Below are 144,179 nucleotides of genomic sequence, written 5' to 3'. Positions count from 1 at the left end.
GATCAGGTTGTTGCTGTTGTTGTTCCTGTTGTTGCTCCGGTTCATATTGCATTTCCGGTTCAGGTTCTGGAGCAGGTTGTCTAGATGATGATGATGCACCATCAGTATTAGTAAATCTCTGCAAAACACATTAAACACAAATTTTGTGCATCCAAATATGCATTAGTGTTAGCAAAATAACAACTTGAAACAATTACAATAACATGTTCAATCAAAATTAAACTTATACACATTTTCACAATTTTTACAATTCTACACTTTTTCAAATAAGCATATATGAAAATGTTTACAAAGTTCATAAGCATTCAACTCAAATAACATGTTAAAATAACCATTATTAGCAATTAAACAAGTTTCAAATGGCATTTACATCAATTTAATCAAGTTCATGAATTTTAGACCTAAAAAGTCCACTTTAATTCTCAAAAATCATGTTTAGGATCAAAGTTTGGATCATTTAGCTACCTAAACATGTTACACTACTTAATTTAGCAATAATTTATGACAAAAATCGGCCATAACCTATTTATATCAAAAAGCCCCAAATTGCTCAAGAACACAAACCCTAGATTCCTAAAAATTTTGAAGTTTTTGGCTTCAAATCATGTTAAATAGCATCAATCTAGGTTATACATGCATAATATACTAACAATTTAACTCTAATTACACTAGAAATTAACAAAATCAAATTAGGTAAATTATAGGTAATTATCACAAAAACTAGGAAATTTAAGAGTTTAGGGGTGTAATTTTTACCTTCTTTGAAAAGCTTCTGAACAATTTCATGATTAGAGCGAGAAATTTGACGAATTATGGTGAAAAATTGCGAATTTTTTAGTGTGTTTGGGAGAATTTTCGTGTGTTTGTGTTTGTGTGTGTGTGTGTTGTGGTGAAGACAGAACCAGTTCGTGGCCTTTTGATCCTGAGCTGTTTTCTCTCTCCATGCGATCGTATGGTTTTGAAGGGGAAACCCCATGCGATCGCATGGGGTCTGATATTTTTTTTTAAATAAAAACCTTTTACTTTTGAAACATAAATTAATAAAATTTTAAAAATTTGTTTCTTTTTAGGAGTAAGGGCGTTTTGGATCGTTGTCCTAGTCCGTCCCTCGACAAAATTTTAAAATTTGTCATTTTTAAGCGCAGTTTTAAAAGCAAAGATTTTCGGGTTTTTTAAATGTTTTTGGCATACTTTAATTCAATAAGATTAAAAATAATGATAATAAAAGTTCTCGTCCCTCCCTTGGGTAGAGCAATTTCGGTTCAACGACCTAGTTTTCAACTCACGATGAATTTTAAATATCAAATTTTTAACTTAATGAAATAAAATAAATTTTTGTTTTTAAATTCACACCAAACTAAAATTTAAAATGCATAAAATTAAAAATTCATATTATTAAAATTAAAAATTCACACTAAATTTTTATTATATTTTTGTTTTTATACATACAAACTTATATTAAAAATATTAATTTTTTCAAATATTTACAAACTTAAATATATTTATTTTAAAAAGTTTACAATATTAATTTAATATTTATACATTAATTTTAAAAACATAGTAAAATTAAAAATTAAAAATCTTTTTGGTCTTTTATCCCACTTTAATCAATCAAATATTATCAAAAATATACGCCCCTCTTTTCGGTAAAGTAATTTTGGTTCCATAACCTAGTTTTACTCCTGACGAATTTCTGAAATATTTTGGGTTGATTGATTAAAGATATTTATACCTTAAGAATAAACGGTAAATTTAGCAGTGATGTAATAAATTTTTGTATGATATCAATAATTTCGGTTACGTATACCTAATTTTATTGAATACCAATTTAATACTTTATAGCGTACGATTCAGCGTTTATTATCAAAAGGTTAAAAGCAATAAAATAAAAATAAAAACTGTACATACTTACCTGTGAGAAAGAATTCTCAGAGACATGCTTTAGCCGACTCATAGGAGAGTCGTGTGATTTGATTTTCCATAGCTACGTAAGCATAACCTCAAATCTTTAATATCTTTTCTTCTAAACATATGAATGGTCCTTCTCTGCATAGAGTAACAAATTTTTTTATTTGAATATGTTTGATTGTTTGAACATTTACCTTCGTGTGACCATTTTCCGCATTTGTAACATCTTTCAAGGTGTCGTGCTCTTCTTTTTGTTGCGGATTTTGATTTTCCTTTACCAAAATGTATCTTATGATGATCTTTTCTGAGTTCTTTTCTTACTCCGTCCATTTTGGCTCTTATGAATGATACCAATTCACTCGGAAGGGTGTCATTATTACATTTAGTAATCATAGCGTGTAGCATTAGACCATGGTTCAGATTAAAGGAATTCTTCATCTCGTAAAACCTAAAAAAATAAAAATTCAGAATGGGGGGAGAAGACTAGTTCTTTAGGGTCTGCTAGGGAAAGAACAACGGATTCCATTCTCGGAAACTACATGAAAACATAATATCTAACTCTAACAGAAATATATATTACCCTAAAAAGATTCGAACCTTTCCACACTTAGTTAGCTGTGGTGTCGAAATTGTGATTAACTTCATCTTCAACTTCCATTGGATTATCTATGTAATGTTTAACTCTGTGACCATTAACTTTAAATTCAATCTCATTTGAATTTATTAATTCTACCATTCCGTATGGGAAAACTCTTTTGACTATGAATGGTCCAGACCATCTTGATTTCAATTTTCCAGGAAATAGCTTGAATCGTGAATTGAAAAGAAGAACTCTGTCTCCTTCTTTAAATTCTTTTGAACTTTTGATTCTTTTATCATGCCATTTCTTCGTTCTTTCTTTATAGATTAACGAATTTTCATATGCTTCATGTCTTAATTCTTCTAATTCGTTTAGCTGACTTAACCGTAGACGTCCAGCTTCATGTAAATCAAGATTACATGTCTTCAAAGCCTAAAATGCTTTGTGTTCAATTTCTACTGGAAGATGACATGCTTTTTCGTAAACGAGTCTAAAAGGTGTGGTTCCAATTGGAGTTTTGTAGGCTGTTCTAAAAGCCCAGAGTGCATCCTCCAATTTCATGGACCATTCCTTCGGATTTGATCCTACGAGTTTCTCTAGAATACATTTTAAAGCTCGGTTGGTATTTTCAACTTGTCCACTTGTTTGTGGATGATAAGCAGTAGAGATTTTATGAGTTACTCCATATCTTTTGAGAACTTTCTCAAGTTGATTATTACAGAAATGAGTACCCTGGTCACTTATTAAAGCTTTCGGTGTTCCGAACCTTGCAAAAAGACGTTTTAAAAAGTTGACTACAATTCGTGCATCGTTAGTTGGGAGAGCTTGTGCTTCCGCCCATTTAGATACATAATCAATGGCAACGAGAATGTAGAGATTATTATGAGATTTTGGAAATGGACCCATAAAGTCAATACCCCAAATGTCAAATACTTCACATACTTGAATGACATTTTGTGGCATTTCATCACGTTGACTTATTTTTCCGGCCCTTTGACATGCATCACAGGATTTGCAAAGAAGGTGTACGTCTTTGAAAATTGTAGGCCAATAGAATCCAGCATCGTAAACTTTTCTTGCTGTAAGTTGAGGCCCATAATGCCCTCCTGTTGGTTCTGTGTGACAATGGTTTAAGATTTTACTAGCTTCATCCCCGAATACACATCGGCGTATTATTCCATCGGGACAACTTTTAAACAAATGTGGATCTTCCCAGAAATAGTGTTTTATATCACAAAAGAATTTCTTTCGTTTTTGGTATGACAATCCTTTTTCAAGGAATCCACATACTAAATAGTTTGCATAGTCTGCAAACCATGGAATTTCACTATAATCTATCTTCAATAGATATTCATCAGGAAAGTTATCTTGTATGGCCGATTCATTTAGAACTTCTAATTCAGGATTTTCAAGACGATAAAGATGATCAGCGGCGAGATTTTCTGCTCCCTTTTTGTCTCGGATTTCAATATTGAACTCTTGTAAGAGTAAGATCCATCAGATTAATCGTGGTTTGACATCTTGTTTTGAAAATAGGTATCTAAGAGCAGAATGGTCGGTATAGACCACCGTTTTAGCTAGAACGAGATATGAACGAAATTTGTCAAAAGCAAAGACAATAGCAAATAGTTCTTTTTCAGTAGTTGTGTAGTTCGTTTGTGCTCCTTATAACGTCTTACTAGCATAATATATAGGTTGAAATCGTTTTTCAATCCTTTGTCCTAAAACGACTCCCATTGCAAAATCACTTGCATCGCACATAAGTTCAAACGGTAGATTCCAATTTGGAGTTATCATAATCGGCGCATTAGTGAGTTTTTCTTTAAGAATATTAAAAGATTTGATGCATTCATCTGAAAAGATGAATGGAGCATCCTTTTCTAGGAGTTTATTCACAGGAGTGGCAATTTTAGAAAAATCTTTTATGAAACTTCGGTAAAAACCGGCATGCCCTAGAAAACTCCTAACTCCTCTAACATTAGTGGGATGTGGAAGTTTAGCAATTACATCTACTTTAGCTCTATCCACTTCAATTCCTTTCTTTGAAATTTTATGACCAAGAACGATACCTTCTCTAACCATGAAATGGCATTTCTCCCAATTAAATACTAGATTTGATTGTTCGCATCTAATAAGCATTCGTTCAAGATTGACTAGACATGATTCAAATGTATCACCGAAGACTGAAAAATCATCCATGAAAACTTCCATGCATTCTTCTATCATGTCGTGAAAAATCGTCATCATGCACCTTTGAAAGGTTGCAGGGGCGTTGCAAAGTCCAAATGGCATGCGTTTGTAAGAAAAAGTACCATAAGGGCATGTGAATGTGGTTTTCTCTTGATCCTCGGGTGCTATTGGAATTTGAAAATATCCGGAAAAACCGTCAAGAAAACAATAGTAACTATTTCCGGCTAATCTTTCCAACATTTGATCAATGAAAGGTAAGGGAAAGTGATCTTTTCTGGTGGCGTCATTTAATTTTCTATAATCAATACAAACACGCCATCCTGTTACAGTCCTAGTAGGAATAAGCTCATTTTTCTCATTTGTGATGACAGTCATGCCACCCTTCTTAGGTACGCATTGAACTAGACTTACCCATGGACTATCAGAGATTGGATAAATTAAACCTGCATCTAGCAGTTTAATAATTTCTTTCTTAACAACATCTTGTACATTAGGATTTAGTCTTCGTTGGCGTTGCACATACGTTTTATGACCTTCTTCCATAAGGATTTTATGTGTGCAATACGAAGGACTTATTCCTTTAATGTCATGAATTTTCCATGCAATAGCTAGTTTATGAGCTTTTAGCACAGAAATGAGTTGAGATTTTTCATTTTCAGTAAGAGAAGACGATATTATTACAGGTAATTCAGATTCATCATGTAAATAAGCATATTCCAAATGGTTTGGAAGTGGTTTTAACTCTAATGTTGGTGGTTCTTCTATCGATGATTTATATCGATATCTGTCTTCTTCTTTTAGCATTTGAATTTCTTCTGTTGTTGGTTCATATCCATTAGCCATAAGTGTAGCTAACATTTCAGCTTCATCAATTGGTTCAGTTCCTTCTCCTAAAGAACATTCTCCTGTTCCTTGTAATTCGGGAAATTCTTCTAACAATTCTGCATGTGAATCTATAGTTTGAATATAATAACATGTATCATCTGCAGATTGCGGTTGTTGCATGGCTCTATCAACAGAAAAGGTAACACTCTCATCCTCTATACTTAGGGTCAGGTTCTTACCAAACACGTCTACTGAAAATACTAAAGTACCAACTTTAACTAGCATGTTCTCCATTATCCCTCTAGGATATTTTACTGATCGATCGGCTAGTTGTATGCTTATTCGTGTTGGTTTCAATTCTCCAAGGTCTATTTTAGCGTATAGTGAATACGGCATTAAATTTATACTAGCACCTAAATTTTCCAATGCTTCTATTGAACTAAGACTACCCAGAAAGCATGGAATTGTGAAACTTCCTGGATCTGATAATTTTTCTGATATCTTATTCAACAGTACTGCAGAACAATTAGCATTCATAGTAACAGCCGAGAGTTCTTCCATTTTCTTTCTATTTGTGATTAGATCTTTCAAGAATTTAGCATATCTAGGCATTCCGGAAATCACATCAATGAAAGGAAGATTAACATTTATTTGTTTAAACATATCCAAGAATTTGGATTGCTCGGCTTCAAGTCTCTCTTTTCTCATTTTACTCGGGTAAGGAAGTGGTGGTTGGTATGGTTTAACATAAGGTTTAGCCTTAACTGTGTTATCTTCATTAACCTTTTCAACTACCAGTTCTGTTTCCTTATCTTGCTCAGGTTGTGGTTCTTGCGGAGTGGGAATAGAGTCATCAGAAATTACAGGTATTTCAGGTGGTTTAAGTGTAATACCACTTCTTGTGGTAATGGCTTTAGCTGTTTCATTCCGGGGGTTAGCATTTGTATCACTAGGTAGACTTCCCGGTTTTCTTTTACCTATCAACCTTGCTAGGTTGCTTACTTCTTGTTCCAAATTTTGAATAGAAGCTTGTTGATTTCTAAATGCTTAAGCATTTTGTTCATTCGTTTGTTTCTGAGATGTGAAAAACTGAGTTTGAGATTCAACTAGCTTCGACATCATGTCTTCTAAATTTGGCTTTTTATCATCGGTTTGTGGTGGTTTGTTTTGAAAAATAGGCCTTTGCTGATTGTAAGTATTGTTGGATACTTGCTGATTGCTAGGACCTTGTTGGTTGTTGTATGGAACATTTCGGTTATAATTCTGATTTTGATTGTAGATCGGTCTTGGCAGTTGATAATTATTCTGATAATTATTTTCAGGCCTTTGGTTCATGTATGAAACATTCTCTCTTTGTTCCATTGTTTGTTCAATACTAGACAATCTTTTGTCAAATGTGGTCCTCCACACTGCTCACAACTAATTCGTATTGAGTGAATATCTTTAGTCATCTTTTCCATTCGTCTTTCAACAGCATCTATCTTTGCGGAAATGGAATCAAAGTCATGGCTAGAATCGGCTCTAGCTGCTTTAGATGATCTAACGATATCTTTTTCTTGATGCCACTCATGTGAGTGGGAAGCAGTGTTATCAATAATTTTGTAAGCGTCAGTTGTTGTTTTCTTCATAATGGAACCACCAGCTGCTATATCGATGTCTTTTCTTGTAGTGATGTCACATCCTTGGTAGAATATTTGTACTATTTGACAAGTGTCTAAACCATGTTGCGGACATCCTCTCAATAACTTTCCAAATCTTGTCCACGCTTCATATAGAGTTTCATTTGGCTTTTGCGTGAACGTAACAATTTCTCCTTGAAGTCTTACGGCTTTAGATGCCGAAAAGAATTGTTTAAGAAATTTTTCAACTAAGACATCCCATGTATCAATCGCCCCTTCAGGTAACGATTCTAACCAATCTTTGGCTTCTCCCTTAAAAGTCCAGGGAAATAACATGAGATATATCTGTTCATCCTCCACTTCTCTTATTTTAAATAGAGTACAGATCCTATTAAAGGTACGAAGATGTTCATTTGGATCTTCCTTCGGCGCACCACTAAATTGGCATTGATTAGTTACCATGTGTAGGATTTGTCCCTTGATTTCATAATTTGGCGCATTAATGTCTGGTTGAGTAATTGCGTGACCTTGGCCAGTGCGTTTAGCTCTCATTCGGTCTTCCATACTTAGAGGTTCCATATTTCCCATGATTGAATTTGTTGAATCTGAATCACTAGAGGATTCTGATTTAATGGGTTATTCCTCGACAATCTCTGTTTGAATTATTGGTGGTTCCGGAGGAAAAATTAATGGTTCAGGATATCTGAATTGTCCCTGAATATCCTCCGGATTCTCAATTGTGAGGTCGGGTTCAAAAAATGGATTATCGGAAATTTGAATTGGTGTACTTGGTCGACTTGATGACGATTCTAAAGAAAAATCAACGGCGACAATATTGGCTAGATTAGTTACCATGTGTAGGATTTGTCCCTTGATTTCATAATTTGGCGCATTAATGTCTGGTTGAGTAATTGCGTGACCTTGGCCAGTGCGTTTAGCTCTCATTCGGTCTTCCATACTTAGAGGTTCCAGATTTCCCATGATTGAATTTGTTGAATCTGAATCACTAGAGGATTCTGATTTAATGGGTTATTCCTCGACAATCTCTGTTTGATCGAGTTACAGGTGGTGAACGTATAAAAGGTGGTGAACGTTTTGCTCGGTGCATTCACTGAATATCCTATTAGTTATAAAAGATAAAAATTATATAAGTTATCAAATTAATAGACTTTTCTGATTTTGCCCACGTTTCGAATAGCCAATAGATGCAGCAGGTAGCCAGGACCCTTTAAATCGGAAGCCCACAACTCTCCACTAACAAATCCAACTATTACTACGAACCAGAAAATTTTGGATGTCTATCAATATAACCACTTAAAATAATTTTTCGTTGAAATTTAAAGAAATTTTAGAGAAGAAATAGAAAATTGTATATCCTAAAAACTAGAGCGTCGAGAAATAAGAAAGAAAAAGAGTGCGTCGAAAAACGTCGAAAAATAAAAGGTCGAAAAATAATAAAAAGAACGTAGCGCGTCGAAACTTAAAAGTCTAAAAACTAAGAATTAAAAGTTGCGTCTAAAAATATTAAAGCTTAAAAGGAATTCTATATCCGAAACGGCAATTACTTAAAAAGGTACTAAAATTTATAAAACGGCGTCGCAAAATTCTAAAGCACTTAAATCTTAGTCTAAAGAAAAAGCACTTAAGGGATTTTACAGCAAAGCCTAAAAATCTAGAAATAAAAATAACTACGGCAAATACTATATTTTAAAACTAATTTCGAGCGATAAAAATACAAATTACGTACTAAATAATAAAAATATACAATTTATAAAAAGAGACAAAAATTGATAAAATTACTAATTTTTATAAAAATATTATTTTTATATTATTTATTTTATAAAAGTATTAATTTAGTAGTTATTAAAACTAATTATAACTAAATATTATAAATTAAATAAAACTAAACTAAATATTAAAATATACTAAACCTAATTAGGGTTATTAATTAATAATAATAATTAAATTAATCTAACCCTAAACTGGTCGTACCAGGTACCAGGCGTGTCAAATCAGCTCATGCGATTACATGAGCTGACCATTGTAATACCATGCGGTCGCATGGCTTAAGATAGCAGGCCAGAAGTTGGGCTGCTACAGTGCAGTGGCCCGTATACTTTTATATTTTTTTCTGTTCTGTTTTAATATTTATATAAAATATAAAATATTTATATAAATGAAATAAAAACTTAAATTTTAAAAACTAAAATAGAAATAAAAATACTTTTTAACTTTATATATTTTAAACAACTCTAAAAAAAATATGTATATTTTGTTTTTCTTTTTATATTTTTGTACTCTTTTTAAAAAAAAATTAAAACGTATTGTTACAAAAGTAAATTAATAATTCTTTTTTTTTATATATATATAGCGTTTTGCTTCCGGCGTTTAAGCAAGTTCCCCGGCAACGGCGCCAAAAATACTTGATGTTATGCGCGGCGTATACGAAATAGTTATATATTTGCTACAAAATACTATTAAATACGATACAATTTTACACAAGTTATTTATTTATTTATAGAGTGGATATACCAAAACCTTGCTACAACACTTATAGGCAGTGTACCTAATCGTACAGTAGTGTAGTTTTTAGTAAGTCCGGTTCGTCCACAGGGAACTTGTCAAGTCTAACGCTATGTTTTTAAAACTATATTTGTAAAAAAATATATATAAGTATAAGTAGTATTATTATTATAAAAGGGGGTTTTTACCGTTTAATGACCGGTTTGTCGATTTTAAAACTTTAGTCGCAGTTAAAACCTAATGTAAAATATTAAAAATAAATATAACTTAATTTTAAGCGTAAAGTAAATAACGATAATGAAATTGCGATAAATAAAAGTGCGATAAATAAAATGACGATAAATAAAATTGTGATAATTAAAAAAGTACGATAAATAAAATGACAATAAATTAAATTGCGATAATTAAAAGTGCAATTAAATATGAAATAAAGGAATTATGCTTATTTAAACTTCCATAATCATGATGTTTGACGTGTTGATTTTAGTTTATTCCCATGGGTTAATTGTCCTTTGTCCTGGATTATTCAATATGTCCGTCTGGTTTTTGTCCATAACAGTCCATCAGTCATAAATATAAAGTGCGAGTGTCCTCGTCAAATTATCCTTATATCCGAAGTCAAATATTCCAACTAATTGGGGACTTAAACTATAATTACACCAAGTGTCCTTGTATATAATTCACCCCTGTTTTAATAAGTCCATTGACTATTAATCCTTTCCCGTGTCCGGTTAAATGAACAATTATTAGTACTTATAAATATCCCGCCCATCGTGTCCGATCGAGTGTATGTGGTTATTTATAGGTGTGTCCAATTGTAAATCTTTATATTAAATTAACAAACTATCATTTAATTAAACAAATATAAAGCCCATTAATAGTCCATAGTCTAATTTCCACAAGTGTCGTTCTTTTGTCCAAACCCCAATTATGGTACAAAGCTCAATTACTCCGTCTTAATATTTTAGCCCAACATCACGATTACTTCGGCTTAAATAAGCATAATAATAACTTAGCTACGAGACATTAATTTAAAAAGGTTGAACATAACTTACAATGATTAATAATAGCGTAGCGTTACACGGACAGAATTTCGACTTACACCCTTACAACATTCGCTAACATACCCTTATTATTATTATTAAAATTAAAATTAAAATTAAAATTAAAATTAAAATTAAAATTAAAATTATAATATATATATATATATATATATATATATATATATATATATATATATATATATATATATATATATATATATGTATACGTGAGAGTAAGAAGAAAGAAAAAGATGTGTTTTTGCTCGACCAAAACTGCGAAATTTATAGATGTGGCCAGCATATTGGGGCCATGCGATCACATGGATTTCCTTCTTCCTGGCCATGCGATCGCATGGCCAGCTGGGAGAGCTCACATGTTGTTGTTTTCTTCTTGCCGACGGTTTTATATAATAATATAATATATATATTATTTTAAGAATTAATTATATATTATATTATATTCATGTGCATAGTTGACTTGTAATTTTTAGTCCGTTGCATCGAGCGTTGAGAGTTGACTCTGGTCTCGGTTCCAGATTTTCAAACGTCCTTGCGTACAATTTAATATCTTGTACTTTGCGTTTTGCGTCTTGTACTCTTGTAATTTTGAGACGTTTCTCACCAATAATTTGATACACTTTGATTGTACTTTGTACTTTTGAGCTTTTTGGTCGTTTGCGTCTTCAATTCGTCGAATCTGTCTTTTGTCTTCACCTTTTATTATTTAAACGAATATCACTTGTAAATAGAACAATTGCAACTAAAAGCTTGTCTTTCTTGTGGGATAATGCTATGAAATATATGTTCGTTTTTAGCATTATCATGAAGCTCTAGTAGAGGAGTGTGGAAAGCTAGGCGAGGAACACACAATGTTTCTTTTAAGAGAACATCTGATGTGAATGTTAAGCATACCAGCAAAGGAAGTCAATTTCTAAACAACAATTGTTCAAACTATTCAATCAGTTGAATACTTTGGTGGATGATAATGAGCTTGAACACAATGATGAAGGTTTTGTGGAGAATGAATGAGACTATGGGGAAGAAGAAGAAGAGCAGTTCTTTATGACTGACGAGATGGTAGGAAAGTTGTTAGATGAAATTTTGACTAAAACGGCACCATCAAGGTATAAGCAAAAATTAGCACAGCCCGCCATCCGTGCAACGGCTGTGGACAATTTGTTCGCTTTGATTACAGGGGATGAAGCCATCAAACTTCCAGCAATGGCAGAGTCAACTCAGTACTTTATCACTCGAATTGCAGAATATTCATTACCGAGAAACTTGGGGATTCCGTCCATCGGTGTTTATGATGGAACAACTGACCCAGAAGACTTTCTCACCATGTTTGAGGGCGTTATGAGACTGCAGCATTGGGAAGATAAAACTGCGTGTCATATGTTTCCGATGGTATTACAGAAGATAGCATGAGAGTGGTTTGCAAGTCTTCCACCACGGAGTATTACCAGTTTCCTTGATTTAAGGACCAAATTTGTGATGCAATACCAAAGTCTGAGAAGTTGCACGTTGTCGCATCTTGATACACATGAGATCACTATGCATCAAAATGAATCCTTAAGCATTTTCATGAAGCGTTACACCATCGAGTGTCAAAAAATACCTGATATACCATAGTCTCAACTTGTTTTTGGTTTTATTTTCTATCTTTATCAGCGATGATTTGCAAGTTTTATTCATGCGTTGTGTTATGATGTCCCAAAAACATTGCACCAAGTATTGATTGTTGCACAAAAGCATTTGATGGCTGGTGAAATGGGGCATCCAAGAGTTGATAATTACCAGAGGAATTATAGGCAGCAGAACTGGGGGCAGAACACAAATGACAACTATCTGACGCAATGTGGGTATGATAATGGTTATTAGTAACAACAACATGGTTAGCGGTGCAATAATCACCCGAATGACAATTACCATCATCGAAAACCATTAGACATGCATCCACCACCAAAGGAGATCTTATTCACTGAACCTATTAAGGAAACCTTTAACCCTCCACCACCAATGGAGGAGCATCAGGTACCACAGAGTGATAGGTGGTGTGATTTCCATGAGGCATACGGGCATGACACTGACAATTGTAAGTCATTGATGAGGGAAATCATTGCTAAGATTAAAGCTGGTGAGTTGAACCACCTGTTACCAGGAAAACAGTATATGAGGAATGATCCAAATAAGCGTTTCGCTTGGCAAGGAAAGGTGCATCACGGTGGACAGCATGATTGGAACAGGAGAGGGGAGAGAAAATATGAAAGGGACCCAACTCCTAAAGGGCACATTAAGGTTATTTGGAATGATGGGGAAGAGTATGACACAGGCAGAGAGCACAGGACGGAACAGTGGATGTATGCTCCTATTACATTCCACACCATTCCAAATTGGTGACTGTCAGAGGAGCCTGTAATTATCTCAGCTGTAATTGCGAACAAGCGCATTACCAGAGTCTATACTGATACATGTAGTGAGGCAGACATCTTAAATTTGGATTGTTTCAGAGATTATCCGTTTAGCATGAAGGACAGACTCCATATATATATATATATATATATATATATATATATATATATATATATATATATATATATATATATATATATATATATATATACAAACTTGAAGATTGCTGGCATATATATATATATATATATATATATATATATATATATATATATATATATATATATATATATATATATATATATATATATATGCCAGCAATCTTCAAGTTTGTATATATATATATATATATATATATATATATATATATATATATATATACACAAACTTGAAGATTGCTGGTATCACGGGAGAATCAATGAGGGTAGTTGGTAAGATTAAATTAGATGTAATGCTGGGAGCACACCCTCTGGTTAGAACAAAAATCATGGACTTCACATTACTTGATGGCAGGTCAAGGTTCAACGCTTTGTTCGGTAGGCGGACTCTGCAAAAATTTAGGGCAATTACATCAACACCACACGCAGAATTGCGATTTCTAAATCCAAATGGCATAGCGGTGGTGCACTCTGAATATGTGGGACCGGAAAGAGAAAGGTCGGTTGTTTATGAGGCACAGGTGAACCTTGTTAGGGGAGGACCATCAAGGCACTTATTCAACAGAAATGATGTGAATGGGTATTTCAAACCACCCAAAATGTGGGAGTTTTAGAGGCATGGCGCAGGACGCTGCACGGAGAACATACTGATTACATGAATAGTGCAGCACAGTTTATTAAGCATGTTTTTCTTTCATCAGTTCAAATAAGCAAAATACAATTTTTTGTAGTTTTATGGATAGGATTGATCACCCTATCCATACGAAGATGTTACACAAAATATTGTAAGTGCGGCAAAGTGATATCAATAAAACTTTATCTTTCTTCACGCAAAATGTTACACGTTACGAATGTAGAACATAGCATTCATACCTACCCACATAAGGCAAGGCATTTTTATGCCCCCGGTGGTAGAGGCTTTTGTGTCAACATTATAGACACAAGGGATCGGACAGCAAAAATACGATATCTCTTAAATGTCATGACATACACAATGGTTCATCTCAACTGCATAAATCCATTTATATACGGAAAACAGAAAACCTTAATATAAAATACAAGTGTATTTTGAAAGCCGCACAAAAACCTAAGCGCAATACGGAATACGGATTATTCTTTAAACAACATATTTTACACCAACTTATCATTTTTATGATACGTTATTAACGTAAGAACATCAGGATTGATTCATTATTTGTTTCAAAATTTTATTTCAAATAGTCAACACCTCTCTACAAGTAAGCCCTCTTACGCAACACGGAGTATAGAAAATGCTTTGATACATCCTTCATGCGAAAATAACAAAGGCATATGTGTTTTATTAATAAGCTGATGTAAAACAAACATAAGAAAGTCACAAGCATATATATATATATATATATATATATATATATATATATATATATATATATATATATATATATATATATATATATATATAGGGGCAGGATCAATGGGGAAGTAACCAATCGGGGGGAAACGGGGGGAAGCAAATTTTTTTTTTCTTCGTTTTATTGGAAATTTTTTTCCGGCATCAAGATCACACGAAAATATGAACATTTAGAAGAGACACTTCGTGATGAATGTTATTATTTAGGCGGGAAAACAATCGACAAAAATAACATTCAAGATAATATTGTTCGTGAAGAATATGAACGTTTTTTTTTCATGTTTTGTGAAGTAAAATTTAGCCCGATTTAGAGTTTAGGGTTTAGGGTTTAGGGTTTGGTGTTTTGGGTAAAAACTCAATCTAAATCCTAAATCTAAACCCTAAATCTAAACCCTAAACCCTAAATTTCTAAACCCTATAAACCCTAATATCTAAACCCTAATATCTAAACCCCAATAGCTAAAACCTCAACATACGCTCGAAAATCACGATAATTGTTATATATTACTTCTTCGAGCGTTTTCCCGCCAAAATAAAAACATTTATCACAAAGTGTCTCTACTAAATTTTCATATTTTCATCTCATCTATAATGTTCGTGAACAAAGTTTTTTCAAAAAACAAAAAAAAAAAAAAAAGTTTTTGCTTCCCCCCGCTTCCCCCGATTGGTTACTTCCCTCTTGATCCTACCACTATATATATATATATATATATATATATATATATATATATATATATATATATATATATATATATATATATATATATATATATATATATATATATATATGTGTATATATATATATATATATATATACTATGGCATATAATAGCAAAACTTATCGCTTTGGTAAATTTATCATTATAACCTCGACAGATAGTAAAAAAGCCTTTAGCTCAGAACGGATAGCGGATGGAGATTTAATGCATATGTCATGTCAAAAACAGTTAGCGAAAATATTTTATATGGCATATGGCATTCAAGCTTCTTATTGCTAACAATAGTTAGACACATGTACAATATTAAGCATATTAAAGCGTATGTTAAGCACAAAGAAGCATGATAAATTCATGACAAATATCAAAATGTGCATATGATAGAACACAGTTAATAGTGTATGGTTATTACAGACAAATCATAAATTGTTTTCAAATTGGAACTTCCAGAATATCTTTAACAGAAACATTTTCTTTCTCACACACTTCCTCCAAGGAAGCAATTTTCAAGGCAGATACTTCATCAATTTTCGCCTGCAGTTTAGCTTCAGCATCAGTTTTGATGCGTTTTGAAATCACAGTTGGTAGAGGATCAGGCTTGTCAGGAAGAGCATTTAAAATTTCTTCAACAACATCTGAAATGTCCTTCTCAGTAGAAGCTTCGAGGTACTTATGTAAGGTACATCCAACAAAGTCAGCATTCAATATCCTCTGCACAAGGGCAGGAAGGCCAACTTTCAAATCAATGAAGTTCTTTTCAGAAGCAGCAGCAGTGTTCTCTTCAGACACACGCTTTTCTTCTTCTAACAACTTTTTCAGCTCCTCATTCTCCTTTAATAACTTTTCCTTCTCCTCCATCAACTTCTCCTTCTCCACTCTCTATGTAACACACTTTGCTTCCACCAGCTACATAGTCTCTTCTTTCTTCTTTGCCAAATCCACTGCAGTTTTCCATGTTAAATTAACATCCTGCATCTCAACTTCTAACTTCTTTAATTTGGTGGTAGTATGAACAACATTAGCAACAATTGCCTCATGAGTCTCTTGCATCTTAAGGCCATGTATCACATGTTGATTAAGAAGCATCATAGCTGCAGCAATGGATTGGCAACTTTGCTTATAAGTCATGGTGGACAGAGAGGAAGACAGATCAACAACTGTGTTTTCCTGCATAATAAATATATACTTATAATCTATAAATTACTATTTATAAGGAACATAGTAGTTGATTTCCATAGACCAGGCTACAAAATTTACCTTTAGAAAGTTAACAAAACTGTCAAATTCATTAACAAGGTCTTCAAGAAAGCTTCTCAAGCCATCTAATGACACAACGGCAGGCGGTTGGGAGGAAGAAGATGATTGTATAGTACCAGTGCCTTTAGATATCAATGGAATGGTGAAGGGTGGTGTTTCAAAAGTATCATCATGATGGGCTTCATCATCATCATCATCATCATCATCATCATTTTCAACTTCAGCAAACTCAGTGACATTTCCACCAGCAGTGGTTTCATCATCATTCTCCTCTGAAAGAATCATTCCTAAGAGATACAGAAGCAAATGAGCAAGATGATAATACATATATAATATTCAAAATAACTTAAGTATGGGCATACTTCTTTTCTCCGGCTTCTCAAAAGATTCAACTATTAGACGCTTCCCTGTACGCTTTGAGCGTTTACTAGATTTCTTGGCGCTAGACGGTTGGGGGTGGATTCAATGTTTTCAACATCGGAAGAATGTTGTGCGGCGCTGCCACCTTCACCCTCCGCTGGCCGCTCTGGGCTCTTTAATTGTTGCTCAAACTCTGCATCCTTTGCCTTATCAGCCTCAATCTTAGCAGGAGTCTTTGGTCGCTAAGATACAACAAGTGGGTCTAAATTTGATTTTTGGAAAGATCTGAAAACCTTCATCTCTTCTTCTGCATCAGATGAAAACACAATACAAATAGAAAAAGCATATAAGAATACATATAATTCATGTTAACATAATTTAAGCATAACATATTCATAAAGGTGCCTACCACGACCTTTCCAGTGCAACACTGGCATATGTCCAACACGCCAGTTGTCACTCATGTTGCAGAGGACTAAAATGGCTTCATGAGTTCATGGTCATCATATGACCTTTGTGGAAGTTTTAGTTCCTTCCAAGCTTCTATAGTTATCTTTTCATCATCAGACAACACAATGGATTTGCTCACCTCTATCTTTGTTTTTCTCCATCCTCGAACACTTGCCCAAGTGTCTTGAATAACCCTTTCATTAACAAAAAAAATAGGACTCTTTCCAGTTTCTTAAGGAGGTTTCCTTCTCACCAGTAAAAGCCTTATTTGGCTTACAGTTAAATGTATACCAGCATTTCTCACTAATCAAATCCTAAATAACTCATGGAAAATATTTACACTTGGTACTCTCTCTAAAGCGTTACAGTACATCTCAAAAAGAATAATATTTTGCAACCCAAGAGGGTGAATTTGGCTAAGCCCTATCCCATAGTGAGCAAGAATTTCTTGTAAGAATGCAGAGGGAGGAATACGAAGGTTTCCTACGGATAATTGAAGTTTGTACAGGGTGATCATCTTTTTGGGTGGTTTATGAGCTCTATCTTTGATGAAGGAATCATTGGGTTTAACAATCTAAGATTCCTATAGTCTACACATAGCTTATCTATTTTCCACTTCTGTTATGCTAGATGGAATTGTACTTACATCACGTGTATCTTTTTGAGAAGATGTGCTGATGGATTCGGCCATGGTAGCAATAAAAACAAAGCAATAGAAACAGAGCAGGAGGAAAATCGAGAACTGGCCTTCAGAAAATTAACTGCTATGAACCCTAGAATACAAATGCAGATGTCTTCAGAGAAATTGATCAGTTTCGAAAAAGGGAAAATGAAATGGGAACGGATTATTTATAGTCAAATTGGTAGACGATGAAAGGGTATGATCATGCCACGTGTATGAACCAGATTAATCGAGTAAACAATTTAAATTTTGAAAATAAATCAAAAAAGGTTTTTGGGGGCAAATTCATAATTAGAAGTATGAGATCAGCACAGAAAAACAAACGGCTACAGCGATTTTGTGTCTTCGAGGAAAAAGGCATCTTTTATTTTTAGTTTAATGACTTTATTTTTTACAAAAATAAAGACATTAAACAGGGGGGATCTTAATGGTGTATCCTAGGGGATACACGCATAAAAGCATCATTTATATACAGAAGAATAGATTAAAAACATAAAAGATACCAATATTTGGCAGTTTTTAGCATTTGTCGTCCAGCACACAACAGGCCGCCCAGCGACATGCGTAAGTCCTGCAGGCAGCTTATATGCTTAAGCCCTTTAGTTAAGCGCGTGAGCGGCACGCATCCACATCAGCACACGCCACAGGCATTCCAGCTATTTCGCATAACTGAATTAATCAGCATTTGACACGCGTTTCTCGAGAATTTCGGACATTCTACGCCTATAAATAGACCCCTTGGGTCACCACATTTCACAATCTGAACTTCAGTCAGAGAGAAATACACTTTCTCTCTCACACAGTTCTTTCTCACTCTAAAACGTTAACCGCTTAGCAACAGAACGTTAGACGGATCAATTACATATTGATCTAAAGATTGATTGAGGCCACCCCACGGATCTCTCATCCGTGTTCCGGGTCTGCAGAGATTATTTCCTGAGGGCAAACATCAATCAACATCCAATTGCTCAACGTTAGGCGGATATTGTTCTGTACTGGTACCTTACACCCGCTATACGAAAAATCGTACCAACAACAGGTGTTGGTGTTAGAGTATATGTAGACACACAGATGTAATCACGTGATCATGACCATGATCAATGGCGAAAACAGAAATGTTTTTCACCCGGGGCGAAATTTTTTAAAAAACGTAGCAACTTTTTGTGGTAAAGTATGTAGGTTTTCTTTGGTCAAAATATGGAGGTTTTAGGCAAAATTTGAAGGTTTTGAGGCAAACGTTGAAGGTTTTGTGGGAAAATTTAAAGGTTTTGGTTTAAAATATGAAGGCTCTGGGGCAATTTTATTTTTTTCACTGGAGCAAGTCAAAAAACTCAAATTTTTACACTGAAAATTGCAATCCACTGGGGGCGACTGCCCCCTGTCCCTTAGTGTTTCCGCCACTGACCATGATCACGTCTACATGGAAAACAAGTTGAAGATCTTCAACTTGTTCTCCAAGTAGACGTGATCATGCTCATGATCTATGTGATTACGTATGGTGCAGCACCGGGACCTAAATCAATTAGAAACTCGGCTTGTCTTTGAGGAGGGAGACCAGGGAGTTCTTTAGGAAAAACTTCAAAAAAGTCTCTAACCACCTGTACATCTTCAATTCGTTTTTCTTCCGGTTCGACCTCCTTAACATGAGCCAAGATCGCTTGATATCCCTTCATTAGATATTTTCTGGTTTTGATACAAGAAATGATGTTAAGTTTGGAGCCACTTTTTTTCTCCTTGAATGATTAAGGTTTCACATACGCCTCTAAGCCTAGGCATATGCCACTCCGCTTAATCAGTAGTGCATCTCAGTCGAGATCACCCGACCTTCCACTCAACAAACCTTTATCAACAATTGCTCACTCTCATGGAGAAGAGTGACCAATCCGACACAATAATTGCGTCTACCGCAACATCATCACTTCATCATAACCCTCGGCCAAATTATTGATTTATACGAATTATATACATATTCGGGTATTAAATCCGAAATAAAATTCATAAAATTAATTTATAAATGTTTAAGAGTTTATTAAAGTAGTTTGGAGTTATAAAAATTGAAAGTATAATTATTGGAGTCAAATTTGTATTTATTGTAATTGAACTTGTTTTATAATTAAACCGAGAAACAAATAAAGATAATTACTAAATAATTATAAAGCAGGATAAAATTATTTTTATAAAGTTTCAACAGTATAAAACACTTAGGTTTACTACTTTCTAAATGACCAAACATTTTGCTAAAAATAGACAAAAGAATATCGAACAATGATGTTGCATAACTATAACGCGTTTGAAACGTGCGGTTTTATCTGATCTTCGCGTTTTCACTCAAAATAAAAATTAAAAAATGACATTGCAAAACTATAACGCGTGTGAAAGGTGCAGTTTTGTCCGATCTTCGCGTTATCACTCAAAATAAACATCCCAAAACTATGTTGCAAAACTACAACGCGTTTTAAAGGTGCGGTTTTGTTCGATCTTCGCGTTTTCACTCAAAAAAAAATCAAAGAAAAGGCCCATGGCGCCGGACAGGAGTGACTGGCTGCGCGGAGAAGTAAACCAATTGGTCAAGATAAACATCTTGCGCAAGGTCAATTATCAAACATGGGTACTTATACCAACGCTTGGCTCTCTACTTGTGAACATATTATCGGTATTATGCTGAGAGTAAAGGTTTTGAAGACATTACCCGAATTTAGAGCAGCAGTTGGATGTCCAAAATTTCCTTGAGGGATATTTTAGAATGTAGCATTTTAAAATAAAGTAGGGTTTAGGATTGGGGTATATGCGCCTTGAGGAGTTGAAGATGCTTGAGTTTGGAAGCTTCTTCCGGGAATGTTTGAAGGCCCTGGGTTCATATTGTAGGTGGAATGTCAAACCATGTTCTCGGTTCTAGGTCTCCTTGCGGAAAGAGTGAATGGACAAGGGTTTAGACGGTCAAGCTCTTGATTGTCATAAATGTCATTCATGAATTGGTATGTTTCAACCATTCCTTCCATTATGCGATATTGTATTTCACTTGTGAAGGAATCTCCATAAGAGTAATTTAGCATGATCTAGGGAAAAGCATGTCACCTTCCGCTAGAACTCGAATACAAAGCTCTCTGGGCACTGAAAACTTGTAACCTCGATCCTTCAGTAACCACTAGGCATCGGAAGATGCAGATGAATGAACTCGCTGAATTAAGAGACCAAGCATACGAAACGTCATATATCTACAAGGAACGGACGAAGCTGACACACGATGCAAAGCTGATACCAACAAAGTTCGCTCCTGGAGATAAATTTCTACTATTCAATTCGCGATTCAAGAAATTCGCTGATCTTCAACTTGTTTTCCGTGTAGACGTGATCATGGTCATGGTCTATGTGATTACGTCTGTCTGTCTTCATACACTCTAACAGTTACATGGATAAAAAAACAGGTTCGAACTATATTTGTCATTCACAAGCAACACAACACAACCGAGTGAGCTACAAAGCCATTAGCTACAATTGCAATTTTGAAAATGTACAACACATGCAGATAGAAAAAAAAAATTAAAAAATGAAAGAAAAAAAAACCAAAACGCCCTCGATGAATAATTTCAAACTACGTGTTAAAAAGCTTAATATGACACGTTGAGGGTGTATTTTAGTACAGTATATAGAGTAAGAATCAGATCAAGTATTGTCATATGTGTTATACTAATTAGAAGGTTTTATGTGTATTCATAGAGATCAAATTGAGAATTTTGGACATACATCAAATACTATTTACTTATGCACTTCTTGTAAAATTGCTTATATGGATCGATTACAAACGAGTGGTCCATATGACGTGCGACGTGCTTAAGAGTTTAACCATCTATGTTAAAAAGTCGGAAGGTCCTTGTACACACATGTGATCTTTTTATAACTGTCGGAATAATGAAAGACTAAGTAGCTAGGCCAACATTTTTATTGAAAAAAATCGGGTATAAATTCCACTACTTTGTGCTGAAATATGTCCCCAAAATGCTCGATCAATAATGAAGAAACTACTTGGAGTCGATAACTTGTGAGAAACGATACAATTATTAGATACCCGTAAGTCGTCCAAATTATTGCTAAAGTTATTGATCAGAAATTTTTTTAGCGTGTTGGTTAAGAGTTTGAATGTCCAGATAAATTTTTGAATCGTGTAATCACTTTCGCGATAAAGTATTTTAACCCTATACATTGCTTTAGGATTACACGAAATTTTTATTCGAAAAAAGACAAAGAGACAATTTCAATACAGACAATTTAAAAGTGGAGTTAAGAACAAAGAGTTTTATGCATATTGTAATTGTTCATTTTTCCATCAATGTAAATTATGAGACAAGATCACTCTATTAATAAAATATGAAAGATTATATCTTTTGGTGAAAAATTTTCATGAATAGTCACACATTTTGATTAAAAAGTTTCTATAAAATGTTACATTTTTTATGAATAAGTACCATGAATGGTTACATAATTTCAAGAAAACATACACCATTTCATAAAACATACAGCATTTCATGAAGAGTTTAAACCATTTCATAAATAGTTTTGTATTTTGGCCAAAAACACACCAACGAACATACATAACATTTCAATTAAATGATTATAGTTAGCTTAACAAGCGTGCACTCTATACTCTCATAACTTCAAATCAGAGATAACAAGCCAATTATTGACATAAATAACGAATAATTTAAAATATGAAGCTTTATTGCGGATGAAACTTAAAAGTCACCAAAATGAATATAGTATTGACAAGTGTGTGAATTAAAATAATTTACATTTCAAATTCTAGTATTGATAATTGATAATGAATGGTATTACTGTATTAAAAAAGTCAAGTATAAAGGACATCAACTCTTTAACGTGGCCTTCCAACCATTTTAGGTTTGTGAAGTGTGAACGGATAATTTGAATGTGTGCTAACAATTGGTTTAAGTTCTTAGATTTGTTTGTGTAAAAGCTGTGTTCAAAACGTGACATACTTAATTTCCACCCTACTTTTCTAACTACACTTATATTATTTACATACGAGAAGATCGAGAGCTAAACACTTTTTTTAAAATAAAAGAATAAGTAAATTATTATTTTTATAACATTAAAATTAAAGTGTAGATTTAAAAATAATTATGGAGTTAATATTCATTGTATAGATTTTGGAAAAAAAATATAAAAAATTATTTTTTTACAGCACGTTAACATATATCATATGTATGTTAACATATATCTGATCAGTTGTATGATAATTTGCTAGCATACATCTAATGTATGTTCACGGGCTGTAAAAAAATTTATATTTTTTATTTTTATCACAATCTACACAATGAATACTGACTTCAAAAATTAAAAAATCTAATTTTTAATCTCTAATTTTAATATTATAAAAATAACAAATTACTTATCACCTTATCTTCAAAAAAGTGTTTATCCTTTGATCTCTCATATATATATATATATATATATATATATATATATATATATATATATATATATATATATATAGGGGCAGGATCAATGGGGAAGTAACCAATCGGGGGAAGCGGAGGGAAGCAAAAAAAATTTTTTTTCGTTTTTTTTGAAAAAAAATTTCCGGCATCAAGATCACACGAAAATATGAACATTTAGAAGAGACACTTCGTGATGAATGTTATTATTTAGGCGGGAAAACGATCGACAAAAATAACATTCAAGATAATATTGTTCGTGAAGAATATGAACGTTTTTTTTCTTCATGTTTTGTGAAGTAAAATTTAGCCCGATTTAGAGTTTAGGGTTTAGGGTTTAGGGTTTGATGTTTTGGGTTTATTCCATAAACCCAAAACACCGAACCCTAAACCCTAAACTCTAAACCGTTCGTGTTAAAAACTCAATCTAAATCCTAAATCTAAACCCTAAATCTAAACCCTAAACCCTAAATTTCTAAACCCTAATATCTAAACCCTATAAACCCTAATATCTAAACCCTAATATCTAAACCCCAATAGCTAAAACCTCAAAATACGCTCGAAAAACTCGATAATTGTTATATATTACTTCTTCGAGAGTTTTTCCGCCAAAATAAAAACATTTATCACAAAGTGTCTCTACTAAATGTTCATATTTTCATCTCATCTATAATGTTCGTGAACAAAGTTTTTTCAAAAAACGAAAAAGAAAAAAAAAAGTTTTTGCTTCCCCCCGCTTCCCCCCGAATGGTTACTTCCCTCTTGATCCTACCACTATATATATATATATATATATATATATATATATATATATATATATATATATATATATATATATATATATATATATTGATGAGAAATATGGTTGTCACGATTAATTTCGAAGTGACTGGAAATTCAAGTATTAAAAGTTCAAGAAAATTCTTCAACTTATTCATACATGTGACAAATGCTTATTAACCCCACAAAATATCATTAAAGTATGATATGACGTATTGTTCAGCATTTATTTTTAATGTTTACAGACTGAAGTTGGTTTTGCTGAAAAAAATTGAATATGTCGTTTAATAATGATCATATTAATTATTTTGATGCATTTATTTATTTATTTTATTTTAATAATACAATATTAAATTAAACAAATAATACTTTGTAATTAATAAATAGTTAGTAATTGGTAATTAATAACTTGATAATAATAATAATTAATTAATTAATTTTAATAATAATATAACTACAATTATATTTATAAATAATAAATATTAATTTAATAATTAATAATAATAATAATAATAATAATAATAATAATAATAATAATAATAATAATAATAATAATAATAATAAAACATCATTTTCATTTAACTGCTAATAAAAAAACATTGGACTTCGAAACTTTGATCTTGAGAACCGAAGCCATGTAGAGAACGTGTGAGATTATGAGAATATCAATCATATCCTCACTAAACCAACCAAAATAAAGTGAAATGAAAGACGAATATAATTAATAAAAGATGCAAATGAGCTTAGTACCCACTTATGAACAATGCAATCGGGCCAAAACGACATTTATTAAAACTCAAATGACAAAAGTTTTCATGGGATTTAGTATGCTACGTCATCGTGTTCAGAGTAGTAAAATAATGCTCTGCAACATCTGGCCATATAAGAAGAATATGTACGCTTTGATAATAATAATAATAATAATAATAATAATAATAGTCTCCTTTTTGAATTGATGGTTGTTCTGCTACTTATCGGTACTACAAGATTTTGAGCTCCTTTGATGATTAAATCAATACTTCAGTAAAAGTGTCTGCACCATCTTTGCAAAATTTGGTTACCAATAATAATAAGTAAATGTTGTTTTGTGTGGATGAGAGCTGTGCAGAGCAGAGATAATAATAATATTTTTGGGATGCCCACAAGGTGTTTGTTAAAAGTCCTCAATGAGTTTTATCTTGGCTTCATGGTTTTAATTATATTACGGTGTATGAGGTTTTTGCATCTGTCTTTTTAGCTATGCACTACAACTAAAGTTTGTGTGTAGCTATGTCACATGCCGCTGTGAAGTTTTATTGTCCCTTTGTGGGTCTTAGTGGCAGTCAAAATGGAAGTGGAAATGGGCTTGTTAGAAGTTCTCTTATCAAGCATCTTAGTGATCGTCATTGTGGTATCGATGCGCGGGATATCACTCGACATTCTCTTACTTCTAATTTGGGTGTTTATACTGAGGCTGATGTTACCTTTAGGCGTATGGGGATTTGGTTATGTGGTGTTTGCTACAAAACACACACAGTACGTGCTAAGTGCCGTCATGGTAGGGGCCCAGATGTGCCTCCCCCCGATGAGGGAAATGGTGTTGTTCGTTTTGTACTTCATAATTTTACCAAGCCACTAGCCCCCTCTTCTCCTGCTCGACTTTGTATTGAGGATGGTTCGGTGCGTGATCATAATGATGGTTTTGATGTGGCTCTCCTTGATCGTTTGTTCTCTAAGGGTTTTCGCACGGTTAAGTCTATCCCTCCCAAGAGTCGTTTGGGGTTTTCTCGGGTTTTGAAAGGTGCTCTTGATAAGGTGGTCTCTAAGCCTGATGACATTTCTAGTTGGGTCTCTTTGTTGGTGTTACCCCTTTGTACCCTTAAAACCTTTCGGCCACGGAGTTGTCGTGAGTCTAGGTCTTCGATAAAGCGTCGGCATCAGGAAGAGAATATTTCCCGTGCTATTTGCTCTTGGGGGACAGCGGGTGGAAGTTTACAGCTTGTGAGGGAGTATTTGGCAGAGGATTCTCCTATGTTGTCAGTGGTTGATGATGAGGTCCTTGATTTGGAAGAGCGTAATATTAAGCAGTGTCGTAGGAAGATTTGTGATGGCCATTACACCGCTGCAGCTCGTGTTCTTTCTTCATCAGGCGTTGCTCCTTATAATGACGCCACGCTGGCGGACTTGCTGTCTAAGCATCCTTCTTCTATAGCTCCATCCTTGCCTGATATGCCGGTTGATCACCTACACCTCGTTACGACTTCTGCTGTTGTTTTGGGCCAGATTAAAAGTTTTCCTCGGGTGTGACGATCGCTCCAAATCCATTTGGCCGAATACGTCATTCATTGATTTCATTGCGAGGTATTTGACCTCTATATGATACGTTTTATAAACATTGCATTCTTTTGAAAAGGCACACCATAAATGAATATTAATCAAAGGTTTTCGACATCTGATGATTTCTACATATAAAAAAATCACCTTATATAATAGTTTACAACAGTACTTCCGTTGACAATGCAGTCTAAATAAGGTACATGGTGATGAATTGGTGAATGCAACGTTTTCTTGAAAAATATGCCATGTAAGACTCCATGCACATAGCTTGTCTATCATATAAGCAAACAGCAGAAGACTTCTAGGGAACCTGAGAATAAACATGCTAACAAGTGTCAACACAAAGGTTGGTGAGTTCATAGTTTTAGTGTTTCGCATAATCTGCATATAAAAGTGGATAACAAGATTTCAGTTGTTTCATCCAGAAACGTTTATCAAAATATTCTACGAAATTGAGCACCCTGGTAACTAAACTTAACGTATATATAATTTATACCCTTTGTATAATCATCTTAATAATACACGCAAACCAACGTGTACGCTTCTCAAATAGCATACGTCCGTTAAAAGGCTAGTGCTCTAGCTCGGACGGGGATATCAAGCCCTATGGATCCATATATAACTACTCGCGCCCACCAGTTCTTATAACCGGCAGTTACTAGTTACCAAAGCTAAGGGATTTTCAGTTCAAACTCGGTGTAGAATTTAGTATGTACTTGTATCCATTGCGTTTAAAATAAAGTGCATGTATTCTCAGCCCAAAAATATAGATTGCAAAAGCAATAAAAAAGGGATCAATGAAACTCACGCATATAAATATTGTAAATCAGTTAATAAAGCATTTGCATGTATTCTCAGCCCAAAAATGTAGACAGTAAAAGGGATTATATGAAACTCACGCATATAAATATTGTATATCGGTTAATAAAGCATTTGCATGTATTCTCAGCCCAAAAATGTAGAGAGTAAAAGGGATCATATGAAACTCACCTTAGCAGCATATAAAGTCGTTCACCAAAATGTGATCGAAACTCGGATTACCAAATAACCGTAGATCTCAACCTAGAGAACATATGTTGGTCAATAAATGTCTATCAAGCTAGGTCAGGTCATAGTGTATAACAATCCTAATGCTCGAGATCGACATACAAAAGTTATCCAAAGTCGTTTCAAAAAGTCAATTTTGACAATAATTCAACAAAACGAGACGTGCCTTATATATGGACTCATTTACTTGCCTGGTAATATTCAAAAATCCAATTTATCATTCTTACAAACAAGTTTCAAAAGCAATTTCAATCAATGTCAATCATAATTCAGTTGATCATATCTTTTAATTCGTTCACCGAAATTACGCGATTTCTAAATGAAAAGTTATTGATTTTTCGCCAGCTTTCCAAAAACATGCATATCATATACCTTTTATCGGTAACATATGTATTTATTTGGTGATTCATCATAAACTGTTTAATGACGAAATTTAGAATACAAGTATGTATAAATATATATACTCGAGCACTAGACATGGATACACAATTAATATATAAAAGTTAAATATGAGTGCTTACGTATCAATATTGAGATTCAATATTGTAGGAAAGTACGTAGACGCAACGGAGATGATAAACACTAGGTTTGATTCACAAATATACCCCCGAACATTACACATAACCTCCTTGGCAATAACCCATAATTTTCTTAGCTCTATCCCGCTTGAAAACCATTTTGAAAGTGACACGCTCATGACCTCGTCGTAGTATTTTAAGTGATATAATTAGTAATAATAATAATAATACTACTAATAATAATAAAATAAATAATAATAATAATCTTAATAATAATAATAATAATATTAATATAAATAATAAATAATAATAATATTACAGAGGGAGTAATATAGGTGTAAATATAACTCGAGCAGAAACTGGCATTTTATAGGCAACTTTTTGGAATCTGATGCTCATGCGATCGCATGGGTTTTATGCCTATTTGCCATGCGATCGCATGGCCGTCAGATCCAGCTCACATATTTTTTTGTAATTTTGTTTGTCGACATAATTTAATATAATATATATAATATATTTAATTTAAATAATTAATTATATATTATATTAAATTCATGTGCATAGTTGACTTGTAATTTTCGTTCCGATGACTCGTACGTTGTCACTCGACTTATGTCCCGGTTCCGGTTTCTTGAACGCATTTTTGTACGCTTAGAAAACTCGCAATTTACGTTTTGTGACTCGTACCTTTGTCAAAATATAGTCTTAAATTATCAATAAACTATATCATTCAAAGTGTATCTTAAACTTTCGAGTGTTTTGGTCATTTACTTCTATAAATCATTGTCTTGCTATTTGTTAATATATATATAATAACAAATCATTTTATGACCAAGTTAATATATATTTTCAACATTCATAAACACGTTTTAAATATACGTCGCAAGTTATTCATATAATTAATATTCCAACTTATCATATATATTCAAATAAATATTTAAACCAATAAGTTTAATGTACTTTATCAAACAATTAATACATTGCTACGTTTTCAAGTTATAGTATATATATATATATATATATATATATATATATATATATATATATATATATATATATATATATATATATATATATATATATATATATGTATCTATGTACATATAATTGTTTGCGAATCGTCAAAAATAACCGAAAGGTATTTGAATATATGAAAGTAGTTCAAAAATTTTGAGATTCAGTTTTACAGACTTTGCTTATCGTGTCAGAAATGTTAATCATACAAAGATTAAGTTTAAATTTGGTCAGAAATTTCCGGGTCATCACAGTACCTACCCGTTAAAGAAATTTCGTCCCGAAATTTGAGTGAGGTCGTCATGACTAACAATAAAAATGTTTTCATGACGTATATGTGTTGATAAATAGAGTTTTATCACCGTTGAATAATATGGATAAAACAATCCGATTATTTGAAGCGTATGAGAGAAGTTATCGTAAAAGAGTGAAATGAAGGAATAGAGATTCGTCTTAATTTTTGACGTAGTAACGATTGATTTCCGGAATTTAAGAAATAGAAAATCTTCATATTCTAAATAAGATTTGATTCTTCGGGATTTAAAGAGATTAAGAACTTCTTTTATTAAATGCGTAATCTGCCTCGATTGCTATGTCTAATATTTCACTATAAATTGACCTTTTCCGTTTCATTTATTTTCACCACTCTTATAAGCTTCTTCCTTATTTCATACTTACAAAAGATTTGTGAAAATGCTTCATCCAGTTCTGATTCTTGATATTTTCTTGGCTATCATATCATTCATTCTTCTTTTTCATCTGCCACCAGAGGAGGTTATTTTCTTCTACTATTACCTTGGGGTTATATTGTTTTTCATTCTCCCGTGTCTTTATATTGCTATACGCATTGATATACATGGTTTGTAAATTCGGGGTTGTTTTCGGGCTTTATATTTTCCATTATATTTCGGAGCTTCATGCTTTTGTTTTCTCTTCCCGACTTTAAGTTAAGCGAATAATGGTCCAGAATTCGTAGGTATAAATTTTGGAATGAACATAATTAATGTTCTAAGAAAGAAATGGTAATGGCACAATCTGACTTTTCAAATTAACAGAATACCTCGAAAAAGACCGAATCATCAAGAAAAATATTTTCTGGATATGTTTAGAGGTTAAATAGAATGAAAGAGTTATGTAACATGGTTCATGATGAGGGTATGATCTGTGAACCTTTATCACGTTCCATTAGAAACTCAGCATAACTTACTGTAATATCATCACGTTGATCAAGTGTCATTATATTATACTAACTCATGCTTCAGTTCTCAACACTACTTCAAAAACATCCATTTTTCGAGATTTTCATAATTTAGAAACTAAAGTAGTTTCTTTTATGATGTAACACCGATAGCGCGAAGAGATAAATAATTTTGGATAATAATAGTTATGAAGATATTTTCAGAAATATCGAAGATATTTATAATGAAAGATATAATGATATCTTAGAATTTCTAATATCGAAGGATGATGAAGAAGATTTATTCGTAACGGTTTTGAGTCAGGAGCAAGGTATTAGTTAATGAATTCAGCAGATACTGAATCATTTGTATTCTTTGAAGGCAGGTTTAGTCTTTGTGATTTGTCCACAGCCTCCTTCATGGTTTGCTCAATCTGTTTTTCAGTTCCAAACCTTCTCTTTTTCTGAGCTTTGCCAACACACTATTCTTTATTATCAAACTTTTGGCTGATAAAGTTATTTACAGTTTTTGCTGCTTCATCAGCATTTTTCCAAAATTCAGAGAACTAGTTTCGCAGTTTGGGGTGTTTTTCAGAAACTTCACCTTCGAAGTAAATAAGTCTAGGAGATAGACATTATATATATATATATAACTGTTGGCGTAGAATTGCTATAAAATTCGAAATAGTGATTGCTAATTCCTGGTAGTTGGTATGGCAATTACCGTTACAAGATGTGGATGAGTACATGATAGGGTTTCAATGAGTATAAGGATTTTTCGGAAGGTCAAAGATCAATGAAGTTGTTGATAAATTTACTGCTAATGTGGTGGAACATGAAAGGTTCCCCAGTAACAAAAACGTATATGCCAAAGTTACAAGTCTAAAAGGTCGCCGTTGACTGGTTGAACGGTTGATAATACTGGATACTTTTGGAAAAGAATTGCAAGGTTATTTTCGGTAAAACAATGCTAATGGATCTTTCACAGTTTTGAAGTCAAAGTATAGCTTTTAAAGATGTAGAGATCTAAGAATGATATCACTTGTTAAATCTTGACTTGGATTCTGATCCGTCAATATCAGAATATGTAATTGAATTTGTATGAAAACGATTGTATATCGCTATGAGCATAGTTAATAATTTTTGAATCAAAGTTGAAGAATGTACAGTATAACATATTAATTGTGAACTTATATATTTTTCGGGAATTACCTACCCGTTAAAGATTTCACAAGTAATATTTTGTACAAAAGAATTTTTATTACCGTCTTTATGAAAATATATGTATGTATATTTTCTTCAGATGTAACGCAGATTTAATGAGTTAATATCATATTAAGCTCATTTAATTTTTGGCTGGATTAGAAATGAATAATCTTTAAAACATTAAAGATTTCATAATCTTCGTGGAGTATTTTACTAATGTAATCAATACTTCGTTATTCAGTTTTATTGATATTTCCACAGTGAATCATGTTGGTGCTTATGGAACTCTTGCTAACTTCGAAAGGTAAAAATGATGTTTTCTGGAAAGTTTCGAGTATATCGAAAATGAAAATGTAAAATCAATTATGTAATTGAATAATACACTTAGTTTATTATGAAATGGAATTCATTAAATTGGAACAGATATTGTAGTTAACAATGGTTAAGTTGTTAAGGAAGGATGTACATCATTGCATATTAGTAATATGAACTAACCGAGTAGTTCCTACCAGTTAAGATTCACACGTAATAGCTAAGTACGAAAAGATTTATTTTGATTTCAAAATTCATATATATTAAATATACATAAAATTTCTTCAGGGGAAATGAGTTAATACTTCATCGGTTATTGTTGCTGGTATTTCTTGGTAACTACGGTGCGTATGACGTTGATGCTTGTGGAACAGATTGTGAAGTTGAGGTTTGCGATGCGGATGTTGTTGGTGTAGTGACCCGAACTTTTCCATGTTTATATATATTAATTGAGATTGATATTTACATGATTAAATGTTTCCAACATGTTAAGCAATCAAACTTGTTAAGACTTGATTAATTGAAATATGTTTCATATAGACAATTGACCACCCAAGTTGACCGGTGATTCACGAACGTTAAAACTTGTAAAAACTATATGATGACATATATATGGATATATATATAGTTAACATGATACTATGATAAGTAAACATATCATTAAGTATATTAACAATGAACTACATATGTAAAAACAAGACTACTAACTTAATGATTTTTAAACGAGACATATATGTAACGATTATTGTTGTAAAGACATTTAATGTATATATATCATATTAAGAGATATTCATACATGATAATATCATGATAATATAATAATTTAAAATCTCATTTGATATTATAAACATTGGGTTAACAACATTTAACAAGATCGTTAACCTAAAGGTTTCAAAACAACACTTACATGTAACGACTAACGATGACTTAACGACTCAGTTAAAATGTATATACATGTAGTGTTTTAATATGTATTTATACACTTTTGAAAGACTTCAATACACTTATCAAAATACTTCTACTTAACAAAAATGCTTACAATTACATCCTCATTCAGTTTCATCAACAATTCTACTCGTATGCACCCGTATTCGTACTCGTACAATACACAGCTTTTAGATGTATGTACTATTGGTATATACACTCCAATGATTAGCTCTTAGCAGCCCATGTGAGTCACCTAACACATGTGGGAACCATCATTTGGCAACTAGCATGAAATATCTCATAAAATTACAAAAAATATGAGTAATCATTCATGACTTATTTACATGAAAACAAAATTACATATCCTTTATATCTAATCCATACACCAACGACCAAAAACACCTACAAACACTTTCATTCTTCAATTTTCTTCATCTAATTGATCTCTCTCAAGTTCTATCTTCAAGTTCTAAGTGTTCTTCATAAATTCCAAAAGTTCTAGTTTCATAAAATCAAGAATACTTTCAAGTTTGCTAGCTCACTTCCAATCTTGTAAGGTGATCATCCAACCTCAAGAAATCTTTGTTTCTTACAGTAGGTTATCATTCTAATACAAGGTAATAATCATATTCAAACTTTGGTTCAATTTCTATAACTATAACAATCTTATTTCAAGTGATGATCTTACTTGAACTTGTTTTCGTGTCATGATTCTGCTTCAAGAACTTCGAGCCATCCAAGGATCCGTTGAAGCTAGATCCATTTTTCTCTTTTCCAGTAGGTTTATCCAAGGAACTTAAGGTAGTAATGATGTTCATAACATCATTCGATTCATACATATAAAGCTATCTTATTCGAAGGTTTAAACTTGTAATCACTAGAACATAGTTTAGTTAATTCTAAACTTGTTCGCAAACAAAAGTTAATCCTTCTAAATTGACTTTTAAAATCAACTAAACACATGTTCTATATCTATATGATATGCTAACTTAATGATTTAAAACCTGGAAACACGAAAAACACCGTAAAACCGGATTTACGCCGTCGTAGTAACACTGCGGGCTGTTTTGGGTTAGTTAATTAAAAACTATGATAAACTTCGATTTAAAAGTTGTTATTCTGAGAAAATGATTTTTATTATGAACATGAAACTATATCCAAAAATTATGGTTAAACTCAAAGTGGAAGTATGTTTTCTAAAATGGTCATCTAGACGTCGTTCTTTCGACTGAAATGACTACCTTTACAAAAACGACTTGTAACTTATTTTTCCGACTATAAACCTATACTTTTTCTGTTTAGATTCATAAAATAGAGTTCAATATGAAAACATAGCAATTTGATTCACTCAAAACGGATTTAAAATGAAGAAGTTATGGGTAAAACAAGATTGGATAATTTTTCTCATTTTAGCTACGTGAAAATTGGTAACAAACCTATTCCAACCATAACTTAATCAACTTGTATTGTATATTATGTAATCTTGAGATACCATAGACACGTATACAATGTTTCAACCTATCATGTCGACACATCTATATATATTTCGGAACAACCATAGACACTCTATATGTGAATGTTGGAGTTAGCTATACAGGGTTGAGGTTGATTCCAAAATATATATAGTTTGAGTTGTGATCAATACTGAGATACGTATAAACTGGGTCGTGGATTGATTCAAGATAATATTTATCGATTTATTTCTGTACATCTAACTGTGGACAACTAGTTGTAGGTTACTAACGAGGAAAGCTGACTTAATAAACTTAAAACATCAAAATATATTAAAAGTGTTGTAAATATATTTTGAACATACTTTGATATACATGTATATATTGTTATAGGTTCGTGAATCAACCAGTGGCCAAGTCTTACTTCCCGGCGAAGTAAAAATCTGTGAAAGTGAGTTATAGTCCCACTTTTAAAATCTAATATTTTTGGGATGAGAATACATGCAGGTTTTATAAATGATTTACAAAATAGACACAAGTACGTGAAACTACATTCTATGGTTGAATTATCGAAATCGAATATGCCCCTTTTTATTAAGTCTGGTAATCTAAGAATTAGGGAACAGACACCCTAATTGACGCGAATCCTAAAGATAGATCTATTGGGCCTAACAAACCCCATCCAAAATACCGGATGCTTTAGTACTTCGAAATTTATATCATATCTGAAGGGTGTCCCGGAATGATGGGGATATTCTTATATATGCATCTTGTTAATGTCGGTTACCAGGTGTTCACCATATGAATGATTTTTATCTCTATGTATGGGATGTGTATTGAAATATGAAATCTTGTGGTCTATTATTATGATTTGATATATATAGGTTAAACCTATAACTCACCAACATTTTTGTTGATGTTTAAGCATGTTTATTCTCAGGTGATTATTAAGAGCTTCCGCTGTCGCATACTTAAATAAGGACGAGATTTGGAGTCCATGCTTGTATGATATTGTGTAAAAACTGCATTCAAGAAACTTATTTTGTTGTAACATATTTGTATTGTAAACCATTATGTAATGGTCGTGTGTAAACAGGATATTTTAGATTATCATTATTTGATAATCTACGTAAAGCTTTTTAAACCTTTATTTATGAAATAAAGGTTATGGTTTGTTTTAAAAATGAATGCAGTCTTTGAAAAACGTCTCATATAGAGGTCAAAACCTCGCAACGAAATCAATTAATATGGAACGTTTTTAATCAATAAGAACGGGACATTTCAGTTGGTATCCGAGCGTTGGTCTTAGAGAACCAGAATTTTGCATTAGTGTGTCTTATTGAGTTTGTTAGGATGCATTCGTGAGTCTGGACTTTGACCGTGTTTACTTGAAAAATGATTGCTTAACAAATTTTGTTGGAAACTATATATTTTTAACATGTGAATATTATGTGATATATTAATCTCTTAACGCGTTTGATATTATGTGATAGATGTCTACCTCTAGAACAAGTCCCATTGACTCACCTAATAATAATGAAGAGTCAAATGTAAATTGGAATGATTCGTGGACTGATTCACAAGTTCCCGAAGAGGAACCGGAAGAAGAGTCGGAACCGGAAGAAGAATCGGAATCGGAAGAAGAATCGGAACCGGATGAAGAAATATAACCGGTGGGGGAAATAATAAAACGGTTAAGTAAAAGAAAATCCTCAACCAACCGACCAAGGTTAATTATGGTCAATGGTGTTTCCGCCAAGGAAGCAAAATATTGGGAGGATTACCAATTCTCCGATGAATCGGATTCCGACGAGAATTCCGATGATGTTATAGAAATTACCCCAACTGAATTTAAAAAGGCAAAAGAAAATAATAAGGGAAAGGGCATAAAAATAGAGAAATCTAATTCCAACCCCGATGAACTTTATATGTATCGTCAACCCCCGAAGTCCTTAAGTTGTAACAATGACCCGGGAACCTCTAAACCACCAGGTTTTTCTAAACCAATGTGGATCACGACGGCTCGTATTAGGGGAACATCATATATCCCTAGAAACTTGGCAAAACGAACCAAAACCGAAGAAGAAGAAACAAGCGAGTCGGAATAAGATAGTTGTATTCGTGTGGTGTAATATATGTAATATAGTGTGCTTTTGCTTTATGATATATGTAAAAGTTGCTTGTATTAATAAGTATTTTTTTTTTTTATGAATCTAACTCTTGTCTATTTTACAGAATAAAAACACAAAATGGATAGACAACCCAATATTTTAAGAGACCTACCCGGAGACATGATTGATGAAATCTTGTCTAGAGTCGGTCAGAATTCTTCGGCACAACTATTTAAGGCGAGATCAGTTTGTAAGACATTCGAAGAACGTTCCAAGAATGCCTTGGTTTATAAAAGGCTTTCGTTCGGAAGATGGGGGATATCACATTGGGAAATCCATAAGTTACGATGTGTTTATTTTGACGCATATATTGCGGGGAACCCAAATGCTATTTTACGCAACGGGTTAAGAAATTATTTTGACTCAGTATATCCGAATATAGGACTTCGTGATTTAGAAAAAGCGGCTAACATGCAACATAAAGAAGCATGTTATTCTTACGGGTTAGTAATGTTCGCTTCTCACCAAAGTGAGAACAAGAACATCGGGCTACAACTATTAAACAAAATGTTCCCACAAGTAACGGAGTCGGTAATTGGGATAAGAAATGAGGTTTTTAGGTTATTACGAGACTGTTGGTCATTACGTAACCCTCGTCCCTTTGATGACGTTACAACACGCTGTCTTATCAACGGACATAACGGTTATGTTCCACAAGACCAAGGATGGGAAGTAGTCCTAGTAAAACCAGAATGCATGACTTGTTTCTGGACGTATGAATTACGTGTCTTTATTGCCTTTGCTCAACGACTTGTGTACTTGCTAGAATTATCTTCACAACTATCTTGTATCAAAGTTATTGTGTGCTATATTTCATGCTTTATGTAAAATAAGCGGTATTGTAAGTTTGTAAAATATTGTATAAAAGTTTGAACGTGAAATATTATTACAATCAGTTTTTCATATAGAATTGTAGTAGTTGAATTGTATATTAGCTACTAAGTATGAACTTAACGGGTAGGTACTACCCGAATTTAAACTTATAAAACGCTAATATGAAGAAAAAGCTTTTATAAATGAGTTCATATTATGCTACGAAATACTATTAACTACTCTTAATATTCTGTATGATTAACTTGTTCCATTTGACTATTTTGAAGGAAATGGCACCGACTACTCGACACACCGTGAATATGAATGAAGAGGAATTCCGTACTTTTCTAGCTTCAAACATAGCCGCGGTACAGGCTGCGCTACATACCAACAATAACCTTGGATCTGGCAGTACAGGAAATCGTGTAGGATGCACCTACAAAGAATTCACTGCCTGCAAACCTTTGGAATTTGATGGAACTGAAGGACCGATCGGATTGAAACGGTGGACCGAGAAGGTCGAATCGGTGTTTGCCATAAGTAAGTGTACTGAAGAGGACAAAGTGAAGTACGCTACGCATACCTTCACAGGTTCTGCGTTAACATGGTGGAATACCTATCTAGAGCAAGTGGGACAAGATGATGCGTACGCACTACCGAAGTCAGCATTCAAGCACTTGATGAACGAGAAGTACCGTCCCAGAACCGAGGTCAATAAGCTCAAGACAGAACTTAGAGGGTTACGAACCCAGGGATTTGATATTACCACGTACGAAAGACGATTCACAGAATTGTGCCTATTGTGTCCGGGAGCATTCGAAGATGAGGAAGAGAAGATCGACGCGTTTGTGAAAGGATTACCGGAAAGAATCCAGGAAGATATAAGTTCACACGAGCCCGCCTCCATACAACAGGCATGTAGAATGGCTCACAAACTAGTGAACCAGATTGAAGAAAGAATTAAAGAACAGACTGCTGAAGAGGCCAATGTGAAGCAAGTCAAAAGAAAGTGGGAGGAAAACGGTGATAAGAATCACCAATACAACAACAACAATAATCGCAACAATTATCCCAACAATCGCAACATCAATCGTAACTACAACAAACGGCCCAACAACAACAACAACAACAACAACAACAGCAACTACAACAATCATCCCAACAACAATAATAACCGTAACAACAACAACAATCAGAAGCAGCTATGCCAAAGGTGTGAAAAGTATCACTCGGGGTTCTGCACCAAATTTTGCAACAAGTGTAAAATAAATGGTCATAGCGTGGCGAAGTGTGAGGTCTACGGACCAGGGGTTAATAGAACGAAAGGAACAAATGGTGTCGGAACGAGTAATGGCGGAGCAAGTAGTGTCGGAGCAAGTAGTGTCGGAGTAGTTTGTTATAAATGTGGAAAACCGGGCCACATTATTAGAAATTGCCCGAACCAGGAGAACACGAATGGACAAGGCCGCGGAAGAGTTTTCAATATTAATGCGGCAGAGGCACAGGAAGACCCGGAGCTTGTTACGGGTACGTTTCTTATTGACAATAAATCTGCTTACGTTTTATTTGATTCGGGTGCGGATAGAAGCTATATGAGTAGAGATTTTTGTGCTAAATTAAGTTGTCCATTGACGCCTTTGGATAGTAAATTTTTACTCGAATTAGCAAATGGTAAATTAATTTCAGCAGATAATATATGTCGGAATCGAGAAATTAAACTGGTTAGCGAAACATTTAAGATTGATTTGATACCAGTAGAGTTAGGGAGTTTTGATGTGATAATCGGTATGGACTGGTTGAAAGAAGTGAAAGCAGAGATCGTTTGTTACAAAAATGCAATTCGCATTATACGAGAAAAAGGAAAACCCTTAATGGTGTACGGAGAAAAGGGCAACACGAAGCTACATCTTATTAGTAATTTGAAGGCACAAAAATTAATAAGAAAAGGTTGCTATGCTGTTCTAGCACACGTCGAGAAAGTACAAACTGAAGAAAAGAGCATCAATGATGTTCCCGTCGCAAAAGAATTTCCCGATGTATTTCCGAAAGAATTACCGGGATTACCCCCACATCGATCCGTTGAATTTCAAATAGATCTTGTACCAGGAGCTGCACCAATAGCTCGTGCTCCTTACAGACTCGCACCCAGCGAGATGAAAGAACTGCAAAGCCAATTACAAGAACTTTTAGAGCGTGGTTTCATTCGACCAAGCACATCACCGTGGGGAGCTCCTGTTTTGTTTGTCAAGAAGAAAGATGGTACATTCAAGTTGTGTATCGACTATCGAGAGTTGAACAAACTTACCATCAAGAACCGCTACCCACTACCGAGAATCGACGACTTATTTGATCAACTACAAGGCTCGTCTGTTTATTCAAAGATTGACTTACGTTCCGGGTATCATCAAATGCGGGTGAAAGAAGATGATATTCCAAAGACTGCTTTCAGAACACGTTACGGTCATTACGAGTTTATGGTCATGCCGTTTGGTTTAACTAATGCACCAGCTGTGTTCATGGACCTTATGAACCGAGTGTGTGGACCATACCTTGACAAGTTTGTCATTGTTTTCATTGATGACATACTTATTTACTCAAAGAATGACCAAGAACACGGTGAACATTTGAGAAAGGTGTTAGAAGTATTGAGGAAGGAAGAATTGTACGCTAAGTTTTCAAAGTGTGCATTTTGGTTGGAAGAAGTTCAATTCCTCGGTCACATAGTGAACAAAGAAGGTATTAAGGTGGATCCGGCAAAGATAGAAACTGTTGAAAAGTGGGAAACCCCGAAAACTCCGAAACACATACGCCAGTTTTTAGGACTAGCTGGTTACTACAGAAGGTTCATCCAAGACTTTTCCAGAATAGCAAAACCCTTGACTGCATTAACGCATAAAGGGAAGAAATTTGAATGGAAGGATGAACAAGAGAAAGCGTTTCAGTTATTGAAGAAAAAGCTAACTACGGCACCTATATTGTCATTGCCTGAAGGGAATGATGATTTTGTGATTTATTGTGACGCATCAAAGCAAGGTCTCGGTTGTGTATTAATGCAACGAACGAAGGTGATTGCTTATGCGTCTAGACAATTGAAGATTCACGAACAAAATTATACGACGCATGATTTGGAATTAGGCGCAGTTGTTTTTGCATTAAAGACTTGGAGGCACTACTTATATGGGGTCAAAAGTATTATATATATACCGACCACAAAAGTCTTCAACACATATTTAATCAGAAACAACTGAATATGAGGCAGCGTAGGTGGATTGAATTATTGAATGATTACGACTTTGAGATTCGTTACCACCCGGGGAAGGCAAATGTGGTAGCCGATGCCTTGAGCAGGAAGGACAGAGAACCCATTCGAGTAAAATCTATGAATATAATGATTCATAATAACCTTACTACTCAAATAAAGGAGGCGCAACAAGGAGTTTTAAAAAGGGGAAATTTAAAGGATGAAATACCCAAAGGATCGGAGAAGCATCTTAATATTCGGGAAGACGGAACCCGGTATAGGGCTGAAAGGATTTGGGTACCAAAATTTGGAGATATGAGAGAAATGGTACTTAGAGAAGCTCATAAAACCAGATACTCAATACATCCTGGAACGGGGAAGATGTACAAGGATCTCAAGAAACATTTTTGGTGGCCGGGTATGAAAACCGATATTGCTAAATATGTAGGAGAATGTTTGACGTGTTCTAAGGTCAAAGCTGAGCATCAGAAACCATCAGGTCTACTTCAACAACCCGAAATCCCGGAATGGAAATGGGAAAACATTACCATGGATTTCATCACTAAATTGCCAAGGACTGCAAGTGGTTTTGATACTATTTGGGTAATAGTTGATCGTCTCACCAAATCAGCACACTTCCTGCCAATAAGAGAAGATGACAAGATGGAGAAGTTAGCACGACTGTATTTGAAGGAAGTCGTCTCCAGACATGGAATACCAATCTCTATTATCTCTGATAGGGATGGCAGATTTATTTCAAGATTCTGGCAGACATTACAGCAAGCATTAGGAACTCGTCTAGACATGAGTACTGCCTATCATCCACAAACTGATGGGCAGAGTGAAAGGACGATACAAACGCTTGAAGACATGCTACGAGCATGTGTTATTGATTTCGGAAACAGTTGGGATCGACATCTACCGTTAGCAGAATTTTCCTACAACAACAGCTACCATTCAAGCATTGAGATGGCGCCGTTTGAAGCACTTTATGGTAGAAAGTGCAGGTCTCCGATTTGTTGGAGTGAAGTGGGGGATAGACAAATTACGGGTCCGGAGATTATACAAGAAACTACCGAGAAGATCATCCAAATTCAACAACGGTTGAAAACCGCCCAAAGTCGACAAAAGAGCTACGCTGACATTAAAAGAAAAGATATAGAATTTGAAATTGGAGAGATGGTCATGCTTAAAGTTGCACCTTGGAAAGGCGTTGTTCGATTTGGTAAACGAGGGAAATTAAACCCAAGGTATATTGGACCATTCAAGATTATTGATCGTGTCGGACCAGTAGCTTACCGACTTGAGTTACCTCAACAACTCGCGGCTGTACATAACACTTTCCACGTCTCGAATTTGAAGAAATGTTTTGCTAAAGAAGGTCTCACTATTCCGTTAGATGAAATCCAAATCAACGAAAAACTCCAATTCATCGAAGAACCCGTCGAAATAATGGATCGTGAGGTTAAAAGACTTAAGCAAAACAAGATACCAATTGTTAAGGTTCGATGGAATGCTCGTAGAGGACCCGAGTTCACCTGGGAGCGTGAAGATCAGATGAAGAAGAAATACCCGCATCTATTTCCAGAAGATTCGTCAACACCTTCAACAGCTTAAAATTTCGGGATGAAATTTATTTAACGGGTAGGTACTGTAGTGACCCGAACTTTTCCATGTTTATATATATTAATTGAGATTGATATTTACATGATTAAATGTTTCCAACATGTTAAGCAATCAAACTTGTTAAGACTTGATTAATTGAAATATGTTTCATATAGACAATTGACCACCCAAGTTGACCGGTGATTCACGAACGTTAAAACTTGTAAAAACTATATGATGACATATATATGGATATATATATAGTTAACATGATACTATGATAAGTAAACATATCATTAAGTATATTAACAATGAACTACATATGTAAAAACAAGACTACTAACTTAATGATTTTTAAACGAGACATATATGTAACGATTATTGTTGTAAAGACATTTAATGTATATATATCATATTAAGAGATATTCATACATGATAATATCATTATAATATAATAATTTAAAATCTCATTTGATATTATAAACATTGGGTTAACAACATTTAACAAGATCGTTAACCTAAAGGTTTCAAAACAACACTTACATGTAACGACTAACGATGACTTAACGACTCAGTTAAAATGTATATACATGTAGTGTTTTAATATGTATTTATACACTTTTGAAAGACTTCAATACACTTATCAAAATACTTCTACTTAACAAAAATGCTTACAATTACATCCTCGTTCAGTTTCATCAACAATTCTACTCGTATGCACCCGTATTCGTACTCGTACAATACACAGCTTTTAGATGTATGTACTATTGGTATATACACTCCAATGATCAGCTCTTAGCAGCCCATGTGAGTCACCTAACACATGTGGGAACCATCATTTGGCAACTAGCATGAAATATCTCATAAAATTACAAAAAATATGAGTAATCATTCATGACTTATTTACATGAAAACAAAATTACATATCCTTTATATCTAATCCATACACCAACGACCAAAAACACCTACAAACACTTTCATTCTTCAATTTTCTTCATCTAATTGATCTCTCTCAAGTTCTATCTTCAAGTTCTAAGTGTTCTTCATAAATTCCAAAAGTTCTAGTTTCATAAAATCAAGAATACTTTCAAGTTTGCTAGCTCACTTCCAATCTTGTAAGGTGATCATCCAACCTCAAGAAATCTTTGTTTCTTACAGTAGGTTATCATTCTAATACAAGGTAATAATCATATTCAAACTTTGGTTCAATTTCTATAACTATAACAATCTTATTTCAAGTGATGATCTTACTTGAACTTGTTTTCGTGTCATGATTCTGCTTCAAGAACTTCGAGCCATCCAAGGATCCGTTGAAGCTAGATCCATTTTTCTCTTTTCCAATAGGTTTATCCAAGGAACTTAAGGTAGTAATGATGTTCATAACATCATTCGATTCATACATATAAAGCTATCTTATTCGAAGGTTTAAACTTGTAATCACTAGAACATAGTTTAGTTAATTCTAAACTTGTTCGCAAACAAAAGTTAATCCTTCTAACTTGACTTTTAAAATCAACTAAACACATGTTCTATATCTATATGATATGCTAACTTAATGATTTAAAACCTGGAAACACGAAAAACACCGTAAAACCGGATTTACGCCGTCGTAGTAACACTGCGGGCTGTTTTGGGTTAGTTAATTAAAAACTATGATAAACTTTGATTTAAAAGTTGTTATTCTGAGAAAATGATTTTTATTATGAACATGAAACTATATCCAAAAATTATGGTTAAACTCAAAGTGGAAGTATGTTTTCTAAAATGGTCATCTAGACGTCGTTCTTTCGACTGAAATGACTACCTTTACAAAAACGACTTGTAACTTATTTTTCCGACTATAAACCTATACTTTTTCTGTTTAGATTCATAAAATAGAGTTCAATATGAAAACATAGCAATTTGATTCACTCAAAACGGATTTAAAATGAAGAAGTTATGGGTAAAACAAGATTGGATAATTTTTCTCATTTTAGCTACGTGAAAATTGGTAACAAACCTATTCCAACCATAACTTAATCAACTTGTATTGTATATTATGTAATCTTGAGATACCATAGACACGTATACAATGTTTCGACCTATCATGTCGACACATCTATATATATTTCGGAACAACCATAGACACTCTATATGTGAATGTTGGAGTTAGCTATACAGGGTTGAGGTTGATTCCAAAATATATATAGTTTGAGTTGTGATCAATACTGAGATACGTATAAACTGGGTCGTGGATTGATTCAAGATAATATTTATCGATTTATTTCTGTACATCTAACTGTGGACAACTAGTTGTAGGTTACTAACGAGGACAGCTGACTTAATAAACTTAAAACATCAAAATATATTAAAAGTGTTGTAAATATATTTTGAACATACTTTGATATACATGTATATATTGTTATAGGTTCGTGAATCAACCAGTGGCCAAGTCTTACTTCCCGGCGAAGTAAAAATCTGTGAAAGTGAGTTATAGTCCCACTTTTAAAATCTAATATTTTTGGGATGAGAATACATGCAGGTTTTATAAATGATTTACAAAATAGACACAAGTACGTGAAACTACATTCTATGGTTGAATTATCGAAATCGAATATGCCCCTTTTTATTAAGTCTGGTAATCTAAGAATTAGGGAACAGACACCCTAATTGACGCGAATCCTAAAGATAGATCTATTGGGCCTAACAAACCCCATCCAAAATACCGGATGCTTTAGTACTTCGAAATTTATATCATATCCGAAGGGTGTCCCGGAATGATGGGGATATTCTTATATATGCATCTTGTTAATGTCGGTTACCAGGTGTTCACCATATGAATGATTTTTATCTCTATGTATGGGATGTGTATTGAAATATGAAATCTTGTGGTCTATTATTATGATTTGATATATATAGGTTAAACCTATAACTCACCAACATTTTTGTTGATGTTTTAAGCATGTTTATTCTCAGGTGATTATTAAGAGCTTCCGCTGTCGCATACTTAAATAAGGACGAGATTTGGAGTCCATGCTTGTATGATATTGTGTAAAAACTGCATTCAAGAAACTTATTTTGTTGTAACATATTTGTATTGTAAACCATTATGTAATGGTCGTGTGTAAACAGGATATTTTAGATTATCATTATTTGATAATCTACGTAAAGCTTTTTAAACCTTTATTTATGAAATAAAGGTTATGGTTTGTTTTAAAAATGAATGCAGTCTTTGAAAAACGTCTCATATAGAGGTCAAAACCTCGCAACGAAATCAATTAATATGGAACGTTTTTAATCAATAAGAACGGGACATTTCAGTTGGTGGTGGTAATGGTACTGTTGGTGTTGTTGTCGGTGGTACTGTTGATGCCGGTGATGCTGCTGGTGCTTGTAACCTTTGCACCATATTCTCCAAAGCCACTACCCGAGCGCGAAGCTCGTTGACTTCTTCTACTACACCGGGATGATTGTCGATTCGGACGAGCGGACGAATAAGATTTAGATACGGGATCCATCTTGTATAATTAGATAGATGATTTTTGATATGAAATAGATTATAGAATTTAGTTTGGTATTCTTCAATACATAATTTACATATGTATATATAATACCAAATTCCATAAATCACGGAGAAATTTTCGGAAGATGTCAGGAAAAGTTTACAGTAACAGATACGCTAAGATATGAATTTTTGTCTATACACTATTTATGCAATCAATGCAGTAAAACGTGTCTAGACTTAAGAATGATAAGCATGTAATTTTCGACAAAAATGATAAGCAAAACTTTTAACATGCAGACACGGTCGAAGTCCAGACTTACTAATGCATCTTAACAACTATCAGTTAGACACATTCATGCAAGACCTGGTTCGCTAGGACCAACGCTCTGATACCAACTGTGACGATCGCTCCAAATCCATTTGGTCGAATACGTCATTCATTGATTTCATTGCGAGGTATTTGACCTCTATATGATACGTTTTATAAACATTGCATTCTTTTGAAAAGGCACACCATAAATGAATATTAATCAAAGGTTTTCGACATCTGATGATTTCTACATATAAAAAAATCACCTTATATAATAGTTTACAATAGTACTTCCGTTGACAATGCAGTCTAAATAAGGTACATGGTGATGAATTGGTGAATGCAACGTTTTCTTGAAAAATATGCCATGTAAGACTCCATGCACATAGCTTGTCTATCATATAAGCAAACAGCGGAAGACTTCTAGGGAACCTGAGAATAAACATGCTAACAAGTGTCAACACAAAGGTTGGTGAGTTCATAGTTTTAGTGTTTCGCATAATCTGCATATAAAAGTGGATAACAAGATTTCAGTTGTTTCATCCAGAAACGTTTATCAAAATATTCTACGAAATTGAGCACCCTGGTAACTAAACTTAACGTATATATAATTTATACCCTTTGTATAATCATCTTAATAATACACGCAAACCAACGTGTACGCTTCTCAAATAGCATACGTCCGTTAAAAGGCTAGTGCTCTAGCTCGGACGGGGATATCAAGCCCTATGGATCCATATATAACTACTCGCGCCCACCAGTTCTTATAACCGGCAGTTACTAGTTACCAAAGCTAAGGGATTTTCAGTTCAAACTCGGTGTAGAATTTAGTATGTACTTGTATCCATTGCGTTTAAAATAAAGTGCATGTATTCTCAGCAAAAAAATATAGATTGCAAAAGCAATAAAAAAGGGATCAATGAAACTCACGCATATAAATATTGTAAATCAGTTAATAAAGCATTTGCATGTATTCTCAGCCCAAAAATGTAGACAGTAAAAGGGATTATATGAAACTCACGCATATAAATATTGTATATCGGTTAATAAAGCATTTGCATGTATTCTCAGCCCAAAAATGTAGAGAGTAAAAGGGATCATATGAAACTCACCTTAGCAGCATATAAAGTCGTTCACCAAAATGTGATCGAAACTCGGATTACCAAATAACCGTAGATCTCAACCTAGAGAACATATGTTGGTCAATAAATGTCTATCAAGCTAGGTCAGGTCATAGTGTATAACAATCCTAATGCTCGAGATCGACATACAAAAGTTATCCAAAGTCGTTTCAAAAAGTCAATTTTGACAATAATTCAACAAAACGAGACGTGCCTTATATATGGACTCATTTACTTGCCTGGTAATATTCAAAAATCCAATTTATTATTCTTACAAACAAGTTTCAAAAGCAATTTCAATCAATGTCAATCATAATTCAGTTGATCATATCTTTTAATTCGTTCACCGAAATTACGCGATTTCTAAATGAAAAGTTATTGATTTTTCGCCAGCTTTCCAAAAACATGCATATCATATACCTTTTATCGGTAACATATGTATTTAATTGGTGATTCATCATAAACTGTTTAATGACGAAATTTAGAATACAAGTATGTATAAATATATATACTCGAGCACTAGACATGGATACACAATTAATATATAAAAGTTAAATATGAGTGCTTACGTATCAATATTGAGATTCAATATTGTAGGAAAGTACGTAGACGCAACGGAGATGATAAACACTAGGTTTGATTCACAAATATACCCCCGAACATTACACATAACCTCCTTGGCAATAACCCATAATTTTCTTAGCTCTATCCCGCTTGAAAACCATTTTGAAAGTAAAACGCTCATGACCTCGTCGTAGTATTTTAAGTGATATAATTAGTAATAATAATAATACTACTAATAATAATAAAATAAATAATAATAATAATCTTAATAATAATAATAATAATATTAATATAAATAATAAATAATAATAATATTACAGAGGGAGTAATATAGGTGTAAATATAACTCGAGCAGAAACTGGCATTTTATAGGCAACTTTTTGGAATCTGATGCCCATGCGATCGCATGGGTTTTATGCCTATTTGCCATGCGATCGCATGGCCGTCAGATCCAGCTCACATATTTTTTTGTAATTTTGTTTGTCGACATAATTTAATATAATATATATAATATATTTAATTTAAATAATTAATTATATATTATATTAAATTCATGTGCATAGTTGACTTGTAATTTTCGTTCCGATGACTCGTACGTTGTCACTCGACTTATGTCCCAGTTCCGGTTTCTTGAACGCATTTTTGTACGCTTAGAAAACTCGAAATTTACGTTTTGTGACTCGTACCTTTGTCAAAATATAGTCTTAAATTATCAATAAACTATATCATTCAAAGTGTATCTTAAACTTTCGAGTGTTTTGGTCATTTACTTCTATAAATCATTGTCTTGCTATTTGTTAATATATATATAATAACAAATCATTTTATGACCAAGTTAATATATATTTTCAACATTCATAAACACGTTTTAAATATACGTCGCAAGTTATTCATATAATTAATATTCCAACTTATCATATATATTCAAATAAATATTTAAACCAATAAGTTTAATGTACTTTATCAAACAATTAATACATTGCTACGTTTTCAAGTTATAGTATATATATATATATATATATATATATATATATATATATATATATGTATCTATGTACATATAATTGTTTGCGAATCGTCAAAAATAACCGAAAGGTATTTGAATATATGAAAGTAGTTCAAAAATTTTGAGATTCAGTTTTACAGACTTTGCTTATCGTGTCGGAAATGTTAATCATACAAAGATTAAGTTTAAATTTGGTCAGAAATTTTCGGGTCATCACATCGGGGCACATCATGTGGTAGGGATGGTTTATGTAACGACCCTGGAATTTCCAACGTTTATTTGTTAATAATTATTATTATTAATACGTGTGATATAACGAATGTATGTTATTACATTTACATGTTGCCATGATTGCCCGAACTTGACTTTTAAGTGCCCGAAACGTCTTTGTGACACACGAAACTTGCACGAATAATATTTTCAAGTATTATTTACATTCATGATTAATTTTATTAATCATTTTAATTAACTATGGTGATTAGTTAGTTACTTGGGCTTTAATTGGGTTTATTTGTTAATTAAGTGAACTTGGGCTTTATTAGTATTATGGACTTATGACCTTGGGCTTATAAGCCCACCCTACATTATTAGTGGACTTAGTTAGCCCACTCTTCCTTGTAAGTATTACTTAGAATATGTAACTAGTTGGTTAGATCAAATGGAATCTAGTTTGCTCTTAATCCCCATGTAACCATCTCTTTTATCCACCCTTTTTAGCTTTAGCTTGCAAGAACCCAACAAACATTTCCCTCCCCCTTATTTTCTGCAGAAAAAACGTGGCCTTAGGGCCTTGGATGGGAGTTTTTGGTTTTCAAATTTCATTACTTACTTCATTCACATTTACTCTTTCATTTACACACACATTACTTGCATACTTTTCTCTCATTTCTCTCTCACTTTTCTCTTCATTCTTGTAAGTTACAAGTTTCTTTCTCCCTTCTTTTTTCTTTGTAAAACCGAATACTATACACCCACAATCATCATCATCTTTTGTTAGTTGCTTGATTGATTACTTGTCTTTGTTGTTGTTGTTTAGTTATTTACTTGTTATTACTTACTTACTTTCATGTTACAAGAATAAACTTACTAGTTTGATTCTTCATCTTTATCTTGTTATAACAAGAACAACAAGAACATAATCTATCTAGTTATGTTCTACCTTATTTGTTTCAAAAGATTATAAAGTTCATGGTTGAAAGACATACTTGAAGCTCATGAAGTAAACTTTAAAGTTTACTTTCTAAAGATCAAACTTTGGTTTGAATCTTTAAAGTATGAATAATCATGAATAATTTACTTGTTTACTTAGTTTACTACTTCATTCTTGCACTTTAATTTCATTATTTATGTTCTTGTTGGTCAAATGTTACAAGTTAACTTTGATCTCATTAATCTTGAACTTAAAGTTAACTTTAAAGTTCAAGAACATATGAAGGAAACTTTTTAATTATAACTTTGTATACTTATGCTTGATCTAGACTTTTGAGTCTTGGATCTTCAAGATCTAACTAAGAACTATGTTCTACATATTAAGATCTTTATTTCATAAGTTCATTTTCAAGTTTGTAACTTATTATTAGTCTTATAGTTCATGTAAGTGTCAAACCTAAGACTTTGATGTAACTTTGGTTCATCAAACTACATGCAACTCTTAAGTGAGTTGTGCTTCATGTCTTAGACTTGCACTAGAGTTATGATGGTCAAGACTTGGTTAAGATGATGTAGACACATCAATGAGTTGTACACTTGAAGCTATATGCATCAAGGATGAGAACCATGATGAACATCAAGCACCAAAACCACCAGAACCCTTTTAAACTTACTGTTTCTGTCCAAAAGCTACTGATCTGATGTTTCTGTAACAGAACAGTAGACCTGGGCTGTTCTAACCTTGATTTTTAGATAGAAATTTTCGAGTAGATAACTTTTCATATAGGACTCGTCTTAATCCGAGTTACGGTTTAGGATTTACGGCCCTCCGATCGTCACTATGTCCTTTAACGTTGTGCAGAAATTTCTGACCTACTCGCACTTAGACCGTCGCCACGGTCAAACGAAGATGAGTTTGCTTCTGGAATTTCTACCACACTTAAGGGACTCATAAAAGGAGCCATGGCCACTGGTCTCACCTTAATTCAGTAAGAGTAGAGGCCGTGGTGACTGACTGAAGTCAGACTTTGTTTTAAACTACTTTCATAAACGAAACCTACCTTACGCCTTTTGTTTAATGATGAATGATGATGACCCTTAAGACCTTAATTACATACTTTTAAACCTATTAAGACGATTTACTGACTTAGTATTATTTGCCTTAGGTTGAGGACCTTCGGACCGATTACTTGCACACCTTTTCTGAACCGACTTTACGACTACATTATCATTGTGAGTTATAGCATTCCCTTTTTACTTTAACTTATTTTGGGAACTGAGAATACATGCGGATTTTATGTTTTACATACTAGGCACGAGTACTTAAACTTATATATGTGTGGGTTATACAACGGCATAAACATTCCCTTTAGCTCGGTAACGTTTAATCATTGGTTTTTGAACCGTGAACGCGAATCTTAGATATTGATCCATAGGGTTTGACATCCCCACTCGGGCTAGTAGCGCTAGCATTTAACGAGTGTTTAATACTTCGTAGACATACGCACTTGCCAAGTGTACTTTCAGGGGGTATAAACGTTAAGTTAGTTACCAAGTGCCCATGGTTAGCATATACTTTTACATACTTTTGAAACGCTCGTTGTAGCACTGAAATCTCGTGGCCTACCTTACATACCGTTATACTTAAACTATAGCTCACCAACCTTTGTGTTGACGTTTTTAAGCATGTTTTTCTCAGGTGCTTGAGGTTAGCTTCCTCTGTGTACTAGTCGTGCTGTAGACACCCGCTGCTTAGAGTTGTCATCGCATGAACTACTTTATTTTGCATTCAAACATTCGTACTTTTGAACTATGACTTGTAACGACCATTGTGGGCACATGCACTTATTATTTGCTTCTACTTAGTGAAGCATGCTTTTGAAATGTAAAACATTTGATGTCAGTTATGACATCACCTTTTTATCGTGAATGCAACTTCTTTAATTACAGCATATAGTACTTAACCTTGTAATGATCCTGTTGTTGATGATTCGTACACGATGGTTTTGTACGGGGCACCACATTTGGTATCAGAGCATTGGTTATAGGGAATTAGGTTGCATTAGTGAGTCTAAGACCGACCCGAGTAGGATTCACTAATAGGACTAATCTACAACTTGCTAGTTTACTTGTTTCCGCTGAATTTACTGCATGCTACTGCTTACTTTTTCCGCTATATGCCGTATGCTACTACATGATTTCACTACTGCATGATGCTACTTGTTTTCGATTGCATGCTACTTTCATACGAATTACTGTTATTGCCATGCTAGTTACCGTTATACATGATTTAAACCGTTGGCCTATTATTTGCTTGCTTTATGACATACTGACATGGAAAATTTATTTTTCCTTGTTCAGATGTCGGATGTTCCACCTGCTGGCATTTCGGGCAGTACAGACTCAGACCCTGTCGCCCTACCTACTGCTACACCTGCTACTGCTACTGCCGATACACCGGCCCCGACACCCACTAGTGATCCCGGGGCTTCCACTTCCGGAGCTGGTACTAGTGCACCTGCCCCAGTGTCTGCTCCCGGACCCTCGAGGTCACAGCCCCGCATTGGTGGTATTGAGATCCCCGCGGAGTTCGGGGAAGGGCCGTTTCGTAACCACATGCGCACGCCTTGCCGACGCACTCCCGACGGACGTTTAGTCGTGATTTCGCCAGGCAGACACAGACAGATGTTGGCCGCCTTCGGACGCTTCAGATTACCAGCTCAGCCACCACTGTCACCACCGCACGATTCGGATGACTCATCATCCGCCGATTCTTCATCATCAGACGACTCCAGCGATGATGAGGATCCTGCTGATAGACCTATTCAGGCACCCTCCACCCCGCCGAAGAAGCGGTACCGTTTCGACGACACCGTCATTCCAGGGGTGAATGGAGGTCGTGCTTTTACTGACGCATTTGGCCATCGTCGTAGGATTACTGCTCGTAAACGAGTTGTGCCATACCCTGCCGACCCACAGATACGTAAGGTTCCCCGTTACGTATTGACTATTCCTGGAACCGTACCACCTAGATTTAGATACGGACCACTTACATCTAGGGACGTACCGTCTACATCCGGAGCCGGACCATCTACATCAGCACCACCGGCACCACCCGCACCACCCGCCCCACCTGCACCGCCTGCCTCACCAGCTCCCTCTAACGAGAAACTGATGAGGGAGATTGAGACTCTCCGAGCTCGAGTCACTGAGCTCGAGGAGCAGTTGGCTCGAGGAGCAGTTCACCCGCCTTCACCGTAGGACTTTGTATTTAGATTTCATGATGTAATATAGATATAGTTTCATGTATTTCATATGTATTGTACGAACTTATTTAGATGTATGAAACTTATTATTATTAATGAATGGAACTTTGTGTTATTTAATTCTTGAACGATGTTCTACTTACATTGCTGTACGATGATTCTGTGGTATTTGTACCTAGATGCATTATTTAATAACATGTGATGTTTTGATTCTATGTTGGTCACTATATACTGTATTATTACTACTTGCATACTGGATTTTGACTTGAGTTAAAATTTTTGTTTAGAATACCATGGCTAACGGAAGATCCACACCTACCGCCGCCCAGATTGAGGACATGATCAACGAACGGGTTGCTGCAGCCCTAGCAGAAAGAAATCTCGAAGCTCCACCGCCACCACCACCGGTTATTCCACCCGTTCGAAATGGGTGTACATACAAGGAATTCCAGAGCTGCAAACAGCATAACTTCAGCGGCACAGAGGGACCAGTTGGTCTCACCAGATGCTTCGAGAAACTTGAATCAGTATTCCGAGTTAGCAACTGTTCGGAGGACAATAAGACCAAGTTTACATCTTGCACGCTATCTGACGGCGTGCTAACGTGGTGGAACACGTTAGCTCAAGCGAAAGGTATCGATGAGGCGTATGCTACGCCTTGGGAGGAATTCAAGGCGGCTATGATTGATGAGTATTGTCCGAGAACCAAAATTCAGAAGATGGAAATTGAATTCATGCAGTTAAAGGCCGTAGGGAACGGCCTTAACAGTTACAATTGTAGGTTTTTGGAGTTGGCTCTTATGTGTCCGACCATGGTCACCCCCGAATTCAAGCGCATGGAGAAATACTTCTCGGGACTCCCTAAGTCCATCAAAGGAAATGTCACCTCATCCAAACCACCGAATGTTCCTGAAGCAATGCGCATGGCGCATACTCTCATGAATCTGATTCTTATTGATGAGCCGGAGAAGGCTAAGTTTGAAGCCGGTAGTAGTGAAAAGAGGAAATGGGACAACAACCACAACAACCCCCACAACCACAACAACAACAACAACAGGGGGAGAAACTACGATCAAACCCCAGCCAAGAGGCACAACAACGGTGGAAACCCCAACCCCAACAACAACACCAACTCCAACCCTAACTACAAAGGAACCTTACCACAATGCAAGAGGTGTTACAAGCACCATACTGGATATTGCAATGTTGTCTGTGAGAAGTGTCAACGGGCTGGGCATATCGGGAAAGACTGCAAGGTCACCACTTTAAATGGAAAGCCGAACACAAATGGACCGAAGAAGTGCTACGAATGCGGACAGACAGGCCATTTCAGAAATGCGTGCCCAAACAAGCGAAAAGACGGCGGACCAACCCGTGCTAGAGCTATCAATGTGAATGCAAGGGATGCACACGATAACCCCAACTTGGTGACAGGTATATTCAAAATCAACAATCTTTTAGCTTCTGTCTTGTTTGATACTGGTGCGGATAGAACTTATGTATGTAGACATTTTTGCGATAAGATTAATTGGTCATTAGTCCCGTTAAAAGAGAGTATGCTTGTCGAGGTCGCCAATGGAAAACTTGAAAAGGTTGACCACATTAGTCGAGGAGCTATTATCAACATAGCTGGTGCAGATTTCGAAATTGACTTGATACCTATCAAACTGGGAAGTTTTGACGTGATCGTCGGTATGGATTGGTTGAGCAAGATAAAGGCCGATATTATCTGTGGAGATAAAGCACTTCGTATACCACAAGGAGATGGTGAACCACTAGTTATCTATGGAGAGAGATGTACCTCGAAGTTGAACCTCATTAGTTGCGTGAAAGCGCAAAAGATTATGAAGAAGGGACGTTTTGCTGTCCTAGCACATGTGAAAGCAGTAGAAACTGAGGTGAAGAGCGTGAACGACGTTCGAATTGTGAACGAATTTTCTGATGTCTTCCCAGAGGAATTGCCTGGATTGCCGCCGCAGAGAGCAGTAGAGTTTCAGATTGATTTAGTGCCAGGAGCAGCACCTGTAGCTCGCGCACCTTATAGACTCGCACCTTCCGAGATGCAAGAATTATAGAGTCAACTACAAGAGCTGTTAGACCGAGGATTTATTCAACCAAGTTTCTCGCCTTGGGACGCACCTATGTTGTTTGTGAAGAAGAAGGATGGATCCTTCCATATGTGTATCGACTACCGTGAACTCAACAAATTGACTATCAAGAATCGGTATCCTCTTCCACGAATTGACGATCTTTTTGATCAACTACAAGGATCGAGCGTTTATTCAAAGATCGATTTACGATCCGGATATCAACAGCTGAGGGTGAAGGAAAGTGACGTGATGAAAACTGCATTCAGGACCCGTTATGGTCATTATGAGTTTCTCGTGATGCCATTCGGTTTAACAAATGCACCTGCCGTGTTCATGAACCTCATGAATCGTGTCTGCAAGCCTTACTTGGACAAGTTTGTTATCGTCTTCATAGATGATATCCTCATCTACTCTAAGAGCGAAGAAGAACATGAGCAACACCTCCGATTAGTGCTTGAACTCTTAAGACAAGAGCAACTTTATGCCAAATTCTCCAAGTGTGAATTTTGGTTGAAGGAAGTACAATTTTTGGGTCATGTTGTAAGCGACCAGGGTATCAAAGTTGCTCCCGCCAAGATTGAAGCCATCAGCAAGTGGGAGACCCCCACTACTCCGACACATATTCGCCAATTCCTAGGTCTCGCCGGTTATTATCGAAGGTTCATTGAAAGATTTTCTCTGATTGCGCGTCCTTTGACCGCGCTGACTCACAAGGGCAAAAAGTTCATTTGGGAACCCGCACACGAATCAGCATTTCAAACTTTGAAGAAGAAGTTAACCTCCGCACCTATCCTATCACTTCCCGAGGGCAGTGACGACTTTGTTGTTCATTGTGATGCATCGAAGAGTGGTTTTGGTTGTGTACTGATGCAACGATCAAAAGTTATTGCCTATGCCTCCCGACAATTGAAGATTCACGAGCGAAACTACACTACACATGATCTTGAACTTGGAGCCGTTGTCTTTGCACTTAAATTGTGGAGACATTATTTGTATGGAACTAAGAGCACTATCTTCACCGATCACAAGAGTCTCCAGCACATCTTTGATCAGAAGCAACTGAATATGAGACAGCGTCGATGGATCGAGACGCTCAACGACTACGATTGTGAACTCCGTTATCACCCTGGCAAGACCAATGTTATAGCTGACGCTTTAAGCCGAAAGGAGAGGACGGCACCTCTTCGTGTTAGGGCTCTGAACATCACCATCCATTAAAACCTCAACAACCAGATCAGAGTGGCCCAAGTTGAGGCTCTCAAGGAGGAGAACATTTCTCATGAACAATTGAACGTACTTGTCTCTCGATTCGAGGTTAGGGAGTCTGGACTCCGATGTTATGCCGGAAGAATTTGGGTACCTTTTTATGGAGATCTACGAAACCTGATACTTGATGAAGCACACAAATCGAGATATTCGATTCACCCTGGAGCAGGCAAAATGTACCACGACGTTAAAGAACAGTATTGGTGGCTGAATCTTAAGAAGGACGTTGCAACTTATGTTGGGAAGTGTTTGACTTGTTCGAAGGTTAAAGCCGAGCATCAGAGACCTTCTGGTTTACTTCAACAACCGGAAATCCCACAATGGAAGTGGGAAAGGATCACAATGGATTTTATCACCAAGCTGCCAAAGACGGTGGGCGGATACGATACCATTTGGGTTATTGTTGACCGCCTCACCAAATCTGCACACTTCCTAGCGATGAAGGAAACTGATACAATGGAAAGACTTGCTCAGTTATACATCAAAGAGGTTGTATCTCGTCATGGTGTACCTTTATCGATCATCTCCGATCGCGATCCCCGTTTTGCTTCCAGATTTTGGCGTTCTTTACAAGAAGCCATGGGAACGCGTCTCGATATGAGTACTGCTTATCACCCTCAGACTGACGGGCAAAGTGAGCGAACGATTCAGACCTTGGAAGACATGTTGCGTGCATGTGTCATTGATTTTGGAAAGGCTTGGGAAAGACATTTGCCACTCACCGAATTCTCGTACAACAACAATTATCACTCGAGCATTAATGCCGCACCTTTTGAAGCATTGTATGGCCGCAAGTGCCGATCTCCTATTTGTTGGGCCGAAGTAGGTGAAAAGCAAATCACCGGACCCGAGGTAGTCCACGAAACGACGGAGAAGATTGCTCAGATCCAAGCTAGACTTAAGACTGCCCGCGATCGTCAAAAGAGTTATGCCGATCTTAAACGTAAGGACTTTGAATTCAATGTGGGTGATCGTGTAATGTTGAAGGTTGCACCTTGGAAAGGTGTGATCCGTTTTGGAAAACGTGGAAAGTTAAACCCACGATACATTGGTCCTTTTGAAATCTTGGAACGTGTTGGACCCGTTGCTTACCGTTTGGATCTACCAGCACAATTGAGCTCAGTTCATCCTACCTTCCATGTGTCAAACTTGAAGAAGTGTCTTGCTGCACCTGAACTTATCATACCACTGGAAGAACTTACAATTGATGACAAACTCCACTTTGTGGAAGAACCTGTTGAAATTATGGATCGTGAGATCAAAACTTTGAAACGCAACAAGATTCCGATCGTCCGAATGCGATGGAATGCCAAACGAGGACCCGAGTTTACTTGGGAGCGAGAGGACCAAATGATGCGGAAGTATCCTCACCTTTTCCCGACTCCTCCATCTACCTTAGCTTAAAATTTCGGGATGAAATTTTCTTTAAAGGTGGGTAATGTAACGACCCTGGAATTTCCAACGTTTATTTATTAATAATTATTATTATTAATACGTGTGATATAACGAATGTATGTTATTACATTTACATGTTGCCATGATTGCCCGAACTTGACTTTTAAGTGCCCGAAACGTCTTTGTGACACACGAAACTTGCACGAATAATATTTTCAAGTATTATTTACATTCATGATTAATTTTATTAATCATTTTAATTAACTATGGTGATTAGTTAGTTACTTGGGCTTTAATTGGGTTTATTTGTTAATTAAGTGAACTTGGGCTTTATTAGTGTTATGGACTTATGACCTTGGGCTTATAAGCCCACCCTACATTATTAGTGGACTTAGTTAGCCCACTCTTCCTTGTAAGTATTACTTAGAATATGTAACTAGTTGGTTAGATCAAATGGAATCTAGTTTGCTCTTAATCCCCATGTAACCATCTCTTTTATCCACCCTTTTTAGCTTTAGCTTGCAAGAACCCAACAAACATTTCCCTCCCCCTTATTTTCTGCAGAAAAAATGTGGCCTTAGGGCCTTGGATGGGAGTTTTTGGTTTTCAAATTTCATTACTTACTTCATTCACATTTACTCTTTCATTTACACACACATTACTTGCATACTTTTCTCTCATTTCTCTCTCACTTTTCTCTTCATTCTTGTAAGTTACAAGTTTCTTTCTCCCTTTTTTTTTCTTTGTAAAACCGAATACTATACACCCACAATCATCATCATCTTTTGTTAGTTGCTTGATTGATTACTTGTCTTTGTTGTTGTTGTTTAGTTATTTACTTGTTATTACTTACTTACTTTCATGTTACAAGAATAAACTTACTAGTTTGATTCTTCATCTTTTTCTTGTTATAACAAGAACAACAAGAACATAATCTATCTAGTTATATTCTACCTTATTTGTTTCAAAAGATTATAAAGTTCATGGTTGAAAGACATACTTGAAGCTCATGAAGTAAACTTTAAAGTTTACTTTCTAAAGATCAAACTTTGGTTTGAATCTTTAAAGTATGAACAACCATGAATAATTTACTTGTTTACTTAGTTTACTACTTCATTCTTGCACTTTAATTTCATTATTTATGTTCTTGTTGGTCAAATGTTACAAGTTAACTTTGATCTCATTAATCTTGAACTTAAAGTTAACTTTAAAGTTCAAGAACATATGAAGGAAACTTTTTAATTATAACTTTGTATACTTATGCTTGATCTAGACTTTTGAGTCTTGGATCTTCAAGATCTAACTAAGAACTATGTTCTACATTTTAAGATCTTGATTTCATAAGTTCATTTTCAAGTTTGTAACTTATTATTAGTCTTATAGTTCATGTAAGTGTCAAACCTAAGACTTTGATGTAACTTTGGTTCATCAAACTACATGCAACTCTTAAGTGAGTTGTGCTTCATGTCTTAGACTTGCACTAGAGTTATGATGGTCAAGACTTGGTTAAGATGATGTAGACACATCAATGAGTTGTACACTTGAAGCTATATGCATCAAGGATGAGAACCATGATGAACATCAAGCACCAAAACCACCGGAACCCTTTTAAACTTACTGTTTCTGTCCAAAAGCTACTGATCTGATGTTTCTGTAACAGACCAGTAGACCTGGGCTGTTCTAACCATGATTTTTAGATAGAACTTTTCGAGTAGATAACTTTTCATATAGGACTCGTCTTAATCCGAGTTACGGTTTAGGATTTACGGCCCTCCGATCGTCACTATGTCCTTTAACGTTGTGCAGAAATTTCTGACCTACTCGCACTTAGACCGTCGCCACGGTCAAACGAAGACGAGTTTGCTTCTGGAATTTCGACCACACTTAAGGGACTCATAGAAGGAGCCATGGCCACTGGTCTCACCTTAATTCAGTAAGGGTAGAGGCCGTGGTGACTAACTGAAGTCAGACTTTGTTTTAAACTACTTTCATAAACGAAACCTACCTTACGCCTTTTGTTTAATGATGAATGATGATGACCCTTAAGACCTTAATTACATACTTTTAAACCTATTAAGACGATTTACTGACTTAGTATTATTTGCCTTAGGTTGAGGACCTTCGGACCGATTACTTGCACACCTTTTCCGAACCGACTTTACGACTACATTATCATTGTGAGTTATAGCATTCCCTTTTTACTTTAACTTATTTTGGGAACTGAGAATACATGCGGATTTTATGTTTTACATACTAGGCACGAGTACTTAAACTTATATATGTGTGGGTTATACAACGGCATAAACATTCCCTTTAGCTCGGTAACGTTTAATCATTGGTTTTTGAACCGTGAACGCGAATCTTAGATATGGATCCATAGGGTTTGACATCCCCACTCGGGCTAGTAGCGCTAGCATTTAACGAGTGTTTAATACTTCGTAGACATACGCACTTGCCAAGTGTACTTTCAGGGGGTATAAACGTTAAGTTAGTTACCAAGTGCCCACGGTTAGCATATACTTTTACATACATTTGAAACGCTCGTTGTAGCACTGAAATCTCGTGGCCTACCTTACATACTGTTATACTTAAACTATAGCTCACCAACCTTTGTGTTGACGTTTTAAGCATGTTTTTCTCAGGTGCTTGAGGTTAGCTTCCGCTGTGTACTAGTCGTGCTGTAGACACCCGCTGCTTAGAGTTGTCATCGCATGAACTACTTTATTTTGCATTCAAACATTCGTACTTTTGAACTATGACTTGTAACGACCATTGTGGTCACATGCACTTATTATTTGCTTCTACTTAGTGAAGCATGCTTTTGAAATGTAAAACATTTGATGTCGGTTATGACATCACCTTTTTATCGTGAATGCAACTTCTTTAATTACAGCATATAGGTCTTAACCTTGTAATGATCCTGTTGTTGATGATTCGTACACGATGGTTTTGTACGGGGCACCACAGTTTACGTGCACAACACCTTATGGATTGCTTGAGTGGTGCTGCTGTGGCAGTCTCAGATGAGTTGGTTGGCTCTATTACCGGGGTCGTTAATCTCTTTCTAGCTGGAAGGTGCCCTATGGAATTAGGAGAGTATATAGCTAGTGCTCCCCTCACACCACTTGTCAAGCCCGGCGGTGGTATTCGTCCTATAGCTGTGGGTACTATTTGGCGACGTCTTGTTTCGAAGGTTGGCGCTGCTATGGTTGGCCAGTCTTTGGGAAGTTACTTCGATGGTCTTCAATTTGGTGTTGGTGTTTCTTCAGGTGGTAAGGCTATTCTTCATGCTGTGAATCGGTTGATTGAGGATCGTGGCTCTGATGTTGGCCTCTCTATGTTATTAGTTGATTTTCAAAATGCATTCAATCTTGTTGATCGTACGTTCATGTTACGTGAAGTTCGCCGCCTTTGTCCGAGCATTTCTCAATGGGTTGAATTTTGCTACTCTAATCCAGCAAGATTGTATTATGGGAACCACACCTTATGGTCTTCTCAGGGGGTGCAACAGGGTGATCCCCTTGGTCCGCTGCTTTTTGCTTTGGTCTTACAACCCTTGGTTTCTAAAATTAGAGATAATTTTGAGGTTTGTCTTCAGGCGTGGTATTTGGATGATGGCACTATTATTGTGGACACTTTGGTGGTGGGGAAGGTTTTGCATTTGATTATGGGGGATGGGCCTCGTTTTGGGCTAAATCTCAACGTTGAAAAAACATAAATTTTCTGGCCTACGGAGGACCCTCGCAGCAGGCAAGTAGGTGTCTTTCCACCTAATATTGCTCGACCTTTAAATGGTGTTAAGTTGCTTGGGGCCCCCGCAAGTTTCAATCTTGGTTTTAGTAGTGAACTTGTGATGCAAAGGGTGACCAAGTCCATTGCGCTTATGGATAAGGTTGCTAAGCTTGATGATCCTCAGTGTGAGTTGTTGTTGCTTAGGGCATGTACGGGAGTTTCTAAACTCTACTTTACCTTGCGTACTTGTCCTCCTAGTATATTTGAGGCGGTTCAACGTGCTTTTAATGGAGCCCTTCGATCTTCCTTGGAGCGTATTGTTACTGCTTCAGGGCCTGGGTTTGGTGATTGGCAGTGGCGGCTTGCCACCTTGCCATTTGCATTTGGAGGGCTTGGTGTTTATTCTGCGGGAGATGTTCGTCATTATGCTTTTCTGGCTTCTCGATTACAGTCTGCTGGGTTGCAGACCAAGCTCCTACGTCATGCGGGTATTGTTGGTCTTGGTCGTGCTTTTGAAGATGCATTGGGTCTGTTTAATAAAACGGTTGGGTTTGATATTTTAGGTAATCAGAGTGAGGTCGCTGCCCCCATACTCATGAAGAAATTGGCAGATGTTTATTTCACAAAGGTTACCGCTTCTGCAGAATCCACTTTTTCATTATCTCCCCGACAATCGGCCTTATGGAAATCGCAGCAGGGTGATCACACCTCTGCTTGGCTAAGGGCATTCCCTATTTTGGGGTTGGGTCAGACGATGAACGCAAAGACTTACCGATGTGTGTTGTGCTACCGGTTGGGTGTTCCATTGTTCTCTATCTAGACGGCATGCTCTGCCTGTTCAAGGGTTTTTACTGGGGATATTTTCGGGGATCACGCGGTGTCTTGTGCTGGTATGGTGGGTATTAAGCATCGACATAATGTTGTTCGGGATTCCCTTGTTGATGTTTGTTATCGATCTGGGATTTCAGCGAGAAAGGAGGTTGACATTGGGTTGTCTGGAGGGAACGACAGGACCCTCAGACCTGCAGATGTGTTACTTTATTCCTGGGATTGTGGTCGCGATGTTTGTGTTGACTTGACAGGGTCTTCTCCTTTGACACAGTCTGGACTTTCTGACTTTGTCCCTGGGCGTGCTGTGGTTGATGCGGCTCGTCGGAAGCGGGTCAAGTACGAATCTAGCTGTCAGGCGATTGGTTATGGTTTCATTCCTTTCTCATTTTCTTCCCTTGGGGAATTAGAAAAGGATGCCGTTTCTTTGCTAAAGCGGGTTCAGAAGAGTTTGATGGCGCAAGATATTGGTGCCGGTGCTGCTGCTCATATTTTTACTATGATAGGTTTTGCTATTGCTAGAGGTGTGGGGACCCAGATTGTCTCTAGGCTTCCCACTAATTTTTTATAAGTTTTAATACTTTTAAGTTTATAATAATAATAATAATAATAATAATAATAATAATAATAATAATAATAATAATAATAATAATAATAATAATAATAATAATAATAATAATAACCCTCATGCTCTTTTTCTTTTTCACTCTGTATCATCTGCAAGAATAAAAAACTCTATACTGCAAAAAATCATCATGTTTCTTCTTGCTTTTTTTTAAACACATAAAAAATCCAAGAATCAAAACTCCCAACGGATATAATTTTTAAAAATTTCCAATTCAAACATCGACGGAAGCAACGTTGGATTCGCAACAATGGAAAATCAACATCGGAATCGATGTAGGCTCGATGTCGATTTAATGCGCGTTTCCAGCATTGATTTTCCATAATGTTGAATTCGACATACGACATCTCGTGCTCTTACTACCACCTTCTAAAGTTCTCTTATTCTAATACAGTTTTTTACCTACGTTTAAAATGTGCCAAAAGAGCATGAATATTTTATGGAGTATTAATTAACAAGGCATGTTAAAGGGATAAACATGATTTATTATCCATATATATAACAACCAAAAGTTTACATTGTAGTTTTGCGTTTTAAATTACTACTCAAATATGTTGTTGTACACTTTCACTCATGGAGAGGTTTTGAAGTTAGTGGTCACATGGCATGACCCACATGATACCAATTTAGGTTGAGTTTTTTTATTTTTTTTTATTTAGTTATATAAATACTAGAAAAAGGGTTTTACATGATATTTTTTTATAATTATGTAATTTTAGCTGTTTTATTTTTATAATCATGTATATGTATATATTTTTTTATATTTCTAAGATAACTTATTCGATGTTGTTAATGTGCATAAATGAGTTGTACATAACAATTAATATGTACTTTGTTCAACAATTATGTCACACCCCCTAAATGGGAGCGGGGGTAACTGTAACTAACCAATATCAAAACACAAGTGTAGAAGCGAGAACGACTCTAAATGAGACGTTTTATTAGAAATCAAATGTATTAAGGCAGCGGAAATTATATAGTCATTACAACTGAAAATCCAAAATGTAATTATTAATTGTTCAAATGCAATAATGTAAATATAAATAAATGCGGACTCCATAGCAGCATAGCACCAAGTAGCAAGTAAAGCTTAACAATCATCACCTGAGACAAAACATGTTTAAAAGGGTCAATAAAAAAATGGTTGGTGAATTCATAGGTTTATTGGTAACAACCAAAGTTTTTAGACAACAAGATTTAGTTATAAAGCAGTTGATATAGACATATCAATTAAAAGTAGTGCTGAAGTGTATGATATCGAAATTAAACAAATTTACCCCGTAACACTTTATTCGTTCGTGTCGTTAAATCATTATTATGTATCCATTGAGCAACGGTCACCTGGATAGAGACGTTGCTCTCAATAGGCCTACTCACAATAATTAAATTTACGTTTATACATAGCAACTAATGATATCATGGCAGGAATTTAGCATGAAACATAGCATGGCAGCACAGTTATAGTTTGAGCACTTGTGTCTAAAGCGTAAAAAAATTTAAAAGCAAGTATGTTTCTCACCTCAAAGTTTGTAAAATAATTACGAAATAGTAAAAAATTGGGCTATGAAGTTCACCTTAACAGCAGTTGAAGTTTATTCCACGGATGTAAATGAACGAGAGTAAACGACCGGAATCTCAACCTAGAGATATACGCTTGGTCATTAGTTTGTTCAATCCGACAAGTAAGAGTTCATAAGTAACTTATGAGTTGTTGAATTTCCAATCAAGTTTGGGTCTACTATAACCAAGTTTAGATGTTGTACAACTTTGCCTAAACCCCGGTGCTATCAAGTAAGTCAAAAGATGACCAGATGCGGGGGTCAGGAACTTTCGGCTAGACTTAGTCTACAACCTTTCGTTTAATCCAAAATCGTAATCCCATAAGCAGCTGAGACATCATCTCGTGACCGTAAGTAGCGGTGCGGTTCGTATAAGCCATACGTTATCAGTATGATTATAGTATGCACGTTTTATGTGTGTATAGGAATACGACACACGCTTAATATTACGTATGTATTATTATACTTTATAGTTTTACTAATTAGTATAATATTATTATAACGACCCTCATTTTCCATTCTATATTTTTCCATATTAAATGCCCAATAATATAATTAAACTTAATAATTAAACTTTAATCGATAATGGTTAAGCGTTAAGAATTATAAAATATACTAATTAACTTTGTACATTAATTGACAAGTTAATAAAAATAATAAGTTAATTAACTTTCATGAACAAATAAATATTGTGTACTTAAAATAATTAAACTGGGATAATTAAGGAACCATTTAAGCTAAAATAAAGTACAAGGACTTAAGTGAAAAAGTTAAAACCTAATCCCCATAAACCCTAGCCGATTTTAGGAGGGTACAATTACCCTTTTGCCTCTAAAAATTTCGGCCCTAAGCTACCCTCTTTACCCCCTCTTCAAGCCAACTTGTTCCCTAAGTAATTCCTAATTAAACCCTAATTCTAGAATCCTCGTAAAACTCCTATAAATAGAGGCCTAAGCTAACCCATTCTATGTACCAAATCACAATTACAACTCTCTCTCTCAAAATCTTTCTCCCTCTCTCCCTAGTTTCGGCCAAAACCGAAACCACCACCACCATCACCATCTAAATCCATCACCGCCTTCAAGGGTTTTTCAAGGTGATCTTCAAGTGTTCTTCGCATTCTTCAAGAATCTTCGAGGTGTTCTTCAAATCTTCAAGGTTTTTGATCATCATCTTCAAGTGTTCATCAATTTTTCTTGTTAATCTTCATCCATCTTCATCAAGGTAACAAACCATAGATTCAAAACTCTTAAAGTTTACTTTCAATTCATGTTATAATCATAATCGTATTCATACTAGTTCATATACATATATATTGTTCATGTAAAAAGTATATATATATATATACACATATACATATACCTACGGTATATATATAAAAAAAGAATTTTATGATTGATCTATAGAAACCTAAAACCTAATAAAGATTATGTTAAGGTGGTTATAATTGGAAGGTATATACACATTACATATATATATATATATATATCTACTAGTAAAAAAATATAAATATATATACATACATACACATACGATTATTTTAAAAAAAAAAAAAGATTTTTAGTTTGATCTTCCAAACCCTAAAGATTGTTAGAAGATTTGTTAATGTTTAAAAAGGTAACTAGATATGTACATACCATAAATAGATACACTATGCCTATTTGTAAAAGAAAAATATATAAAACATATATATACATATATATACACGAGTATATAAATATATATAAAAAAATATAAATACTATATATATATACATATACACGAATATATATATATATATATATATATATATATATATATATATATATATATATATATATATATATATATATATATATATATATATGTATATATATATATATAAAACCCTAATTACACCTAAACTATACTACATTAATTAAAACCCTAAAACCCTAATACTACTTTAATTATTAAAACCTTAATCATTACCTAATCATTACTACATTAAATAAAACCCTAAAACTAACCCTAATTACTTAAACCCTAATTTACTAAACCCTAATTTATTAAAACCCTAATTTATTAAACCCTAGGACATTAATTAAACCCTAGACATTTATTACAAACCCTAATCATTAAAATACTACTTTAATTAATTAAACCTAATTAATTAATGAAACCCTAATATTACTTATACTATTATTTAACACTTACACTTATACTATTATTAACACATATACTATACTACCTATATTATAATGTATAAAAACATTTTGAGATATATATTAGATATATATAGATCTTCGAACTTTCTTGACGAATGGTTTCTACGAAACTCTAGGCGGAAGGGTTTGGATTTTCCGATTTAAAGGATCATATAGCTCAAGCCCCTAGACCTGAAATGACCATTGAAGGGAAAGGGGTGATTGGAAGTATATCTAATATGGCAAGTATCCTAAAATGGAAACACTTTTAAAATAGAAACTTTCTAATTATAAACTTACTAAAATGGGAAACTTACTAAAAATAGAAACTTTCTAAAAATTGAAACTTTCTAAAAGTAGAAACTTACTAAGAATGGAAACTTAGTAAAACAGATTATACTTAAACTTAAACTTGGGCAAAACACTTACTACTCTTAAATGTCAATAGGTTGACTTTTCTGCTCACTCATCCAACTTTCTATTCCGAGGAATAACTAGCTCATCTCTCTACTTACTAAGGTGAATTCATAGCCCCACTCTTTATTGCTAGCAAACTTATTTACTTTTATTGGGGTGAGATACATGCTACTTTTACTATTTACAATTTAGACACAAGTGCCAAACTGTTAAACTATGCTATACCCGGCTATGTCCGACTAAGTCCCTACAGTGATATTTTTAATTGCTCGGAATGCATGCTTAATTATTGGGGGTAGGCCTATCGGGAGTAACGTCCCCGATACATTTGACCAGGTCATTGTATTACTTAATAATGAAATTAAACCGACAAGTATATACATAACTTGTCTTTGTGTAGCGACCCCGACAAAGCGTCAAGTGACGGCGTCGTCTACGTGGGTCCCATTGCATGGTCATAAGTCTTTATGACAATGTTTGACCAAAATATGTCGCCTTCATTTCAAAATAAAGATTGTTTCCAAAGTTTACAAGAATTGTTCAACCAAAAGTTAAGTTACAAGGTTATAAGTACAAATGAAATCTAGGCGACACGGTTTAAAGTGAAGTCAAAAGACGCTCCATGAAATGCATGTATACTCGACATCCAATGCAAGTATCAAATAATGAGCGGAAGCATGTATCACATATCGTGCAAGACCTGAGAAAAACATAGAAATCTGTCAACGAAAACGTTGGTGAAATCATAGGTTTAAGTAAGTAGTGAGTAAAAAATAAAGTAAGCCGAACCACAAGATTTGCAAGTTGAAATAATAGTAATACATTCTAAAAGTTAATATTCACGAGCACCCAATTATCAAAGCTTAACATTCCGTCCGTTGAATACCCCATAAATTAGTGCTAGAACTACACTGTTCCCGAAAATATATTTCATCCGTAGACGGTAGCGAACCGTCAAGGATGAGGGCTGTCAAACCCATATGGCCATATAACATAAGTTCTCGCTTACACCATCTGATGTAACTAATGATAATCGGATTGAGGATTTTTGTTCTAAACTCGTATGTAGAATGTTTGTTTTCCCGTTCTTGTGTTCACTTAGTTCAAAAGAAATGTTTATGTTTTCTCATCCCAAAAGTAAGTTCAAAATAGTAAAAAGTGGGACTATGATCTCACCTTTGATTGCAAGAGTGAAATAGTACTTCAACAAGTAAATGCGTGCAAAGACAACGCTAGTCTTGACCTAAACATATAGGTTATATCAATAACGGTAAACACAAACGGTCAAAGATGTTCAATTAGTCCTATGGCTCGTTACGACTCGATTATGAAGCATGTGAGTCAAATTGTCAAGTTTCATGCAAGATACAAGTATAGAATCATGTTAGAAAGATTGCATAATTAATTGGTTAAGTTTGACAAAAAGTCAAACTTGGTCAAAGTCAACGAAAAAGTCAACATGTTCGGGTCGGGTCCCGGACAAATTTTCCATGCTAATTATTCATATACAAGTATATTAAAACAAGTTTCATGTGAATCGGAGGTCGGTAGCTAGTCAAACATTTCACGTTAAAAGGGACATGGAGGTCAGAATCTGTCCAGGCCATTTGGCGCGCCGCGCGGGGTAGGGTGCGCGCCGCGCGACCTGTAGTTCAGCTATTTTTCTGTCTTTCAAACTATGCACGAGCCAAAATCAATTCTAACACAACTCTTGACCCGCAAACACTTATAACGCCTATCATACATCGTTGGAAAGGTATTTTGACGAGGAATGCAACTAAACACATATCATCAATCAAACTTCCACTTATAACAACCAAAAACCGCAATTAAATACTCATAATCAAAGTTCAAGTTCCAAAAACGCATTTTATGATTCGGGCAACCAACTTACATGTATGTTATGCCGTTTCGAAGGTAATCAAACACACATTGCAACAAAACACTAACAATTAACATTCCATGGCATTCAAGCATCCAAAAATTCATCTCAAGAACTAGCAAACCCTAATCAAGCATCACAAAATCAATAATCATGTTTTTGGAGTTTCCTTAATCAACCTATACATCAAAACGAAACTAATGATACTAGTAACACTTTTAAAACATGCACTTTAACAATCTAACAACATTTGATCATCCAAAATCAAGGATTTAGCAAGTAATTTTCATATTGAACTAGTTACACCAAAAACAACGAATCGAGCATACAAATTACATACACGACATCACAATGAGCCATAGACACTAATTAACAACTTTATAACTCAAAAATCTCAAGAACACATAAAATTAGTGATTTTAGAAAGTTACCCAAAAGAGATGAAGTTGGTATCAAATTGAAGAGGATGAAGAGAGGATTCCAAATATGTATTTTGTTTTGATTGAAGCTTGCTAGATCATGAATGGATGATGAATCTTGATGATGAAGATTGAAAGAAAAGTTGAAAGTGTTAAAGGAAAATGGAAATGAAAATGGAAATGAATGAATGGATGAGAAAGGGTGTTGACTAGTTGACCTAGTCACACCTTTGATCACTTGGCAAAAATGGTCCCTCTAGTTCGGGTGCGGGTGCGTGAATTAACCAAACAAATTATTTTAAATTACACGAGAGTACGGGAGACGTTATCTTCCAACAACGAGAATATTTAAAATGTTACATAACAAAGGATACGAATCTAGATACGAAGGGTATTATTTAAAAAGAAAAAGACGGGCGTTAAAATAATTTAACGGAAAAATGCGGGATGTTACATTATCCACACCTCAAAAGAAATTTCGTCCCGAAATTTAGTTGGAAGTAGTAGTCGATATCTCTTACTCGAGACTTTACGTTGTCCATGCAATGAATAAGTGAAAGTACGTCCTTGAGTGTTCTCATGAGTTGGATAGTCAGGGTTTTACGTTGTATTTGGGTTTGGTTTTACGATCCCCGGTTTCAACTGGTTTTCCCTATGAAGAGAAGTTGTCATCGATAGTTGATGTATCTAGCAGGATTGCACGCTCCTGTTCCGCAGGACACGTTTCTAAGTTTGTTACACGAAATGTAGGGTAAACGGAAACTTAATTGAGTCGGGAGTTCTAAACGGTAGGAAGCGGTTCCAATACGCCCCAAGGTTTCAGAAGGTTCAATATTGCGGATATAGTCTTTCTCGATTTCCCAAAATGGATTACACCCTTCCAAGGTGCGGTTTCCCAATATTACGCGGTTACACACTGGGTTTGGTGAGGTTCTCCTCTAAGTTTGGTATAACTCTTCTGGCGACAATGGGTTGTCTCGAGCCCTTCTCGGACTTGAACGATCTCAATTGTTGTTTCTTGATGGAGTTCAGATTTCGGTGGTTGATGCTTTGGTTAAATGAGCAGGGGTATGACATTAGCGGTCATATAGGGTTTCGGAAAGCGCGTGTGAACACACGAGTGGTGACTACTGTTGTAAGAGTGATCTACTAAAGGTGACAATACGAGTTTGTGACATGTCTTTCCAAGACGTAAATCGTTCGTTTGCTCGGTTCGTCGGTTTGTGGGTGGTACGCGGTACTCATGTCTAAGCGGGTCTCCAAGGTTTCTTGTAAAACTAGAAGTGAAACGAGTATTTCGATACGGGATAATTGACAAAGATACACCGTGTTGGAATAGAATCTCTTAAGATATGTTTGAACAAGTCAGTTAGGGTTCGAAAAAAAAAATGTTCGTTAGGACTATTCACCCTCGTGGCGAATACTAATGTAATATGAGGAGTTTCTCTATCCAATGAGAAATTTTACAAAAAGTTTCCTTATACGGGAGTGCGAGCGATAAATATAGAAGTGAAATGAGGACTTAGAATAGGATGAGTTTACATCTCGAGGTTGCCATAACGTGCCTCTAGTTGTCAAAAGTTGAAGTCTGAAAGAGAAACGAGGTAGTACACGTAATTGTATAGTTCGGGGTTGAATAATGGTTGGACGATTATCAGCAACGCAAGGGCGTTAAGTCAAAGAAGAGTGAAGTATCGTTGGATTGTGTGTTACCTTAAATTCCAGTAATATCAGACGGTAACGGTGAAATAACATAGGTATGTAGTGTGGTACGTGATGACGAGAAAATTGATCGGATTTACAATTTAGTATTCGAATTCTTCGCGCAAAATAACGAATTTTAGTTACGTTGATTTTGAGTCGAGAGAGTATGCCTTTCGGCGTTCAAGTAGAAATATTTCCATGTTTGAGTTCCATCTGTTGCTATACGATTTTAACTAGAATTGTTGGTGTGAAGAATCACGCTCAAGGTTCGAACACGGAGAGGTTTAAAGTTTTCCTTAGTGAGTTAACGAGTTTAAAAGTCGTGTAACACGAGAAAAGTCAGAAATGAATCTTCGGTAAAAATAGACGAGATCTAAGATTTTACGAATACAAGTCTGAGTTGGGAGAGTTTCCTGATTACATGTGGCTTGATTTCGAGATTGATTGTAATGCCTTGACCATTAACATCATGGTCTAGAAAATTGGACTTCGTTCAACAGAAATTCTCACTTGGAGAATTTGGTATAGAGTTGCTCTTTTCTCAAAAGTTCGAGCGTAAGATGGTGATGTTGTTCGTTTTCCTTCTTTACTTGAATAAGTTAAGATGTCATCTATAAATACGATAACAGATTTGTCTAGATAAGTTTGCATACGTGGTTTAGGAGGTTTATGGATACGGACGAGCCTTGGATAAATCGAATGGTACTAAGAGAGATTTACAACTAACGTTGCGAGTTCGGAAAAGACTCAGGAGACATCGTCTCCCTTAACCCCCAATTGATAACCGGAACGGAGGTCGATTTGGAACATGCGTGATTCATGCAATTAATCATGAGGTCATGGATGCGAGGGGGAGGGTATCGGTTTTCAACCGAAAATTTCTTAGTTCACAATAATCTATACATAAATATAGGGCAACAATATCTCCTTAATGAATAGGTTTCGAGCTCCCTAGTTCTATAGGTGTCAAGTCAAAATTCTTAACGTATATCCTCCAATAAAATTTATAGGCTCACAATATTTATCCATTGGTCGCTTAAATTGCCTAAGTAGTATCTAGGGGAAAAAAGGTGGAATGTAAAGAGTACAAGTCAAATCCTTGGTTATAAAACGTCTAACGGTACTCGAATCGAATAAGTATGAAATATACGGTTTGTTGTGAAGAAACGTACCCGTGACTAGTCCATCATCGTCTCGGGCATCCTAGGTGTCGATGTTGAAAGTTCAACGGCGCGCGTTGGTTTTTGCTTTATTCTTTGGGCATTCATTCCTAAAATGACCCAATTGGCCACATTTGTAGCAAATACTCGGCTTTGGTGCGTCGGGCCCCTTTTGAGTGACGGGGGCGGTACTTCTACAATACTTGGCAATATGACCACTACCTTGGCACCGATGGCAAATTAGCTTGCCACATTCACCCAAATGATGCTTGTGGCATTTGTTGCAAAAAGGTCGTGTCCCGGCATAACTTTTCTTGCCGACGGGGGTGAGAGGTTCCTTGGAAAAGTTGTTATTGTTGTGGTTGCTTGGTTGCGAGGCTTCCCATTTTCTTTTGTTGTTACCCGGGTGGTTTTCGACCATTCGTACCGGTGCTTCCATTTCATTCACCGTTTCTAAAGTTTGGTGGGCCTTTGTTAAAGCCTCTTGTAGGTTAGTGGGTTGGGATGCCATTACCCCGTGTTGAATGCTCTTAGGGAGGCCATCCATGTAAAGTTCGACTCTTAGGGATTCGGGAGTCATGAGATTTGGACACATTGAGACTAGTTCGGTAAACCGTTGATTATAAGCTCCGAGGTCATTCCCGACCGTTCTTAAATTCCTTAGCCCTTGCTCGAGCCTTCGAGTCTCATCGCGCGGGAAGTATTCGGTGATCATTCTTTCTCTTAATTCGGTCCAAGAGAGTGTAAGGGCTTCATCGATACCCACTGATTGTACATACGTGTTCCACCATGAGAGAGCGATACCGGTAAGAGTGAGGGTGGAAAACTTGACCTTATCTTGGTTTCGACAACCGCTCGTATCAAAAACGGTCTCCATTTGTTCAAACCATCGGGTGAGAATAATCGGTCCTCCGGTTCCATCGAAAGTGGGAGGGTTGTACTTCATGAAGTTCTTGTAGGAGCAACCTTCGCTTGAATTACCGGTTCCATGATTGTTGTTGTTAGAAAAGTGATCGGTCATGGCCGTACCCACGGCGGTGGTTATCATTCGTTGAAGAGCTTGTTCTAGGGTTTCGAGAGGAGTATTGTGTTGACCTTGGTGAGCCATTGTTCCTTCATGACACAAGAATATCGTTGGTTAGTATTTTCAACAATACTAACCGTGGCATGGAATAAGGATAGAGAGAAAATTTTCCTTGACTCGCCTTAAATTCTCTATGTCATAATGTCGGAACGTCCATGTGAATCACCGTAATATAATCCCGGAAATTATATTACCCTGATTCTCATGTGCATTTAACATTACTTCATAAAGTCAAGGTGGCGCATCAACAAAATTTATCAACGTAAGATCAAGATTGAATACGAGTTAGATATGATAGAAGAGTTCGAGTATAAATGCACAAATAGTCAAGTAATTCCTACTTCAGTCTATATGCCGGTTGTAGTCTAGATTCACCTATGTACCCTATGACTCGGGGTGGACACAAATGAACTCTAAATCCCTACAACCAAGGCTCTGATACCACTTGTAGCGACCCCGACAAATCGTCAAGTGACGGCGTCGTCTACGTGGGTCCCATTGCATGGTCATAAGTCTTTATGACAATGTTTGACCAAAATATGTCGCCTTCATTTCAAAATAAAGATTGTTTCCAAAGTTTACAAGAATTGTTCAACCAAAAGTTAAGTTACAAGGTTATAAGTACAAATGAAATCTAGGCGACACGGTTTAAAGTGAAGTCAAAAGACGCTCCATGAAATGCATGTATACTCGACATCCAATGCAAGTATCAAATAATGAGCGGAAGCATGTATCACATATCGTGCAAGACCTGAGAAAAACATAGAAATCTGTCAACGAAAACGTTGGTGAAATCATAGGTTTAAGTAAGTAGTGAGTAAAAAATAAAGTAAGCCGAACCACAAGATTTGCAAGTTGAAATAATAGTAATACATTCTAAAAGTTAATATTCACGAGCACCCAATTATCAAAGCTTAACATTCCGTCCGTTGAATACCCCATAAATTAGTGCTAGAACTACACTGTTCCCGAAAATATATTTCATCCGTAGACGGTAGCGAACCGTCAAGGATGAGGGCTGTCAAACCCATATGGCCATATAACATAAGTTCTCGCTTACACCATCTGATGTAACTAATGATAATCGGATTGAGGATTTTTGTTCTAAACTCGTATGTAGAATGTTTGTTTTCCCGTTCTTGTGTTCACTTAGTTCAAAAGAAATGTTTATGTTTTCTCATCCCAAAAGTAAGTTCAAAATAGTAAAAAGTGGGACTATGATCTCACCTTTGATTGCAAGAGTGAAATAGTACTTCAACAAGTAAATGCGTGCAAAGACAACGCTAGTCTTGACCTAAACATATAGGTTATATCAATAACGGTAAACACAAACGGTCAAAGATGTTCAATTAGTCCTATGGCTCGTTACGACTCGATTATGAAGCATGTGAGTCAAATTGTCAAGTTTCATGCAAGATACAAGTATAGAATCATGTTAGAAAGATTGCATAATTAATTGGTTAAGTTTGACAAAAAGTCAAACTTGGTCAAAGTCAACGAAAAAGTCAACATGTTCGGGTCGGGTCCCGGACAAATTTTCCATGCTAATTATTCATATACAAGTATATTAAAACAAGTTTCATGTGAATCGGAGGTCGGTAGCTAGTCAAACATTTCACGTTAAAAGGGACATGGAGGTCAGAATCTGTCCAGGCCATTTGGCGCGCCGCGCGGGGTAGGGTGCGCGCCGCGCGACCTGTAGTTCAGCTATTTTTCTGTCTTTCAAACTATGCACGAGCCAAAACCAATTCTAACACAACTCTTGACCCGCAAACACTTATAACGCCTATCATACATCGTTGGAAAGGTATTTTGACGAGGAATGCAACTAAACATATATCATCAATCAAACTTCCACTTATAACAACCAAAAACCGCAATTAAATACTCATAATCAAAGTTCAAGTTCCAAAAACGCATTTTATGATTCGGGCAACCAACTTACATGTATGTTATGCCGTTTCGAAGGTAATCAAACACACATTGCAACAAAACACTAACAATTAACATTCCATGGCATTCAAGCATCCAAAAATTCATCTCAAGAACTAGCAAACCCTAATCAAGCATCACAAAATCAATAATCATGTTTTTGGAGTTTCCTTAATCAACCTATACATCAAAACGAAACTAATGATACTAGTAACACTTTTAAAACATGCACTTTAACAATCTAACAACATTTGATCATCCAAAATCAAGGATTTAGCAAGTAATTTTCATATTGAACTAGTTACACCAAAAACAACGAATCGAGCATACAAATTACATACACGACATCACAATGAGCCATAGACACTAATTAACAACTTTATAACTCAAAAATCTCAAGAACACATAAAATTAGTGATTTTAGAAAGTTACCCAAAAGAGATGAAGTTGGTATCAAATTGAAGAGGATGAAGAGAGGATTCCAAATATGTATTTTGTTTTGATTGAAGCTTGCTAGATCATGAATGGATGATGAATCTTGATGATGAAGATTGAAAGAAAAGTTGAAAGTGTTAAAGGAAAATGGAAATGAAAATGGAAATGAATGAATGGATGAGAAAGGGTGTTGACTAGTTGACCTAGTCACACCTTTGATCACTTGGCAAAAATGGTCCCTCTAGTTCGGGTGCGGGTGCGTGAATTAACCAAACGAATTATTTTAAATTACACGAGAGTACGGGAGACGTTATCTTCCAACAACGAGAATATTTAAAATGTTACATAACAAAGGATACGAATCTAGATACGAAGGGTATTATTTAAAAAAAAAAGACGGGCGTTAAAATAATTTAACGGAAAAATGCGGGATGTTACACTTTGGGGCAAACTTGAACGTTTAGTCTAAATATCACGCACTGACATAACTTTTTGATCTGCGAGATCAACTTTACAAACTAAATCTTGTGGTCTGAAACAACGATCAAACTTAATTGTTAAACCTATGAACTTCACTCAACCTTTTGGTTGACACTTTAGCATGTTTTGTCTCAGGTGCTGTTTGATCAAGTTATTTATCTACTGCTTATGTGATGCTACTTGGACATAGGATCAAGAGATATCGCATTTACTATTTCTGCATTTGAAACATTTACTTTATTCCTTTGTAACGACATTTCATTTATTCCGCCGCGTACTCAATAAAGTTTGATTTTATCATGTAGTATTGTTCTTGTATATTATAATATGTTGGTTTGCTAGATATTAAGTCACATTTCGCCCAGGCCCTAACTGGGGGTGTGATAATTATATAATAATTAATATTTATTTAAATTAAAATGTTATAGTATAATAATAGTTTATATGTTTTATTGTTTTTATCATTATATATTATTATCACTTTTATTGAATCTTAAAATCTTATCACTTCATTAGCAATCTTGTATTATTATATGTTAAGTAACCTAGATAAGTTCTAAGTCTTTAACATTTATCTTATCTAATTAGTAACTTATGTGTTTTCAAACTTATCAATATCACCTTATCATTATCTTTAATTTTATTCACCATTATCTTGTATATTTTTATAATTCTTATTACTTTTACCCCTTAATTATAATATAATTTCTTTAACAAAATCTTTTATCATCTTATCATGTTTATTAGATCAATCAAATGTTCTTAACTATGTTAATTATAATTCTTATTAACCATCTTCATCATAATACATTTAATTATCATAATTATTATTTTATTTATATCATAACATGATACATATAGCATAATCTTTAATCATACATGTTACTAATATATATCATCATGATTAAAATTTTAATTTCAATATCATATATACATATACATATTCACGTGTGCATGTATGCATGCATGCAATACTTCTTCTTCTTTTTACACATTCATTATTAATTATAACTTATTTTAATGTTAATCATGATCATAAACATATTCATATCCTTAACTATATTATTATTACTTATAAACATGTTCTTTTTATCATAATACAAACTAGTAACTTTAAGGAATTAAAATAAAATAAAAGTATAATTAGTTAGGTTTTTAGGGATACCTTAAGTATATTAGAGCAAGAAAAAGGTGGTGGTTGGTGGTGATAATAAACTAAACAGCAGCAGTAAAATAGACAGCAGCAGAGAGCAGAAACTAATGGCGGTTTGTGGTGGTTTGGGCGGCGAACAGCAGCGGAAAACGGAAGCATCAACAGAGATGAATTGGGGCTATTTTTGGGTGGGTTTTGTCGCGCAGAAAACAGCAGAAAAGGTGGTGGTCAATGGCGGTTTACAGCAGCAGCAGAAGGCTGCGGTTTGGGGTCAAAAACAGCAGCAGAAAAGCTGCTGTTGGTGGCGGTTTGGGCTGCTAAAAGTAGCAGCTAGGTGGCGGTGGTGATGGCTGCAGAAAACAGCGAAGGTGTGATGATGGTGGTCGGTAGGTGGTGGCTGAATGTGGTGGTGATGGTGGCTTGGAGGCTGCCGAATGAGAGGAGAAAAAGGGAGGGATTTTGGAGTGTTTTGTGAGTAAATTTTGTGAATGAAAAACTAGGAAGTCTAGGTATCTTTATATAGTGTTAGTGTTTAGACTTTGGATCAAAATCAAATTGCTCAAAGATGAGCTAGGGATTATTCTAGAATAGGTTAGGATTAGGATTAATGAGTTCAAGTAGTTCAAGTAGATTAGGATTAGAATTTTAGGAATTATCTTCTTTTTTTTTTTGTTGGCCGATTTTTATTTTTATTTTACATATATATCTTAAGTGATTTCGATAGTTGGGGGTTTTAAGTGATTTCAATCCAAGCATAATCTCAATAACCAAATCAAGCTTAACTCGATCTTAGGATACGATGCTTATGTGAATTCGCGAAGTGTTATTTGATTTGAGGTTTGGTAATATATATATATATATATATATATATATATATATATATATATATATATATATATATATATATATATATATATATATATATATATATATATATATATATATATATATATATATATATATATATTATTTCGGCATATTTATACATTTATATATTTTTTTTAAGATTAGATAAGTATTATTAATTTTATTTAATTAAACCTACAACTTTATTAAATTAAATAAATAGCATTAATATAAGATAGGTATTATTTATTCTTTTTAATTTTGTCCATAACTTTTATTTATTTTTTTTCGTTTTCCAAATGTTTTATTGTTTATACAAATGTCACAGTTTAATAGCTATAATATCACAGAAATGCATAAACCTTAATTAACAGTGAGTGTCGACTAAAAATTTACTATTTGATCAACGTTTTGTTAAAGAAAGTTTACGAGCACACAAAAACCTAAGGATATTGTAGTAAATTTAGAATGAAAAAGTGAGGGTCTCTATAAATTATTTAGTTGCGCAAACAATTTGAGCAACTAAATTATGTGAAATGAATTTATTAAATTATTAAAAATTGAATTAGGTGGATTCGGTCGGTTTAACTGAATATTTTTATTTTTTAAACACGGTACAAGATATTTAATAGAAAACATTTAGTTTGTATAACGATAATCATCTCGTCAGCAATAATTCAGTTTGCCCAGCGAAGCGGGCCCCACCTATTTCTAGTTATTAATATTGATGGAAGATGATATTAAAATAGTAAAACTTCAGATGATTTTATTTGTAGCTAAAAAAGTAATCTAACATGTTTATACGGAGTACTACGTATTTTTAGCTAACAATTACAGTTTTTGGAATTAAATTAAATATGACGTAGTATTATTTAAGTTGTTTAGAACCAACTCTTGTGGTTCAGTGGTTCACTCATTTGCACTTGTGCATTGGGATGCGGGTGAGGAGGTCTCAAGTTCGAGTCCCTCCTTTTAAAAATATTTGTGGGATTTATTTCCTGAAAGCTGGATTGCTCCGAACCCGTCCGACCGACTGGCCCTCGGGATGGTATAAGGTTCGGATCCCTGTAATGTGCTTCGGGTTTCCTGCCTGAAAGCGCATTCGTGCGTGAAAAATGAGAGTATTCGTTGCCAACAACTTGCCTTTAAAAAAAAATTAATTAAGTTTATTTGAACGCTTTTTTTGAAGACAATAATTTATAATTTATAAATAAAAACAATACTATTAAAATACTATCAATTATAATCAACAAATATGGTTACATTCAAAGAATCTAAGAGTTGGTTCGACGTTCAAATCAACATCACACGATATCACTCAGGGGCGATCACCCAGCAGAAAACATGTAAACGTGAAAAACCTACCTCGACCACACCATGTACGATAAATAAGACAAAACCCGTTGAAAATTTAAAGCAAACATTTTCGAACACACAAACTAACCAAGTGGTGATATCGTGAAATGGAGAAATGTTTGCAAAGAAAGAAACTACGACCGTATACCATAACCAATCCACGACTTAAACCTTCGAACCACCTAAACGTCATTGAACCACGGTCATGAAAGTCACCGCATCAAGTCAACCTTCGAAAATCCGAAATCACCTAATTTCACGAACATAAAAGTTTATATAAAATGCTCTTGCATCTTGGTTACAACCTTAAAAATCCCGCACCTTTAACTTGAACCTCTTAACCCACAACATATAGTCACCTAAAAAAGTAATCGAAACAACCCGAAAACATCAACACGATCCACCAATACCCACCACCTACACAAGCACCTGAAACCACCTGAACCTATTAATCGAACCACCCAAACGACTACTCTAAACCATATTGAAAACCACTTGAAACACTACTCAAAGCCACAATTTAAACTACACGAAACAATCCACATGCATTTGTATTTTGTATAGCACAAACACATTTCTTTTAAAAAATAACAACTCCCAAGCAAGATAAACATGCTTTCATAACAAAATCAACTACCGAATAGAAGATCATAATACCGGAAAGCATAGAGATTGATACGATCCAATAAGTGGGAGTAAACATTCATTGTAACACCGTACATTTTTTTGAATCACAGTGGAAGTATTAAAACGTATTATATTTTAACATAGCATAATATTTTGTCACGCACAATCACGACCTGTGTTATTTTTACAAAAAAATGGTCAAAGTATTATCATTACAACCATCAGAGTTTGTCTGATCGTGTCAAACATAATACGAGCAGAGCACAGCTTCTCCCACCCTAAAGCATGCATACTTCTAACGTGTAGGGAGGAAATGTGGGGGATTAGCACAACGCAAAGTGAATGTGATACCCATATGAGTATTAATATATAGTCACAAGCCCAGCTTCTATAAAAAACAGTTAAGTCATACATATAGTATAATAGGAGGACTGGTGGCCTGGCCAGACCTACAACCATTAGTTAATCGGGATAGAGTTTACCGATAGTCCTTGCTACTGACTCTCTAGCATAGTTTTCCTAACACAACATGCGGCATTTGAACTATACTAATTAGATAGTAGCACTTGGAATCAACCTACCCTGTCAAAGGTTGGATCCTTCTCACCTCTCATGTCGAAGGTGAACACTTGTGCACATGTAATCACTTGATCACATTCACAGTACATGTACACAGTACGTCGAAGGTGAACACTTGTTGATTGTCTTTGTTGAGACATACTTTCTTTCCTTTGATTATTTACAGACATAACATCCCATTCAATAATCTAAGCCACCACAAAGGCAAGCGATAAGATGTTTGCGGCGCTTGCCATTGTTTATATTCCGACAACAAGATATCCACAAAGTGATGGATCCTAAACTGTTCATTAGGGACCCATTGTTGTACAGACTTCAACTTATCATGGTATTGTTTAATTACATCATCCACAAACATCTGCTCAATCATTTTCAATTCCATGTACTCTTTCTTGATTCTTACAATATCATATGACGTACAATACTGCTCACAAATCATATTGTAAAAATTGCTCCCACGTGTTCTAACTAATATGCTCCTTGGGGGCAGTTATAGAGTCCCATCATACCATATCTTTGTCCTTTAACAATCGACCAGCGTACATGATTTGAAGCTCCGGCTTACCTTGACACGCGTCTATTGCTCGGTCAACTTCCCTTAACAAATTCAATGTCACTATAAGATTAACATTAGCTAATTACTCAAGCGTTTTTGAATCATAAATTGTTTAAACAAACACTTCTTCCTAGCTTCTACTATCGTTTGTTGAAACATAGATGTCCGAAATGCATTCATCATTGGATTCTGGTACTGATAATTGAATTGAGGCGACATCTAGATTTGTTGTGGTATTTGGAACTGGGATTGTGGTGGCGGTTGTTGAAAAGTGTTTCCAATGGGTACATATACAAATTGTAAAATTGGAATATTTGATTCGCTGGTTCAACATTTGCAGTTAGAGCAACAGTAGTTTGAGCAGTTTCTAGTTCCTTTTCTTTATCCCACATCTCTTAGAATTGCCCTTCTAATTGAAGAATGTATTCTTGTTTATCCTCATCATCACTATGCTACTCTGAGGTTGCTCGAATTATTCTAGGTCCTTGGGTCGAGGAGGCTTTTACGTGTCTATCTTGGTCAGACATACATGTCTTATAACATTATCTCACCAAAGCTTAGTAGATAACCGATTAATACTTATCAACTAACACATAATATCTACATTCACTTATCCCTTCCCCACTTGTACGTTTGACACGACATAAGTCATGGTTTGGGAACATAACACTAAATGTACATGTTGCCAAACCATGCTCTGATACTAACTTGTAACATCGTACATTTTTCTAAAATCACAACAGAAGTATTAGAACATATTATATCTAAACTTAACATAATATGATGTCATCAATAACCACGACCAATGTTAGTTCTACAAAGAATTCGTCAAAGTATTATCAGTACAACCCTCATAGTTTCCATGATCTTGTCAAACATAATATGAGCAATACACAACTTTCCCCATCCTAAAGCAAGCATACTTTTAACTTGTAGGAGATGAAATGTGTGGAATTAACACAATGCTAAGTGAATGAGATACCCAGACGAATATGAATGTATAATCACAAGCCCAACTTCTATAAAAAACAGTTAACTAATTCATATTGTATAACAAGAGGACTGACGGTCCGACCGGGCTTACAACCATCAGCTGATCAGGCTAGAATTTACTAGGGGTGTAAACGAGCCGAGCCGAGCTCGAGCTCGGCTCATTTAGAATTCGCTGAGCTCGAGCTCGGTTCGAGCCTAGAATATACAGCTCGAGCTCAGCTCGTCTGAATGTAAGGGAGCTCGAGCTCGACTCATTTAACTAATAATATTTTTAATTAATTATTTTTTTATTCCAACATTTATGTTATTTATTGCATACATTTTAATTATATGTAATACGATTTGCTTATTATATTTGATACTTTATAAAAGATAATAACTACTATGCAATGATATAGTATATTGTTAGACAAAAATATTAAATAATGTGTGTGTGTATATATATATATATATATATATATATATATATATATATATATATATATATATATATATATATATATATATATATATATATATATATATATGAAAAGCTCATTTAGGCTCGCGAGCTTGTTCGAGCTCGATATAAGAAGCTCAAACTTGTTTAGTAACCGATCCTTAAAATAAACTTGAGCTTGGGCTCCAGCTCATTTAAGCTCGGCTCGAATAGAGTTTTTAGTGAGTCGTGCTCGAGTAGCTTGCGAGTAGCTTGGGTCATTTACACCCCTAGAATTTACGAATAATTCTTGTAATAGACTCTCTGGCATGTCTTACTGAAGCAACTCATGCGTCATTTGAACTATACTATTTAGATAGTATCACGTTGACTCAGCCTACCCTGTCGAAGGTTGAACCCTTCTCACCTATCCCGTCGAAGGTGAATACTTGTGCACGTATAATCACTTAACCACATTCACTGTACATGTAACAACGGTATAATCAAGCATTCATGACATCAGTAACACAACTTGTTACTCTATAATAATATCCATAAGAATAGTCCCATTCACCTGATGTCACAAAGGCAAGAACTCGGAGATCTTGTATCACTAAGCCTTCTCCTTTCCTTTATCACCTAAGAATATAATATTCTGATTCAGTACACTTTTCCAATTTATATTCTAATAGTTAAACAGTTTCAAACACATATATACATCACATGAGTCAAGATTGCACTTGATCCATTCACTGCCACAACACATACGAGCGTGAGTCACTCATACGCGCTCATGACTAAGCCATGCGCGTGTGTGACTGGACACGTGTACATGAGTTCTAACCAAACACAATCATATATTATGGTTTTCATACACGTGTGAGACTAAACACGCATGCGAAACGCGACTCATGCGTGCTGTCAGAACTATCATTTTTCTGACCAGGTACATACGCGCTGGTGTAAGGGAAGTACACGCGGCTGTAAGGTACATATGCGCGGGTATAAGACACTCACACATTCTGAATACGTACGCATCTGATAAGGTACTCAAGCGTCTGATAGGGCACATACGTTTGGGTGTAAGGTACATACGCGCGGGTGTAAGGTACATACGCGTGGGTGTAAGGTACATACACGTGCGTGTAAGGTACATATGCGTCTGAACTGAAGAACAGTAGCAACATCCGTTGTTACGGTTTTTAACACTAATTCGACGATTTTCACTAGTTTTGCACAATCTAACTAGATAAACACTTCATAAAAAGTGCATATAAACTATTACTAACATCTTACAAACCAAACAAACATCCAAAAGCAAGAATCAAATTTATGTTCATAAAGTTACAAAAAAACTACCCCAAATACAAATCTATCATGGTCAAACATATATACCTTGTTTTTAAATTATGAAAATCACATAGATTAACCAGGAATTTGCTAGGGTTCATGTATGTGTTCGATGTTTCTAAAATAAAAAAGAAACATGACATAGTGTATATATCAATTTAGGTTTCCCTTCATGAAAGTCAACCAACTTTACCCAGCAAACGGGTACTTTACCCGTTATCTAAACCACAATGCTAATGTTAGGCAGCCCTAATGGAGTCGAATTCAAATAAACAGATAAGTTTCGTGACCCTTGTCCCAAAACGAATTCAACCAAGCACTTAATAAATCATACACACATAATTTATTGTTCACTAAATTTCGATAATATAAACTAAAGGTAAATGAGTCACTTACTACTAGGCCATAAACACAGATGTTGCATTTATGCTACTGAAACCAATGTCAGTTTAATACTCATTTTAAGCCCCATAGTCAATTAATCAGGTTTCAAAGGAAAGAGTATCAAAGAAGATAACCACATATTTTCTATCAATATGGATGCAATGACTAACAAAATTAGTCTCACTCTTAGATAACAACCAGAAACCACCCAAAATCACTCAAAAATGCTTGAAATCAACCGAAACCATTCGAAATTACCATAAATACCACCCGAGATCACAATGAAAACAACCCACAAAATCAGTTAGGATTACTTGAAAATCACCACCCGAAAATGACATAAACCCTTTGCGCACTGATATCGGCCAAAATTTCAAGTTTTTAGCTTCGATATTAAGCCCTAGATCACTAACGTAATTAACTTTATCTAAGAATTAAGCGTTTATTTTCTTTATTTTTTGGATCAAGTAATTGTGAAGACGATTCAAGAAGAATCGAAAAAAATGGACTTAAAATGAGGAATCCAGAGCGAAAAAGGTGAAAATTAAGTTACGATCCCGGAAACAGCAAGCTTGGTCTGAATCTAGAGCCACACGGGCTCCCTACCCAGGCTCCCTACCCGGGCTGCCATTTAGAGTCACACGGGCTGCCATGCCCCATGCACACGACTAGAACACCCGAGAAGCCACTTCACACAGGCACAACACATGGGGCGTGTACCCGGCCTGCCCAATCTACACGACCTCTGTACATGGTCTTCCAGTGCCAAAATTCATATAAATATGATTCAATTGTTATCATTAAAACACACATCTCTTTTCACTCACCTCTCTCACTGCAACTTTTCTCTAGAAAGCTAAATGCTTTCAAAGCCTTTTCACCTTTATAGGAAAATTTTTACCTAAAAGCAAACGTCGAATATCGTATTTGGAGCAGTTTAGAAAATGTCATCAAATATAATGGTTTTGTTATAATGGGCAAGACTTCTTTTGTATACAGTGAACGCTTTCCTTAATTTAATGTTATGATTTTGTTATATTAAATTTCATCCATTATATACATTCATCTATATGTTATAATTGTTTCGTATGTTGAATATTTATGTGAAACTTATGTTATTGTTATGCTGAGACCTTGTCGAATTTAGAAGTCTAATTCACTGACCACCCTTTCCAATTACTCAATTGGCTATAACCTAGTGTGTGGACCTGATCAATCCTAGAATACATGGTAAGTAGTTATCTGTGTTTAACGTCATAATAGGGTTTAGTACCTACATACAGATATAATCACATGTCTATCAGATAAGAGCTATTCAATTTAAGATTATGATTAGAGTGAGTACTATAGAGTTCAGTTAACACTGACTTGCTCAAAAGCATGGTTCGTGTCAGAAGCAAATCCTAGCGATGTTGTATGATGATCTGGGGTTTAGTAAAATGATCTTAAAGCAGACACCTCTAATTTAATTATTAGTACCTTAGAATATCTAAGATTGCACATCTGTTAATGTTAAGGCTTAAGTAGGCAATAAGTGGAGACCTTGATTACGGTTAAACTAACTAGGGTTAAGAAAAGCCTAGACCTTTGTTAGATATACCACTTTATTCATGAGCCTAGGATTACCTCTAAGAGGTCGTTTCAATCAATTAAGATTAACGTTGAGTTGGTATATAATAGTTTTGTCAGAATCTTCAAAGCCTAAAATCATAGTGACAAGTCAGTTAGGTTCACCGCCAACTGGTTAAAGTTTAATGTTCATTCTAGGAGGTAGGACTCTATGAACGGTCACCTTCAGCTCAACATATTACATCCACCTATTTTACTTTACCTGTCTATTATTTTATCTATAAATACTCTAAACCCTAAAGATCATTTCACCTTACTTGTTATCGGGTTTACTTTAGACGTACTTTGATCCTACGCTATCGGAAAACTTAAAAAAATACGAACTTAGGTTATACTTATCGCTTACTCGTTATATGAAAAGAAAAATAGATGAAATATAGCGAGAAACCCTAACTAAATATAAATATTACAACTACACTACCCCCTTACGATACTCTGAACATACGGCATGCGACCTAACGACACTGCATCAAAATAAAGCGTCTGTTTTAGTCATATCATATGAGGAGTAATTGTTTGGTGCCGTTGTCGGGAAATCGAATTTTCTATTTATTAAGGTAATTGTTGGTTCAATCAAGATATATGAGAATCTTAAGTGGTGTCTAGGATGAAAATATATATGGACTTGGTTGTTGGATTTTCCGAACAATCACCAGTTATATTAGGACCAAATGGATCCTACTCTCCGTAGTCTGACTGGCCACATGGTTCAAAAGATAAATTGAGTGAAATATGGATGCTTATTACTCAGAAAGTTTGTCGGTATAAATTAAAAGTCGCATTTAGAAAACCTTTATCTTAAAATTATTATAAAATAAAATAAATATTAATCATGGTATTGATTTATGTTGATTTGAGTCCAAACTTAACCGACTACGAAGAAGGTGCAGAAGGCATGAGCTCTCCCACAAGTTCGGAAACCGAATCCTCTATAAAGGCAACGAGCTCAGAAATTCCATCTCATCCAAAATGGATCTAAACCCTTGTAAATCTTTTCAGAACATTCTTGACCCTTGTAGTCCAAGAAGCCTGATAACTTAATCCGACTTAGAGAATTCATCTCTTTTAGAGAAGTTTTATTGCAACAAACCAAGTTCGACCCTTCTCACGATCCAAAGGGAAGGTTCAGTCTCAATGAACTCTTACACGTGGAAGATGAAATACGAGAAGAATATCCAACCTTCTCAAAGTCATCTGTTAAACCCAGAAGCTCCATTCTCATCACGTTCATTCCAGAAGAAGAGCGATACATAGATAATCAAGAGGCTCCATTCATTGGAAATCTGTTAAACTTGTTTCGAAGATAAGATGTCTACAGAGCATTTGTCAGACATCTCTACTCCTCGGATTTTTCATTTTCAAAAATCCACATGAACTTCATGCGTGATCTATGTAATCGTGTCTGTTCTCTTCACAAGCTTTCAAAAGAATGTGGGGAAGCGATTTATCTCAAGTATCGAGAAGAAGAAATCGAAATGAAATCTTATTTAGACTAAATCGTAGGTCTTCTTACTCATATCAATGATAAAGAATTTTCTCAAATTCACATCAATCGATAAGTTGCAGCTATGATTTCAGAATTATAATTCTTATCAAAAGATAATAGAGTTTTTTCTCGATTCGATCGGGGAAAGAATGGAAGTGAATTTTTTTTGCAAAAAGAAAGGAGATATGTTCCGAACTCGTAAGAATATTCACTACTTCAAAATTTCCATTCACCACTCCTCATAAAAAGATTATCCGAGAAATATCAATAACCCAAAATTTTACTATTGGTGACCCTGATGGTGAAGAGGATTATAATTTTCATAACGTAGTTTTGAAACTTCTATTTGAGCTTAATTATCGTGATGACGGACCAAGATATGGAATATCGAACGTCAAAAGATTAGGCAGGGATTCATTCAACTTATGGATGACATCGGAGATTTACAACAGTGTGAGCGTAAACTTCTAAACGAGTTCGAAAGATTCTCGCTATATTCCGCTAATTTAGGTTGGATGGTCAAAGATGACCTGAATTATTCTTTCTTTCCTCGTTACTTTTGGAAATTAGTAGTAGGATCGGAGCCTTTGTAATCGGTACTTATTTTTATAAAATAATTTAATTTTAATATTTTAAAATAATATATATATATATATATATATATATATATATATATATATATATATATATATATATATATATATATATATATATATAATATTATATAAAATATAGAAATATATATACACTAATAATATAATCTATAAACTTAAGAAAAAGAAAGAACCAGGCTTAACCTAAATGGTCCGTTCGGCCAACAAATCCCAAAAAGCCCAATAGGTTAAGCCGGATCAGCCTAGCAGGCGTGTACACGGACTGCCAAATCCATGGCAAGCCGTGTACAAGGGCTGCCATGTCTCGGTAGAAGGTTGACCAGGCAACGTGAATGTTCAACAAAGGAGGCCCACCATTCTTTTTCTCTTTTTCTTTCCTTTCTTCTTCCTTCTTCCGACTTTCAAGAATAAAAATAAAAACTAAAAAAAAATTCCCCTTCCCTTTTTCTTCCTCATAGCCGAACACCAACACCACCACTTCAACACCAATTTTTTTCAACAAAATTAAATGATTCCATGGACAAATCTTAATTTCTTGTGCTGCCTAACTCGTTCCCGCATCCAATTTTGCAAATAAGGTACTCCTCATGCTCGAAAAATGAATTTTGACGTAGGGTTTAAATTTTGACTTTTGCTAAAATTGATGTTTTATGCTTGATTATGTCTTCTTACATGCTTAGGTAGACAATGTGGTTCATAATTGTTAGTTTTTAGGCGCGATTAAGGCATATAGATTAACTAGTAGGATACAAATCATTTGACTAATTTTGACTTGGTGTATTGATGAAATTTTGGAATTGTGATTGTTTGTTGTTGCTTAAACTAAGTTAGATTAGTCCACTTCAACAAGTAGTTACTCTAGGAGTGTAGGCATTTAATAAAATCGAAGGAAGATACAAAGTGTAGAAAAAAACGTACGAAATAAGCTTACGGTTAATGACTAATGTTAAAACGTTTTTAAAACTTAGGATGTCCCAAATTCTTATGAAATTTAGGATATCTATGACTAAAATTAAAACTTGGAACATAGTCTAAGATATTCTTAAAAAGGTAACTTTTATCCTAAACCTGTATTATCTATGCTTTAGTCAAAACCCGAAACACGAAAACATTATCATAGAAAAGATTGTTGCTGACTTTATTAAGGTAATTATTAGTAACCATTTAGGTTATTATATGCTTAAAAGTCAAGATCCTGTCCAAAGTTGTTTATTACGACTAACTCGCTTTAATTATTATTTATAAGTATTATTTTTGTAATCACGGGTACACATTAAATGAAACTTAAAATGTGTTGTAGCGTGTTTAGAAATTATTTGCGGTACATTTGGCTATACTTTTGTGAAAACTGGAATATGAAAATGTACCATTTTTATAGCCCTCTATTCGATTTGTTTTCAAAAAAATATTATACACTTTTGCCATAATCTTCAAAACATAAACTCTTAGTGACAAGTCAGTTAGGCTCCCCCCCAACCGGTTAAATTTTAATGTTCATTCTAGGAAGTGGAATCTATCAAAGGTTCACCTTCAGCTCTAGATATTGCATCTACCTATTTTACTTTACCTGTTTATTATTTTATTTATAAATACTAGAAACCCTAAAGATCATTTAACCCTACTTGTTACCGGGTTGACTTTAGATGCACTTTGATCCCACGTTATCGACAAACGTAAAAAAATACGAATTTAGGTTATACTTATCGCTTACTCGTTATACGAAAAGACAAGTATGTGAAATATAGCTAGAAACCCCAACAACAACAACAACAACAACAACCCAACAACAACAACAACAACAACAACAACAACAACAACAACAACAACAACAACAACAACAACAACGACGACAACGACGACAACGACGACAACGACAACAACCACAACAACAACAACAACAACAACAACAACAACAACAACAACAACAACAACAACAACAGAGTGATGATGATGATGATATGCATAATGATCCGTCTCAAAAAGGCACACTATGAGTAGAATTCTTACTGAACTATGAACGTCGAGCACCCGACAACCTTTACAAAGTTACTTATGAACTGGCTACAATCTTGCCCTGTCATAACACTACCGAGAAGAAACACTTGAAATAAACATTAGGGAAAAACCCTTTTGCCTAGACAAAGAGCAAGGCATTCATCCATTACACTTTAGACGTATCCACCACACTCTCGGAACTACCATATCTTTCCAGCTTAGGTGTCTAGTCTCGGGACAAGCACGTTGTCCCGGAACAAGCGCACCGCCCCGGAACGAGCACACTGTCCCGAAACAAGTACACCATCCCAGAGTAGAGACACAAACAAAGCTGCTCGCCACGTCAGCCCATGAATCTAGGATCTGTTTGTTATTCCCATGAAAGGGACAGGTGCCACGTCGACCCTCGGGATTAGCAAAGTTTGTTATAACCATGAAAGGGACATGTGCCACGTCTCCATTCCCTCATAACACCTATAAATACACGAACAAGATCATTCATTCAACAACACTGGATGCATTAACGTTACTCTGCCCAAATCAAATATGATAACGTTTCTCCAGCTGATAATCCAGCTCCGATAAAGATTCCGGTCGATATCGGAGTTAGTCATTACTCTAAGACATTCACTTATTCGATCCTAATCGAGTAAGCTTAATCCCATCGATTATTTTACGTCCTTGGAATCCAGATTTCAAATCGAGGTTTGCACAGTTATTGGAGATAAAACATTCGATTCACTCTTTTCCACTGATCTAGCACTAAAATCTGAAATCTACTTTACCCATAACGATTTTAGTTTGATCAAACAACAACAACAACAACAATAATAATAATAATAATAAAAATAATAAAAATAATAATAATAATAATAATAATAATACTAATAATAATAATAATAATAATAATAATAATAATAATAATACTAATAATAATAATAATAATAATAATAATAATAATAATAATAATAATAATAATAATAATAATAATAATAATAATAATAATAATAATAATAATAATAATAATAATATATACTCACTTGATCAACATCTGACCATGCAGGGTAAAGCTCTTCAGACCCGTTTCCGAACCCGATCAAGTACATGTTTTCCACTGCATCCCATTCCCCAGTGATCTGGAAATCTCACCCGGTCAGTCTTGTTGTGGGTACCGGCTTAAACTATGGTTTTGGTGGATCATTGATAGTGCTCTAAATGAACATATATTTAGTATCAATATCCTTCCAATATGTAAAGCTTTTAGTTGCAATTGTTCTATTTTCAAGTAATATTCGTTTAAATAAATAAGTGCGAAGACAAAAGAAGAAAATGACGATTTGAAGACGCAAAAGACCAAAAAGCCCAAATGTACAAGATATAAATCAAGTGGTTCAATTTATTGATGGATAACGTCTAAAAATGACAAGAGTACAATCCGAGAAATACGAAGTACAAGATATCTAAGCGTACGAAAGGACGTTCAAAAATACGGAACTGAGAAATAAACCGAGCATCAACGCGCGAGGCAACGGAGCTTAAATTACAAGTCTACTATGCACATGAATATAATATAATATAATATAATATAATATATAATTATATAAAATTATATATATTATATTATATCATTAAATAAAACGTCGGTAAACTAGAAAACAAACTGATGGGAGCATGCCAGGCTAGCCATGCGATCGCATGGGAATAACACTGAAAAGTCATGCGATCGAATGGGCCTCAGGATCAGGTCAGGTCTATAAAAGCCAGCGAATTCTGCTCGAATGATACACACTCTTTTCATTCCTTCTTCTGTAAACATAAATATATTTATATTATAATTTTAATCTAAGTTAATTTTAATAATAAAGGTATGTTTTAGTTGGGTTATTGTAAGAAATGTTTTACGGGTTGTAAGTCGGAACTCTGTCCGGGTAACGCTACGCAATAAATAATCACTGTAAGTTATGTTCTTCCTTTTTAAATTAATGTCCCGTAACTAAGTTATTATTATGCTTATTTGAGCCGAAGTAATTGTGATGTTGGGCTAAATATTAAGATGGGGTTATTGGATTTTGTACCATAATTCGGGTTTGGACAAAAGACTGACACTTGTGAACATTAGACCATTGGCTATTAATAGGTAGGGGTATTGTCTAATTGAATGACAACTCATTGGAACCTGTCGAACATATCTTCAAATTAGTTAATCTAATAATTATTAAATTGATTACGAATGTCCTATTTAGTGACGTTTATACGACATCGTTTACAATCATTTAATTAATCATTTGGATTGGGTAATTGATTATTTATTTTGGCCAAGTGGATAAATTAATATATCATGGACTAATTAAAATAGGGGTGGATTACATACAAGGGTAATTGGTGTAATTGTTAACAAAGTATTAAAACCTTGGATTACACGCAGTCGATAACCTGGTGTAATTATTAACAAAGTATTAAAACCTTGTTACAGTTTAAATCCCTAATTAGTTGGAATATTTGACTTCTGAAATAAGGTTAATTTGTCGAACATTTTATAATTATGACCGATGAACTATTATGGACAAAAACCAGATAGGTTTCAAATAAATCCAGGACAAAGGACAATTAACCCAGAGTAATGAATTAAAATCAAAACGTCAAACATCATGATTACGGAAGTTTAAATAATCATAATAATTTTATTTCATATTTCATCGTACCTTTATTTACCGTCATTTTAATTACTGCAATTTACTTTATCGCAATTTAAATTCTGTCATTTATATTATCGTCATTTATCTTTACGCTTAAAATATAAAATCGACAAATCGGTCATTAAACTGTAAAATCCCTCTTTTATAATAATAATAATACTACTTTTATATATATATATATATATATATATATATATATATATATATATATATATATATATATATATATATATATATACGCAATAAGCCGTCTCCCTGTGGAACGAACCGGACTTACTAAAAATTACACTACTCTACGATTAGGTACACTGCCTATATTTTTGTAGCAGAGTTTAGGTATATCCATTCTATAAATAAATAAATAACTTGTGTAAATTGTATCGTATTTAATAGTATTTCGTAATAAAATTAATAGTATTTCGTACCCCACCGCTACCATATCAAGTTTTTGGCGCAGCTGCCGGGGACCCGGCGAAACGCTATATTTTTATGCTATATTTCTTATCTCTAATTTTGTAAAAATATTTTGTATATATATATATATATATATATATATATATATATATATATATATATATAAGTATTTAAATATCTATATATTTGTTATTTTTAAGAATTTTGTTTATAAAAATTAAAAAATATTTTTATTTTTAGAATTTTAAATATAAGTTTTTTTTATATTTTATATTTTATATTTTATATAAATTAAAATCAGAAAATAAAAATAAAAATAAATAAAAAATTAGTAGTGGGCCGAAGCCTGTTCGAAGCCCGAATTAATTCTGGAAAATTGGGCCATGCGATCGCATGACACTTTAGCTATAATCTCATGCGGTTTCATGAGTTAAGCTGACAGAAACAACCTCGAACATTTATTACGGGTTTAGGGTTTTAATATTTTAATTATTATTAATTAGGGTTTTATATTTTATTATTTAGTTTTAATTTTAGTTTTAATTTGTAAAATTAAGTTTTATTAGTTTTATTAATTATATAAATTTAGTAATTTTATATAAATAATATAAAAATAATATTTTTATAAAATTTATATTTTTATTATTTTAGTTATAATTTGTATTTTTATTATTTAGTTCGTTGTTTTTTTTTATCGTTTCGTTCGTAATTATAATTTTAGTTTCTTTTCGCCTAAGTTAATTTTTAGATATTAAGTTTTGCCGTAGTTATTTTATATTTCTAGATTTTTAGGCTTTGCCGTAAAATCCCTTAAGTGCTTTTTCTTTAGAATTAAGATTTAGGCGCTTTAGAATTTTGCGACGCAGTTTTTAGATTTTAGTGCCTAATTAAGTTATTGCCGTTTTGGATATAGAATTCCTTTAAGCTTTAATACCTTTAGGCGCAACTTTATAGATTTAATTTTTAGACTTTTAAGTTTTGACCTTTTTTTTATTATTATTATTCGACGATTTGTTTTTCGACGTTTATTTTTCGACCTGTTATTTTTCGACGCGCTTTTTCTTTCTCATTTCTACGCTCTAGTTTTTAGGACATAGATTTTTATTTCAAAATTTCGACGAAAAATTATTTTTAACGATTAATTTGATAGACATCCAAATTTTCTGGTTCGTAGTAATAGTTGGATTTGTTAGTGGCGAGTTGTGGGCTTCTGATTTAAAGGGTCCTGGCTACCTGCTGCATCTATTGACTATTCGAAACGTAGGCAAAATCAGAAAAGTCTATTAATTTGATAACTTATATAATTTTTATATTTATAACTAATAGGATATTCAGTGAATGCACCGAGCAAAATGTTCACCACCTTTCATACGTTCACCACCTGTAACTCGATCAAGACATCTTTCCAATATTGTCGCCGTTGATTTTTCTTTAGAATCATCATCTAGTCGAACAAGTACTCCAATTCAAATTTCCGATAATCCATTTTTTGAACCCGACTTCACAATTGAGAACCTGGAGGATATTCAAGGACAATTCCAAGATCCTGAACCACTAATCATTCCTCCTGAACCACAAACCGTTAAATCAGAATCTTCTAGTGATTCGGATTCAATAAATTCAATTATGGAAATGACGGAACCTCAAAGTATGGAAGACCGAATGAGAGCCACACGCACTGGCCAAGGTCACGCCATTATTCGGCCAGATGTTAATGCGCCAGATTATGAAATCAAAGGACAAATCCTACACATGGTAACTAATCAATGCTAATTTAGTGGTACACCAAAAGAAGATCCAAACGAACATCTTTGAACCTTTAATAGGATTTGTACTCTATTTAAAATCAGAGAAGTTGAGGATGAACAGATCTATCTCATGTTGTTTCCGTGGACTTTAAAGGGAGAAGCCAAAGATTAGTTAGAATCGTTACCTGAAGGAGCGATTGACACATGGGATGTTTTAGTTGAAAAATTTCTTAAAAGATTCTTTCCGGCATCTAAAGCCGTGAGACTTCAAGGAGAAATTGTTACGTTCACGCAAAAGCCAAATGAAACATTATATGAGGCGTGGACAAGATTCGGAAAGTTGTTGAGAGGATGTCCTCAGCACGGTTTAGACACTTATCAAATAGTACAAATATTCTACCAAGGTGTCGACATTGCTACACGAAAAGACATCGACACAGCAGCTGGTGGTTCCATTATGAAGAAAACCACAACCGAAGCTCATAAAATCATTGATAACACAGCATCCCACTCAAATGAGTGGCACCAGGAAAAAGATATCTTTCATTCATCTAAAGCAGCTAGAGCCGATTCTAGCCATGACTTTGATTCCGTTTCCGCAAAAATAGATGCTTTCGAGAGACGAATGGAAAAGATGACTAAAGATATTCATGCAATACGAATCAGTTGTGAGCAATGCGGAGGACCACACTTAACGAAAGATTGTCACATTAAACAAACGTTGGAACAACGTGAGAATGTTTCCTACATGAACCAAAGGCTGGAAAATAATTATCAACCGCAAAGGCTGAACTTTAATCGAAATCAAAACATTCTTTACAATCCCAATGGACCCAACAATAACTCGTACAACCAACAAGGTCCAAATAACCAACCAACTCAAAACAACACTTTCAATCAACAAAGACCTAGCTTGTATAAACCATCACAACAAATCGAAGAGAAAAAGCCAAATCTGGAAGAAATGATGGAAAAGCTAATGAAATCTCAAACACAATTTATTACATCTCAAACCCAAATGAATGAGAGGTTTGATCAGTAATTAAGAACTCAACAAGCTTCCATTTTGAATCTAGAAAAACACGTAGGTACTCTTGCTAGCATGATGAGTGAGAGGGAAAAAGGAAAGCTACCGAGTAATACTGAAGTAAATCCTCGGAATGAGAATGTTAATATGGTGTCAACAAATTCTGAAAAACCATCATCAGAAGATGGGAAGGTTTTCGATGTGAGTAACAATGAAGAAGTTACAACAACACCACCACCACCCGAGTATGTAAAGCCAGTGGTGGCACCACACAGACCACCCATCCCATTTCCAAGAAAATGAGTTGAGTATGATCAAGTAATAGGTAAAAAAGTTTGTGATACCTCTGGAAAGAAGAAGAAAAATAAGAAAGTACAAGAAACAAAAACCGTAAAGATAAACCCGGTGAAGACAGTTCCACCAAAACTTACACCCAAGTTTGTTGATTCGGGTGAATTTATTGTTCCTTTTCTACTTAGTGATTGTGTCATGTATGATGCACTAGCAGATTTAGGTGCGAGTATGAGTGTTATGCCTCTTTCATTATATAAGAGATTAGGTGTAGGTGAGTTAAGTTCAATGGAAATGAGTGTTCGAATCTTTGATTAAACCATTAGGCACCCAGTTGGAATTGCTGACAACCTACACGTTCAAGTGGGTAATTTAACCTTTTTAGTCGAATTTATTGTCATTGACATAGAAGAGGACTCAAACATTCCTCTAATTTTAGGTCGACCATTCTTAGCATCCACCAGAGTGTTATTTGATGTAAAAGAGGGTAGAATGACACTTAGTGATGGTGAAAAATTGGTCACTTTGTGATTCGAATGTCTAAATCTCCACCAACCAAAACCGTTGAACCAATAAAAACGATTGGTAAGAACCATGTTGTTTTACCAACTCCAACGGTAGTGCTTAACAATAATAAAACGCGTAAGTGTGGGGAAAATGAAGTAACACCTAATGATGACCTGATAACAAAGAACCCCGTTGTTGATACAAAATTAAATGACTCCGTTATTAACAGTTCAATGAAGAAACTTATTAAACGGATTCACGATGCTAGAACCAAGGGGAACTTTAAGTTATGTAACCGGTTAGTATCCAATCTATCGCCTAAAGAAAAGGCAAAACTAGTTGAATTTATGGAGATTACACAGGAATCCGACCAATGGCTTAAAGCAAAAGTCACATATATGCAAGTTGATTATGGTCCAAGAGAAATTGACGATAATGTTAATCACAATTTCGACACCACAACTACCTAAGTGTGGGGAGATTCAAATGTTCTAAGAAAAAAATGCTGTCTAGAGTTAGTTGTTCTGTTCTCGTGTAGTTCTGAGAATGGAATCCGATTGGTCTTTTCCATTAGCAGACACTAAAGAACTAGTTTTCTCCCCCCATTCTGAATTTTTTTTTTTTTGTAAGTTTTATATGAAATTAATATGCTTTTTAAATTTAAGTTTTGTGTGAATTTAAAAACAAAATTTACTTTATTTCATTAAGTTTAAAAAAAATGATTTCTAAATTTCGTCGTGAGTTAAACACTAGGTCATAGAACCGAAATTGCTTTAACCAAGGACGGGGCGAAAAATTTTGTTATCATTATTTTTAATATTATTGATCTAAAGTATGCCAAAAAAATTAAAAAAAACCCGAAAATCTTTGTTTTTAAAACAATCGCTTTAAAACGACAATTTTTAAATTTTGTTGAGGGATGGACTAGGTAAACGTACCGAAACTACCTCTACCTAAAGTAAAAGGAAACAAAATTTTAAAAAATTATTCATTTAAATTGTTTTAATAAATAAAGGTTTTATAAAATATATATATATATATATATATATATATATATATATATATATATATATATATATATATATATATATATATATATATGTTTGTAGTTTATCTTATGTAAAACAGGAAAAAACATCGCAATTTCAAAGACTGGCATTAAGTTCAGCAAAATCTACTAATTTTGACGATAAGACGCAAAACACATGTGAAATTACAACAAAAGGAATGAACGATGAGGCGCGCCATCTATCATTCGACGAGCTTAATAATTACAAACTGGGTATTTTTAATCACTTTTCTACACTAATCACCCTCACGAATTTATAATTATAGTTTGATTTCATGCAAATAAGGGCATTGCAAGATCTCAAGTGTGGAGAAGAGTTATAAATTCTCTCGGGTTTACACTTAGTTTAATTGCCTAAATTTTATGAAAATTTGAAAAATTTTCAACTAAATGAACTCAAAATCATGTTTATACATATTTATGAACGATAAAACTAGGTGATAATACCGAAATTATTGTTAACTCAGAAAGGACATAAATTGAGAAACAACCCAAAACGCTTGAATTCATTTAAAATGGAATAGAAGAGAATAAAAAGGCAAAGAAAGAAATAAATAAAAGCCAAGTGTGGGGAGAATGTACCAAGTTATTCAATTAAAAACTATCTATCACATGTTTCTGTAAAGTTATTGCAGGTGCTTTTGTTTTGGACAAAATTAACAGTTTTACCTGATTTACTGTATTATATTCGAAATAAAGATGGATCTACACAATGAATCAATTCCATCATTAAAAGGAAGTAAAGTCTTCCGAAAAAGACACGTGCTTCTTGATTTAGGTTAGGAAGTTGTCGTCCAGACCAGTTGTAGAGTATACGAAAAACCATGAAAAGTTTTCTCGAAAATCATCTGGAAATCCACGGACCTCATCATCAAACAGGGTCGCCAAGTGGTCAAACTTATCCTAACCATGAGAGGATCTGTCTCGTAAAATGGGGAGGGCACCGTGCAAATTAGCTTGATAAGACTAATGAATCAGACCCCCAGAAAGGATAATCTCCTTAAAGATTAAAAATCAGCATTTAAGCCTGATATTACTCAATCCTTGAGATTGACCTTAAAGATTGAGAATTACAAACTCATGGAATTCGATGATATCTAAACTCGAGCTTGAATGAGAAAATATTTTGATCAAATTAAAACCAATTTGTTTTCTGAAAATATATTTTTAATGCGTTCATTACCATTGAACGTAAAATCCTAAGAATTTACCGGAATTCATTAGGTCACCTGAACCAAATCGGGTGTCAACCGTAAGAACGATGGTTGCATAGCATGGTCGAAGACAGGACCTTGTGCCAGACCGAAAAATTATAGGGTGATCTTTACTATTGCTCCTACAAAGGATAGTAATTGTATCCGACACGTTGTAGACCATGAACATCTGCATGTCATGAGACATTGCCTTAATAGTTGCTTGTTCATCGCTTTCCTTTACAACCGGACGGTAGTTTACCGAAAGGTAATATACGGAGCAAGTATACTGGACGTATGCTTTTCTAATACAAGGTTAGCAAGTGGGTGACACAAAACCGCAAGTTTTGAGCTAAAATTTTAAAATATGAAACCCACAAAACCCACAAAAACATTTTGCAAACACCGGTGAAGGGTTATTCCGAAAAACTTATCTAGGGTAAAATCTAGCTTAAATTTTCAAAAGATCAAAAGTTTTCATAAAGATCCAATTTCCTTAAGGATCTAAATTTTCATAGTCACGTGGGACTTTAAACCGCCTTTCAAATATGCACTTTGCTTTGAAAACTGAAAGTAAATCGGCTATTTGTTTGCAAGTGTCGTTGACCTAAACCCGAGGCAACTGTGGATGGCACACCCACTTTTAACCATGGTTCTATTGTTACTATCATTGTGTATACCACTGTATCAAAATCACTGATGTATAAAGTGTGAGAATAAAAAAGTGATTCGAGTAAAGTGTGATTTAATTTCAAGTTCTGTATTGCTTGAGGACAAGCAACGTTCAAGTGTGGGAATATTTGATAGTGCTCTAAATCAACATATATTTAGTATCAATATCCTTCCAATATGTAAAGCTTTTAGTTGCAAATGTTCTATTTTCAAGTATTATTCGTTTAAATAAATAAGTGCGAAGACAAAAGAAGAAAACGACGATTTGAAGACGCAAATGACCAAAAAGCCCAAATGTACAAGATATAATTAAAGTGGTTCAATTTATTGATGGATAACATCTAAAAATGACAAGAGTACAAGCTGCGAAATACAAAGTACAAGATATCTAAACGTACGAAAGGACGTTCGAAAATACGGAACCGAGACATAAAACGAGCATCAACGCGAAAACAAACGTCTGCAACGGAGCTAAAATTACAAGTCTACTATGCACATGAATATAATATAATATATATATAATTATATAAAATTATATATATTATATTATATTATTAAATAAAACGTTGGCAAACTAGAAAACAAACTGATGGGAGCATGCCAGGCTGTCCATGCGATCGCATGGGAATAACACTGAGAAGCCATTCGATCGCATGGACCTCAGGATCAGGTCAGGTCTATAAAAGCCAGCGAATTCTGCTCGAATGATACACACTCTTTTCATTCCTTCTTCTGTAAACATAAATATATTTATATTATAATTTTAATATAAGTTAATTTTAATAATAAAGTTATGGTTTAGTTGGGTTATTGTAAAATAAATACTCAATGTAAGCTATGTTCTTCCTTTTTAAATTAATGTCTCGTAACTAAGTTATTATTATGCTTATTTGAGCCGAAGTAATTGTGATGTTGGGCTAAATATTAAATGGAGTTATTGGATTTTGTACCATAATTCGGGTTTGGACAAAAGACCGACACTTGTGAACATTGGACTATTGACTATTAATAGGTAGGGGGTATTGTCTAATTGAATGACAACTCATTGGAACCTGTCAAACCTATCTTCAAATTAGTTAATCTAATAATTATTAAATTGATTACGAATGTCCTATTTAGTGACGTTTATACGACATCGTTTACAATCATTTAATTAATCAATTGGATTGGGTAATTGATTATTCATTTTGGCCAAGTGGATAAATTAATATATCATGGACTAATTAAAACAGGGGTGGATTACATACAAGGGTAATTGATGTAATTATTAACAAAGTATTAAAACCTTGGATTACACGCAGTCGATAACCCGGTGTAATTATTAACAAAGTATTAAAACCTTGTTACAGTTTAAATCCCTAATTAGTTGGAATATTTGACTTCGGGAATAAAATTAATTTGTCGAGCATTTTATAATTATGACCGATGAACTATTATGGACAAAAACCAGATAGGTTTCAAATAAATCCAGGACAAAGGACAATTAACCCAGAGTAATGAATTAAAATCAAAACGTCAAACATCATGATTACGGAAGTTTAAATAAGCATAATACTTTTATTTCATATTTCATCGTACCTTTATTTACTGTCATTTTAATTACTGCAATTTACTTTATCCCAATTTAAATTCTGTCATTTATATTATCGTCATTTATCTTTACGCTTAAAATATAAAATCGCCAAACCGGTCATTAAACGGTAAAACCCCCCTTTTATAATAATAATAATACTACTTATATATATATATATATATATATATATATATATATATATATATATACATAAATATATTTATACAAATATAGTTGTGAAAAATATAGTGTACGCAATAAGCCGTCTCCCTGTGGAACGAACCGGACTTACTAAAAACTACACTACTCTACGATTAGGTACACTGCCTATAGTGTTGTAGCAGAGTTTAGGTATATTCATTCTATAAATAAATAAATAACTTGTATAAATTGTATCGTATTTAATAGTATTTGGTAATAAAATTAATAGTATTTCGTACCCCACCGCTATCACATCAATCATCGTATGTATGGAACTACACTAATTGGTCCAAGAATCCCACGGGCATGATCGTCCATCTAGTTTCGAAATATCCCGACCCTTTACCTTAGTTGGGCCAGTTGCAGCTATCTATCGTACCCATATACTCTCCATGTGTCTTCACCCTCTGTATGGGCCATGTCATCAAAAAATATGCCTAAGTATCAATATGTTGTAATTATTTATATAAAAAATTTGTTAGACATATAACATGTAGTATCATAAATATGTATATATACATGTATATATATATATATATATATATATATATATATATATATATATATATATATATATATATATATATATATATATATATATATATATATATATATATATATATATATCTTACAAATATGTTAACTTACGGTGTTTTCCAGATATTCGTTTTATGATAGTCCCATCAATCTTGCTACAGAACTTTGCACCGACATCTGTATATTCCGTATGATATACAACAAAAATGAATTGGCAGTCTTTCCTGGTACGGATTATCCTCTCAGCTGTAAAATAGTGGTCCCCCAGTATGCTTCTTCTCTTTGAACGCTTTAAGTGATGGTGGGTCAAGCAGCCCGACTGCATTAGTCAGGTCACCTACCACTTTCTTAACCTCGTCGTATGTTGAAAACATGAAACGACCCAACCCGTCATTATCCGGTCCATAAATTTTTTTCCTTTTTACATAGTAATAATAACATTTAGGTCCCATTTATGTTTTCAAAACATCTCCATTTACAATAGTAATTTTAACAACTTAAAACCGTACAAAACATAGGTTGAAATATAAAAACGGGCGTACAACCCAAGACCCGTTTAATACAACCAAAAGACACTTTCGACCCCAAGCATTTAATTTCCAAGGAAACCGAGCATGGTGGTTGGGGACACACTACCCAATCCTAAACGAATTCTAAAGCACGTCTTCTAAAGCAACCTACAAAAGTCCACTAGTCCCTGTACTTACCCGAGCCGCCACCTTGCGAACCTATAAAAATATAACGAACGAGAGGGTAAGCTAATGCTTAGTGAATATAAAGATGCTATACCCATACATATGCCTAAAACGAATACATCAACACCAAGAACAATTAATAATCACATACCGCATCCGCATAACAAAGCAAGCTATACAACGTACCACCAAGCTAACACCACATGATTAGCTACAACTCAATAATATATATATATATATATATATATATATATATATATATATATATATATATATATATATATATATATATATATATATATATACATACATACAAGTACATAAGTACCCCCGGTTAACCCCTTAACCTTAAACACATGAAGGTTGGCCGAAACTACCCGAACCTTAGTGAATCCGCACAACCCGAGATTCACTACCTTCATTGCAACAATAATAGAGGTTAGCCGAACTATCCGAGCCTTTGTGAATCTGCACAACCCGAGACTCACTACCTTATTCCACAATTCCAACAATAGGGATGACCGAAACTACCCAAGTCATTATGAATCCGCACTACCCAAGATTCACTTCCCAAACCAAACCCCACCTCGACTAGGTTATCCATACCACAAGCTAATGTGAAACCGTACACACAAACGGGTCACTATATCGAAGGGTGGTAATCCAAAACGCCAAACATACCAAGTGTACACGAATTCCCGGAGTCCACCATCCCAAACATATGTAGAGTGAATCCGAGCAAGGACCACTCTACCAACCCGCACCCGTCTTATGCATACATATGCATATAGTAAATTTACACTCACCTTAGCTTCTTGAAGAAATACAAACCAATCCTGCAATGCGCCAATGGAATGTACCTATTCCATTATTACAATAATAGGCAACACAATTAGGGTGGATTACAAACCAACCCAAATTGACACTTAGTGCAATTTTGACCCAAATGCACTTCCAAGCACAAATCGTGCCCAAACTAACCAATGATCACTAACACTAGTGAAAATGGTCCTAATACATCAATTAAACCAAAATCATAATTGTTAAACACTTGCTTTCCCCAATTTGACCCATAGACACTAATTTTGACCCATATCAAAATTAGTCTTCCAAATACACCCAAATGGGTTTCAACACTTCCATAATCACTAACACTAGTGATTATACCCAATTTACAAGCCCTAAACTTGGCCAAGTCATTTTCTAACCCAATACCCACCAACAACAACATTAAACCCGATTACTAGCTCTTAACCTCCATTAAAGAGCTAGGTGGGTTTTCTCTAGAACATGCAAGTTCAAAACCCCTATTTGAACAATAATCATAAACAATGAAACTCGGGTTCAAGACTTACCACCACCAAAATGTAGCTAGGAACGAGATGAACAATGTTAACTCTTGCACTTTGGTGAGATTCAACCTCCTTCCTCCTCAAATCAAGCTTTATCTCTCTAAATGAAGCTTTCTCACTCTAGGAAAGATGAGAGTGTTTGATGGATGTGAAATGAACTATGAATGAGTTTTGAGACCAGATAACCAGCTATAAGTCCGTCCACAAGTGAAAAAACCCATTTGCCCTTCATTTAGAACCCTTAAAAACGGGTTAAAATCACAGATATGTTGCCAGAACGTCGTTCCGTACCATGGAACGTCGTTCCATATTAAGAACGGCATTCCATTTAAGAGGAACATCGTTCCTAAAACATCCTCTAACTCGTTCTGTTCACCTGGTTCCATTTCCCTTTATCACAACGTTGTTCCTGGTTTTAAAACATCGTTCCTTCATCTGGAACGTCGTTCCTCCACTTTGGAACGTCGTTCCTTCTTCTGATGTAAAATCTGATTCTGATACAAATTCTAAAAATGCATAAGTATAATTAGACTTTTTCTAACACTTTCTGAGGACACTTTCCGGTGACACTTTCTGGTGACATTTTCTAATGTATTAGAGTTTAGGGTGTTACAACTCTCCCCCACTTAAACTAGATCACGTCCTCGCAATCTAAACCTCATCGCGAACAAGGAAAGTACGCCTTCCTCAACTTATCGAGTTCTCACACAACCCTGGACCCTTCGATGCCGCCGTTGCATTCTATAAGTCCCACTTCTTTGGAAAGTAACGTTCTACCCACACAACGATCCTTCCACGATTTCTTGGCACACTCCAACCTACGATTAGAGTATCATCGCCAATCCGACAATCTACTCGGACCACCCGCACTACGCACATGGTGATGGAATCCCCACACACTCTCTGGTAACTCCAACCGACACACAATCATTTTCAACTCACCACCCGTTAAACCTTTCCCAAGTGAACTACTTTGACCGTCCGTTAAAGGATAGTCTTAACACTTCCTCACTTATAAGTTCTCAATACTCGAGAGAACTCATTCTCAACGCGCCTCTACATGAGACAATCAAAGTCAACACCCTACGTCCCTAGTTCGCTCACCAACGGGACCACTTCTGACAAATCACTCAAACACGCCTACCAAACCGAGGCAACACCGTACTCTCCGAGTATATACTCCTCCACTTAGGGTTTTAACCCCATACTTTCACCGCCAAGATGATAACATCTCGCGAAATTTCAACATTCCTCGTTACACATGACCGGTCTCAACGTTGGTCATACATAACAATTCTCCGCGGACTTACTACAAGGTACTCAAACCTCGACATTTCAAATAATTCAAATCATTAACGCCCGTAAACACCACAACAAATTACAGATGTATCTTCGGGTTTCTCACCGGTACCCAAGTACAAAGTAATCACACCATCGGAGTGAAGCATTCCACTAGCAGGTATAAGGAGGCACCTGACGCAGCATTATGCAACTCCTATCGCTACCACCAAGTCTCAAGAACTCGACCCTTACAGGGTCTACTCCCGGTGTCACACGTCACCCGACGTCTCGATGTCAGACACTCCAACGAACCTCACGGCTAAATGCCCACCAATTCCTAGCGACACCCGCTAGTTACAATCTACCAAGGCCACACAACTAGCCTATTAACCCTTCCACTCATCACTAAGGAGATGCTAAGAAACGCCAAGGCTTACACCCTTCTCGCTTCATCATAACCATTAACACGGTTGCTTTTCACATCAAATCTAGTCAACAACCATGACTCTACTCGCACACGTACGTGGCCGACGAAAGCGCCTCCTAAAATGGCACTACCACGCATACACACAAGGAAAAGTGGTCGACAATGAGTGAACAACACTCACCACATAACTCACACGCAAAAGTGGTCAACGAAGAGTGAACAACACTCGCCACACACACACACAACAAACCGCAATCGTGGTCAACGAAGAGTGAAATCTCACGAGATCACTCACCACACAGCATCAAGTGGCCAACGAAGAGTGAATCCTTATGCCAGGATGTCACTCGCCACCTCACTCACACGAGCAACAATACACAATGCTCTAGATAAGACGAACAAACGTCACGTTCCCTCACATGGTCTTACACACCTGGTACACACTAACCCAATAACATGCTCATACAAGTGAACGATACTCGCACAATGACCGCTGGTACTTGCACAATGATCGAAAGTGTACATACGCCTTGTAACACTAACCCCTAGGTGGTATCGAACTCGCGAACTTAAACCTACCTATTACATGCCAACATGATGTGGTATCGAACTCCCGAACATTAAACCCACATCGCATCCACGCTCTTTCGGCCTCGATTATACAAAAAGTAGTGTAACATCGCACCCTGTATACACTATAGTGAATCCGGGCGGATATCACTAACCATACCACTGCAAACAAATAAATCCTTATGCATATACACATACACATCATTATTCACCTCACTAGGACACTACCACCTCCAATGTCCTACGGGTCTCACTCAAACGAGTTTAACAACCCAATACCAACCCAAATGCCTAAGTACAAAAGACTCACACAATAGAGTCAAGGCATCCCACACTAATCACACACTCAACCTAGTGCAACTCATAATCGCAATAGTACACCGACCGCCCGCTACAACTTATCTCCAACGGAGAATAAAGTTAGTTAAGGCTTACATACACACTGCATGTTAATACAAAAGTATAAGATACAAATACTACATAAAAGTACCTTAACGTCTTCTAGCGATGTACGCCGCCGCTAGCTCGGGACACTCCGCTTTGAGATGTCCTTCTTCATGGCAATAGTAACACAACACGTCACTACCTCTCGTTTTCGTGCACTCCCACAATTTGTGACCTCTCAAACCACAATTGAAACATCTAGGTGCACTAGAATCCGACACACCCTTCCTCACTTTACCCGCGCTCACATTTGCACTTTTAGTTTTCTTACTCAGAGCACCGAACGAGTTAACCTTTCTCTTACCCGAAACATTATGGACCGTTGTCGACGCATAGGCTCAAAACCCTTAGCCACAGCGAATAGCACGGTAAATGATCTTACTTGCCCAAGACTTATCTTCCCACGTAAATCATCATTCAAAGTCTTAAGAAAATCCTCCAATAACAACCTATCGTTATTAGTATACTCGGGGCAAAATCGAACCTTCGAAAAAAAGGTAGCCCTATGAGTATTTAGGTCCATAGACCCTTGTCTCAACTCTCGCAACTCATCCCGCATCCTTGTCAAATCGGCTTGCGTTCGGAACTCTTCAAAGAATTCCTTCTTAATATCATCCCACGACAAACTCATGAATGGTTCTTCACCAACGATATCAATCTTACCATCCAACCAATTCTTCGCATTACCACGCAACAAACTAGTAGCGAGTCTCGTTTTCATGTCCGGAGGACATTCACTTGTATGAAAACACCCTTCGACATCCGAGATCCAACTGGTACTCACTAACGGATCGGGATCTCCGTAATACATGGGAGGTTTAGTCACTCTAAAGTTCTTGTAATTAAACTCCTTTTGACCATCACCTCGAGCTTTGAGAAACCCCCTTTCAAACTCTTCCTGAAGCGTACTCATTCGCTCCGTAACCGCGGCTTCAATCCTAGCCGTCATCTCGTCATTTGTCACTTTGTTCTCCATATGAAGTCCCGCTTCTCGTCGTCATTCTAAAGAATGCAAATTGATCAAATAACGAAATACAAAATAACCATACGCACCAAACCGCCACATCTTGCTTAACACCCGTCGTACATCACTTGTTAGACACGATTTGCACTCGTAACAATGATAGCTAGTCATTATTACGCGCACATGCCGTCTCAACTCATTAGTACAACGACTATCTTGCTAGATGAAATACACAAACGCAAAGACGAACTCAACTCGATATAAACACACGTAAGAATAATATCACTACACAATCACAATCCTAGTTAGTTCACCTACACACTAAGGCACTAACCGTATCCCCGTCCGACCCGTACTCCTACAAGTCCCGCAAAAAATAAGCACACACAAAAGTCTAAGTCTAGGCACCTATCTCAAGTCGCCTAAATCCCTTAGACCATGCTCTGATACCACTTGAAACGACCCAACCCGTCATTATTCTGCCCATAAAATTTTTTCCTTTTTACATAGTAATAATAACATTTAGGTCCCATTTATATTTCCAAAACATCTCCATTACAATAGTAATTTTAACAACTTAAAAACGTACAATACATAGGTTGAAATATAAAAACGTGCGTACAACCCAATACCCGTTTAATACAACCAAAAGACACTTTCGACCCCAAGCGTTTAATTTCCAAGGAAACGGAGTATTGTGATTGGGGACACACTACCCAATCCTAAACCAATCCAAAAGCATGCCTTCTAAAGCAACCTACAAAAGTCCACTAGTCCCCGCGCTTACCAGAGCAGCCACATTGCGATCCTATAAATATATAAATAACGAGAGGGTAAGCTAATGCTTAGTGAATGTAAAGATGCTATACCTATACATATGTATAAAACAAATACATCAACACTAAGCAAATAATCAAATACCGCATCCGCATAACAAAGCAAGCTATACAACGTACCACCAAGCTAACACCACATGATTAGCTACACCACAATTATATATATATATATATATATATATATATATATATATATATATATATATATATATATATACACACACACACACACACACACACACACACACATACAAGTACATAAGTACCCCCTGGTTAACCCTTTAACCTTAAACACATGAAGGTTGGTCGAAACTATCCGAGCCTTAGTGAATTCGTACAACCCGAGATTTACTACCTTCATTGCAACAATAATCGAGGTTGGCCGAACTACCCGAGCCTTAGTGAATCCGCACAACCCGAGACTGACTACCTCAATCCATAATTCCAACAATAGGGATGACCGAAACTAGCCGAGTCATTATGAATCCGCACTACCCGAGATTCACTTCCCAAACCAAACCCCACCTCGACGAGGTTATCCATACCACAAGCCAATGTGAAATCGTACACACAAACGGTTCACTATATCGAAGGGTGGTAATCCAAAATGTCAAACGTACCAAGTGGACCCGAATTCTCGGAGTCTACCATCCCAAACTTATGTAGAGTGAATCCGAGCAAGGACCACTCTACCAACCCGCACCCGTCCTATGCATGCATATGCATATAGTAAATTTACACTCACCTTAGCGTCTTGAAGAAATGCAAACCAATCTCGCAATCCACCAATGGAATGTACCTATTCCATTACCACAATTATAAGCAACATAATTAGGATGGATTACAAACCAACCCAAATTGACACTTAGTGCAATTTTGACCCAAATGCACTTTCAAGCACAAACCGCGCCCAAACTAACCAATGATCACTAACACTAGTGAAAATGGTCCTAATACACCAATTAAACTAAAGTCATAAGTGTTAAACACTTGTCTTTCCCAATTTGACCCAAAAACTCTAATTTTGACCCATTTTAAAATTAGTCTTCCAAATACACCCAAATGGGTTCCAACACTTTCATAATCACTAAGACTAGTGATTATACCCAATTTACAAGCCCTAAACATGGCCAATTCGGTTTCCAACCCAAAACCCACCAACAACAACCTAAAACCTGATTACTAGCTCTTAATTTCCATTAAAGAGCTAGGTGGGTTTTCTCAAGAACATGCAAGTTCAAAACCTCAATTTGAACAATAATCATAAACAATGAAACTCGGGTTCAAGACTTACCACTACCACCAAAACGTAGCTAGGAACGAGATGAACAACGTTAACTCTTGCACTTTGGTGAGATTCAACCTCCTTCCTCCTCAAATCAAGCTTTCTCTCTCTAAATGAAGCTTTCTCACTTTAAGAAAGATGAAAGTGTTTAATTGATGTGAAATGAACTATGAATGAGTTTTGAGACCAGATAACCAGCTATAATGAAATGTCCCGTTCATATTGATTATAAACGTTCCATATTAATTGATTTCGTTACGAGGTTTTGACCTCTATATGAGACATTTTTCAAAGACTGCATTCGTTTTTAAGATAAACCATAACCTTTATTTTATCAACAAGGTTAAAAGGACACCACATAGATTATCAGAAATGATAATCTAAAAATATCACACTTACACACTACCAATACATATTGGTTTACAGTATTAATATGTTACAACAATGTAAATTTCGAATGCAGTTTTAAACAATATTATACAAGCATGCTGACTCCAAATCTTGTCCATATATTAGCATGCAATAGCGGAAGCTCTTAATAATCACCAGAGAATAAACATTGATGTTGCGAATCGTAACCTTTATTTATGAACGGATTTGAGTTGTTTTGTTACACGAATTGATTTATTGTATATGTGGTATTTTATTGAATTCAGGTTGATTTCACACATATATAGGCAACTAGTCCTATTCATGTAGTTTAGTTTGTTGGTAAATCCGATTCGTTCCACAGGGAGATGGAGTGTTTAATGGTTTTTAATAGTCTTTGATGTCAAACTTAATTAAAGGGGGTTTTGGATTAGGAATTTATAATATAACAGTAACAGAAAATAATCTTAACTAATTTACTTCATAAATAAAATTACAAGATTACAATAAATAACTTAAAAAGGAACTAAATGAAATTATGCTAATTATGATGCATTAATTATATTACTAGATGGTAATTAGTAAAATAGTAATTTTTAATAAAACTATATGTTTAGAATTTTGTTTTGAGTAATTATAATATAAACTTATTTAAATTAACTAAATGACAAGTTTTAATTATATTAATATAAATTATTAGGAATAGTAATTTAACTAATTACAAACTAATTATAAATTATAAACTTTTAATTAACACTAATTATAAGGTTAAAACATGTATTAAAGTATTTTATAATAAGTAATATAAATTATGTAATAATAACTTAAATATAATAATTAAAATAATTAAAACCCTAATTTTACCCTAACTGATACTGTAGCCGCGTTATTACCTTACGCGTTTCGCGTATTTATACGCGTATCGCGTATAATTTAAAACCTACGCGAATTGTGTGATTCTGGTCGTACAGTTTGAATTACAGGCATACGCGTTTCGCGTATACCATACACGATTCGCGTATGACTTATACGATGTGACAAACAGTCTGTTACGGATTTAAATGTTTTTATGTATTGTTTTTATATTTTAAAATAATAATTCGTAAATAATGATAATAATACGTTTACAAGAAATAATAATGGGATAAATGGGAGTGTTTACTTAAATGTGTCACCCCTAGGTCCATGGATTGTTTTGAGTTTACGCCCTATTTAAAATGTTTTAGTAATAAACTTTATATTTTTCTTTCGAATAAATATAAGGTTAAGACTAACTAAATAAAATCTAATTTTCATCGGATTCTTTTTAGATAGCTACTATTCCTTAAGTATTTAAATTGAGACCTAGCCTAGTTTTGACTTTCGCCAATACCCAAATCGTAACGGTTTCCCTTTTTACAATTTCACTGTCATATAATTATTGATATTACCCAAACCACCGAAGTTTATTTCTAAATTGGTGTTAATAACTTATCCATAAATTCGTCTAGATCATTTTTAATGTTGAAGCTTAATTTATGTAAATAAAAACAACTTTCGTTATTTAAATTTAATAAATTAAGTGGCAAGGGTTAAATACCTAATTACATAAAAATGGTTCTTTTAACTAGGCTCAATATTAAAAATACTAAAGTTACATTTTTAACTTTTACAAATGGTAACAATCCATTTCACTAGGGGCTCTACATTTAAGTAAACACTAGGGAAATTTAGCTATTCATTACACTAGGGTAAACATAAAAATATAGATATGCAAACATAATAACAACGCTAATTTTAACAGAGTAAACTTACTAAAATATCTTCACTTTCATTAACTTCAAACGGTAGGAAAATTACAATAATAACACCCCTTTCACGCGTACAATAACACCCTTAATCACGAACAATACCCCCTAAATAATTGAAACTAATTTTACAGAGTAATAAAATTACAATATATTTAACTATAGTAATTGTTGTATGTGTTGTTGTGTCCTTTTGCTTTCAACATGTACTCCGTATTTATCATTGAGAAATAGTAGTAGGTAGAGTTTAATTTAATCCTTGCTGTATCTCAATTGATCAAAAGAATTGTTTTAAAACACAAAAAGCAGCCGCCCCTTATCTGATTCATGATTATCTTCGGCCTAATATTACGCGTTTCGTGTAGAGGTCACACGATTCGCGTAAGGCTAAATTACTACGCGTTTCGTGTAGATCTACACGATTCGCGTAATAGATAATGGCAGTTTTCTTTATTTTTCTTTTTCGTTTGTTCTATGTTGACCTCGTATCGATGTGTAACATTTTGGATGACTTGTTGTAACCTTTTTCTTTAGTTTTCTTCGTTCTTGAATTCGGATGAACGTTTCCTCGATATATTTGATTTAAACTCATCGTTTATCATCTTTTCTTCCAACTTCACTTCTATGTTTACTTTAATCATTTTTCTCGTGAAATGCGCATTGAATGTCTTTGTAGATGGTAAAAACCTATGAAATATAAGTGATATTGCGTTGAATAATATGTATGTTTAGAGCAATATCAAAATACCCCACACTTGAATGTTGCTTGTTCTCAAGCAATTACATCTTTGAACAGAATCGGAACATTATATATATCTTTATTATCGAACATTAGATCACACAACACACACTACACGAAATGAAACACACGCTATATGAAATATATTACCCAACACAGTATTTATTGGATCACACGCACACGAAACGAAATTCTGACAACAGAAACAAACATGAAACTCGTGATTAGGGTTTAAAAATTTGGATCCTTAGGGAAAATTGGACCTTGTGAAAACGTTTTATGATTTTATAAAATGTCATGCTAGTTTTTACACTAGACACGTTTTCCGGTTTTAACCTCAAATTCTTGTTGAGGGTAACTGAAAACCGAAGTCTCAGTCGGCGATTAGCAAGCTATTCGCCCCCATGATTGTAGTATCATGGAACTTGAAGCCGAATGTCCAAAAAATGGTTTTACACAAATATAATTCATAAAATAGCATAAGTTTTAGAACAAAATTATATCGTGTCCAAATATCATCGGTGAACCATGAGTTTGCACACCTCAATTTGTTATGGCATATGTATGTTGACCGCGGTCAAACATAGATGCGGTTAATCTTTACGGAGATTATCCATCTGGGGATTAGATTCATTAGTCTTAAAAGCTAATTTGCATTGTGCCCCCCATTGTACGAGACATATCCTTCTCATGGTTAGGATAAGTCTGACCACCAAAAACCCTGTTTGATGCTGAGGTTAGGTGGATTTCCAGCCGATCTTAGGGATGACTTTTCAAGATTTTTCGTCAACCTACAGCTGTTCTGGACTACATCTTCTAACATAAGTTAGCAAGTGTGTCAATTTGGAAGACTTTACTTCCTTACGGGATGGACTTGATTCATCCTCTATTACTCGTAATAGTGGAATATTCAGGTTTATACGTTCCAAAGCAATGATATCTGCAATAACTTCATAGAAACATGTGATAAATGGTTCTCAACATAAGATTTTATAAATTCTTGTTATAATTGGTTTTCTTTTATAGGTTTTAAACAAATAAACTTATGCGTTTTTAATGTATTGAGACGATAATTTCGGTTTTTGACACCTATGCTTTAATCGCTCGTAGTTACCTTAAAAATTCATTTGATATATTTGTTTAAAATTTTTATAAATCTTGATAAAAATCACCAAATTATAAGTTCTCGAGAATTTATATATTCCCACCCCACACTTAAGATTATGTAATGCCCTCATTACATAAAATCAGATAATAATGTATAAATTTGAGAGGACAAATAGTGTGAAGTATTTGGAACTTCCTTTGTTAACCCATTTGGATTTTCAAATTGTTTTACCTATGATTTTATCCAACGTTTGTATCACAATGTAATTTGATGTTCTAATTGCATTTTCTTCTGTACCTGTCAAAATCATGTTAAAAACATACAAAACATGGGGTTGTACTTCAATCGTACAAAACAATATTACCCCACACTAATTTCTTACTAATATATAATAAAACATAAGAAGTATAAAAAGTATCAATACACACCAAACAATTATGTTATTACACACCATAAAAATAAAAATGTTTAAAACAATAGAACTAGTCAAATGGGCTCCAAAATGGTCCTCCTCGTTCGCCTTCCTCCTGTTGCTGTCGTTGCCGTTGCTCGTTTAGGCGTTGTTCCTCGTAGAAACGCCTATATGCATCCTGAATCGCGGCTATGGCGGCGTTATGGTCATATGGTGGAGGTAGAGGGTCATTGGGTGTCTGCCATTGGGGGTATGAAGGATAGGCTGAGGGTGCGTAATTCTGCGGGTTAGACGCGTATAAATATGCCTGATGATGCGCCCACTCTAATTGTGCTCCCTGACCCCTCTGATCGTATCGGATGTTAGACAGAAAATTATACTGATCTAGCTGGGTATGCCTAATGTCCCCTAATTGCCGAGATAAAGCAGTGTACTGATCTTCTGATCTCGCTCCCCAGTTTTGATATGAATTACGTACATCTAAACTCAATGCGTTAAACGAGTTTTGGAGCATATCGAAATCAGAAGTACCTGTATGAGACGAGCTAGCCTGATCTGTCTCTCTGCGTCTCCTCCTAGCTTCCCTCGCGGGTTCATCATCCTCCTCCATAGGTGCGTGAGCAGCAACTTCCTGTTGCCTTAAACTACGTACCCCACCCCTTACACGTATAGCCTTAGCTGTCCTATACACCTCCAATCCCAAATTACGAACCGGTTGATCTATTGGTTGGATTGGAGGGTCAAATTCGTTCGGGTCGAGACCGAACCAGGCTTCCAAACACGTGACATAGTGACCCCCCGACATGTCACTGGATCCTCGAGCACCCTTACCAAAATGGGCTAAAAAGTAGGCCACTCCATAGGGTATACTAATAAATGTATCCCTATCTCTAATTGCATCCAAATACCAAAGGTCAACATAATTAATCTTATCTGTATTAAAAAATGCCCTTTGGTTAATTGTGTTCGCTATAAATTTATGAATTATTCGATAGCGAACATCAGTGATCTTAAGGTATGATTCTTGGCCTGCTACATAAGTATTCTTTTGGGAAAAAGAGCGCCAGACACTCAAAGAATCATAATCTCCTGTATACCTAGCTCCTGTAAAAATATATTCCCAAAAACCTGGAGCATTCATCTCATTACCGTCGTAAATCCCTAAAGCCATAGTCATGTCGCCTAGGGACATTACTCTATCTACACCACCCAATCTAAATTGTAGGAAACTAGTATCTTCGATATTTTCCGGGTGTATATTCATCCTAACGGTAGAATAAAATTCTAAACACCATTCTCTATATACGGGAGAATTTAACCTAAACAATCTCTCAAAGTCATTATAATACCTAATTTCCCAAATTCATTCGTGAAACTTTGGGTTAAAATTTCCCTTATCGGTGTATCTAAATTGACTGGGTCTCCTAGGGGATCCCAATCAACAACGTAAACTGGAGAGATGGTTCGATTTACCAGAATGAGTAAATCCTTAACTTTTTGCACCCTTTGATGCAATTCGTTAGGAAATTGCAGGATCGGGTGTAGGTTCAAGAGTTGTTGTTCCATTTCGGGGGTAACTTGATCTTGTGCTTGTTGTTGGTTAAATGCCCTCATTCTAAATGGTCCCTGCATAACATTTTAAAAACAAGGAAATCATCCCAATAGGATGTGTCAATGTTAGCAAAGAGTTTAAATTCAACAAACAAGCTTGTTTCATCACCACATGAATCAATCTATTTCAACAACATTGGAAGATTTAGTTCTATAATTCAAAATAAAGCAGAAACAAACCAAAAATCATAATTCAAAAATCAAGTTTCATATGCAAAGTTTAATTCACAAGTGAAAACACGCAATTTATCTAAGTGTATCTAATTCAACTCAATCACATTGCGTGTATTTCAACTTCTAAACAATCCTTAATAGCATTAAAGTTCATACTTGATTCATTAAAATGAACTTGCAAAAAATTAACAAATTTAGGCTAAAATTAAAAATCACACAGTCAAACAATCAAAATCATGTTCAAAAGTTCTAACTACTAACAAAACACTCAAAAACAACTAATTACAACCAAAATAACACACCTCAGTATCAATTTTCTAATTTTCCCCAATTTTGTATAAACCCTAATTTTCAATAACCAATTAAACATCATTTTTTTTTTATGCTAATCGGGTTTATTATCCTACTAACAACATAGATATAGCATTAATCAAGCAAAATTCAACAAAAACATGCATATAAATCGGATTAAAGCTATAAAGAAAAATAATGAAAAACTTGAAGAACACTAAGTAAAATGGGTTTAGGACCCTTACCAATCTAGGCATGTTGAAAGATTGAAGAATTGGAGAAGATTGGAAGTGTTAATTTAAGTTTTTGGGTGTGATTTTCGGGTTTTTGTGTTGGGTTTTCGTCATAGCAGCAGAAATAAAAAAAATGGGAGTGTGAAAACTGTCTGCTGCTCGATCTGTTATGTTCAGCTATTTTTGACCTTACGCGTTTCGCGTAGGTCTACGCGATTCGCGTAAGCTTTGTATTCCACGCGTTTCGTGTAGGTCTACACGATTCGCGTATGCTTTGTCTGTATTTTTTTTATTTTTAAATCAATTGAATTTAAAAATATCTTTTATAAATTTATATTTGTAACGGAAATTCGGTTGTTAGACCTGATCTTAATCCGTTTATAAATTTTTAATTTCAATACATGTTTTAATAATTTCAATTTATAAAATTCAATCCATTAAAAGTTAAAGTTTTTAATGTTTTTCGAAAACAAATTTAAAATAAAATAAAAACACTCTATTTTTGTGTTAAAATTATTAACATTTTTAATTTTAAAACAAGTACATGAAAAATAAAAATTACACAAATTAAAATACACTCTATTTTTTTTGTATACCCCTAAATCAACTAATTTTCAAACTTAAAACTTTGTTTCCTATCGATTAGGTAGAGATAAATTCGGTCGTCAAACCTATCATTATCCACGACAAAGATTTACAAGTTATATATTTTTACGGTTATTGATAAAAAGGTATATTTTGCAATCTACTGTAGACTTTTAGAATTTAACAGAAAGGATTTTTTTTTTTTAAATTTTTATTTTGTTTTCGTGGTTTACTATTTAACAGATATCTTATGAATCCAACAGATATCTTATGAATCCAACAAGAAATTTCGTGCAATTTGAAAAACGATAATTCAGTTGTAACACTTAACATTTATTGTTTTCAATGAAAACATATTGAACTCAAGATTCATCACTTTTAAATGGTAGACCGTTTTAATAGAACATACAACAAACAAAAACAAACCAAACACACCAAAACATTACACACAAAAATGCACAAACACACAATTGGCGAGAAAAAGATTTAAAGAGTGAAGCCTCGTTGGCTCGCCTCGTAGTGGAGTCGCATTATTTCGCTCCCCATTGCTTCGTAGGTGTAACCTCGCTGGTTTAAGAGGTTTTCTTCTGCACATTTTAAAGGCCCTTCTCGGCATAAGGTTACGTACTCGTAATTAGAGTCCGTTTGGTTCTTTGGGCAATCTCCGGAGTGAGTTGGTTTTCCACATTTCACACATTTACCCAAATGACGTGCTCGACGCCTTTTAGCTGATTTAGATTTTCCTCTTGCATAGTTTGTCTCATTTAGTTTCTGTCTTTCTTCTTTCCTCGCCTTATCGCATCTTTTCTTAATATCTAACACCACATCCCTCGGTAAAATCTTATCGCACTTTAAAATGAAATGGTTGTAGATATACTGACTGCGCATCTTGAAATTACACAATAAAAACAAAAAGAAATTAAAAAGGTAGAATGGAGGGAGAAGACTAGTTCTTTAGGGTCTGCTAGGGAAACACCAATCTAACCCCACTCTTAAAGATAAGAATAAAAATCGAGAATGGAGTTTAAAACCTTAGAGTTACCCTGAATTTATTTGTCCTTAGGGTAGAAGGTGGTTTCGTCTCTTTCCGTAGTATTGATTTCTTCAAAGTATAACTTGAGTCTGTGTCCATTCACTTTGAAAGTTCCACCGTCTTTACCATACAACTCTGCATATCCAGATGGAAAAACCTGTTTTATTATATATGGCCCATTCCATCGGGATCTAAGTTTACCTGGTGAAAACTTGAAACGTGATTGGAATACCAATACTTTATCCCCTTGTTCAAATTCTTTCTTTTTTAATCGTGCATCGTGCCATACTTTAGTTTTTTCTTTATATGTTTTAGAATTTTCGTAGGCTTGTAATCTTAATTCATCTAGTTCGTTAAGTTGTGATAACCTATTTTCTCCGGCTTGTACAAGGTCAGTATTACATTCTCTCATAGCCCAGTACGCCTTGTGTTCAACTTCAACAGGTAGATGACACGCTTTACCGTATACAAGTCTAAATGGTGTGGTACCTATTGGTGTTTTATACACAGTCCTAAAAGCCCACAACGCGTCATCTAACTTGCGTTGCCAGATTTTAGGGTTGTTATTAACCGTCTTCTCAAGTATGCGTTTTAAGGCACGATTCGTGTTCTCCACTTGACCACTTGTTTGCGGGTGGTACGGAGTAGAGAAACGATGAGTTACGCCATACTTCTTCAACACCTTTTCAAGAAGGTTGTTGGTAAAATGTGTTCCTCGGTCGGATATGAGTGCTTTTGCTTTCCAAAACGTGAGAAGAGATTTTTCAAGAATTTTACCACCACCCTAGCATCATTTGTAGGCAAAGCTTTTGCTTCAGCCCACTTGGATACATAGTCAACAGCTACTAGTATGTACTTGCACTTATGTGAACTTGGAAAGGGTCCCATGAAATCGATTCCCCAAATGTCAAAGATTTCACAAACTTGGATGCCGGTTTGAGGCATCTCATCCTTTTTCGTGATGTTACCCGTTCGTTGGCATGCGTTACAAGTTCGAACGAAATCATGGGCATCTTTAAAGATCGTGGGCCAATAAAAGCCCGATTCAAGGATTTTTCTTGCAGTGTGGTTTGGTCCGAAATGACCGCCGGTTGGCCCTTGATGGCAATGCTCAAGAATTTGTTGAGCTTCTTGTCCGTACACACAACGGAGAATTATTTGATCCGCACCAACTCGAAATAGGTCTGGGTATTCCCAGAAATAAGACTTTAAATCCGCAAAGAATTTCTTCTTTTACTGATAAGTAAGTCCTTTTTGTAGAATGTCTGAAGCAAGATAGTTTGCAAAATGGGCAAACCATGGGATTTCAGATTCTTTTTCAATCCTCATTAGAGATTTGTCAGGAAATGTATCTTTGATGATTGTATCATCAAGTTTATCTAATTCGGGGTTTTCAAGTCGGGATAAATGATCGGCAGCTAGATTCTCAGCTCCTTTCTTGTCACGTATCTCAATGTCAAATTCTTGAAGTAAAAGAACCCAACGTATGAGACGATGTTTTGCATCTAGTTTCGAGAATAAATACCTAAGTGCCGAATGGTCCGTGTAAACAATGGTCTTGGACAACACCAAATATGACCGAAATTTATCAAATGCATAAACAACCACTAGGAGTTCTTTTTCCGTGGTGGTATAATTAATTTGGGCTCCCGTTAGAGTTTTACTTGCATAATAAATCGGAAGAAAATGATTATCGGGACGTTGTCCTAAAACAGCACCTAAAGCATAGTCGCTTGCGTCACACATTAGCTCAAATGGCATACTCCAATCCGGAGATACCATAATTGGTGCTTGTGTGAGTTTTGACTTTAGAATCGAGAATGCATTCTCGCAATTAGAATCGAAGTCAAATGGAGCATCCTTTTCAAGAAGTTTGGTCAATGGGCGGGCGATTTTAGAAAAATCTTTGATAAATCGCCTATAGAATCCTGCGTGACCAAGAAAGCTTCTAATTGCTTTAACATTTGATGGTTTAGGTAGCTTAGAGATAACTTCAATTTTAGCTTTATCTACCTCTATTCCCGCACGAGATATTTTGTGACCAAGTACAATGCCCTCTTTCACCATGAAGTGGCATTTTTCCCAATTTAGGACCAAGTTTGCTTTCTCACATCGGATAAGCATACGTTCTAGATTGAAAAGACATGATTCAAAGGAGTCTCCAAACACGGAAAAGTCATCCATGAAGACTTCCATACAATCCTCTACCATATCATCAAAGATTTCCATCATGCACCTTTGAAAGGTTCCGGGTGCATTGCATAAACCAAACGGCATGCGGCGATAGGCAAAGGTACCGAAAGGACAAGTGAATGTAGTCTTTTCTTGGTCGTTGGGATCAATTGGAATTTGGAAGTAATCGGAGAAACCGTCTAAAAAGCAATAATATTCTTTTCCCGCTAATCGTTCAAGCATTTGATCAATAAAAGGTAACGGGAAATGATCCTTTCTAGTGGCATCATTTAGACGTCTGTAATCAATACAGACTCTCCAGCTGGTAACTGTTCTAGTTGGGACGAGTTCGTCCTTTTCATTTAATATAACGGTTGTACCCCCCTTTTTGGGTACTACTTGTACTGGACTAACCCATGGACTATCGGAGATGGGGTAGATTAACCCGGCGTCAAGAAGCTTGACGACCTCCTTTTTAACAACCTCTTTCATGTTGGGATTTAGCCTGCATTGTCTTTGTACTACGGGTTTGTAGTCGTTCTCAAGGAGAATTTTATGTGTACAATAAGACGGGTTTATTCCCGGAATGTCGGTTATTTTCCAGGCTATAGCCTTTTTATGGGTTTTTAATACAGAAATTAGCTTATCCTTCTCATTATCTGAAAGATGTGAAGCAATAATTACTGGTAATTTAGATGTACCTTCGAGATAAGCATACTCCAAGTGTTTGGGTAGCTCTTTAAGCTCTAGTACGGGTGGTTCTTCTAAGGAATTTTTTATACGAAATCTATCTTCATTTTTGATTTCCTCAAACGATTCCTCTTCCATGGGAATTTCTTCTATTATGGTCTCGTCATCCGTGACCACCTTCATCAACTCATCAAAATCTTTATCAATATTGAAGTATTCATTCTCACTTACCGGGGCTAACCCCGGGATATCAATTTCAAGTAGCTCCTTCAATTCATTCTCGACACAAAGATCTATAACATCAATTTGAAAACAAGAGTCATCGGTAGAAGTGGGTCTTTTCATGGCTTTGTCAATGTGACAAATTATTCTCTCGTTTCCCACACCTAGACTCAGTTGTTCTTTTTGGACATTAATGATAGCATCTGCAGTGTTTAGGAAAGGACGTCCTAAAATGATAGGAACTTTTGTGTCCTCTTGTATTTCTAGAATAACAAAGTCGACGGGAAAGATAAGTGAGCCAACTTTTACAAGTATATCCTCGGCTATACCTATGGGAGTATCAAATGATTGGTTTGCTAATCGAATACCCATCCGGGTTGGTTTTAAGTCTCCTAAGTCAAGTTTTAAATATAATGAGTAAGGCATTAGGTTAACACTTGCACCTAGGTCGGCTAGTGCATCATACACCACCGAATCACCCATCATACATGGTATGATAAAACTACCAGGGTCTCCTAATTTTGGAGGTACATTTTGTTTCTTTAAGATGGCCGAACATTCCTCATGGAGGAATGTGGCAGAAACGTCGTGGTATTTACCTTTCGAGGATATGAGATCCTTTAAAAACTTCCCGTAATTGGGCATATCCCTAAGAACCTCCGCGAGTGGCATGTTAATGCTAATTTGCTTAATCATGTCCGTAAATTTCTCATACCGCCTTGCGAGTCTGTCTTTCTTTAATGCTTTTGGGTAAGGAATAGGTTCCTTATGCACCTTTACTGGTGGTTCTTCACTTTTCTTTGGTATGACCTCAGGTGGATCATCTTTCTTTTGTTCTTTATCAACTTGCTCATTTTCATCAACCGGTATTTGTAAAACAGAAGGACATAAAGGAACTTCCGGGGACTTAAGAGTCTCCGGTTTAGTAGTTAAACCACTTCTAGTAGTTATGGCATTTACATGCTCGTTCCTTGTTTGGGGGTTGTTGGGATTCACTTGAGTATTTGAGGGGAGAGTACCTGGTGGTCTCTCTGATAGTAACTGTGATATCCTTCCAACATCTCTTTCTAAGTTTTGTATTGTGGCTTGTTGATTTCGGATTTGCTGAGTTTGGAGCTCTGCATTTTGCTCATGTTTAACCATAAAATCTCTTAAGAGATCTTCTAAACCAGATTTCCTCTCAGGTTGAGGTTGCATAATTGCTAATGGTTGTGGTTGATTGTGTTGGAAATTATTTTGATAATTTCGTTGAGGTTGATTTCGGTTATTATAACCTGGTGGCGAATTTCTTTGATTTTGATTTGGGAAATTCTGGTTATTTTGGTAACCTGGATTTCCTCCTTGATAGTTATTATTATTTTGATAGTTATTATTATTTGATCCTGAAGGTCCTCCTACTTGATAGCTGTTTATAGGAAGATATTTTCGGTTGTTTGCTTCTATAGCTGGAAAATCACTGAAGTTCATTTCACCTTTTCGTAAGTAACCTAAGAAATTTGCTTGCTCTTCCATTGTACTTTGATCACAATCTCTAGTAAGATGGGGACCTTGGCACAGTTCACATCCTACTCTGATAGCATGCATTTCCTTGGTTACTTTCTCGATTTGCCGTGCTTGATTTGCTATTTGAACTTTTAAAGAAGCAATTTCATCATTGCTTTCAATACTAGCAACATTTGATGATCTAGAGAATTCTATTTCTTGATGCCAATTATGGGAATGGGAAGCTAAATCAGCAATGATTGTGTGAGCGTCTTCAGGTGTTTTCTTCATGATCGAACCTCCGGCTGCAACATCTATATCTTTTCTAGTTGCCACATTGACTCCTTTATAGAATATTTGGACCTTTTGGAATGTATTCAACCCGTGTTGAGGACATATTCGAAGCATTTTATTGAATCGGGTCCAAGCTTCATAAAGAGTTTCATTAGGCTTTTGTTTAAAGTGATTTATGTCACTTTGTAATTTTGCTGCTTTTGAAGCAGGAAAGAATTCTGACAAAAATTTATCCATCATATCATTCCAGTTTTCAATATAATCTTCTGGTAATGAGTCTAGCCAATCTCTTGCGTCATCTTTTAAGGACCATGGAAAGATTTTTAAACATGCAACTTCATCGGTGACATCTTTGATTTTGAAAAGCTTGCAAATGCTTACAAACTTACGAAGATGCTCGTTAGCATCCTCATTTGGGGCTCCATCGAATTGACATGTATTAGTTACCATGTGTAAAAATTGACCTTTTATTTCAAAGCCATCACTCATCGTGGGTTGGATAATTGCGTGGCCTTGACCTTTTCTTGTGGCCTTCATTAATGCTTCCATCGTTTGATTTGTATCAGCCATTTCTTCTTCTTCTTTAATAATCGGCTCTATGATTGGTTGAATTATTGGTTCAGAGTCGGATTCTAAGGAAAGTGATTCTAAATTTGTAGCAAGAGATTCTACTTCTTGAGCTCTTAAGCGTTCGTGGAATTTCCTTTCGGGTTCAGGATGTGAAGGAGTTAATTCAGCGTTGGAGGAACGTAAGTTCATACATTAATTTCTATTATGAGATCACAACACTTAAGTTTTATCTAGGGTTACCTACTTGTTTCTCTTTAGTGTTTTTTTTTTCGGTGTTTTAAAATTACTAGTACTTCCTATTTCTTTTTGTTGTTTTTGTCCTTTTATTAATTTTTTGAGGTTCCGGATTAAGTTTAATGAGTTGATAGATTGACCGGATCATACAATTTGGGAAATTGTACAAAGAACTAAAGGATTTATTCAAAAACTTTGAACTTTCTTGGAAATGAATTTCCTCGAGAGGATCGAATAACATAAAAACAATGATAAAAACCTTTAAACAAACAGATTATCCTTCTGATTTTGCCCACGTTTTGAATAGCCAAAAGGTGCAGCAGAGGGGCAGGATCCTTCTATTGAACAATAAAATTGGTGATCCAACAACCCGGTCCACGTACAAATCCAACTACTACTACGAATCAGAAAAATTATCTATTTATTTAACTGCCAACTCCCCGGCAGCGGCGCCAAAAAGTTGATGTTGCGAATCGTAACCTTTATTTATGAACGGATTTGAGTTGTTTTGTTACACGAATTGATTTATTGTATATGTGGTATTTTATTGAATTCAGGTTGATTTCACACATATATAGGCAACTAGTCCTATTCATGTAGTTTAGTTTGTTGGTAAATCCGATTCGTTCCACAGGGAGATGGAGTGTTTAATGGTTTTTAATAGTCTTTGATGTCAAACTTAATTAAAGGGGGTTTTGGATTAGGAATTTATAATATAACAGTAACAGAAAATAATCTTAACTAATTTACTTCATAAATAAAATTACAAGATTACAATAAATAACTTAAAAAGGAACTAAATGAAATTATGCTAATTATGATGCATTAATTATATTACTAGATGGTAATTAGTAAAATAGTAATTTTTAATAAAACTATATGTTTAGAATTTTGTTTTGAGTAATTATAATATAAACTTATTTAAATTAACTAAATGACAAGTTTTAATTATATTAATATAAATTATTAGGAATAGTAATTTAACTAATTACAAACTAATTATAAATTATAAACTTTTAATTAACACTAATTATAAGGTTAAAACATGTATTAAAGTATTTTATAATAAGTAATATAAATTATGTAATAATAACTTAAATATAATAATTAAAATAATTAAAACCCTAATTTTACCCTAACTGATACTGTAGCCGCGTTATTACCTTACGCGTTTCGCGTATTTATACGCGTATCGCGTATAATTTAAAACCTACACGAATTGTGTGATTCTGGTCGTACAGTTTGAATTACAGGCATACGCGTTTCGCGTATACCATACACGATTCGCGTATGACTTATACGATGTGACAAACAGTCTGTTACGGATTTAAATGTTTTTATGTATTGTTTTTATATTTTAAAATAATAATTCATAAATAATGATAATAATACGTTTACAAGAAATAATAATGGGATAAATGGGAGTGTTTACTTAAATGTGTCACCCCTAGGTCCATGGATTGTTTTGAGTTTACGCCCTATTTAAAATGTTTTAGTAATAAACTTTATATTTTTCTTTCGAATAAATATAGGGTTAAGACTAACTAAATAAAATCTAATTTTCATCGGATTCTTTTTAGATAGCTACTATTCCTTAAGTATTTAAATTGAGACCTAGCCTAGTTTTGACTTTCGCCAATACCCAAATCGTAACGGTTTCCCTTTTTACAATTTCACTGTCATATAATTATTGATATTACCCAAACCACCGAAGTTTATTTCTAAATAGGTGTTAATAACTTATCCATAAATTCGTCTAGATCATTTTTAATGTTGAAGCTTAATTTATGTAAATAAAAACAACTTTCGTTATTTAAATTTAATAAATTAAGTGGCAAGGGTTAAATACCTAATTACATAATAATGGTTCTTTTAACTAGGCTCAATATTAAAAATACTAAAGTTACATTTTTAACTTTTACAAATGGTAACAATCCATTTTACTAGGGGCTCTACATTTAAGCAAACACTAGGGAAATTTAGCTATTCATTACACTAGGGTAAACATAAAAATATAGATATGCAAACATAATAACAACGCTAATTTTAACAGAGTAAACTTACTAAAATATCTTCACTTTCATTAACTTCAAACGGTAGGAAAATTACAATAATAACACCCCTTTCACGCGTACAATAACACCCTTAATCACGAACAATACCCCCTAAATAATTGAAACTAATTTTACAGAGTAATAAAATTACAATATATTTAACTATAGTAATTGTTGTATGTGTTGTTGTGTCCTTTTGCTTTCAACATGTACTCCGTATTTATCATTGAGAAATAGTAGTAGGTAGAGTTTAATTTAATCCTTGCTGTATCTCAATTGATCAAAAGAATTGTTTTAAAACACAAAAAGCAGCCGCCCCTTATCTGATTCATGATTATCTTCGGCCTAATATTACGCGTTTCGTGTAGAGGTCACACGATTCGCGTAAGGCAAAATTACTACGCGTTTCGTGTAGATCTACACGATTCGAGTAATAGATAATGGCAGTTTTCTTTATTTTTCTTTTTCGTTTGTTCTATGTTGACCTCGTATCGATGTGTAACATTTTGGATAACTTGTTGTAACCTTTTTCTTTAGTTTTCTTCGTTCTTGAATTCGGATGAACGTTTCCTCGATATATTTGATTTAAACTCATCGTTTATCGTCTTTTCTTCCAACTTCACTTCTATGTTTACTTTAATCATTTTTCTCGTGAAATGCGCATTGAATGTCTTTGTAGATGGTAAAAACCTATGAAATATAAGTGATATTGCGTTGAATAATATGTATGTTTAGAGCAATATCAAACATGCTTTAAACGTCAACAAAAATGTTGGTGAGTTATAGGTTTAACCTATATATTTATCAAATCATAATAATAGACCACAAGATTTCATATTTCAATATACATCCCATACATAGAGATAAAAATCATTCATATGGTGAACACCTGGTAACCGACATTAACAAGATGCATATAAGAATATCCCCATCATTCCGGGACATCCATCGGACATGATATAAAACTCGAAGTACTAAAGCATCCGGTACTTTGGATGGGGTTTGTTAGGCCCAATAGATCTATCTTTAGGATTCGCGTCAATTAGGCGTGCACTAATTCTCAAAATTAGTGATGTTCCATAATTCTTTGGCTACCAAGCAAAAAGGGGCATATTCGACTTCGATCATTCAACCATAGAAAGTAGTTTCATGTACTTATGTCTATTTTGTAAAACATTTATATAGCTGCATGTATTCTCATCCCAAAAATATTAGATTTTAAAAGTGGGACTATAACTCATTTTCACAGATTTTTACTTCGTCGGGAAGTAAGACTTGGCCACTGGTCAATTCACGAACCTATAGCAAATATATACATATATATCAAAGTATGTTCAAAATATATTTACAACATTTTTAATACGTTTTAATTTTTTAAGTTTATTAAGTCAGCTGTCCTCGTTAGTAACCTACAACTAGTTGTTCACAGTTAGATGTACGGAAATAAAGCAATATATATTATCTTGAATCAATCCACGACCTCGTGTATACAAGCCTCAGGCTAGATCACAACTCAAAGTATATATAATATTTTGGAATCAACCTCAACCCTGTATAGCTAACTCCAACATTACTGCATATAGAATGTCTATGGTTGTTCCGAAATATATATATAGATGGGTCGATATGAAATGTCAAAACATTGTATTCGTGTCTATGGTATCATAAGATTACATAATATATTAGAATACATGTATAATACAATATGAGTTAGCTAGGATATGATTAATATAGATTTGTTACCAATTTTCACGTAGCTACAACAAACAAAATTATCCAATCTTGTTTTACCCATAACTTCTTAATTTTAAATCCATTTTGAGTGATTCAAGTTGCTATGGTTTCATATTGAACTTAAGTTTATGAATCTAAACAGAAAAAGTATAAGTTTATAGTCGGAAATACAGGTTACAAGTTGTTTTTGTAAAGGTAGTCATTTCAGTCGAAAGAATGACGTCTAGATAACCATTTTGGAAAACATACTTTCACTTTGAGTTTAACCATGATTTTTGGATATAGTTTCATGTTCATAAGAAAAATCATTTTCCCAGAAGAACAACTTTTAAATCAAAGTTTATCATAGTTTTTAATTAACTAACCCAAAACAGCCCGCGGTGTTACTACGACGGCGTATATCCGGTTTTACGGTGTTTTTCGTGTTTTCAGGTTTTAAATCATTAAGTTAGCATATCATATAGATATAGAATATGTGTTTAGTTGATTTTAAAAGTCAAGTTAGAAGGATTAACTTTGATTTGCGAATAAGTTTAGAATTAACTAAACTATGTTCTAGTGATTACAAGTTTAAACCTTCGAATAAGGTAGTTTTATATATATGAATCGAATGATGTTATGAACATCATTACTACCTCAAGTTTTATGGATAAACCTACTGGAAATGAGAAAAATAGATCTAGCTTCAAAGGATCCTTGGATGGCTTGAGAGTTCTTGAAGTAGAATCATGACACAAAAACAAGTTCAAGTAAGATTTTCACTCGAAATAAGATTGTTAAAGTTATAGAAATTGAATCAAAGTTTGAATATGAGTATTACCTTGTATTAGAAATATATCTTACTGTAAATAAGAAAGATTTCTTGAGGTTGGATGATCACTCAAAGTGGATTTGCAAGATTGGAAGTAAGCTAGCAAACTTGGAAGTGTTGTTGGTGTGTTCTTGAGTAGTTGTTTTATAACTTGGTTTATATATGGATTTATGAACTAGATTGAGCTAGATTTTGATGAAGATGATGAAGAACACTTAGAACACTAAGAGAGTAATTAAGAGAGAGTAATTTTATGCATGAAAGTTGAATGAGAATGTTTTGGTGAAGTGTGAAGGTTCACGTGAATGTTGATGTGCCATATAGGTTCCATTTGTTTGTTGTTTTGTTAGATATTTCTTGCTAGATGTTAAATGATGGTTCCCACATGTGTCAGGTGACTCACAAGGGCTGCTAAGAGCTGATCATTGGAGTGTATATACTAATAGTAAATACATTTAGAAGCTGTGTATTGTACGAGTGAGAATACAGGTGTATACGAGTAAAATTGTTGATGAAAATGAATGAGGATGTAATTGTAAGAATTTTTGTTAAGTGGAAGTACTTTGATAAGTGACTTGAAGTCTTTCAAAAGTGTATGAATACATATTAAAACACTACATGTATATACATTTTAACTGAGTCGTTAAGTCATCGTTAGTCGTTACATGTAAGTGTTGTTTTGAAACCTTTAGGTTAACGATATTGTTAAATGTTGTTAACCCATCGTTTATTATATCTAAAGAGATGTTAAATTATTACATTATCATGATATTAAGATGTATTAATATATCTTAACATGATATATATACATTTAAATGTCGTTACAATGATAATCGTTACATATATGTCTCGTTTCGAAACCCTTAAGTTAGTAGTCTTGTTTTTACATATGAAGTTCATTGTTAATATACTTAATGATATGTTTACTTATCATAATATCATGTTAACTATATATATATATATATATATATATATATATATATATATATATATATATATATATATCCATATATATGTCATTATATAGTTTTTACGAGTTTTAACGTTCGTGAATCACCGGTTAACTTGGGTGGTCAATTGTCTATATGAAATCTATTTCACTTAATCAAGTCTCAACAAGTTTGATTGCTTAACATGTTGGAAACACTTAATCATGTAAATATCAATTTCATTTAATATATGTAAACATGGAAAAGTTCGGGTCACTACAGTACCTACCCGTTAAATAAATTTCGTCCCGAAATTTTAAGCAGTTGGAGGTGTTGACGTATCTTCTGGAAATAAGTGCGGGTATTTCTTCTTCATCTGATCTTCTCATTCCCAGGTGAACTCGGGTCCTATACGAGCATTCCATCGAACCTTAACAATTGGTATTTTGTTTTGCTTAAGTCTTTTAACCTCACGATCCATTATTTCGACGGGTTCTTCGATGAATTGAAGTTTTTCGTTGATTTGGATTTCGTTTAACAAAATAGTGAGATCTTCTTTAGCAAAACATTTCTTCAAATTCGAGACATGGAAAGTGTTATGTACAGCCGTGAGTTGTTGAGGTAACTCAAGTCAGTAAGCTACTGGTCCGACACGATCAATAATCTTGAATGGTCCAATATACCTTGGATTTAATTTCCCTCGTTTACCAAATCGAACAACGCCTTTCCAAGGTGCAACTTTAAGCATGACCATCTCTCCAATTTCAAATTCTATATCTTTTATTTTAATGTCAGCGTAGCTCTTTTGTCGACTTTGGGCGGTTTTCAACCGTTGTTAAATTTGGATGATCTTCTCGGTAGTTTCTTGTATTATCTCTGGACCCGTAATATGTCTATCCCCCACTTCACTCCAATAAATCGGAGACCTACACTTTCTACCATAGAGTGCTTCAAACGGTGCCATCTCAATGCTTGAATGTTAGCTGTTGTTGTAGGAAAATTCTGCTAACGGTATATGTCGGTTCCAATTGTTTCCGAAATCAATAACATATGCTCGTAGCATGTCTTCAAGCGTTTGTATCTTCCTTTCACTCTGCCCATCAGTTTGTGGATGATAGGCAGTACTCATGTCTAGACGAGTTCCTAATGCTTGCCAGAATCTTGAAATAAATCTGCCATCCCTATCAGAGATAATAGAGATTGGTATTCCATGTATGGAGACGACTTCCTTCAAATACAATCGTGCTAACTTCTCCATCTTGTCATCTTCTCTTATTGGCAGGAAGTGTGCTGATTTGGTGAGACGATCAACTATTACCCAAATAGTATCAAAACCACTTGCAGTCCTTGGCAATTTAGTGATGAATCCATGGTAATATTTTCCCATTTCCATTCCGGGATTTCGGGTTATTGAAGTAGACCTGATAGTTTCTGATGCTCAGCTTTGACCTTAGAACACGTCAGACATTCTCCTACATATGTAGCAACATCGGCTTTCATACCCGACCACCAAAAATGTTTCTTGAGATCCTTGTACATCTTCCTCGTTCCAGGATGTATTGAGTATCTGGTTTTATGAGCTTCTCTAAGTACCATTTCCCTCAAATCTCCAAATTTTGGTACCCAAATTCTTTCAGCCCTATACCGGGTTCCGTCTTCCCGAATATTAAGATGTTTCTCCGATCCTTTGGGTATTTTATCCTTTAAATTTCCCTCTTTTAAAACTCCTTGTTGCGCCTCCTTTATTTTAGTAGTAAGGTTATTGTGAATCATTATATTCATAGCTTTTACTCGAATGGGTTCTCTGTCCTTTCTGCTCAAAGCGTCGGCTACCACATTCTCTTTCCCCGGGTGGTAACGAATCTCAAAGTTGTAATAATTTAACAATTCAATCCACCTGTGCTGCCTCATGTTAGTTGTTTCTGATTAAATATGTGTTGAAGACTTTTATGGTCGGTATATATAATACTTTTGACCCCATATAAGAAGTGCCTCCAAGTCTTTAATACAAAAACAACTGCGCCTAATTCCAAATCATACGTCGTATAATCCTGCTCGTGAATCTTCAATTATCTAGACGCATAAGCAATTACCTTCGTTCGTTGCATTAATACACAACCGAGACCTTGCTTTGAAGCGTCACAATATATCACAAAATCATCATTCCCTTCAGGTAATGACAATATAGGTGCCGTAGTTAACTTTTTCTTTAACAATTGAAACGCTTTCTCTTGTTCATCCTTCCATTCAAATTTCCTCCCTTTATGCGTTAATGCAGTCAAGGGTTTTGCTATTCTGGAAAAATCTTGGATGAACCTTCTGTAGTAACAAGCTAGTCCTAAAAATTGACGTATATGCTTCGGAGTTTTCGGGGTTTCCCATTTTTCTACGGTTTCAATCTTTGCTGGATCCACCTGAATACCTTCTTTGTTCACTATGTGACTGAGGAATTAAACTTCTCCCAACCAAAATGCACACTTTAAAAACTTAGCGTACAGTTTTTCTTTTCTCAGCAACTCTAGCACTTTTCTCAAATGTTCTTCGTGCTCTTGATCATTCTTCGAGTAAATAAGTATGTCATCGATGAAAACAATGACAAACTTGTCAAGATATGGCCCACACACTCGGTTCATGAGGTCCATGAACACAGCTGGTGCGTTAGTCAAGCCAAACGGCATAACCATAAACTCGTAATGACCGTAACACGTCCTAAAAGCAGTCTTTGGAATATAATCCTCCTTCACCTGCATTTGATGATACCCAGAACATAAATCAATCTTCGAATAAACCGACGAGCCTTGTAGTTGATCAAATAAGTCATCGATTCTCGGTAGTGGGTAGTGGTTCTTGATGGTAAGTTTGTTCAACTCTCGGTAGTCGATACACAACCTAAATGTACCATCCTCCTTCTTGACAAACAAAATAGGAGCTCCCCACGGCGATGTGCTTGGTCGAATGAAACCACGCTTTAAAAGTTCCTGTAACTGACTTTGAAGTTCCTTCATTTCGCTGGGTGCGAGTCTGTGTGGAGCACGAGCTATTGGTGCAGATCCCGGTACAAGGTCTATTTGAAATTCAATAGATCGGTGTGGAGGTAGTCCCGGTAATTCTTTCGGAAATACATCGGGAAATTCTTTCGCGACAGGAACATCATTGATGTTCTTTTCTTCAGAATTGACTTTCTCGGCGTGTGCTAGCACAACATAGCAACCTTTTCTTATTAGTTTTTGCGACTTCAGGTTACTAATAAGATTTAACTTCGCGTTGCTCTTTTCTCCGTACACCATTAAGGGTTTTCCTTTTTCTCGTATAATGCGAATTGCATTTTTGTAACAAACGATCTCTGCTTTCACTTCTTTCAACCAGTCTATACCGATTATCACATCAAAACCCCCTAACTCTACTGGTATCAAATCAATCTTAAATGTTTCGCTAACCAGTTTAATTTCTCGATTTCGACATATATTATCTGCCGAAATTAATTTTCCGTTTGCTAATTCGAGTAAAAATTTATTATCTAAAGGCGTCAATGGACAACTTAATTTAGCACAAAAATCTCTACTCATATAACTTCTATCTGCACCCGAATCAAATAAAACATAAGCGGATTTATTGTCAATAAGAAACGTACCCGTAACAAGCTCCGGGTCTTCCTGTGCTTCTGTCGTATTAATATTGAAAACTCTTCCGTGGCCCTACCCATTAGTATTTCCCTGATTCGGGCAATTTTTAATAATGTGGCCCGGTTTTCCACATTTATAACAGACTACGTTGGCAGTACTTGCTCTGACACTACTTGTTCTGACATTACTCGTTCTGACATTATTTGTTCCTTTAGTTCTGTTATACATTGGTCCATAGACCTCACACTTTGTCGCGCTATGACCATTTCTTTTACACCTGTTGCAAAATGTTGTGCAGAACCCCAGGTGATTCTCTTCACACCTTTGACATGGCTGTTTCTGATTATTGTTGTTGTTGCGGTTGTTATTGATGTTGGGACAATTATTGTAATTGTTGTTGTTGGGACGTTTGTTGTAGTTGTTGTTGTTGTTGGGATTGCGATTGTTGTTGTTGCGATTTATGTTGCGGTTGTTGGGATAGTTGTTGCAATTGTGGTTGTAATTGTTGTTGTTGTTGTTGTTGTACTGGTGACTCTTGTCACTGTTTTCCTCCCACTTCCTCTTGAGTTGTTTCGTGTTGGCTTCTTCGGCTGCCTGCTCTTTAATTCTTCCCTCAATCTGATTTATGAGTTTATGAGCCATTCGACTTGCCTTTTGTATGGAATCGGGCTCGTGTGAACTCACATTTTCTTGAATCCTTTCTGGTAATCCTTTTACAAACGCGTCAATCTTCTCTTCTTCATCTTCGAACGTTCCCGGACACAATAGGCACAACTCTGTGAATCGTCGTTCATACATGGTAATGTCGAACCCTTGTGTTCGTAACTCTCTAAGCTCTGCGTTGAGCTTATTGACCTCGTTTCTAGGACGGTACTGCTCGTTCATCAAGTGCTTGAATGCAGACCACGGTAGTGAGTAAGCAGCATTTTGTCTTACCTGTTCAAGATAGGTGTTCCACCACGTTAAGGCAGTACCTGTGAAGGTATGCATGGCGTACTTAACCTTGTCCTCTTCAGTACACTTACTTATGACGAACACCGATTCGGCCTTCTCGGTCCATCGTTTTAATCCAATTGGACCCTCGATTCCATCGAATTCCAGAGGTTTGCAGGCAGTGAATTCTTTGTAGGAGCATCCTACATGATTTTTGTGGAATTAGTTCCACTGCTAGATCCAGAGTTATTGTTATTTTGCATCGCAGCCTGTACTGCAGCTATGTTTGCTGCAAGGAAAAAACGGAAGTCTTCCTCACTCATGTTCAAATTCTGACGAGTTGTCGGTGCCATTTCCTTCAAAAATAGCCAAAAGAATTGAGTTAATCATATAGAATTTAAGAGTAGTCAATAGTATTTCGTAGCATTATATGAACTTATTTATAAAAGCTTTTTCTTCATATTAGCATTTTATAGTTTTAATTCGGGTAGTACCTACCCGTTAAGTTCATACTTACTAGCTACTATACAACTCAACTACTACGCTTCTATATGAAAAACTTATTACAATAATATTTCGCGTTCAAACTTTATACAAAATATTACAAACTTACAATACCGCTATTATACATATAGGATGAAATATAGCACATAATAACATTGCTACTCGGCAGCTATAATTGCATTTCTAGTTAATACGCAAGTTGTTCAGCAAAAGAAATAAATACACGTAATTCATAAGTCCAGAAACAAGGCATGCATTCTGGTTTTACTAAGACGACTTCCCATCCTTGGTCTTGTGGAAAGTAACCGTTAGGACCATTGGCTAGGTAGCATGTTGTAATGTCGTCAAAAGGACGAGGATTTCGTAATGTCCAACAGCCCCATAATAATCTAAAAACCTTGTTTCTCACCCCAACTACTGAATCCGTCACTTGTGGGAATGTTTTATTTAAAAGTTGCAACCCAATGTTCTTTTTCTCAATTTGATGAGAAGCGAACATTATTAACCCGTAAGCATAACATGCTTCTTTATGTTGCATGTTAGAAGCTCTTTCTAAAGAACGGGGTCCTATGTTGGGATATGTTGAGTCAAAATAGGTTCGTAACCCGTAGCGTAAAATTGCATCTGGGTTTCCCGCACTAAATGCCTTAAAGAAAACTTGGCGTAACTTAAAGTCTCCCCAATGTGATATACCCCATCTTTCAAAGGAAAGCCTTTTATATACTAAGGCATGCCTGAAATGTCTCTCAAACGTTTGACAAACTAATTTTGCCGTAACTAATTGTGCTGATGAATTCTGCCCGACTCTAGACAAGATTTCATCAATCATATCTCCTGGTAGGTCTTCTAAAATTTTCGGTTGTCTACCCTTAACATCTATTTTGTTTTTATACTGTAAAATAGACAAGGATTAGATTCGTAAAAGATAATTAACAAACAATACAAGCAATTTTTACATAGAACATAAAAGTATAAGCACACTACAATACATATAATACACAACATGATTACAACCCTCTAATCTGAATCACTGATTTCTTCTTCTTCGAACTTGGTTCATTTTCCTAATTTTCTAGGGATATATCGTGTTCCTCTAATACGAGCCGTCGTTTTCCACAATGGTTTAGAAAAACCTGGTGGTTTAGAGGTTCTCAGGTTATTGTTACAATTTAGGAAATACGGACGTTGCCGATACATATAAAGTTCATCGGGGTTGGAATTAGGTTTCTCTATTTTTATACATTTTCCCTTATTATTTTCTTTTGCTTTATTAAATTGGGTCGAGGTAATTTCTATAACATCATCGGAATCCTCATCGGGATCCGATTCATTGAAAAATTGGTAATCTTCCCAATATTTTGCTTCCTCGGCGGAAACACCATTGACCATTATTGACTTTGGTCCGTTGGTTGAGGATTTTCTTTTACTTAACCGATTTACTGTAGGTATCAATATTTCTTCCTCCGGAACCTCTTCTTCTTCCGGTTCTTCCTCTTTCGGTTCCTCCTCTTCCGGTTCCTCTTCTTCCGATTCCTCTTCTTCCGGTTCCTCCTCTTCCGGTTCCTCCTCTTCCGGAATTTGTGAATCTTCCCAAAGTATATTCGACTCTTCATTATTATTAGGTGAGTCGATGGAGTTTGTACTAGTGGTAGACATCTATCACACAGTATCAAACACATTAAGAGGTTAATATATCACATAATATTTACATGTTAATAATATATAGTTTCCAACAAAAGTGTTAAGCAATCGTTTTTAAAGAAAACACGGTCGAAGTCCAGACTCACTAATGTATCCTAACAAACTCGATAAGACACACTAATGCAAATTTCTGGTTCTCTAAGACCAACGCTCGGATACCAACTGAAATGTCCCGTTCATATTGATTATAAACGTTCCATATTAATTGATTTTATTGCGAGGTTTTGACCTCTATATGAGACATTTTTCAAAGACTGCATTCATTTTTAAAACAAACCATAACCTTTATTTTATCAACAAGGTTAAAAGGACACCACCTAGATTATCAGAAATGATAATCTAAAAATATCACACTTACATGATACCAATACATATTGGTTTACAATATTAATATGTTACAACAAAGTAAATTTCGAGTGCATTTTTAAACAATATTATACAAGCATGCTGACTCCAAATCTTGTCCATATATTAGCATGCAACAGCGGAAGCTCTTAATAATCACCTGAGAATAAACATGCTTTAAACGTCAACAAAAATGTTGGTGAGTTATAGGTTTAACCTATATATTTTTCAAATCGTAATAATGGACCACAAGATTTCATATTTCAATATACATCCCATTCATAGAGATAAAAATCATTCATATGGTGAACACCTGGTAACCGACATTAACAAGATGCATATAAGAATATCTCAATCATTCCGGGACATCCATCGGACATGATATAAAACTCGAAGTACTAAAGCATCCGGTACTTTGGATGGGGTTTGTTCGGCCCAATAGATCTATCTTTAGGATTCGCGTCAATTAGGCGTGCACTAATTCTCAAAATTAGTGATGTTCCCTAATTCTTAGGCTACCAAGCAAAAAGGGGCATATTCAGCTTCGATCATTCAACCATAGAAAGTAGTTTCATGTACTTGTGTCTATTTTGTAAAACATTTATATAGCTGCATGTATTCTCATCCCAAAAATATTAGATTTTAAAAGTGGGACTATAACTCACTTTCACATATTTTTACTTCATCGGGAAGTAAGACTTGGCCACGGGTCGATTCACGAACCTATAACAAATATATACATATATATCAAAGTATGTTCAAAATATATTTACAATATTTTTAATACGTTTTAATTTTTTAAGTTTATTAAGTCAGCTGTCCTCGTTAGTAACCTACAACTAGTTGTTCACAGTTAGATGTACAGAAATAAAGCAATATATATTAGCTTGAATCAATCCACAACCTCGTGTATACAAGCCTCAGGCTAGATCACAACTCAAAGTATATATAATATTTTGGAATCAACCTCAACCCTGTATAGCTAACTCCAACATTACTGCTTATAGAGTGTCTATGGTTGTTCCGAAATATATATATAGATGGGTCGATATGAAATGTCAAAACATTGTATTCGTGTCTATGGTATCCTAAGATTACATAATATATTAGAATACATGTATAATACAATATGAGTTAGCTAGGATATGATTAATATAAATTTGTTACCAATTTTCACGTAGCTACAACAAGCAAAATTATCCAATCTTGTTTTACCCATAACTTCTTCGTTTTAAATCCGTTTTGAGTGATTCAAGTTGCTATGGTTTAATATTTGTCACACCCCCAAAATGGACCAGGGGTAATTGTGACCAATCATATCATAACACAGTTGTATAAACGAGAACGACTCTATATGAGACTTTTTAAATAAAACCTTTGTTAATAAAATAGCGGAAGCAGTAATAAATGTTTACATTATTATTAAAATGTAAAATAAATATTTATGAACTAAAATATAATATGCGATGTGGACTCCATGCAAGCATCAAATCTATCATCACAAAGTTGCAAACAGCTAGCTCAATCATCACCTGAGACAAAACATGCTTAAAGTGTCAACCAAAAAGGTTGAGTGAAATTCACAGGTTTATAAATAATATCCAAAGTTTTAGACCACAAGATTTAGTTTAAAGTTGATCAATATAAATATATCAATCTAAAAGTGTTGCTGCAGTTTGTAATATCGCTACTAAACAATTTACCCTATGACACCTTGTACTGTCAGTGTCGTGGAATCATTATTATGTAACCAAAGACCAACGATCGAATGGTTAGAGACGTTACTCTCAATAGGCCTACTCACAATAATTAAGTTTGCATTTATACGTAGCAATTAACGATATTACGGTAGGGATTTAGCATGAATCAAAGCAAGACAGCATAGTTAACAATTTAGTACTTGTGTCTAAGCGTAAAACAGTTATAAAGCAAGCATGTGTCTCACCCCAAAAGTTATAAAAATAGTTATGAAATAGTAAAAAGTGGGGCTATGAGGTTAACCTTAAATAGCAGTTGAAGATAATCCACAAAGAAAAGAAATGACGGAAGTAAGTAACGGAGATCTCAACCTAGAGATATAACGTTTAGTCAGTTATGTTCTAACAGACAGAAAGTATGCTTATTAATATAAGGATTATATTAATAGTGACAATTTATAGTAAGAGTTTCTACTTTTGAAAAGTTTCCATTTAAAGCAGGTTTATAGTTTTAGAAAGTTTGGGTTATAATCCTCCACATTAAGACGTTGTACAACTTTGTCCAAACTTCGTTGCTATTAAGTAAGTCGGGATGACCAGATGTAACCGGGGGTCAGGAACTTTCAGTTGGACCATAAGTCTACAACCTTTCGTTTAATCCAAAACCTTATTCCCATTATGGCAACCTAGACATCATCCACTTTACCGTAAATAGCGGTGAGTTTGTATAAGTCATACATTATCTTTTGATCATAACCTTTACCCATTATGTGCGTATAGAAATACGACATGTTTATGTATTAATAATATGATATTAATAAGTTTATTGTTATCGTATTAATAATTCGATTATCCTTATTATTTATTTAAGTATATATAAGTTTAGGTTTATTATTATATATATTATTGTATTTTATGAATTAATAAAGTATATGTATGTATAATATATATTATATTTTACAAGGTATATGTATAATATTAAATATTTATTATATATGTTAAATAAATATTTAATTATTATTTAAATGTTTATTTGCAAATTTTTATATTCAAAATTAATGTAATTAATTACTTTATATTTCATATACATTATATATTCCAAAAATAGATATATATTTCCCTAAATTCATTTTTAATTTAATTAAATATCAAATAATTAATTTAAAATTTTTATAAGTTTCTTTAACTTTATAAATCAGTAGAAAAATTTTATAAAAATATTATACCTTATTTTTATATTTATTTTGTATTTATCTTTGATTATATTTTCGGTTATTACATAATAAGAGTTAATTATGAAATAAATAATAATTTGACCCAAATAATTATTTTTATAATTTTTGCAGATCTATATAAGTTTTATAAACTTATAAAATTTTTATATATTTTTTATTTTTGGTTAAAAATATTTATTACAAATTTTATATTGTTTTTACGTTTAAATACTACATAATTCGTATTTAATTATAAATAATATTCCATAAATTATCAAAATTATTTTTATACATCATAATACTTATAATACTAATTATAACATATAAACATAATTTATATATATTAATTTCAAATTTATAAAGAATATACAAAAAATAAAAGCAATTCGATAAAAAATATAGAAAATACCTCAAGTAGTTTTCCAAGTTTGTGAGAGAGTTTTTCCAAAGATTTGATACAAGTTTTTATGAAACGGAAGTGGGTATTTATAGAAAAAAAAAATGGTTGGTGAAAAGAAAAAATATAAATAAAATAAAGGTGCCCATTTTTACAAAAAAAGAAAACATGTTAAAAATGTTTTTAATATGTTTTGTATTTAGAAATATTTAGTCAAAATTCATGGGCTCATTATTTAATTTATATAAAAAATCTTATTTTTTTTATAAGCTAAAAATATAAATAATGATTAAAATAACTTATCATTTAATTAATTATTATGTTACATATAGTTTTATATATAATACACATTAATATTAATATTAACTAAAGTTATTTTATATAATTAGTATAAACTTTAGTTAACACAACGTGTCGACAAAAAAATAAATATTTAATCAACGTCGAATTTAATCATATATTAAGTATGGATAACAACCCTAGGGAAAAATTAGTCAATTCAAGTATGGAAATGTGAGGGTTGTTATAGTACCTACCCGTTAAAGAAATTTCGTCCTGAAATTTGACAGAGATCGTCATGGTTGACAATAAGTATGTTTTCATGACGGATATGAGTTGGAAAATAGATTTTTATCACTATAGAGTAATAAAACAATTTGATTACGTGAAGAGTATGAGTGAAGCTATCGTAAAAAAGTGAAATGAGGAAAATAAATGTTCGTCTTAACTTTTGACATAGCTAAAGTTGATTTTCGGAATTCAAGGGACTTAAAGAAATCTTCATAATCTTTATAAGATTTGATTCTCCGGTAATTAAGGAATTTTGGGATTTCTTTGATTAAATGCGGTGAATTGCCTCGATTGCTGTGTTTGGAATTTTGCTATAAATTAGCTTCTTCCGTCTCATTATCTTCACTACGTCTATGCTTTCTTCCTCAATTCATACTTTCAAAAGATTTGTTAATATGCTCAATCCTGTATTGATTCTTGTAATTATATTGACCATATATACAGTCATTCTTCCTTTTCATTTACCACCAGAGGAATTTGTTTTCTTCTACTATTCCCTTGGGGTTATAATGTTTTTAATTTTCCCGTGTCAGTACGTTGCAATACGTATTGATATACACGGTTTGTAATTTCCGTATTGTTATCGGGCTTTATATTTTCCCTTATATGTCGGAGCTCCGTGCTTTTGTTTTTCCTTTCCGACTTCAAGTCAAGCGAATAATGGTCCAGAATTCGTAGGTATGAAGTTTCGAATGATCATAATATACAAAGTAGAAAGGAAAGGTAATAACACAATTTGATTTGTCAAATTACCAGAATATCCGAAAAAGACCGAATCATCAAGAAAAATATTTTCTTGATCTATTTAGAGGTTAAATAGAATGAAAGAGTTATGTAACATGGTTCATGATGAGGGTATGATCTGTGAACCTTTATCACATCCCATTAGAAACTCAGCATGACTTACTGTAATACAATCACGTTGGCGTGACGTCATTATATTATACTAACTCATGCTTCAATTCCCAACACTTCTCCAGAATTCATTCATAATTTATACTTAGATTTTACAGAAGTTTCCAATATAATGTAATACAGATAGCACGAAGAGGTATATAATTTCGGACGAGAATATTTATGAAAATATCTTCAGAAATATCGAAGATATTTATGATGATATTTTGGAATTTCTAAGTTCGAAAGTTGATGAAGAAAAATTTTCCGCAAGCTTTTAACATGACTTCGGAGCAAGATATTCTCTAAAGATTTCATCGGATCCAGAATTACCTGGATTATTTGAATATAGGGTTTGGTCCTTGTATTTGTCCTTGGTCTCCTTCATGGTTAGCTCAATCCGTTTTTCAGTTTCAAATATGAGCTTTTTCAATACGTCATTCTTTATCATCAAACTTTTGGCCATTAAGACCATCTATAGCTTTTGCTGCTTCGTCAGCATTCTCAAGGTTAACGAATCTGAATCATTGCTTATCAATCCGAGGTGTTTTCAAGAATTTTGAATTTGAAGTGTTTAAGCATAAGATGTAACCATCAATGGTTCTAATTTTGGTGGTTTGATGTGATAATTCATCACAGAATACGAATGAATATATATATGAATTTAGTAATCTTTAGGGAGATAACACCTGCTAAAGCTTTACCTGGATTCTGATATGTCAAAATCAGAATATGTATTTGAATTTGTATAAAAATGGTTGTTCTTTAGTGAACGGATACACATATATTGTGAACGTAAGTAGTATAATTACTGATTATTGAATCAGAATTGAAGAATGTACAACGCAACATATTAATGTGAGATATAAATATTTCTCGGGTATTACCTACCAGTTAAAATATTTTCACAATTAACAGTTTGTACAAAAGAACTTTAATTACAATCTTTATGGAGATATACGTTCATATATGTATTCTTCAAATATAATATAGATTTAATGAGTTAATATAATATTAAACTCATTTGATTTGCGGTTGGAACGAGAATAAATAATCTTCAAAACTTGAGAGATTACATAATCGTCGCGGAATATTTCTTTAATGGAGTTATGAATCAATACTTCATCGTTCATTGTTATTGATATGCCTCGGTATATGATGTTGGTGCTCGTGGAATTCTTGTGAAATTCCAAAGACACGAATAATGTTTTCTAAAAAGTTTCGAGTACATTGAAAATGGAAGTGTAAAATCAAACATGTATTTGAATAATACACTTGATTTATTATGAAATGGGGTTTATTATGATGAAGCAGTGATTAACGATTGTTAAGTCATTAACGAAGGATGTACATCATAGCATATTAGGGATATGAATTAACCAAGTAGTACATACTAGTTAAGATTCACACGTAATAGCTTAGTACGAAAAGATTTATTATTGTTCCAAACCATATTTATATAAAGTATACATATATAATTCTTCAGGAAGAATGAGTCAATACATCTTAACTCATTATTACTAATATTCCTTGGTATCTATGGGCGTATGATGTCGATGTTTGAGGTACCGATTATGATGTTGAGACGTGGGATGCTGATGTTGTTGTTGGTGAAGCTGATGCTGTTGGTGGTGATGCTGATGGTACTGGTGGTGCTGGTTATGCTGCTGGTGCTGCTGCTGGTGCTCGTAGGTTTTGCACCATATTTTCTAAAGCCAGTACTCGAGCGCGAAGCTCGTTGACTTCTTCTATTATTCCGGGATGATTAGCGGTTCGGACAAGTGGATGAATAAGATCTAGAATTCTAGATATTATATATTCGTGTTGGGATATCCTGGAAATGAGGGTGAAAATAGTGTTCCGAACGGGTTTGCCGGTAAGCGCTTCAGGTTCTTCGTCAATAGGACAATTTGATGAGTGGAAGGGATCTCCTTCTTCTTGCCTCCATTGATTAAGTCGACTACGAACCCACCCCCAATTCATCCAGAAAATATGATGGCTAATAGGTTCATTCATTCTGGTTAAGCTGTCCATGGAGCTCGAGGAACTCGAGGAATCAAGTGAGAAATCCAAATTATATGATTAAATAAAGGTTTCGATATGAGATGAGTGTTGGATACTGAATGATATATTCGTCCCCTTGAATACGTATGTATAGCAAAAATATTTCCATAATTTACGAAGGAAATTTAGGAAAAGTGTTAGACAAAGTCTATTGGGATTAATATGATAAGATATGATTTTTCTATACTCCTTTTATGCAATAATTGCAGTACGACGTGTCTAGATTAAAAATGATAAGTATGTAATCAGATAATGATTAAAGACTTTCAATTCGTAATGGCCTATTCAGGTCTAGGGGCTTGAGCTATAGGATCCTTTAAATCGGTATTCCAAACCCTTCCATTCTAGAGTTTCGTAGACGCCATCCGTCAAGAAAATTCAATGGTCAAAAATAACGAGAAATCAAAGATTTAAAAGTAATGAATATGAGTAGTGATTATAATGTCTTTGAGATTCTCGATAACTCAATGAAATTTTCCGGTTCGCAAATCGATGCATAAAGGCATAAAGCATATAGGTACGCGGTATAACAAGGAGGTTATATACGTTTGAGTATGAATAGTAACAAATATAGGAGTTTCAAAAAATCATGGATAATATTTTATGTAATACATATGTAATACACAAAACCATGATAGATGACATAGGAATGTCGAGAACGGTGTCGCATTTAAATGTGATGTCAGAATTGAATAGTACTTCAGAGAATGAGCAGAGTTCT

The sequence above is a fragment of the Rutidosis leptorrhynchoides genome, chromosome 2 (assembly GCF_046630445.1).
Source record: "Rutidosis leptorrhynchoides isolate AG116_Rl617_1_P2 chromosome 2, CSIRO_AGI_Rlap_v1, whole genome shotgun sequence".
NCBI classification, from domain to species: domain Eukaryota; kingdom Viridiplantae; phylum Streptophyta; class Magnoliopsida; order Asterales; family Asteraceae; genus Rutidosis; species Rutidosis leptorrhynchoides.
The sequence above is the reverse complement of the archived record's forward strand: the minus strand, read 5'-3'. Positions refer to the sequence as shown.